General features: G+C 36.8%; 4 protein-coding genes across 4 annotated transcripts in view; 2 read left to right on the plus strand and 2 right to left on the minus strand.

The window, feature by feature from the left end:
• Positions 1 to 1,646: 1,646 nt before the first annotated feature.
• On the minus strand, positions 1,647 to 109,091 carry fat3b (FAT atypical cadherin 3b). Its single transcript, XM_028467252.1, has 52 exons — positions 106,173 to 109,091; positions 105,963 to 106,097; positions 104,853 to 105,054; positions 92,441 to 92,559; positions 83,319 to 83,517; positions 74,951 to 75,012; positions 72,332 to 72,646; positions 71,029 to 71,239; positions 67,048 to 67,119; positions 64,937 to 65,073; positions 63,075 to 63,350; positions 62,735 to 62,945; positions 61,399 to 61,613; positions 61,076 to 61,234; positions 60,043 to 60,164; positions 59,744 to 59,926; positions 59,533 to 59,647; positions 59,112 to 59,393; positions 57,536 to 57,886; positions 56,965 to 57,138; positions 55,305 to 55,835; positions 53,915 to 54,279; positions 52,607 to 52,760; positions 51,894 to 52,001; positions 51,587 to 51,770; positions 50,283 to 50,503; positions 48,524 to 48,976; positions 46,859 to 46,993; positions 46,381 to 46,774; positions 44,682 to 44,878; positions 41,268 to 41,421; positions 40,354 to 40,587; positions 39,998 to 40,176; positions 38,647 to 38,860; positions 38,285 to 38,499; positions 38,068 to 38,205; positions 37,714 to 37,857; positions 37,426 to 37,623; positions 36,002 to 36,279; positions 35,334 to 35,896; positions 35,063 to 35,194; positions 34,783 to 34,940; positions 33,530 to 34,064; positions 33,229 to 33,382; positions 30,369 to 30,525; positions 24,947 to 25,357; positions 14,999 to 15,251; positions 10,988 to 11,086; positions 8,681 to 8,740; positions 8,368 to 8,406; positions 3,518 to 3,583; positions 1,647 to 2,386 (listed from the first exon to the last, which is right to left on the minus strand). The coding sequence occupies exons 1-52, from the start codon at positions 109,089 to 109,091 to the stop codon at positions 1,647 to 1,649; spliced, it is 14,322 nt and encodes a 4,773-aa protein (XP_028323053.1).
• A 4,087-nt stretch (positions 109,092 to 113,178) lies between these two features.
• On the plus strand, positions 113,179 to 121,643 carry chordc1b (cysteine and histidine-rich domain (CHORD) containing 1b). Its single transcript, XM_028466071.1, has 11 exons — positions 113,179 to 113,349; positions 116,149 to 116,198; positions 116,288 to 116,344; positions 116,457 to 116,617; positions 117,359 to 117,459; positions 117,693 to 117,751; positions 118,316 to 118,386; positions 119,157 to 119,262; positions 120,043 to 120,162; positions 120,248 to 120,310; positions 120,887 to 121,643. Exons 1-11 carry the CDS (start codon positions 113,286 to 113,288, stop codon positions 121,055 to 121,057), a joined length of 1,023 nt encoding a protein of 340 aa, XP_028321872.1. The 5' UTR covers positions 113,179 to 113,285; the 3' UTR covers positions 121,058 to 121,643.
• A 629-nt stretch (positions 121,644 to 122,272) lies between these two features.
• Positions 122,273 to 129,195, minus strand: LOC114475358 (tyrosinase-like). Its single transcript, XM_028466070.1, has 5 exons — positions 128,355 to 129,195; positions 125,484 to 125,700; positions 124,068 to 124,215; positions 122,740 to 122,921; positions 122,273 to 122,644 (listed from the first exon to the last, which is right to left on the minus strand). The coding sequence occupies exons 1-5, from the start codon at positions 129,177 to 129,179 to the stop codon at positions 122,379 to 122,381; spliced, it is 1,638 nt and encodes a 545-aa protein (XP_028321871.1). The 5' UTR covers positions 129,180 to 129,195; the 3' UTR covers positions 122,273 to 122,378.
• A 3,193-nt stretch (positions 129,196 to 132,388) lies between these two features.
• Positions 132,389 to 144,179, plus strand: part of grm5a (glutamate receptor, metabotropic 5a) — a 23,222-nt gene continuing 11,431 nt past the window's right edge. Inside the window, exons 1-6 of the mRNA XM_028466069.1 lie at positions 132,389 to 132,524; positions 133,346 to 133,635; positions 133,734 to 133,867; positions 136,461 to 136,722; positions 136,808 to 136,922; positions 138,458 to 138,707. Coding sequence (XP_028321870.1) covers positions 133,426 to 133,635; positions 133,734 to 133,867; positions 136,461 to 136,722; positions 136,808 to 136,922; positions 138,458 to 138,707 — 971 coding nt within the window. The 5' untranslated portion in view covers positions 132,389 to 132,524; positions 133,346 to 133,425. The remainder of the gene's footprint in view (positions 132,525 to 133,345; positions 133,636 to 133,733; positions 133,868 to 136,460; positions 136,723 to 136,807; positions 136,923 to 138,457; positions 138,708 to 144,179) is intronic.

Below are 144,179 nucleotides of genomic sequence, written 5' to 3' on the forward strand. Positions count from 1 at the left end.
CGAGCGTAGCTCAACGGCAGCCATCTTACCTCAGACAGCTGACATTCTGACGCGCTCTACGGTAGCTGTTGGAAGGTGAGTGATCAGCTTAAACAAAAATAGATTTCAGTTTATTATACTGCAGTATACATACTGGGCACTTTTATAGATATATGTGGTTACTTTTGTTAAGAATTTAAGGAATTTAACAGAATCAGAATCTGTTGTAGAGTTAAGTTATACTGAAAAATGTAAACTGACGGTTTGGTAAACATACCGCTTGCTTTTGATATTGGTACGTGAATTAAAGTTAGTTACCATTTACTTATTTGGAAAAACAAAAACAAATTGTATTTCATGCCATTTTGTACTTGTAAAGGGGAATTTTGTAATTGTTGATATTGTATTGTTTAGTATCGGGACATATCGTATCGTGACATGTAAATCGAGTAATCGTATCATCAGATTCATGGCAATGCATTAAGTGTGTTTTAAAATAATAATGAAATACTTCTGTAATGCTTAGAAAAGTAGTTATAGCATAATTAACTGATTAGGTAAATAATCCCTGGTTTAGTTGTAACATGCCTGTGGGCGAATAGCAAACAACCTGAACGTCAGTCAATTAAAAACATTTTTGCATATCATGGCTGAACTAACAAAAGCATTGTCTGTGCATTTACACGCCACTCTTTATGAACTGAAAAACAACACATCTACAAATGTCTAAAGCCGAGTGCAACCTTTCTCCAACGCTGCGCTTCAGTGACTCTAAATAATAAATGTAAAAAGAATTGATTCTCAGCCAATTGGAGCAAACTCTCCTGCAGCAAAAGGTGAAAAACTCATATATATTGTCCTTAATGCCTTCATTTTATCAATGCGCCAAGGGAATCGATGGGTGGATTAGTGTTTGTTTACAGCGGGATCACAATATGGTCTCATGAAAGTATATATGATGGCTTTGATATTAATTGGAGGTGGAGTATCTAAATGTCAAGTTCAATCAATCAATGATGATCACTCCCCTGAAACTCATAAAATAACTATTCACTGTGTGTGTGCATGTAGATCAGGGTTGGGGGTCAATTATAATTGTAATTGCATAATTGATAATTACAATTATGGCGTAATTATAATCGTAATTTTAAAAATCTGTTGCTGTCGTAATTGTAATGAAATTGTAATTGAGTTCAGATAATTGACTTTGTATTTGTAATTGCCAGGGAAAATCTATAAACTTTGTCAGTTATAATTTAACGCACAACTGGGGAACAATGTTACAGTTCTATATGTACAGTTCTACACATATGTAGTTTACAATTAATATAATGTGTTTCATATCAAGCTTTCCCTCAATAAATTAGATGATAGATATTTGTTTTTATTGTATTTTACAGCTGATTTTGGACCCGCTATCATAAGAGATGCTAACAGAAAGCTAACATGAGAGGAAGGTTAACTTTTATTAGGTTATTCATTTCATTATAATTGAACTTTAGTAAATGAGACCGTAATTGTCTTTCTGAGGATAAAAAATTATTATAATTTCATTGTAATTGGAAAAAATGCTGGTTACTGTAATTGTAATTGAATTGTAACTGAACATAGTAATTGAAAGCGTAATTGTAACTGTAATTGACCCCAACCCTGGTGTAGATATAGGTTCATTTGAAAGCTTCCCAGCCTGATGCTGGTTCAGATCCAGTGGACGCTCTGTTGACTCGTGTCGCTCTCCTTGCCCGGAGCGACACCAGGTTCAGTAGTCTTTCCAACTCGTCTCCAGAACCTCCCAGATTGCTCAAACCGAGTCCTCCGTGGTCCTCTTGCGATTCTCGCCATTCCCCCGTTTGTAGGTCCCAAGCCCGGAGAGGAGGCATTAGCTGAGCGGGGTGCAGGTTCAAACCCGGTGGGCTAGAGGGGTACCCTTCATAGGCAGGGCGGGTTGGAGGTAGGACGTCGTAGAGACTCTCGTCGTCGTCCATTTGCTCGCGATCGACTCCAGATTCTTGGTATTCCTCATAAACGGGCGACTGATTGTCTTCACAGCTCTCGTGGCTTCGCAGTCGTTGGCGGTTTTCTTTGTCACTCCTCCTGACGCCCGTGGCCTTTTCCTCCTCATCACAGCCTCCTGAATCCTCTCCGTCGAGGGCACACTTTCTCTCCCACTCCCCAGATTGATTTCTCTCCCACTGGAAGGACCTCCTGCTTGTTTCCTTTCCTTGTTCCTGACCTCTGTCCCCGCCACAGCCCATCACTCTGTAATCTAGCTGGAGAGAGCGTGTGCTCCCTCCATGTCTGATGTTTTGCTCTGTATCAAGGTCATATTGAGATCGTATTTCTGGGAAGCGCAGACGGGATGGTGATAACCAGCTTGAGGTCTGACAGGAAGACTTCCATTTGTATGCTGAAAAGAACGAAGATGGGGGGGAAAAAGGAACAATAGATTAAAAAAACTCTCAAGAAGTTTACTTGGCCAACAAAAGAATGTGATGGAGAATTTGGGAAATGTGTGTTAGGACTCTGGGGGGATTATTCCCCCGGATTTGCTGCTGCACAACCTCCAGCTCTGGCTAAAATCTATATAGATTGTTACCCTTGGTGGTGAATATCTTCAAAGATAATCTATTTTTTAGGATCAGTCGGCAAAAACTTTGATACGCCGATGCATCATTAATGTCTTTCCTTTTTTTTCAACGTTGGCCATTGTATCTATAGGTAACGGGCTTCTGTGAATCTGATGCTCAAGTTTTATATACAAAAAAAACATGTTTATTTTTAGATTGTACCACTTTGATCAACATAACATTTAGAAAGAAATAATAGAATCTAATCTTTCTGTCTTTCTTTGTCAGTTTTTGTATCATCTAGTTTCTTGCCTTTTTTTTTTCCTTACCGAGAAGCCTTGCTTGTGAGCTGTGCGCTGAGGAAAAAGTGTGCACGTATGAGAACACAGTGCACGCTTGAGTCGGTACCTGGTGTAGAGGGAGGCTTGTGAAATGCCTTTGATTCTCACTGTGCCTCAGTGGAGCATTGCTACTGCTTACTGTTGGGATTTCTGCTGCACATTTACACTGTGTAACCACCCCTCTTCTCATTTAGTATTTAATATTGTGCAAATAAACAGCATGGTTTTCCCTTTCATTTTGTGCTGCTAAATGGACCGACTCACAACTCTGACTAATCCGCAACTTCTAACAATCTGCTGCATGCCGAGTTGCATAATTCATGCTTTAGGTTAATGAGCTGCGAGTGAGAAAGGGTCGTGTTGATGAAGCGATGGGTCACCCTCTCTGTGCTCAATGGAGAGTTGATTCCATTTTTGCACTGGAGCTTTGCAGCTATGAGTTTATAATGCATGACACATGTGGACGTACTGTATTTAACTGAGGGAATGCCAAACTAACAAAGCCCTCGCTTGTAGGAAGATCTCACAACAGTGGAATAATGGAAATGTTGTTTTTTGTGTGATATCAAGAAAAAGGAAAATAAAAGGTGGTAAGAAAAAAAAATGTTTTAATTCACAACTAAAACTTACAATCCACAAAGTATTCTTTGATGAACTCAGCGCAAATGTCCTCTTTGTTCTGCTGGTGGCGACTCGCTGTCAGTGAGATGGAAAATGGAAAGAAAAAATGGAATAAAATGATAAAACCAGAGTGACCACAAAAGCTTAATGATGGCTCCTTATGAAGAAGCTAAATCAGAAGGAATTGAAAACAAAATGTATGATAATAAACACCACAAAAAGAAGAGTTAAGCATGACAGAATTAAAAAGTCTGTTATACACCTTATTCCTGGAGGTGCTTCTGTTTTAACATGGGCAAGAAGTGTTTGAGACGTGAATAGTTATAGTTGACAAATCCATATTAATTTAGTGTTTATGCTTGTTTTGTTTGAAAAACTGATAGTTGTGAAGCAAAAACCCAAATATTTCTTCTTCTTCTTCTTCTTCTTCTTCTTCTTCTTCTTCTTCTTCTTCTTCTTCTTCTTCTTCTTCTTCTTCTTGTGGGTGTTAGCTACTACAATATGGGATGATATTAACCAAACATCATAATCTTGATATGTTTTTCTCAATAATGTTTTACCTGATGGTATGATTCTGTTTTAAAGTTTTTGGTGCAAAATTCCTCTATTGCTATCCATGTATCGCCCAACCCTACTATTGTTGCAAAACTCTTATTGTGAAAGAAACCTGATTTTCTGTGAGAACAGCAGTAAAAGTAAACCTTATTTGTAGCTAATAGAATTCTCACCATGGAATTTATTTTGCACCCATAATCAAACAGTAGCAGCTCAAGGAATAAGGCAGGTAACTAAAGTCTCCCAAGTGCATTCTCCTGTTTAAATTAGGAACACGAAATGAAAAACAATAATAAGATCAAAACATTTAAAGCTGCTTCCCCGATCTTTTTTTTTTTTTTTTAAAATGAGATAAAATCATAACGTATGCCTCATAGATCAATAAATCAATAATTATTTACTCCAAATAGAAAGGAAAAAGGTCAAAATTGCTGCATGAAAGTTTGTTTCTCCATGACTCCACATCCCACAATGCAATGCGAGTGTTTACGATGGAGATCAAAACAAACTTTCAAACGACAATGAATCTTCAACCTTTTTTCTTTCGTTTTTCATTTTTTCATTCATCGATGTATGAAGCCTACACTCTAATAAATCTTATGATTCATATAGTAGCTATAGAGTTCAAGTCCTGCTGAACACTTCAACGTAAAAATTGCCTTTTTCTCTATTTTTCACGATATATCATATAAGAAACTGTACCTCTAATCAGATATTCATACAATACTGTTATATATAAAATATATAAATAACATTGAATATGTCCTCTTTCTTAAAGCAAAATTAAGTGAAGCCATTTCAATCAATATGTATTTCCCTGTAAATGAGCTGCTTTTAGTTTTTTTTAAAAGGTTAGCAGTAACGAAGAAATAAACACAGATGTGCTCTGGGTAATGAAATGCTTTGTGGATCCAGTAAATTGAATGCAACTGAGAACAAACAGACTTGGAAACTAAGAGCCAATTAATATTGATTGTGGAACTGTAGAACGAGGAGGGACTGTCGGGGGGTGGGGGGTGGGGGTCTTTAAGGAAAGGTGCTTTTGGTTCACAACTCTTCTGATTTCTGCTGAAACCATGAATTCAATGAGACAGGGAGGTCGAGTGAAAGCGGGGAAAGGGCAATGTTTTTTGGATCTGAGGCTGAGCTCAAAGCAGCCTTTAAACTCATTTAAACCTTTAAAATACACTGTACCTCAAAACAATCAGTCATTTATATAAGTTTTAAATGAAAAACCTAAGCTTAGGAACCCTGCGACCCTGAATAAGGAGCAAACGGGTTTAGTAATTATCTTACCATTACTTTCTTATCATGTAAAACAGTGTTTCTCAACTGGAGGTACGTGTAACTCTAGGGGTATGCGATGGCACTATAGGGGGTACTTGAGAGAGAGAGACTGGAAAATTAACAAATTAAGTGTCAGTCTTGGTCCCACACCAGACGTGGAAATTCTAAAAACTATAGAAATAAATCTATTGAGGAGCCACTAAATTAAATGTTTTTCAACCTTGGGATCGGGACCCCATGTGGGGCCGCCTGGGGTTTAAATGGGGTAGCCAGAAGTTCTTGATATCTAAATGGGGTCACGATCTAAAAAAAGGTTTGGAACCGGTGCACTAAATACAATTTCTTTCGCACATTAGTGTTTTGCAACCTTGGGGTCGGGACCCCATGTGGGGTCCCCTGGTGTTTAAATGGGGCCACCTGAAATTTCTGAAATACTAAAATAGTTTTTAGATTTTTTTTTAATTAATATATAATTATATATATATAGGGATGTAACGATTAATCGTAAGGCAGTTAAAAATCGATTCATAGATACCACGGTTCACATCGATGCTCTGAAAATTGAATCGCAGTACTTTTTTTAAACAGCAGAGGGCGCTATATATTAATCCTTCCAGAAGCGGACGTGACGGGTGGAATCTGCTACTATTTTCTTTCTTGCCGCCATTTACTGTTAAACATGCTCATAAATGATTCTTTACTCCTTTAGCACCAAAATAATATTTGTAATATTACGTGAATATCTGTAAAAGTCACGTTTTTCTATTAGCTCTGTCTGCTAGCATAGCTTCTCTTCTTCACTGGTGGAATAACTTTATGCCAACTGACCACTGGGTTATCAGCGCCCTCTGCTGGTCTAAAAAAATATCTGACGTAAATGCAGTAAAATGACTGTTTTTTTTTTTTTGTTTTTTTTAAAGTCCAATTGTTAAGGCACAAAATACATTTTCAGTTGCACTTTTAAAAAGAAAAAGAACTATTATACAGTTTTGAATGGTTTACTATAGAACCAGAATTTAAATTAATAGGTTCCTTCTTCATTTGTATTATTCCTTTATGTATTTCATTCAAGATTTATTTTTAGTTAACTTGCATCATTTTGCATAGTTTATCAAGGGATTCTTTTGACAATGAAAAATAAAAGGAAAATAGTATAGTATTTTCCCCAAAAAAATAAAGGAATATTTTTCAGTCATCTGTCAACATTCCCATTTTGTAAAATAAATCGTGAGAAAATCGTATCGTGAACCCAGTATCGTGAATCGAATCGTATCGAGAGTTGAGTGAATCGTTACATCCCTATATATATATATATATATATATATATATATCAGTGGCGGATGCTTTAAGACTACAAGGGAACCTCAGCTTCCCCTAAAATCAGTGGTCAAATATGTAGTGTTGTGTGTACATTTCATTGACTAAATATATGACAGAACACATGTATGTTTAGTTCAGAATCAGATTCTTATAACAGGAAACTGACAGTGACAGCGTGACGTTCTTCATTCATTACCGCAGCGTCACAGTGTTAATAAACAGTGGTGAAGTTCAGCTTCAATTGACTTCAATGGGAGAGGATTTAGTGGTTGATCCACTGCAGTCAAACTAGACGCTCATTGGATAAATGCTCGGTTATGACGCACTTAGTCCCGCCCATCGGACGCCGGGCTTCACAGGAGGTCTATGGAGCAGTGGGCTGGATCTGTCTGTTCCGGACACTGGAATAATGGATGATGATTGGATGATCTGTCTCAGGCTAATTCAATTTTGATTGACAGCGAAATGAGCCAATCAGAGAGTATGACGTTGTAAGCACACAGGCGGGTTTTTCAAATATTTCAGTCCGTTGCTCTGTGTTGACACGGAGACTTTGCTGATCCTCTCATAGCGAATTTGTCTTTGTTTTCATCAACTTCTGACAAACCTAGTGTCTGTTTTTGGTGTTTGTGGAGACTGTTACTGCTTGTGTTGTGAGACTTTTGACCAAACACTCACACTCCCAGCGCGCAGCAGCTGCGCGCGTGCGTGCGTGTGCGATGATCTACAAATAGTTGTTGACAACAAAATGTGAATTCTACTAGAATTCACATTTAAACAGATACATTTTCTGAAGTAGGCAGAAAATGAGCTTCCCCTGCATGAAAGACCAGCAGCCGCCACTGATATATATATAGTATATTTTTGAATTAAAACAACTGTATTTCTATTCTTTCACTTTGTGAAATATAAATCTAGCTCAACTAAAATGCTGTGAAAAAAAAAAAATCTGAGATCTTGGGTGCCAGAAATTCTTGATATCAAAATAGGGTCACGATCCAAAAAAAGGTTGGGAACACTGCACTAAATACTGTTTCTTTCACATATTAGGGTTTTTCAACCTTGGGGTCGGGACCCCATGTGACGTCGCCTGAAATTTCGGAATTTTTTGAATGACATTAATTCCAATTTAATTAAAACACACAATCTTAAACAACTGTATTTTGATTTTTTTACTTTGTGAAATATAAATGTAGTTCAACTAAAATGCAATAATAATAATAAAAAAAATCAGAGCTCAAACATGATCCAAAACTAATTTTAGAAAAAGAAAAAATGTCTTTGGGGTCGCCATAAATTCTTGATATCAAAATGGGGTCACGATCCAAAATAAGGTTGGGAACCACTGAATTAAATATGTTTTCTTTCCACGTATTTACAACATGAGATTAATTAAAATGTGTGTTATTCCATACATGTGTTTATATCATTTTCTCAGCAAAATGTTGTCGTCGGACAAAAGGGGGGGACTTGGATTCAGAAATAAGAGAAAGGGGATACTTGAGCCAAAAAAGGTTGAGAACCACTGATGTAAAGCACATTTAATTCCCTTGTGTGTGATATAAGCTACAGTATGTAAAAAGGAGTTTTATGACAATGCTTGGGAAAGCAAAGCGTAAAAGAGAAAAGAAAAGAAAAAGGAAGGCGAGTTGAGTTAATGAGATGTTTTTCAGCTCGTGTGTGTATCTCTCTCTCACCAGGGCTGTTCCACCGCTGTTCTTTGTCCATGTTTGACACTACAAAGGAGGAGAGGAGGAGAAAGTCAGAGGAAGAGCGAGACAAACAACATAGAAACTAAAGAGGCAAATTGAAACACACAGAGATCCAGTGTCAGAAACTGACACAGTATTAGAAATCTAAGCAGGGTGTTTTATTCCCTATAAGAAAAGGAAGTGAAGAGCAGAGGCGCGGTCATTGTGTTTTTGTGTCCCGATAGTGAACAGACACTTTGGGAGCATGAGGACACACACAAAAGACACAGAGGAGTTAACAGAAGGTGTTCTTTCATACCTTCACTTTCTATATCATCGACAGCATCATTGACTAGACGTATGACTGTCACTATGGAGGCTGTGGGAAAAACACACAGAAAAAACACAATGTCACTCGGCACATTGACACGTTGCACACGTGTTGGAAAAAGGACACAGGTGGGAGAGCAGGGGTTCTCAACCTTGGGGTCGCGAGACACTGAGAGGGGTCGCAAGATGATTTTGAGAAACTGAGAATATTCTTTAAACAATTTGAGGCCATTTTTGCTTATTATTTTGCAACTACACCAAACTTGCCATATTTTAACCTATTTTCATCACTTTTTCTTGTCACATTTTTGCTCCTTTTAATTCATTTTTGTGACATTACTCCCATTTCTGCCACTTGTCCATCACATTTCAATGACTTTTTTTACACATCTTTTCCACTTTCGAGACATTGTCACTACTTATAAACCCTATCCATCACCTTTTCTACCTAATTTCACACATGTTGACCCATTACTCAAACTTTTAACCTCTTTTCACTATATTTCATGCTTATTTTTGCCATTCACGGTTTGCCATGCCCCATATTTTCCAGTTTGAACTAAATGTTCCTACTTTTTTTTCTTCCACGTTTAAGCCAATATTGACACTTTGAACCCTTTTTACCACTTTTTCTGTCTGTTTTTGGCCACTCTAATTTGCTACTTTTAACCAATTTCTGTGGTTTTTTGCCATTTTAACCCCATTTATGATTGGTCCCGGAAACTATTTGCCTGTTTAAACTAATTGTTCCAATATTGACACCTTTTTTTTTCTACCACTTTTACTGTCTTTTCAACCAAATTCTGTAGTTTTTAAAATCTAATTTCACCAGATTTTCCTCCATTTTTTGGTCACTTTTCACCCATTTTATTTCTGAATAAAACAAGGATTTACATCTTTAAGACGGCTATAATAATAGTAAACTTCCTGGATAACAGTGGATATTATTCAGATAAATAAATAAAGTTGGTTATCACAGATTCATAGAACAATGGACCATCATTTTGCTGACTTTATGGATGGACCCCATAAAGCTCTCCCCTTTAATCCCCCTTATAGATGACCCTGTCTCCACATTCAATGTTCATGTCTGTGTTCAACCACCTTCAGGTACAGTGGGGGTCCTCAGGCTCTGGCACCTTTACTTTGAGGGTCGTGGGTTGAAAAGGTTGTGTGCGTGTCTGTTCATGTGTGTGTGTGTGTGTGTGAGTGTGTGTGTGATAGAGACAAAGGCTACCGTCTTTTCAGCTATTTGAATTAGACAGGAAGTAGAGCACTGACAGGGATCCTGTAACTTTGAAGAACTCTCTCTCACACACACACACACACACACACACACACACTGAGTTGTTAGGGTCGTTGGACTCTCACATACTCACACTCTCATACACTAAGCCAAGGAAGGATCAATGGTATTGAGTCATCTGGGAAGCTTTTTTGCTCACAGGAGGCCAGCACATTACTTTTTGATGAAATATGGATTCTATTGAACAAAGAAAGCCTTTGCAGAACTTTTCCACTGATTTATTGTCTGCTTAAGTCTTAATACAATTAATCAAGTGCAGTTGAAGCCCGAGCATCCAGAGACCAATATTTAATCCTGATTGTTCCCAGGGTTGTTTTTTTTTTTTTTTAGATGTATTGCTTGAGAACAATAGGAAAGCATAGCAACGCTTTTGGGATTTCAATGGTGTGAAATTCTTGTGGAGCTGCAGGAAGGCCAGGAAATCTTGAAACTCAGATCCTGCTGGGATGAGCACTTGTGCAGTTTGTTATTCCGGAGGGATTCTGGTGTGCATGCTTCCAGGAGAATTGAAGTATTTACAGAATAGGAGCACACGGAGCGTGCAAACATCCGCTAAAGCACCAATTCTCTTTCTAATATATTAGCAGTTATCTGGATCAGTGATCCTGATCATGGAACCATGATCATTCTATTCCCATTAATAACCACACAGGGGATCCAAATGGAAATTTCGCTAATAATCAGAGATACAGATGTTTTTTCTGATCAATTCAACATTTAATGGAATCTTCCAGGGCTTAAAGTCTTTCTTTTGTTATGGTTGTCTCAAAATATGGTCAACAGTATAAGTACTGTTGACCTAATCCTGCATGGTCAGATAGCCAACAGACATCATGACAATTAAAGTATGTTTCCTAGCAATCAGATTCTGTCTATAGAATAGTTAGGTACCGTGAACCTTATGGACCCTGCCTAATTTAACATAACGGGCAAATCGAAACCACACAATATCATCTAAATGTGATGTTTTAGCCTAATTTAGAGTCTTACCGTTGTCATCAAAGGACTCTGACGTATAGGAACTGAGAGACTGCTCATCAGAAGTGGAGTCACTAAGACACGGCAGGTTGTCCACGAGCTCGGACACATCTAGTGGAAAAAAACACATTTATCTTTAAACTATTCAGCTAATAAAGAAAAACCAAATGAGCCTGTTTTTAAACCTAATGGCTCATTAAACCTGATGACTCAGTGAGTTAACCTTGTTATCAACTGCAAACAAGCATTGGTAGTAATTGACTTTAGCTTTAGATTTGATTGATTCTTAATTGTTCAAGAGACACTTTTTACAGTTTTTGTCTTGTGCTGGGGTTAGATGATACTCTCCCTGTTACAGTCTTGTCTAACTCTAATCTTAGACTATTTGGGGCATTAGATGCATTATTAAGTAATGGAGTAATTTAGTTTTTGTCTCTTCAATTAAGTCATAGTTACATAAGTTTAGTGTATTTCTAGTTTAAAAGTGGGACGGGGACAGAGATTGATTATAACTGTTTTAACACAAAGAAGGTTTTCGATGCTTGATTGGTTTGATTAGATCCTGATGAGACCATTCAATTACTGATGAGGTTTACCGTTATGTGTATGGACATGGATAAGCTTCATATTTGATGTTATATTCATATTTTTATCATATTTGTTTTTGAATCATAAAAACATTGACTATAGCTATAGTTTGGCCCAACATTATTTTAGATGTAGTTCTCTGTTATGTCCTGGAGGAGTTTTTTTTTTTTGTGTTGCAGCAATCGAATCAAAGATATCCCATTGTTTAAAGTTTTCTCTTAAAGTGAAAAATGGCTTCCGCTATTTCCGTTTCATACCAGCGGTGTTTCTTTTTAGCTCAAAGATTTGCAACAGAATGTGTTGATTTCTATAAACCAATTGTGTCACTTATCATTTCTTTGATTTTTTTGATTATCCAGATCTGCCAGGAATCAAACCTTGTGTTGGTTAATTTGATATAAAATACGCCTGATGATCTGAAAGAATGTTGTTTGGAATACTGAATGTACGCCTCACGTGTCAAAGCAAAAGTTCACTAAAATCTGTCGACAAACTCACACTTTAGCTTCACCGTCCAGTTTCTTTCCAGTTTGTTGTTCTAGAACCTTTACTCTGAAAGGAACCCTTTTGTCTCATCTCACCTGGATTAAAATCCTCCCGGAGCCGAAAAAATACCATCTCAATGAAGACAATACAGTTAAAATTTATATGGAATAATGTTTGATTTAATTTGACTTGATTTTTACTGATCATGTTAATGGCACCTTAAAAACTGTTTAAAATAAAATAAAATAAATTGACATCAAGAAATAAAACAGTATCTTGCATCTTCAAATTCTTACGCATCTCAGTTTACATGAACACAATGTTATATAAAGAAGATTTTTTTTTAGTTAATGTATTTGAAAGGCTACAAAAAGTAACTTGGATTGAACGCATGATCATGTGGTCAACACATATTAATTGCTAATTTCTTGCCACACATAAAACATACATATTTAACCTGCACATTGGTGGTTAAATGAATCTGTTCCTACATAATTAAAATCTCTATTTTCTTTCAGAATAGTGTTTTTGTTGGTTTCATTATCTTACCAGGGATTAAAAACTTAAGGTTAACCACAGGTGCACGATGTGATTTATTTGTAGGTTAAGAAATTGTTATATCTTGATTTTATTTGTCATTAATCTTTAATAGCTTCTGTAAAAAAATAGCTATTTTTTTCAACAGTTTTTTTTCCAAGCTATAGGGAGCCGTTGCAAAAGAGTCAAAGAGCCACATGAGGCTCCAGAGCCGCAGGTTGCAGACCCCTGTTCTAGAAGAAAGCAAAAACCCCTCTTTCATGTATCCACTTCAGGCAAGCAACAAACCACTCGCACCAAAAGGAAAATTATACTACAGTGTCCATTTAAGGTATTTTTCCCTTTCAAAGGTGGACACAAAAAACAGCACCTACATTGGACCTTTGGACGAACAAATCCCGTGGCAAAGTTCATGAAATACAGGCCGGTTACAACGTTCGTGAAGGGGGTTGATGGGAAATAATCTGGTGTGTCTCACTGCTGTATCCAAACCCTGTATTTTAAACTCAAAACCTGATAATCATAAAGAAGAGGTGCAATATTTTTCTTTTGATGGCTTTAAAATCTCTTAGTCCCCCCTAACCTGTGTGTCTGGTAGTGGATACTTTTAAATCATCCAGTTTCCTACAAGTAATCGTTAAATCCTGGTATTTGAGTGTCACAGTAGAATGCATGTTTGGATGGATAGTCTACACATCACGGTGTATATAATGTCCTGTGATTGAACTGCAATAAAATGCCTGGTTTTATGATCTCAATAAACTGGAGAAAAAAAGACAGTAAGGAGAAACTGAAAGGAGATAATGGATCATGGGAAAGTGGATAAAGAGCGTGAAATAAAAGGTTGAAGCGTTGGTAAAGTGAGTGAATAAACAAACCTTAGGACAACGTAGCCTGACAGGAGAATACATTGGAAATGAGAAATGGATGAACAGAGATTTTTAATGCATTTATGAATAAATTCAGAATAAGATATTCAATATAGAAAACCATACATCAAAGCTACAATATACTCTCCCGTCACGTTTTCTTGCTTTAGGATCTCATTTGAATAAAATCTGCTTGAATTAACTAAAAAATAAAAAAATAAATACAAGATAAAACCAGGGATTTTTTTGACTAGTGTAAATTTTACAATATATTCCTGATACATTTTAAGTTTTTCTAGTCATATCTAAGAAACAAGCACACATGTTGTAACCGAGAACTGGAATCAGGCATAGAGGCAGTTTTGCTTATACAAGTGCTGCTAAGGAGCCAAAAACTACAGTAATTATTAGAATGAAAAGGAAAAATAATCATGATTTGATATTGCAAAAGCCATTTAATAAAGAACACTTGTTTGTATTTATTTAAGTAACTGTAAATCTAACTGTTAACACACAAGTTTACCAATGCAAACAATTCACTTTGATAAAGTTTGTATTTTTGTTTGCTTGTCATAGAAAGATTTTTTTTTTTAAATTGAACAGAAACAAGTTTTTGATAAAGTTGTTTGTATATTTCTAACAAGAGCATCAATTATTTTCACTCAGCGGATAAATACGTACTCGTTTGATGGTGGGATGCAGATTTTAAATGGGGCAATTTCAACATTATTGTGCCCTAGTTTTCACTTCAACATGTACGGTAAATTATATTTTACAGTCTGTAAGACACTAATAAAATCCAAGCAGGATCTTCACTTCTAAATTCCTTGATTTAGTGACTATTGTTTGTGTAATGTTTTGTTTGATTTTGTGGAATTGTTTGTGAGACGTTGGAAATGAAAAATGACTGCAGCCATGTGATGAAAGGACAAGAACGTTGCGATCCCTTGAGTTTCATTGAATTTGGAAACAGTCCACTTTGTGCTCATGTCAACTTGTGTTAATTCAAAAATATGAGCTAAACATTATTATTATTATTATTATTATTATTATTATTATTATTATTATTATTATCATTATTATTATTATTATTATCAAGGTTGTAATAGTTCCACTCTACATTGTGCATTTAGTGGGAGCCCTTGAGGTATTTTATTTACACACTCAGCCCAATTGAAATGAGGTCATGTTTGACTGGTGAACCCACATAAATGACAACTCAGAAATGCAAAGTGATGTATTTAATTTAGGTTGAAGTGATTGATGTTCAAACACAAGGCTGCCAGTTGACACGCCTACTTGAAGAATGATTAAAAGATTTATGTAAAGCCCAAAAGAATCATCAATTTCTTTTTATTAAAATGAAACGTCAGCTCTGACTGATTTGAGGGGTGATAAAAGGGAGATATAAGGGAATTAAGACGACATAGGAGGACATTATTTCAAATTATAGGTAGAAGAAGAAGCAATAACCACTTGATGGTTCCAAAGAAGTAAATGCTCAACACTTCTTTGGAAATACAGGATGTCCTTGGCTTATGACGAGGACTGTTACCTCTCTGGGTCCTCTCCAGATGAAAAGCTCTCTGTCCCCACTCCTCCTCCCTCTCATCTCTCAGCCTCTCGTGCGCTTTCTCCCTCACTTCTTCACCCTCCCAGGACACTTTGTGTGCGGGGCTGGGCTCTGTGCGAGAGGCTGAAGCTGAAGGAAGATTTGGGGCCACGCTGCACACGGCGATGCCCCTCCGATTGGTCACACTCCGAATGTTCGACAGGTCAGAAAGGAAGGTGCTCATCTGCACAGACAACAATAAAGAAGTCTTAACCTAGAGTAGTGGAGTTTACCTGTTCTCACTAAACATAGATGGATTTCTCCCACTGTATTTACAAATCTGGTCTAAAACCTTTGAAATGTTCTTATTAGATATCTATGCCAAACAAATTGCATTATTGTGCACCATTTTAAAAATGGGACTACTTGACAGTTTAAGAGCCTGTATTCCGCCATCTTGAAATCACATGATTGATGATGTCACAAGGCCCCGCTGCCTGTAAATAGCCCATTGTTTGCTAATAGAGTGAAGCATTCAGCCTGTTTTTTGTAGATAATTTAGCAGCATTTTCAGTCAAAATGGCAACTCCTGCTGCTTTTGGTTCTCTAAATATTCAGAAAAAGTTAAAGAAGCCGATGTGGCCAGTGCTTTAAATGGCTCAAAAAAGGTGCCAGGACTTTCTTTGCATGATTCAATCTTAAAAAAAAGGTCAATTACTCGTTCAAATCACTGCCGCAAACTCATTTTTTCCCATTAGGTTGCAATAACAATGTTTGTTGAACTTGACCTCTCCAGCAGTTAGCAGACCACGTATACAACAGAAGGTCTTTAATATTTTGTATATGAGTTACAGGACAGCTGGATGGAGTCAGACAGCCTGCGCTGTGAAGGTTAATGAGCACAACCTCCACCCGATAGACTTAACATCTCCCCGTGCAGCATGATCCCCAAGACCCAAAAGGAAAGAACGAACTTGGCTCAAATCCTTACTTATGATCAAATTGAGCAGGTTTTTTTATGTATAGAGAATTTAAATAATCCAAATTAGAACACAAGTACATTTCCTTTGCTTTTTATTAACAAACAGGTGAAAACTGTCAATATATATATATATATATATATTTTATATAATATATTTTTTTCCTGCTCTTGAAATAGTAAAAACAAAGTGCTGAACATATCCAATAATAAAAATAATAATAATAATAATAATAAAAACAAATGTGCAGTGACCCTCACTGCACTCTAACCCTATGTCACTTCCTTAACTCGCAGTCTTTAGAACAGAGCTGCTGGGACGTGATATTTGAATAAAAACCGACCGTGCAACGTTTATTAAATATTTTAATAGTACACATTTAAATATGACTGTTTTTTTGTGTTTTTAATTGTTAATTTAAAAAAATTTGAATAAAAAACGGATTAAAACAGAATACACAACATCGACAATCAAAAACCAAACACAAAATAAGAAAAACGCCAAAATAAATCGGAATTCACTCAAAGCATGAACTTCTAATTATTTTCAAAAAGCAGGGTGTCAACCATTTAAATAGTACACGAACTGCCGTGAAATAGGCCGACCGGATAAAGACGTGCGTTGCGCATGCGCGCCGGACCCTGGACTAATTTGGATGCCCGGACACATTTGGTACCTACATAACCACTGATGTGCTCTGATAAGTGGCGGAGCAGCTATTTGAAGGATTAAAATAGACGAGCCGAAACTAGTCATACTTAACCAGATCCTAGGACCAGCTTCAAGCTAAAAGTAGAACATCCCCTTTTCAAAACAAAATCATCTCTTTTTGTCTTCCATTAGTTTTTAACACTTTTGTAAATAGGGCTCTTAACCAGAAGTTTTGTCTGTAGCACAATGGAGGGTCTCCGTAAATCTCTGAAATGTCAGCATGAAGTTTTGTGGATCAAATGACCACATGTTGATATCCTACTTGGTCACTTTCTCGCTTAAAATGCTTTCAGAACTTTCAAAGGTGGAGAATCAACAGAGATATTAAAGCTGATATCTGAAGTTTCTGAACAACGTCTCGATGTCCCGCCCTAAACAGCCTCACTTCCTCCCACTGCCTCTGCCAACCTACCAGAAGCCACGCCTCCACTTTTCTGCATATGCATCGCGGAACATAATAAGGTTGCATCGGGTTGCATTGATATAGGTCTATGGGTCAGGTAAGAGCCAAAATCACATTCACCTGTTTGCTGTTGTGAGGCGCGGCCTTGTTTCCGTGCACAGTTCCATATTCACTTTGATTGACAGTCTCAAAAACAGAAAGTCAAAGCCATCACGGTGCTCGTTTCCATTTGTATAGGGGTCTATAGGACGAAGGTGGGACTTGTATACATTAATGTATATAAATGACCACCGGCAGTAGACCATAGTAAAAAACTAGTTAGGTATTTTTTCACATTTCAAAAGAATCATACATAAACATAGATTTCTCAGAAACTCCAGATATCAGCTTTAAGCCTCAGTGTGCTTCGTTTTTTTGTTGTTGTAGGTTAAAAATGCATCTTGGGAAGTATAATTTAGTGATAATGGTTATCATTCTAATTAATTGTATATAGACAGTACTCAAACACCATGGAGTTTGTAGTGTATAGTACTGAGTGTGCCATTTCAAACACAGCCCTTAACTCTGCCTTAAATGGTGCGCAGCTGTTTAAAGGCAGTGGGTTCATGTGACATCATCAATCATGTAATTTCAAGATGGCGGAACACAGGCTTTTGAACTTTAAATTAGTTCCATTTATAAAAGGCAATATTATTAATATGGTGCATAATTATGTGTTTTCTTAGGCACATATTTAAAGATTTTAGGCCAAATTTGTAAAAACAGAGGAGGATCCCTTTAACAGCGACTCTATCAAGTCATTGAAGACCAGAATACTAGATACCCCTGTGTTTGACTGGCAAACGTTCCACTGTGCTCCAGCCGTCACACAACTACAAACGGGATAGGCCGGCAAAGAGGACCAATGAATGTTCAAAGCATAAAAAAACATTGTTTATGTGGCTATTAACAATCCAGAGGCATCTGTAACCAAAACCCACCATTTACATACGAGAGTAATAGCAGCAGCACCATATATACAGTATTCAAAAAGTGAATCTAAATCTTCATTATGATCAACAATCTGCTACAGATTAAACTACCAATGAGCTACACTAATGTTAATCCATTGTAATGACATTTGAGTAGGTGTGGTAAACATCATTCTTATGCACCGGGTTTCCGCTAGCATATCAAATCTATTTTTGAAAGTAAGCCTTTCAGTAAATGCCTCCATACTTCAGGTTCAAGCAATGCTCAGTGAAACCCTTAGTGAGCAGGTGTTAAAGAGAATCACTTAGTCTGCTTTGAACACAAGATACAAAGCCCCAGCCCTAGTACCAGTGTTTGATACAGGTGCACTAAAAGCTCTGAATAGTTCTCTTTCTGTTAAAAAAGCTTTTATCATGCCAGGATGGATGACCATTAGAGGAAGCCTCCTTTTGTTTATCATTCTACCTTAATGTTGTTGAACGGTACATCAGCCTGTCTGAACACGTTAAACCCACGGACTGCACATTACTCTTGATGAAACTTCTGTCATAGTGACAGAAAACAAAGCTCGAGCTGGAAAGACTAAATCATTCAAAAAGGAAGCGAAACTCATTTGTAAAGACAAACAGCGAGGAAGCACTTCATTAATCCAGTTACACGGGATAAAAACCATAAACACACCCTTTTAAGCATGTATAAAAGTACATCTACACCAAATTTGATTACAGGTAGAGCTTAAAGTGTAAATACACCCCCAGGTTTTTGCTGACCTGCTACTAGGGTGAAATAAAAAATAAAAAAAAATGCCTTGATTATGGGCGTGGCTACTAGAGTAGTTAAGACATGTCCAGTCACAGCAGCCCCGCCCCCACAGCACTGCACAGTTACGCATGGAGCTGTCAATCAATGCTCACTGAGGGCTGTGAGAGGAGGAAACCTATTCCGTCCTCCCATCTTTCATAGGAGGGGCGGGGCCAACAGTGATGGTTAGTGATGTCACTGATCTAATCTCAGCCAATAGCAAAATTCAATTGCAATAGCTAACGTTCAACCCATAGAGGGCATTCACTCTGACTAAAAACGCTAAATTGAAATACTTAGACTAATATTTGAAGAGTAGGTCTAGAATCAATAAACTCATCACTTCATACCTAATCATATATGTATTCAGCAGAAAAAAGTGTTTTTTTGGGTGGACTTACACTTTAACTTTTTAAGCCCCAGCCACTTTTATCTGAAAATCACATAGCCATAACAAATGGCCATGTAGGGTAGGCTGCATGTACTGTAGATCATGTAGAATCTTAGGAACATGTTATTTTTTTTGTTCAGATTGAAGTAGGACCCCGAGTCGTTAGAGATTATGTGGAATTTCGGAAATATATGATAATGAGTGACAATAAATCATTTTTTAAATACAGAAATCTGTAGTCCTCCAAACACAACATATACAGTAGAGCATAAAGACAATTCTCAATAGGAAAGGTGAAAAAAGCAGAAATACTTAAACTGATGTATGGACATCAACTGCAGCAAGTTTGGTGATAATAATAAACATTAGGTCAAAGATACTGTATGTAAGTGTGTAACTGTAATATGTCAGTCAAATTGATTCCAATCCTTATTAGTCTTATGTTTGTGGCGTTGTTTTGGTATGTACCATACCGGACCTGTATATCAGTGGTATGTAGTTTCATGTAGGCTCTTATTATAGAGCTCTGTGTTTCTTTTGAATTTCACAGCAGTGGGAAAAGGCTGAGTTGTTGACTTTTCCCTCTTTGAACATAATGGCTTAGTCTGTGTGTGAGAGATGTAGAATGTGTGATTTAATTCATTCTTTACAACATTTAGAACTGTGAGAATCACGGAAGCTGGAGCTGCCCCCATGGACGGGTCCGGTGGGGCTAAAGAGGTTAACTACGGTTGATGGTTTTTTTTTTGTTGTTATTTTTTTAGCTATCTATTTTTAGCTATATTTTTCTAAAAGCCCTGCCTTAGAGCAAGTAATGAGGTAAACAACACCACCTGCCCCGACCCCAATCAACCCCATTCTGTGCCCATGAGCAAGGCTCGAACTTGCCTAATGCAACCATTGTGCCACACAGAAGTCAAATACTGAGACTTTGAAAATATATATTTATTTCTAAAGCCAGATCCATGAACCTTTTTCATGCCCGTATAGAAAAACTGTCACATTTCTTTATAGCATCAGAATATAAATATATATACAGGTTTTCCTGTCCACTGGGCAACGCACACAGAGTTTCTGAAATTTTTTTTTAACAATGTTTAATGTCTGTAGAGTAATCGACACTGAAAAATGACTCTTGCCCAAGGTCTAATAAAAAGTTCTGTATCAGAGCCAGGCCTAAAAAATGAAGGACTGTGTTTACTTTCTTGAGTAATTCAGTTTGCCCTCTCTCCATGCATGAATATTAGGAACATTTTAATAAATATTCCAATTCTCGCTGTCTCGCAATCTTTTAAACAACTTGGGAGTTTTCTGGTGATTGGACAAGGACATTTTTATAGAACTATAACTTTTATCGTGTTGCCCAATTAAAATGAATTTAGATGTCATTATCAAATAAATAGTCAATAAATCAAATATCAATAACTATATAGTAATAATAATAAAAAATTATAAGTTCAACCACACAAGTTCAATAATAAAATGAGAGTAAAATCAAAATTAATTTGCACAAGACATAAATTCTAAAGCAAATTTAGGGTCAAAATTAAAAATACCGTACAGTCAGAGTCACTAAATATGAATAATACAAATTTAGCTTGCATTTTAAGAGATCATTTGAGGGTGTATTACATATAATGTATTACACTATTGTGTGTTTTTCTTGCAGACCAAAAATGTAATTGGAACTAAAATTAATTTGAGAACAAAAATCTAAACAATCCTCAGTTGGATTCCTTAGATAAAGATAAAGTGACTTAAAATAAATTAAGAATAATTAATTCTTAATCTTACAGATAAAACACAATCCAGCAGTAATCATTCATCATTGGTTGAATATTTCTCATTGTGATGTCTACAAGACATACGTTTATTTTGTAATAACAGCTACTGTTTTGCAATGCTTTTATTTTGAAGGTATTTTGTGTTAGTTTAAGGTCACATCATATCCTGTTTGTCAGATGAGGAAATGCAAGGAATCCACATGTCGGATCAGCAAGTGATTCCAGTTCCATCCTCAGGAAAGGACTGATAAATCAATGTCGTAAGTTGTTTAATCTGATTGTGTACATGTTTAAATTAATATTTTAAGGATTATTTGTTTAAAACGTAGCTAATAGGTTAAGGTTAAAAAAACATTTTTACAAGTCTACTATTTACAGGATAGTTAATGCTAGGTCACGTCTTTGTATACAGTGCAGTGATACATTTGTAAAAGATTGAAACAAGATTTGTTTTGCATTTATTGCAGTTTTCACTCCATGTCACTGTGAAGGAGTCACCAGTAAATCAGTCTTAGATTACGACTTTTGAGTGGAGCTTAGCTTGGTGTTTAGTCTACAGCTTCTATGCGTTGATAAGAACACTAAACTCATCTATATCAAAATCCGTGTATCATTCGTTCTTCAATATGTAACAAAAACATGAAAAGTGAAAATAATACTTGATTATAATTTGATTTTGGTTTTGGAAACAAATATCAAATGAGTGTTTTTGTTACATAATGAAAAACGAATGAACAAATTATACACAGATTTATCAACACTCTCTTCAGAGTCCTGGTGCTTTTAAAGTGTAATTTGTTACTTTTTGGCTGGTCTTTTAGAGCCAAAGCACTGCCAACAGATGTGAATACTTGTGGTGGATTGATTCATCAAACTAACACCTATTATCAGCCAAAGGGTGAGACTTCTATTATTTTTGCCAAACTTAACTCTTTCTTGAATTCCAAAGACAGCGTTCTCCCATTTGTGTGCAGCTCAGCTCTGTACCTCGTGTATTTTTTTTTTCTCAGGCACAGCATGCTTGTTTGTCTCGCTGGCTCTTTGAAAAAAGAGTAATTACAGGGATTCGTCTTTTTTTTTTTTTTTTCTTTAAGTGTCCTTTAAAAAAATTGCAATTATACAAGGACAGTCTGATCAAAAAGGACTCTGACAAAATAATTATGCAATGCTTACCATAACATTGGCTTTATGAAACGAACATTGACATTGCCCTTACTTTCATTCTTTGTCTCATTCAGTACATTATGTTGCTCTTATAATAAATGCAAAATAACATTTTCATTTGAATGGTGACAATACAATTATTTTAATTAACATTTCAATAGTATAATAAAAATAGAAGCCACACAATAGAAAATGAAGCCACACAATTACATTGCATAACATCCATGTTGTTCTGCATACAACGACTGTTTCATAAAGGTTGGATCATATAATACATATTTCTATTGAGTTTAAAAGGTCATAGCCAGAATAAATATGTAAGTATACAAAGAGTACTAGGATTTGGTCAAAACATAACATGAATCAAGCAACAGGAGAGGTTTAATACCCTGTATAAAACAGCTGTTTGAGAGCGCTCCGTTTTGTGGGGGGATGTCCCTGGAGTACACTTTCTCAACTTACCTGGGCAAAATTAAAGCAGTTAACTTCTTGAATAAGCCTACATTCTGGGTGAACTTGTCCTTTAGTAACTCTGTAAGTTGATCATTGAAACCGTAAAAGCGGTGCTGTCTATGATGAGAGCTGTAAACGTACGGCCAAAGAAGTATTGATCAGCTTGTGATAGGGATGTAACGATTCACTCAACTCCCGATATGATTCACGATACTGGGTTCACGATACGATTCTCTGACGATTTATTTTTACAAAATGGGACTGTAGACAAATGATGACTGAAAAATACTGTACTATTTTCCTTTTATTTTTCATTGTCAAAATAATCCCTTGATAAACTATTCAAAACAATGCAATTTAACTCAAAATAAATCTTGAATGAAATAAATAAAGGAATAATACAAATGAAGAATGCCTATTAATTAAAATTCTGGTTCTATAGTAAACAATGCAAAACTGCATAATAGTTGTTTTTATTTTTAAAAGTGCAACTGAAAATGTATTTTGTGCCTTAACAATTGGACTTTAAATAAAAAAAACAGTCTTTGCAATGTATTTACGTCAGATATTTGTTTGGACCAGCAGAGGGTGCTGGTAACTCAGTGGTCGGTTGGCATGCAGTTATTCTAGCAGTGAAGAAGAGATGCTCTGCGCTAGCAGACAGAGCTAATAGAAAAACGTGACTAACAGATAGTCACTTAATATTACAGATATTCTTTCGGTGCTAAAGGGGTAAGGAATAATTTATGAACATGTTTAAGCATAGAAGGCGGCCAGAAAGAAAGTAGTTGCAGATTACGCCTGCCGCCTACAATGCTGGACAAAAGAAGGGATAAATATATTTTTTTTTAAACAGCCCTCTGCTGTTTAAAAAAAGTACTGCGATTCAATTTTCAGAGCATCGATGTGAACTGTGATACCTATGAATTGATTTTTAACTGCCTTACGATTAATCGTTACATCTCTAGCTTGTGATGTCACAAACTCCGAAAATTTGAAACGGAGCACTTTTCTCTGTGTTGTAAGACTTACACAGACCACAAACAAAGGACTGGAAGGATTTATTTCACATTTTGTGTGCCAATGGACACTCAGTTACCTCATGTGTGTTAAAAAAACCGCAAAATTGGATTTTTCATAATATGTCCCATTTAAAGTCAAAGAAAAGCATGGTTATTTTTCCAGCTGAAATGTTTTTCCTTTTTCCATAAAAAAACCGTATGGTTATTGTGAGCTCATTATTGCTTATCTCAGTGGCTCCTGAACTTTTTCTGTTTTTCTGGATTAAAAATATTTGGTCCCCCCCCCCATTGAAAAAAAAAATGGGTAAAAAATGTAACTTTCATTATTATTTTCAAAATTTCATAAAATGAACGTTAAGTATGCAATCACATGTTTTAGAATGGTCGTATCTATTTTTCATGCTAAATGTCAGCAAGGCCGTTCTCATATATCATATTGTCAACTTTGTCATTCCATCCCTAGTAAATACATTCCGGGGCGGCGTCTGGATGCCCTCGCTTGTAGTCAACTGAAAGATAAGAGGGCGCATAAGCGGAAATGACAATTTTTCTGAGTAAAATGACCAAACATTCATAAAAATTAAATTGCATTGTTATTGTAAGCCCATTATCATCTATCATATCGTACTGTGTACTCTGTATGGTACCTTCCCTAATTAGGGTGTAAGACAAAATATATTGTGATATTTCACCACTCAATTATCGTATCCATCCAAAAAAAATTCCAGATCCATTTTTTTAACCATGTTTTAAACAAAAATTACGCTAACATGTGCAAAGCACGTAAACGCCCAGTAACTAGGTGTCAGTGAACCACATCAGACATTGTTAAACTACCTCACTCCAATAAAACATATTAGGCACATTTATGGATATATGAAGTAATTTTTTAAATAATTTAAGAACTTATCAGAATCTGTTGTAGAAGCAAACATTAAACTTTTTTGAAAAATGTAATTTGACAGTTTGATAAAAATACCACTTGTTTTTGATATTGGTACTTCAACTACTTGTTCTCGCAAGTTTAAAAAAAATGAAATGAACTGTATTTCATACAATTTTGTACTTAGAACGGTGAAATTTGTAATGATTGCTATCGCGATATATCATTAATATATATTGTTTATTAACGTGACATGCAAATTGTGTAACGTATCGTCAGATTCATGGCAATGCACTCCACCTGTTATCTAATAATAAACTAAAGAAAGATGAGATTTCATCAGTTGTATATGAAAGGTCTTGTATATTCACTCACCTGACTGCCTTCACTGGAGGTGGTCCTGTCATCATCTCTGCTCCTCATGCATGGGTTGCTGATTCCACCTGGAAGTGGAGAGTGGGTAGTTGGACGCACCATGACCTGAGGAGGCCCCCCGGTGCTGCCCCCCACCTCTCCATAGGTGCTCGTGGTTGAACCCGACCGATGCACAGATTTAAACTCGATGCCCTCTGCCACCATGCCCGTCTTACGCAACATGTAGGTTTTATCGGTGGAGATCGCTGAAATGCTCATCATGTCCTGAGGGCTGAGGCTCGAGTCCGACTCCTTACGGAATTTGATTTTCTTCCGAAAGACGATGAAGAGGATGAGGAGGAAAATTATGACAAAGACGAGGACCCCGATGCCAATGATCTCGCCTGGTCCGACGTATGAGAGAGGCTCAGCCTGGACAAACACAAGCAAAACCATTCCTGTTTAAAGCGTAACAAATACAAAATTACTGTAACAAGAAAGCTCTCAAATATTCTGTATTTTCTCATTTGTGAATGCACAATCTTTAAAAAAAAAAAAAGTAATATCTTCTTTTTTTTAATGCGTAAATCCTAATAGAACTAAGTTTGGTAACACTTTACAATAAGGGTCTCTTAATTAATGTTGGTTAATACATTATAAAGTTAATTGACAGTTTAATAATAAGGTATTAATCATTATATTACCTAATATTAATGAACATATCAGTAAATGCAAGCGGTTAATTGTTTACTGCACAGAGTTAATAAAATTATTACTTGGGACATTATTACGTTTTAATAATATATCAATTAATGCGTATTAAGTATACACACATGGATAAGTAATTATGTTATGTAACTTTTATTAATGTTTATGTAGGAACCAAACCACATCAAGCCTAAAGACCCTCTTTCTAACAGGAATTAACCAAGGAGCCTGTTTCTTTATCACAGACTGTTTACAACATAACTGCCCCAGCAACTTTGAGGTGCATAGCTAACCCCCACTACGCAGCCGAAAAGACTGGCCCAACATTTTGAAGTGTCCAGTGCGAACCCTCTTTACGAAGAACATCCGTCTTCTCCCTCCTTTACAAACAGATATCTTTGGGATGCTGTAAGATCACAGAACTGTTCCACTGACCCCTGAGGTGAGCTGTCACACAAGGACACTGCCCAGGCCTTCTCTGAGATGTGTTCCAATGAAGACGTGAGAACAAAGAAACTATATTATGTTTGAAAAGTTACAAATGAAAACATTATTGGAATGGTTTCTGCAGAAATTGACATTGCAAATATTGTCTGTCCTATTCCACTCTTTTCAGATAATTTTATACCCACAGAATGCTATTTTAAATGTTTCATCATTTAAAAAGTGCTTAAAATACCAGAAAACATCACAAAAGTTAGTTTAAGGTATCTACTGCAACCATATAGTAAAGAAGAGGCATAATATGATATTTGACATTTATGTTTACGAGTAATTACAAGTAAAATTCATTAACCGGTTTGTAAAGTAATGATATTATATGATATTTCAAGATATGTCGAAAAGATTATTTGAATATGCTGAACTCATTATTATGGTTTATGTGTAAATCTAGGAATCATCCCTGCTGTTTGTCTTTGTCTCACATACACACACCTAAAGCCAGTCAGCTGAGATGCTGACAACTTTAAACCAATCAACGAAACTTCCCTCTTGGGAGGCGAGCCTCAAAGATAACCTTTTAAAAGGAAGAAAACCACCCAAAATTTCAGTTTTGGGACGCTGGCGTTTTATGCTCAATGCGTTTCCCTTCCCCACCTTTTCATTTATTTTATTTTATTTTCAGTTGAAACAGTTAGATTTTTGGAATCAACAGCTGCTTGGTTTGGACGGCATCTAGTGACGTGCGTAACAGCCGAAAAAGAAGCCCGGCCCGCGACCCACTGGGGTAAGCCACGAGCCACTCTCTAACCCAGCTGCAAAGGCCAGAACCACCTGGATCGGCTGAAGGGGCTATACTCTGTTGAAACGCAACAGAACTCAACGGTGGCACGTCCCGCTGCATTTCTTCAAACAGCACCTCCAGGTCCAACCCTGACATCATCTTCAAGGTACCTGAATGAACTTTCATCAGCAAACTTCACCCACAATAGATCACATCCATACTTCCATAACTACACACTTACACACACTCACATGTTTCACACACAGTTCATCTCATTCATGCCTGTATGTCTCCCCTGTCTGTCTTCCCCTTTGTTTTATGAGCTCTCTTTATGATTTTATTCTTTGATTTTATGATCTTATTATTCAAATATGTATCCTGCATTTTTTTTCAATATTTAGTAGACTAGCATTCTCCTAGAATAGTGATTTCACTTTAAAATCCTCACTTTTATTAGCCTAGAAATGCATTTTATCATGATTTAATTATCCCATTTCAATTGATATTTTGACAGTGTTAATTGTTCAATTTTTAATAAAAGGTTAAACGTAATCTTTGATTCCTCTGATTCATTAAAGCTGTGATTATGGTGTAGATGTTGCTGTTAGAATTCACTTTTCCCTGGTTTCACATTGATGAGTTTAGTCTAAAAACTTAGACATATTTCGCCTGTTAAAAGGAGTGGCACCCCGCAAAATTTGGAGTAATATTAATAATCATTATTAATATTCTTAGTTATATAACCCATTATTAATAACTCATCCTCCTACACTTAATACATGTTTTTAAATAACTGTGCAGTAAACATTAAATATCTGCTTATTAATGCATTAACTTAATGTTAGGTAATACATTTTAATAATGAATAACAATTAATAAACTGGTAATTAATGCTTAATAATGCATGAACATATTAATTAAGGGACCCTTATTGTAAAGTTTCCTGTCGGGGATTCATGGCAAATCTTCTGATTTTATCTCCTGACCTTTACCGTACTTAATACTGCAAACACCGGCCACAATCCAATCGTCCTTTACTACATCAATAAAGCTGTATAAAGTTCTGATTTCTTATCCTGTCCATCTATTCCATCTATAACTCGGTCTTTCTTTTTCACCAGATAGTTATCCACTACTACACCTGCAATCTTGACCTTAGAGCTGCACTCGCTCTCATTTTGAGTCTTCGGCTGACTTCCCCTCTCCTACTTTCTAACACATCTCTCCACTTCTGAAGGTTCACCGCAACCTTCGCCCTACTTGCACTCCAGATGACGACGTGAATTGCTCTTTGGTAAAATCTATCAACCGAACCATCAGTGTTGCAGACGGCATTGAATGTGAACGGCTAAGACCATTTGAAGCAGAATGGGTCATTTATGGCAAAGGTTTTACATTAAAAGTCCTTCAAGTAAACCTTCAAGATTTTGGTAATTCCAGACTAAAGGTGGGACGATAAATTGCGAACTGAATATTGCGTTAATAAAATGTCAAAAGATTTGTTTCCTCAAGGTACAAGTGATATTTATGGCAAAGGTCCTTCCAATAAACCTTCAAAATTTAAGGCTGGCCAAAAGAAATATCATCTTATTATGGTTGGCAGGATAGTATAATCAACGTAAATAGCATTTATGTGTATTTGTATAACTTGGTGTCAAACTTTTTCGTAGTTTCTAACTGTAGACAATTTAAAATGCTTTGGTAGTTTCAAACTAAAGGTGGAACAATAAACTGCGCGACTGCGTGATATAGTGAAAAGGTCAAAAGATGTTGAGGGTACAAGTGGTGTCACGAGATAGAAAATAAAGTTCACACTATTTATTACACACCAAATTGTTATGGTTTGTTTATTAGTCATGCACGACAATGGATTTTTGGCCACTATTCAGTGACGTGCCGTCAGGGTAGGCAAGGTAGGCAGTGCCTACCCAAGGTGAATTGATATTTTGATTATTTGTTTTAATTATAATATAATTATAAATTATTTATTTTTCCATTTCTAATAGCCTACAGTACCTATAAGTTTGAAAGTGTCCGCATTTTGTGCGTTTCATAGCCTAAATGACTGTGCAGCGTTATTTCCTAGAACAGCTGCACAGTCTCACTCCGTTGTAATATCTTGTTGGGAGAGTATGGAGGCTATATTAAATAATTGTTTATGTTTCTTTAATGGTGTTTTATGATGTAGATTTTGTTAGATGGCTAAATGGTTGTTCATGTGGATTTTGTTGGGTTTTTTCTTTCTTATGAATTTTATATTTTGATAAGCGCATTGAGATGACTTTGTTGGAAATTGCTTTATACAAATTAAATTGATTTGAATTGAATTAACACTTGCCAGCAGAAACATATGAAATTGTCATTGGTGGTCTCCATTTGCAACGTGCCTACCCAACCCTAGTGGTCATGGCACGTCACTGCCAATATTCGATATGCTGATATTTTACAACTCATTTGGCCAATAACCGATACCAATATTTTTTTCCCTCGCACCTATTTGCTGAAATCATCAAGTTTCTGTAGTGGAATAAGATACAATATATACAGTATATGATGTCTATGGTTGATCAAGGAGGCAAAGCCTAGTTTTTTTATTGATTAATTATATTGGCAGAATGGCTGATAAAAATGTTTTGGTAGTTTCATATTAATGGTGGGTCGATAAATTGCACAACTGGATATTGCGTTATTAAAAACGTCAAGATGTTTTGTCGAGGGTACAAGTGATATCACAAGTTAATTTTTTTTAAGTTCACACTATGTACTACACACTAAATTGTTATGGTTTGTATTTATTGCTCATCCACGATATTGGATTTTTGGCCATTACAATATGCTGAAATTTTACAACTCATTTGGCTGGTAACCGATATCGATATTTTTCCCTCGCATCTAATATATGACATATATATGATGTCTATGGGTTGATCAAGGAAACAAAGCCTAGAATACTATCAATTAAATATGGCTGATATCCAATACTTGATTTTAAAGCCAATATCAGTTGATACTGGTAACTTGCTAATAATATTGCGCATCACTGGTATTTATTTTTTTACATTCCTATCAAGTTGACAAGTTCATACCCAGAGTATGCATGTCCAGAACCAAATATAAGCATGGTTATTACACTGCAATTTTTTAAAAATGTTTTTGCCTTTCTCTGTCTCCTCTGTCACTTTCACTGTGAAAGAGCTGTTCCAAAACCTCATTGACAATTAACCTTTTCCGAGAGGACATGTTTGAGAGAGAGATTAACACCAATGCGTACAATATGTATTCAGCACAATGATAATAATATCTCAACAATAATTTCATGCTTAATCAATTATACCCATCAAATTAGGAAACGGAATGAAATATAAAGCAAAAAAAAAACAAACAAACTGTGAAGTATTATTTTTGAATAACAAACATTGAATGGGGTCAAGGATAATAGCAAGGTTAAAGGAACTTGAGTGAATGCATTTTGTAATCCAAAGCTGTTTTCATGTAATGTGCTCACTATACCTGTGTCTCATCGCCTGCTTTACCCGCAGTCTGTTCCTGACAGAACTGGCCCTCATATTCATATGAACAGTTACAGTAGAACGAGCCAAATGTGTTGACACACTCTCCCCCTCGTCTACACGGCTCCTGGTCGCACTCATTTACATCCTCATCACATCTGCAGAGGGAGAAGGCAAATAAAACCAGTAAATGAGCGCAGTAAAAAATGGTTTATTTCAATGTCAGTGGAGTGAAAAACTAAAATGTCAGTATGTTAAAAAGGTTGGAGAAAAATAACAGTTTTTTTCAGGATATTTTTTGAAACACATTTTTTTCTTTAACCTTTCTAATAAAAGGATTTTCCACGCCTTCATAGATAAAGTTTAGACTTCAAACATCCTGTCCTGCTGTGAGGTGAATGGAAAATACATGCTTTGTACATGTTTCTCTTTTCAATTATTTTTTTTCTTTGATAAAACCATCAAACCCTTTTCAGTGAATTTAAGTGACTGTAATTGAAAAAAAAAAAAAAAAAACCCCTTGTGGGATGACTCATTGTAGGGGGAAAAATATGTCATGTTAGATTAGAAATATTAGAGGCAAAGAACTGGATCTTTTAACTAGTGATGGTCGAGTTGATCCGAAATATCGATTAAAAACATTATGTAGAAAACTTTCAATATCATTATTTCACTTTGTGGATTTCCCATGAACAGTAGAAATCAAGAACTCAAGTTTGTTTTAATTTGTTCTTAAAAATACTCTATAAATTCTTCCACTTTGTTTATTTGAGAAATAATGTACACATACAAAGGTTAGGTAAGATGTTTTGTTACTGTTCTATTGGTACTGAACAAAAAGAAGGTTTATCGTGATGATAAAGTAAAGTCACCTACTGTCCTTGGTTTTAACAAAGTAATCAAAACCACCAGTTATGGAAAAAAGTATTGGTGATATTGGTCCTAGTGTATTTACAGTGCATCCGGAAAGTATTCACAACGCTGCACTTTTTCCACATTTTTTTTGTTACAGTTTTATTCCAAATCGTATTAAATTAATCTTTCCTCAAAATTCTACACAAAATAGCCCATAATGACAATGTGAATAAGTTCATTTTAGATTTTTGCGAATTTATGAAAAACTGAAAAATAACAAATCACATTTACTTAAGAATTCAATGCCTTTGCCATGAAGCTCAAAATTGAGCTCAGTGCATCCAGTTTACACTGATCATCCATGGGAGGTTTCTACAGCTTAAGTAAGGTTGACTTGTGGTAAATTCAGCTGATTGGATATGATTTGGAAAGGCAAACACCTGTGTATATAAGGTCCCATAGTTGACAGTACATGTGTCAATTACGTGCAAACACCAAGCATGAAGATACCAGATGTGACAGTATCTGCCACCTTCAACAACTATCAATGGTAATGTATGTCTTATTTTAACACCTTACAGCAGGGGCGTCAAACTCATTTTATTTCAGGGGCCAAATACTGACCAATTTGATCTGAAGTGGGCCACAGGTTTGAGCTGGAAATTGAGAAATGTTATCATTCATGTGCCCTAGTTTGCATTTTCACACATAAATAAAGCATAAACAATATATTGTATGAGCAATAGGTGACAGATAATGATTAGATTTTTTTTTGTGACCAATTTTTGATATATTTGGGAACATTTTGTTCATTGAGTTTTTTCAACATTTTGAAATTGAAAATACTGTAACTGCCATCATGTGATGTAAGCATGGGGAAACAGTGAGCCCTGCAAATATTGTGCAGTTTCATTGTATTTGTATTTGCAGAAGCTGAGATATCTACAACTGAATTAGTTGGTCATTTACACAATGATTCATGTTTCCTCTGTTATTTTTCTCCTGCGGGCCAATTTAAATGTCCTAAAAGGTCGGATTTGCCCCCCGGGCCATGAGTTTGACACTTTTGCCTTACAGGCTGCGTGTTTAAATTGGAAGATTTTCATGCATTAATCTGAAGTTAACATAGATTTAGAATATTACACATCAAATCTGTAAAGGGGTGGTTTGACATGTTTTTGAATATCAATCTTGTGAAACATAATGATAGGGTTTCTAATATCAAATGTCAAAAGCAGATTCCCCTTTTTGAGCTAAAAGTGCCCTCTAGTGGTGGCTCGGTCAAAGACCAAACACAAAGGTTATTTCAAAGGCAATTGAATGGCTCTAGTTTGTAATTTGATATGACAAATAAATGTAAGTTTTACAGCAAAATATTGAGTTGAACTATTTCATGTGCAGAGCATATGTGTCAAAGTCAAGGACAGGGGACCAAATCTGGCCCTTTGGAGCATCCAATTCGGCCCACGGAGAAAACCTGAATTCATCATTGTGTAAATGCAACTCAGCAAATGCACGTTTTCACAGTGTTCCTGGTGCATGTTAGCAGTCATTTTTAATGTTAAACTGTTGAAAAATACTCAACATTCTTACAAAATCCTTTAATTTTCCTCACGTCATTACATATTGTTTAATTAAATAGAAATTGTTCACAAAATCTAGGAATCTCAAAGTGAAGATCCTGTTGGGACTGATGTTACTAATTGCTTGGATATGTTGGTTTTTTACACATTTTGTATTTTATGTATATGTAGAAGTGCACACTGGGGCACAATAATGTTGAAATTACTCATTTTCCCACATAACACCTGTGGCCCACTAAAGATCAAACTTACATATATTTTGCCCCTGAACTAAAATGAGTTTGACACACTTGCCATGGAATAAAGCACTAATATTAAATATATACTATGTTTTATGATCTTAGTTTTGATTGAGAACAATATAAAGTCCAACTTCCAACATGAATGTAAATTAAAGTAATTATTTCAGGTGTGTGCTCTTACATTGACCCCCCCAATCCACTTGGACAGCCGCAGAGAAATGCACCAGCAGCAGTTGCGCACTCCCCTCCATTCTGGCATGGGTTTGGCATACAGGGGGTCATTTCAACCTCACAGCGCCCCCCAGTGTAGCCCACGGTGCAACTGCACATCAAACCTATTGAAAAAGAGACACAAGAAACATAAGAAACCAAAAATCGTCAGAATAACGATACATATTTCAGTTTCTAGTCATTTTTGAACATCTTGTTTTTTGTAAACAGCTTTTCTTAATAATCTAAATCATAATTAAAAGTTCACCCACTTCCAGAAGGCAGGCTGCTGCAGATAGCTCCATTAAGGCAGGGCTGACTGATGCATGGATCCGGGTACAGGATGCAGCCCAGCTTGACCTCGTTCAGCCCGGCTATCTCTGCATAACGACTCCTTTTATTCTGAAGTGGAAGCTCGTTCCCGTTCAACGTCAGTGAGCTCAAACATCCCTGAAAGCCATCCTGAGCCCTGGGGGATCCTTTCGTGCCACGATCCCCTATTCCCAGCCCCCGCTGCATGCCCCTCTCTGGACTAGGGGTTGGCTTCTCCCCTTGTCCGGACCTCGGACGCACTTGGGCCCCAAAGAAGAACGATGAGTCCGGGGCCAGAGGCCAGAGACGAACAGGGGCCCAGGCAGCTCGCCGGCGTTCCACATAGCTGTCATCCAGTGATAGGAGTGTGTAGTTCATGGTCAGTTCTAATGTAACTGTATGCCACCGGCCGTCATTTATAGGCCTGCCTGAGATACCCATGATGCCAAGGGTGTTGTCACAGTCTAACTGGAACCAGAGTCGCCCCTCTTCAATCTGTCGATGGAAAAATAACTTTTAGAAAAAGTAATTGACTAGAGAGGCTTCTTGCTATGTTGGAATAATGCAAATTGATACAGTCTTGAATGAATCTGTATTTTTTTTTACTTTAGCTAAGCAAACCCCCTCATATTTTATGACAATAGTTGTACTTGTAATATTTGATTTTAAATTGTTTGCAATTTTTATGGATGTCTGTCTACAAACGTCAAACGATAAGTTAGGTTTTTTGTAATGCTTTGGAATTGTTGGTGGTGTAATAATTACTTTTCTGAGACATGTTGCATCTTAATCATCTACTCTTGTGATCTAGCCTGTTTTCCATCTAAGATTTGAAATATCAGGCATGGGACATTACGCTGACTTTACAATACGATACAATAAACGATAATGGGCTTGGGATAATGATACGATTTTAATATTTTTTCGTTACTACGAATTTTTCTTATTAATATTTTATTATGGGAAAAAAACTAAAAGAAATGTGCTTTTATTTGATTTTGAACTTTGGACATACTTGCATGCTTTCTCTGAGTATTACCCTTTCAACTCAATAGGAATATAAAAAAAAAATTACAAGTGATGCACAATATTATAAGCAAGTCATCGTTTTTAAATCTAATCTTTTTTTGGCCACATCTTAAAGGCCAGTCCACGAAAATATTGTCTGACATTAAACCGGTCTGTGGGGCAAAAAAGGTTGGAGACCGCTGACCTTGAGCATAGTGCAAGGGTTCACTCGTGTGAACATGATGACTCCTCTTCTCTGTAGGGTTCGTATCCTCAGGCTAAGTTTCATCTCTCCACTCTGGCCACTGGCTGTAACTCTGTATTTAATATAACTGTTTCCAGAGAAACTCAGAGAGGTTTGACCTTCAGGATTCAAGAAAACACACACAAAGAAAATATCGTCAAAATATAAAACATTTTTTCGAAGATATCCACTATGAATGATGAATATTTGCACCAGGTTCACATGCTTGATAAAATCCTACCTGCACACTGGTCCAGTTTTCCAGGCTGACACTGGCAGACAGAGGGCGCTGTAGGACCAGAGCGGACACACTGCATGTCTGCAGGACATGACTGACCTTCACACAGCTCCACAGGGGCGGGGCATGTCCCGCCTGTGTTTAAAGGCAGTAATGTCAGAATAGTTTCACACATTGGTTTTTATCTGTTTTTTAGCACCTTTGCTCATTAAGGTGGAATTTCTGAAATCACAATGACTAGTATTGGTGTGAATGTGTTAAAATCTCTGCTCACCAGGACAGACACAAATCTCCGTACGGCCGAATCGTGGTGACACCAAACTGATTCTCTCTGTGCTGTAGGTTGAAACTGAGCCTTCCTCCATTGACAGTGTGTTTTCACACACCTGATCTCCACAATCCAGGGCTCCAGAACAGGTGCTTTCAACCACCAATGCACTGGCTAAAATCCCTCGAATCTGACCCCGAGCTGCCGTCTCCTCCAACATTGCTGATAGCTCTTGTCGCGTGTAGAAACCATCTATCCGTCCATCAATTAAAGTCTCTGGTCTTTCCATGGCCAGGAGCAAGTCGATGTTTGACGTCCTGATCACTGGTTGTACGCTGAGTATGTGGAGAGGATCTGGTTGTCCGGGTGACCACTTCCAACCGGCAAGGCCTCGTAACGTTAGTTTGATCTGGCTCAGATATCGGCTGAGTAAGTCCTCTGGGGAGAGGGAGCTGAAACGTAAGGTGAGGGTGTTACGCAGCATCACATCCGTCACCTGCTCCACCTGGACCAACACGTCCGCTATCACAGCAAAACGTCCGTCGCTCACTGTAGCGTTCATCTGATACCTGAAAGATTAAGAAATACAGTTCTCACAGTGACAGTATCTCTCTAATATCTTTTAAAATGTGGATTTTATTGGATGTTTGCGTATATGTATAGTGCAGTGTTACCGGCCAGGTTCGAGGCCTGGAAGAGCTACGATACTGCCATCCATTCTGTTGACCTTAAACATGCTCTTAGGCTGAGGTTTCTGAGTGAACGACAGGGCGTCGTTGGGGTCTCGATCGGTGGCATAGATCCGACCGACTGGGCCTCCAGGGAAGGTGTCCGTTACCATGACAATGAATATTTCCAGAGGAGAGACAGTGGGTTTATATTGACTGTCCCCAATGATCCTCAGAAAAACCCAGGAAGACGACCTGAGACTGGGAGTCCCAGAGTCACTCGCCTAAAGGATCATAAACCATGGAGAAATCAACATTTATCTAAATTAGAGAATGTAGTTTTTAAGTAAAGGCACATTATGTATCCACTCTTTTGATTAGTTTGATTTGTAAAAGATTTTAAAATTCCCAACTCTTTACTAGGGATGGGAATCAAAAACCGTTTGTAGTTAAGAACCGATTCATGTGTCATTCCACAATTTTGCAAAAAGATTCTCCTCACTGTACGTAGCTTACTCAAGATGTGTAAGATTCACCAGCAGGAAACAAGGCGCTCAAATGCTAGAAAGTTTGGTTACATTTCACAAGAAAGCATGACAACAGGTCAACTTGCAATAGTAACAATGTGGATGTTTTACAAAAGGGAGGAAATATACTGTACCAATATGCAAAAACATTTTTACACAAAATCGCGTTTTTGATCTCTTCCGTCGTGAATCTCAATTCAGCAGCAAAGTTAGCACATCCTCTGCTGTTGATATTGCAGATGGTAACTAACTAACACTACCTTTTATGTTTGTGCTATTTTCCTTTTGTAAAACCAGCTATTACTAACTGTTAATGTTAAATGAATGCTTTCTCATGCATTTTATTTAGATGACAGAGCCTGATTGGCTCAGAGGCTGCAGTACTTGCTCCAGTTCACATCTGCCTCTAGCGTCTCCTTTCACTGAGATGGGGAAGAGTAAAATGACACAGGCCAGGAGAGATATCACCAAGCAGTGATTCACTGTCTAAGTTTGTGTGCGAATCGACCTGATTGTTCTCCTTTTTTCCAAATGAGAATTGATAAAGAACCAAATCGTTGAGCAGAACCGAAAATGGAATCGTAAAAATTATATTAATTCCCATCCCTACTTTTTACTGAAGTCTGTCTCCAAATGTAAATATTATCAAAGGGATTTGTTTTCTTATTCCTCTTTTTAAAACAATATTGTGTTTTGCTCAAATTACAAAGATTTGACTCATAGGTTCTTGATGTTCCTAATCAGTAGTTGTAAATGGGGTTTTCTTGTGTTTAGGTTCTAAAAAAGTATGAGAACCTCGTCTTAATGGAGTATAGCTTCAACAGTAAACTATTGTGTATTGTACTAAAGGCATAATAAAGCTGTAACTTTGTTTATATTGTTAATCAAATGCTTGAGTCCAACCTGAATTTCCAAAGTGAATTCCCTGGGCACTTCAGGACCAAAAACACGATTAGTTTTAAGAGTTCCAGTTTGCTCCAAGGTGAAGAATCGGCCCTCATTTCCCGACTTGATGCGAAACTCAAAAGGAGGACCGTTTCTGGGGGAGTCTTTATCGCTGACTGACAGCTTTAGCAGCGTGCTACCAGCAGGCTGGTTTAGCTGGATGTTTCCAAAGTGAAGAGTTGAGATTACACACATACAAAAGAAAGCTCTTAAATGTTGGCGGAAAACCGGCATGAAAAGACCAACCTGTATTACAGCCGTGGAGTTGGGTGGGGAGAAAACAGGAGGGTTGTCGTTAATATCAGAGATGTCGATGTTTACTGTGACCGTGGATGACTTTGCGGGGGAACCGCTGTCAAATGCCTGTACTGACAGAGAGTACCTGGATACCTAGACGGGGAAAAAACAAAACAGACAATAAAATAAACTTTATGCATTAGGACAAGCTGAAAAGCCTTGTAAAGTGTGAGAAAATGAGACCTTTTCAGGTTTTAATACGCCAATAAAATAAGTGTTTTATCTCTGTGCCTAAAAAACAGATACATCAAATCGCCCAATGGATACTGAACACTTAAGATGGTAGACAAAAAGCATTCTTACTAGTTCTCTGTCAAGTCTCTTATTGATTTTGAGCAGCCCTGTGACAGGGTCAATCCAGAAGTGGTTGATTCGATCCCCTTTAAGGATTGAGTAGGTGATTCGTCCATTAACCTGGCTGTCTAAATCTTCAGCCAGTACCTACGTGACACAACAAACAAAGTGAAACATAATGAATTGACGACGAGAAACAGCTGACCAACTTAAGATCGCACGTTACCCTTGTAATTGTCTGTCCGACGGATGCATCCTCGCTGACTTGCACGTTGTATATATCCTGAGTGAAGGCTGGAGCATTATCGTTTATGTCCATTAGCTCAATGGTTACCATGGTAGCACTGCTAAGAGGAGGGTCCCCGCTGTCCCAGGCCTCAACTGTGAGGTAGTAATCTTTACAAACCTCAAAGTCCAAATCATTGGCCACTGAAATTAAGCCTTGATACAAAAACGGTAGAGCAGTGTCAATGTTTTCTGAAATTTTGTCAGTTTTTATTACCTTTGTAGGCACTATCAATAGATTTGTGCTGAAGCAATTGAACCACAGTTTTTCAAAAATGTGTATTTTTAGTGACGTGTTCTCACCAGTTTTTCTGTCCAGTACAAACTTCCCGAACTCGTTGCCAGAACGAATTTTGTAGGCAATCTCAGCGTTGGGGCCGATGTCGGCGCTCGTCGCCAACACGCGCATCACCTCGGTTCCCACGGCTACGTCCTCGGGCACAGTCACGGCATAGTCCCTCCTCTGGAAGACTGGAGCATTGTCGTTCACATCAAGTACCATAATAGTCAAATTAACCTGAGGAAGAGACAAGAGCAGTCTTTGATCACTTTATGATGAGGAGAATTTTAATTTGGTCGATCAATATTTTAAATATCAAAGCCTTTGAAATTCAAAACACTGGTTTTCTATAATGTTCTTCACAGTTTGTGATGTTGTCATGATCCCAAGTTCAATTACTGCAAGTAGGATAACACTTCAACCTCTATCTTTAGTATCTGCTTTCTATAATCTCACAGTGTCAACTACTGAAATTGCTAAACCACCTCTGCGCTGACTTCCATTTCAGCTGTAGCCACTAATATTGGAGTTAAAAGTGATGTTCATACTTTAAGCTATAAATAACAAAATCCAGTTTGAGCTTCTGAGGTCAGTAAAACCTCTTAGAGGAAGCTTCACGTGTATTTTTTCTTCCTTACTCTTCAACTGAAGATAAAACATAGGCTGCATTTCCTTCCAGATACTTTGACCCTTTCCTTACCTGGAGGGAGTGTAACAGATAAAGGTTACATATATATTATAAACTAATTCAACTCATGAGGGAAAAAAACAACATCGTAGAATAACTTTTTTTTAAAGGGTTGCAACACTATCTTCTTTTTCCACCATAGAACTATTGATGAACTTGAAATAATCCAAATCAAGATGAAAATGTAGTACGGACTATTATTATTAATACTGATATTACTTTCACTACCACTATTGCTTTTGGTCAAAATACTGATAAAAGAAAACAATATCCAATTATTATTATAATTCATGTTGATATTGTTTTTAGTAGGAGTAGAAGTTAAAGTTCAAAAGAAACTAGGCTAATTTCCTCACTATTTTTTAATTAATTGTTAAATCTTTCCAAGTACCAACTACAATGTGCTCCTGTACAGGGGTACACGTACCCCTGTTTGGAAACCACTGCTGTAGACAGATGAGCATAAGTGGTTTTTCCTTAATTCTTACCGCAATTTATTGTGTTTCTTCACCAGACAAGGAGAAAAATGATGTGCTTGACACAATTTTTGTTCTGGTCTGTTCACAGGACTCCATATTCCACAATGCAATGCGCAAAACTTTTCCGACAATGTCAATAAAGCGACTGTATACTGTACTGTAAAGGAAAAACTAAGCTGATGCTACCTGGATGTTTTTTCAGCGCACCTGTGAGAATAGCGCCCCCTGTTGTCCATCCCGGTCCGTGGCCTGCACACGCAGACGATATGAATCTCTACTCTCTCTGTCCAGAAATTTCTCCAATATAACCATTCCATTTGATGGGTCGATGGAGAAAACCCCATCGTAAGAATCCAGCAGAGAGTAGAACACGGTCCGGTTGAGTCCTGGTTGCAAAGCATGGTAACATATTCACTGAGGCTCGATACAGAGCAGTGTAATACATCGTTGCCCTTTGCCCATTGTGATGCTGATTAGTCAGCACATTAATTGCTGAGTGGCATACGGGCTTTCATCAGCATTCAGCGTGTGCTGGTAAGTTTGTGCTTTTAATGGCAGCTCACCTTCATCAGGGTCGCTCGCTTGCAGGCGGGTAAGCAATGTCTTGGGGGCAGCGTTTTCATATGCACTGGCCAGATAATAAGTGGATGAGAACACAGGGGCGTTGTCATTCACGTCCAGCACTTTGAGGGAAATGTCAGATCGGCAGAAGAGCCCCCCCCCATCTGTTGCCTGGGCAATGAGTTTGTAGCTGCCTGTCGTTTCTCGGTCCATCAACGTTGCCGTTCGCAAATCACCTTAAACAGAGAGGTGTGACGACGAGTTAATTTTGACATCAAGTTTTAATTTGAGTGATATTTTTTTGTGATAATCACATTTTCAACTTCTAGACAAAGTAGCAACACAACAATTATCAGTGTTAATTTTGACAGCAAATTATGATTTAGTTGAATTTTGGTCCGCATTTGGTCATCAGGACTATTTCAGTTATAGTCGAGTTTAAAAAATGAAATAGATGTTAATATAATGTACTAAACGGCATTTTTATAGATTAAATTACAATTAAGATATTTACTTAATATTATTTTTAATCTTTTATTGATTAAAACAAAGCAATTTAATATAAACACAAACTTTGTTGAATAAAAGGGATCGAGCAGAAAGAATAATCATATGTAATCTGCCCCTTTACGCTCTTTGCAAAATCCATTTACAAAAACAACAATAATCCAATAAGCAACAAAAATAACTACAATTAAAATTGCTGTCAGCTGCGGGATGTTACACCACAAGTTATAATTGGACACAATTATAGATTTGTTTTTATTATTTAACAAAAATATCAATATATTGCATCTTTTCATAATATATTTATGTGTCACTTAAAAAAATTTAGTCCACAAAAACTATGACGTACATTTTTTGCCTTGCACATTATTATTTTCTGATCCATTCGGCATTATATTAGTGTGTGTACCAGTAGTTGCATCCATGTAGAAATCTTCCACACCAATGCCAAACAGTGAATACTGAATTTCTGCACTGGAACCTGTGTCGGCATCTGTTGCACCGACTGTCAGTATGGCCTTGTTAGTGGGAATGTCCTCAGGAAACGAAGCGCTATACACCGCCTGATACAACACATGGACAGACATAATTAAAGCAAAGACTGAAACACAAACACGGATAGATGCACACGCACACAAACAAACCCACACAACTCAACACATTAGGAAGTGCATTCAACTGTCATGCAGCTCTGCATCCATTATCTCTGCTTGTGGAATGAGATGCACAGAGCGGATTGGAGTGGAGTGCCTTTCTCTGACCCAGCAAAGCACTGCTGTCATTGACTGGCTCTCACATGGACTCAGTGGCCTCGCGTTTTGATCAAACACCGACTGGCTAAAACGGGAATGGTCCTGTACTGCCAAATTGCAGCAGCGCTTTGTCTTTTTGTTTGTGCTACACCAGAGATTTCTGAATAACAAAATGAGATGTCATAAAAGAAGAAATAAAATTGGAAACACTTTTAATCAATCAACAAGGAGAAAAACATTAAAAAAACAAAACAAAAAAATGTGTAGTGCAGGGGTGTCAAACATATTTTAGTTCAGGGGCCAGTTTGATCTCAAGTGGGCCGCCAAATTTAAGTGGGAAAAAGAGCTATGTCAACATTTTTCTGTCCTATAAATATATGTAAAGTAATGGAAGTTACAAACAATATCCAATCTTTAAATTTCCTTGAGTTTGACTAATTTTTATTCAATTTGGGGGAAAAATCGTGGAATAATTTGAATCACACTCACACCCAGTCCAGAGAACACATCACGCCCATCCTCCAACAGCTCCACTATTATTATTATTAATATTATTATTATTATTACTATTAAAATTGCAGGATTTTGGAAAAGATAAAGATTAGAAATGACTGCCATCATGTGATAAAAGAATGTGAAAAACTGTGAATATCATGAACTTTCATTGAATATACCGTATTGTTTGGACTATAAGGCGCACCGATTTGTTGTTATTATTATTATTAAGACGCGTTAAGCGAAACAAAATAGTCACACAAGTCAAACTTTATTCAACTCATTAACAATAACTCTCAACATTGTTCAGGTTTAACACATAAAATACAGAACAATACACTCACTTTTTCAGTTCAGTATGTTGAAGCACAGTACAGGTACATATCACTCCACGAGGCGCCTGACTACAGTAGCCCTAAAGCGCCAAAAATCCATCAAGCAGTGCAGCTTCATTGTTTACCAAAGTTGTACCAAAACATTTTGACATATTAATTTCATACATAAGGTGCACCTGATTATAAGGCGCACTTTTTGAGAAAATTAAAGGATTTTAAGTGCGCCTTATAGTCCGAAAAATATGGTAAGTATTCGGAAAAGCTGAAATATCTACAACTTGGTATTTTTACACAATAATCCATGTTTTCTGTAATTTTGAATTTATCCTGCGGGCGGAACTTGATGCTCTAAAGGGCCGGATTTGGCCCCTGGCCTTGAGTTTGACCCATATGGTGTAGTGCTTTCAGTTTGTATCCGACTTGCATTCCATTCTGTTGAAAACAATCAAACGTTTTTGGTTGGGTAATCAAATTTCCTCTAGCGGTCGTTAAATATTTCATTTTTGGTTCATTAGAGATTGTCTATAGCTGTGTGTCAGTCCGTGTAGCAACTTGTCCCCCTGCTTTTTATCTGTAACATCCATGATTAGGCTAAGTGCTTATGGAAGATGGATGGGTGGAGTAGGAATCAGGTTCTCTTTCAATCCTAAATTCCAGTGTGTTTGGCTGAAGCCATTACCTTGAAAAGGAAAACTTTAGTATAACTTTGTAGGAGAAGTTTGATTTGCCTGAGAACAAAACAAAACTAAAAAAAAAAATGATTCATATTTTATGGTTTGAAAGTAAAACTTTCTTTTGACTAATTATTTAATAAAAAAGGAGATGTAAAATTCTATTGAACGTGCTCCCAGAGGAATTCACAGTCCATATACCGGTACAGTATCTCCCCACACAGCGAGCTGCTGGTGGAGCAGCACTAACTCAACTTTTAGGGCGAATCATTAAATGAGAAAGGATAAAAAAGTGCAGCAGAAGCTAACCTTGCACCTTAGCTTCTATAGTAAACTATGCCATATTTATATTTTTAGAAGCTTAAAATGCATCAGCTTTCAACTCCTGCTGTCTCTAATTCTACTACATTAATCTTAAGTATTTAAGTGCACATAAATTAGGAATTTTCACACAAACGAGAGCGCACTCACAAACAACAAAGACAATATGTCATCAAATTTGAATTTTAGTGCTTTTTAAAACAAGAAATTATGTTTTACCTGCTTTGTTTCTGAATGTAGCTCCAAATTTCACTTTTGTCCAATCATAAGTTGAATTCGTTAAATAATAAAGTGGCATTGAATGGAATAAGTATGTAATGACTCACATTATTCAACCTAACTATCTGAGCAGAGTTCATTAAACCTAAAGAAAGTTCATCATTGATGCCCCTGTAAATCTTGACATTTGGTTAATCGTGCATTTTCCTGCTAATTTGGTTGGAAAATAATTGATATATTATTCATGGATAAATCACTACATCTATGAGTATAACATTACACAATCTGATCTGTATTTTTCCACAGCTCGAATACAAACTGACTCTTATTTTTTTTCTATTTTGGCTTTATTAATATCTTGTGTATTGTTTTTTTTTTATAATGCATGTGTGACTAAATACTTAATAAACATCATTAGGCTTTAAAACACAATGGTCAAAAGGGTCACTCCTATTAATTTGTTTTGTATTTAATCTTATTTTGGAGAACTTTCCTTAATGAAGTCACCTTCACAATAATAGATAATAATATCATGCAGCATGATGGATTAATTTAACTGAATATGATTAGTCTAATTTAATCAAAAATGCATTTGCTCAAAATAAGGCACACATATAGTCAGTGCAGTGGAAATAAATATCCAAATCCTGGTATATAATAGTATCTTTTTTTTGTGAGTTAAATATCCTGACTACATCAGTTTCATGACTCAGCATACTCTAAAGTTTTGATGAGTATGGAAATTAACAAAATTAAAAAGGAAAATAATAAATATAATAGTAATTCCATGCTGGAATTGTTCCGCAGAAGTCAAGGAAACATCAAAGGAAACATCAAAAGAAACAACAAAGCGATCAGGAGATGCCTCTGACAAAGACTGGCAGTTGACAGTAGAAACATGTCAGATGGATTTCCTGAAGAACAGTTGTCTGAATAAATAAAATCTTAACATATAAATAGTAATATAGGAATGACCTAAAGTTATATAATGTTTGAAATGAGCTAAATCTAATTTGTTTTGACCTCTGACCTGGTTGCACACGGGGCTGTTGTCGTTGGCATCGGTAACGGTAACCTCCACTGCTGTGTGAGCCACATACAGACCGTCACTGGCTGTGATGTTGAGCAGGTACCAGTCCTGCTGCTCTCGATCCAACAGGCCGCTCACATAAACTTTCCACTCCCCTTGAACGCTAGCCAGTCCGAACACTCCCCGTGGATTTCCCCCTGTGCAGCACACAGAACAAACATTAGGTTCCGACACTGAAATGTAAAGAAAGACATTGGGAAATGCACTGATCGTTATTTAACATCAGATGAATCTGCCAAACTGTTCTTCCTTACCCACAAACACAAATTAATGCCCAAAGCAATGAAGAAGCAGTTTCTAAAAGTTCAATAGTTTGACCTTTAATGCCTCTATTAGGTCAATCTGTGCTATTAAATGTCAGACACAAGTCGAAAGCATATCATTCTGCATCATTATCAGACGGCGGTTTTGCACATAGAAAATTAATGCACTGAAACTTGAACCCTCCTATTAACTTTGGGGTCACTTTGACCCCATTCAATGCTTATCATTCAATAAATAATAGTTGACTTTTTTGCTTCATATTTCATGACTTTTCCGAATTTGATAGTTACAATTTATTAACCATAAAATTGTCATGATGATAATTTTTCAATGTACTGAACACATACACTGTGGTATTCCTCTAGGGTCAATTTGACCCCCAAGCTGTTTTAGCTGTGTTAGACTGTTTGTGACCTTAACGGTTTACTATCAATGAGGTTTTGGAAGAGCTCTTTCACAGGGAAAGTGATGTTAAGGAGAATGTGTAAGATAGAGGATTGTGTTGAGGAGGACCCTGATTTTGATTTTCTTATCTGATGACAATAGCTGGGTTTCTATTACAGATTTTTGCAAAATAAAAGTGATAAACAAAGTATAATTGCGCTTCGAATGTGTTTCAGTTGAACGTTGTTTTGGGCAGGGGCCCCGTGACGCCCGTGAAATTTCCTCTCGCGAGACTTTGCTGCAGGAAGACAGACACTCTGCATTCTTTTGTTGTTTCACGTCTAATGTGGCAGTAATATATTTTAAGTTCAATGCTAAGAAATTTCCTGGTCTCCTATTCTGTTTACACGTACCGCGCCATGTATTTGCGAAATAAGTGTTTCAGTAGTGCTTTTGCAACACATTTCAATACTGAAGCCTCTGAAATTCCTCTTCACTAAAGAGTAAAAACTTTTATGCAATATTTGAGTGTTTTTTTTTTTTTTAAATTCTAGTTTTTTTTGCTCAATTTAGCTTTTGCACATTTCCAAGGGTAATGGAAACACTGCTAATGAGAGTGTTGACCCTCCAGCAGACACAGTCCCTTCCAAAAATGGAAAGACCAACATCAATCAATCATCAATAATGGTTCATTGTGTGAGAATCGTGAACGTGCACCCCAAATTAGAAGATTTGGGTGAAAGATTTTCAAGATACACTTAACTCTGAAACTAAAGGTTTGACCTGATGGTGGCGCTGCAGGAAATGTCATATCATCACCACAACCAACAGGGTTCATATTGTTAAAAAATTCCTGACAGGTCAACAATTTTCTGAAAATCATTTTCTGGAGGCAAATATCCCTGGGGTCAGATTGACCCCAAGGGTAAAATGTGTTAGTAATATTTGGGGATAAGAGGAGGGTTAATATAATGATGATCACTTAGCTCACCCGTAATGTAAAAGCTGACGAGGCGGTTTTGGTCGGTGCCATCTTGATCTTCGGTCTTTAACACAGACACCACCTCACCCAGAGGGTCACTCTCCTTCACTGCACCGCGGTACAGCTCCCTCTCAAACCGTGGCGGGTTGTCGTTAACGTCCGACACAGTGATGGTCACCACGGCAGTGGAGGACAGAGGCTGTACCTCAGCCAGATCAAAGGACATGACTTCAAAGCTGTAGCTGGTGCAGGCTTCATGGTCCATCTGACTCACTGTGGTTATCCAGCCTGTTTTACTGTCAATGGAAAACACTGACTTGGTCGTGATTGGCTCGGTGAAAGAGCGCGTGTCCTTTGTCAAGCCCTGATTGTAGCCGAGCAGAGGCCCGAGGCTGTAAGTAACCTGTGGATGAAAAATAGAAAAAACATGTTGTAGTTCTCCAATGTCAATTCTTACAAAAATGAAAGGAAGTCATCAGTCACACACCTGTCCGTTTAATCCCCAGTCTGGATCAAGCGCACGTACTTGAACAACTCTCGTTCCCACTGGCATCCGTTCCATCACCGTGGCCACGTAGGTGTTTGTTTCAAACACCGGCTTGTTGTCATTCACATCAAGGATCTACAAAATAAGAGCTTTAGCTTATGATCCAGCTAAGGGAAGAGTGAATTACACATTTTTGCACAAAATGACAGGGATGGGGCCTGATTGTTCCCTGATGCACAGTAATTTGACAGTTGGTGATACTGCATTGATTCTGACAGCTAACATTAAATTATAGTCATTTATCATTGAAGGAATATAAGACAGAAAAATGCCTCTTATGGGTTTCACTTTAGTGGAAATAAGACAAAACTTGAGGGCTTAGGAAAATGACATAAAATACACAACCTCAACAAAATGATCTTCAAAATGAGAAACTGCTCAGCCAAGGATGTCGTCAACATGCTATATCATATGTAGGTAATATACATAATAGTACAATATGTATCAAACGTATTTATGGCTACGTTGTGAAAAACAGGATTTCAACCCAGGCAGACAACTAAAGGCCAACTGAATTTGTTTATTGTTTGCTTTAGATTGTTTACAATAATGTAAAAATTCTGAGCTCACTGAAATTTTAAAAAGTCTTAAAATCAAGGAGGTCATGTTTTTAAGACAGGTGGTCTGATAAAGTTGCTTTAAAAAAAGTTAACATTCCAAAAAAATGGTGCCATTTTGTAAAAAATTTTGAAGTGTTAATATTTCTAATTGATCAACACTGTAAACAGGAGAATTTAAACAAATTATTCATTATTGCCGGATGGGTCTAAATATACTGATATCGTTTTTGAAATTGAAAGCAAGAACAGATACTGCTTGGAATCTATTAAGGGTGTAAGAAGAAATCAATTCGGCGATATATCGCGATATTTCACCACACGATTATTGTATCGATCAAAAAAAAAATCGATTTTTTTTAAATCATGTTTTTAACGGAAAAAAAAACCAAACATTTAATTACATTAACATAATGCATAGCACGTAAACGCCCAGTCACTAGGTGTCAGTGAACCACATCAGATCTTGTTATACTACCTCACTCCTCAATGCATTTTAGCTGGAAGTTGATTACACTTTATTTTCATAAAACTTACTGGTCATGTTTATATGTAGATGTTGTTACTTTTTAAATAATTTAAGAACTTAACAGAATCAAAATCTATCAAAGCAAAAGTTAAACTTTTTTGAAAAATGTTTTGACAGTTTGTTAATCATACTTGTTTTTGATGAAAGTACTTGAATTACAGTTGGTTACCATTTAGTTGTCCTTGCAAGTTTAAAAAAATGAAATAAATTGGATTTCATACCATTTTGTACTTGATATCACGATTGATATCGTATTTTTTAGTATCGGGATATATCGTAGTGACATAAAACTATTGTATCGTCAGATCAATGCCAATGCACACCCCTAGAATCTTTTCTCTCATCCAAATGTCACTATTATGATTGTGTAACCATCTCTACTTCATGAGTGCACTGACTTTGCAGTTTTCTTCAGTTGTTTTCTATATTTCCACCTGACATCCACAACTGTCCACAAAGTTCAAACTAAGTTCATAAAACTTCAAAGAGCGTCATGCTCAGCAGGGTGTCGTCACTAACCTTAACCTCCAGGTCCACAGTGGTGACTGATTCAATCAGGTCTTTTCGTGTTGTCGCAGCAACCTTAAAGCGGAAGATGCTGACTACTTCATAGTCGAGGGGCTTAACCAGGCGGATGAGGCCTGACTCCCTCTCCACCACGAAGGTCCCCTCCTTGTTGCTGTCGAGCGTCTCTCCTCCGACTACGGTAAAAACACCAGTCTGCCCGGGGCCCATGTACACAGAGCCCAGTGCCGTACCCACTGCAGTATCCTCTGGAATGGTGAAGGAGTACTGAGGCTGGCTAAATGAAGGCACAAATGCATCTGGTGGAACAACGTGGATGAATGCTGACACCAGGGAGTGTTTGGGTGGGGAGCCGCCGTCTGTGGCCTTAACAAAGAAGGACAACACGGTTCCCTGGAGGTGGTTTACTGGGCTTTTTGTCATCATCCAACCACTGTCAGGTTCCACCTGAGACCAGAGCAGTACAGAAACTCATTTATAAACAAGTCAACCTTATCCTCACGTTTGCACTCTTTTGACAAAATAGGACACGTGTCAAACTCAAGGCTTGGGGGCCAAATCTGGCCCTTTAGACCATCCAATTCGGCCAGCAGGAGAAAGTTAAAAAGACAGAAAAAAACATAAATTATTGTCTAAATTACCAAATGTTTTAGTTGTAGATATATCAGCCTAACCTGGCAAGACAGATTGATGTGTAGCCCCTCCCTCTAACTCGAGTTCTCCACATCGATCTGGGTCTGTGTCTGGTGAATAATTTCGGAACCAGAGAGAGACATGAACAGAATGCTTGAAGCTGATTGGGCGAAGCGCCTGTCCACCATCATTTGTTTTAGCCAATCACACGGCGTCATCGGCATACAACGCAGAGACGCTGCTGCAACAACAACAAGGCTCCGCTTTGCCGTCTTTACCGTCCAAAATTGCACAAAGTTGCTCTTTCAAAAAGGAAATGCTGTATTCTTCTAAAAGTGAGTTTATAGCAGCTTCCACACGTCCATCCTCCTGCATTGACATCTTTCTATTTTGATTCTGAGCCATGCTAATAGCGGTAGCCCAGCTAGTTCCTCTCCCCGCAACTGCGCATGCACCAGTTTTGCGTCTGCGCTTCTGCCTTCGTCACACCCTGATATCACGCCCTAAACCACAACGCTGCCTCGTGATTGGTTCGAACCGTTTCGGTTCGGTTTCGAAAAGCAAAGGCGGGAACAGCACAAGATGGATTCTGGTGTTTGTGAACACCAGGAGAATCCATCTTGCATGCAAGGTTAATCTCAGCCCTTCTAGATTCACAAATTCAATTAAACTCTATAATATTTGGAGGATCGCAATTTTCCCAAGCTTTTATTACATGACTGTAGTCACTTATTGCCTGGATATTGACGGCTCCTTACATACTGTGTATCGTTTATACAGTATATAAAGTGCAAACTTGGGGACATTAATGTTGAAATTGCTCGTTTTCCCACATAAAATCTGTGGCCCACTGCAGATCAAACTACTTTGTATTTGGCCCCTGAACTAAAATGAGTTTGACACCTCGGATATAGGAGTTAAATACACATAGTTGGAAAATTGAAAATTCTTTCCAAAAACAACCAGAAAACTTGATTATGAGAAGAAATCTATTATCTACCATGAAAAGTTGGTTGATTCTTAAAAGTGTAAGTTCTGGTTTTTGAGTACTTTTACCTTATTTTACGAAATGAAGTTGTTTTAAAGCAACTTTACATGCGAACAAGCCAATGGTACTGACCTCCAGAACATCCACCAGCGACAGACGTGCTTCACTGTAGAGTGAGTAAGTGATTCTCCCATTAGATCCAGCATCAGGATCGTTGGCCTGGATTTGTGTGACGAGGGATCCAGTTCCAACGTTTGCTTTAATGCTCATACGATACTCCACAGCCCTGAATCGAGGGGCGTTGTCATTTTCATCAGCTAGAACCACTCGCACGGTGCAGAATGATGCCCGACCTGTAACATATTTGCAAATATTACCATATGGTGTTCTTCACACTGAGTGAAAAACATTGTTTACTGCAAGATCAACAGTTAAATTAAATATGCAGGGCATGCTCAAAGACTCCCTCACTCTTTGAAAAACAGAAAATGAATGAACTAGGGCACATTTGTCAAAATCACGGCCCAGGGGTCAAATCTGGCCCTTCAGAGCATCCGATTTGGACCACAGGAGAATGTGAAAATAAATCATTGTGTAAACTACCAGATAATTCAGTTTGTTGAAAGAACTCTAAATTATTCCACAAAATCTTATCAAATTAAATAAAAAATTGCCAAAAAAGAATAAATAATAAAATATTTTTAAATATCTGTCAGTTATTGCGTAGATATTGTTGATGCCTTCCATACTTTGTTTAATTTATAACTAAAAGTGCAACCTTGGGCACATTAATGTTGTGTCAGCCCACTTTTGATCGAACTGGTCCAGATTTGGCCCCTGGGCCGTGATTGACACATGCGCCCTAGTTCATTCATTTTCAGTTTTTCAAAGGGTGAGGGTGACTTTGAGCATGCCCTGTTGGCCCCTGAACTAAAATGAGTTTGACACCCATGAACTAGGGCAGTGTTTCTCAATAGGGGGTAAGCGATGGCACTACAGGGGCCAGCTGGAAGAGAGAGAAAGTAGAAAAATATCAAAGAAAAACATAAAAAATATGGATGTTTATAATGTTTTTAGTTAAAAATGATAATCATAATAATGATGAAAATGATTTTGATTAGAACAAGAACTGAAAATACAAGAGTCAGTCTTGGTCTCACACCAGGCGCGAGATGAGCAGAAAAGATAAAACAAAAATATAGTAATAAATTAATTCAGGAGGCACTAAATACTGTTTCATTCCACTTATTTACAATGGGATTCTTTCAAATGTGTGTTATTACTTTCATTCCATCATTTTGCTTTATAGCTGCAGAATTCTGAGAAAATTGTTGTAGTCAGACAAAGGGGGTACTTGGATTCAGAATAAAGGGAAAGGGGGTACTTGGGCTAAAAAAAGCTTGAGAACCAAGAACTAGGGTATAGAATATTACTACCTCCACCATCCAGGGCCATGACGGTTAGCACCATGTCCTTGTAGAGAGGATTTTCTCTGTCCAATTTCTGAAGAGTGGATATGACACCATCTGCATCAATTGTGAACTTAGTTTTCCCCAAGTCATTGATAAAGGAGTAGGTGATTTGGCCATTCAACCCAGAGTCCTCGTCTGTTGCGCGAACCTGAAGCAATTAAAAAAAGAAATAAAAAAATCAACATCTTACAGGTTGCTACGGCATCACTCATTTTGTCTCCTATTCAAAATCAAGACGCGTCGCTTGAGAGATGCCCGAGATAAACATCACCTGAATGACTTTGGATCCCGGAGAGGCGTTTTCCTGGACCTCAGCCAGGTAGAACCTCTGGCTGAAGACTGGACTATAGAGGTTAGCACCCAGGACACGTACGATGACCTGTAAATCACAATCGCTCCTATATCAGTGGTTGTCATGTTAATCCAAATCAACATCCCAGTCCAATTCATCAAAGCACCATAAAATGCAAATGTGTCGTAGGCGAATGATATAGTCTGTAAACAATTGGTAACTGGGTGTATATAATGGCCAGTAACAGATAATTAAACCACTCAGAAAAAAATACAGCAAACTATTGCTGTCTTATATCACATCAGAACTAGAAGGAGGTAAATGGAGGTTATTGCCCCTGAAAAGTGGGACAACGGAGCCAAAAAACGTCTTAAAGTGGTTTTCTCATAATTACCACTAAGAGACAGATGTGAACATTTTCCCCCACTTGGCTGCAGCTTGTACGCTTAGTAAATCTGATATGACATGACATTAACCTCCAACCGAGGAGCCGCTCAGTAGCAGGTAGTAAGAAACAGCAGTTAAAGTGGACAGCTGTGAAAGATTGTATTAAATAGATGTGTGGCGTAGCTCCAGAAGGTCGCCTGGCTGTTTCTGTCTTTCTCTGTGTGTGTGTGTATGTACAGAGAAGGCTTAAGAGACAGCAAATCAGCTGACAAAACGAAACTAGAAGTGCCAGAAAGTTGCCTCACCTGAGCGGTGTTAGTGAAGACTCCATCTGACACGGACACGTTGAGTTGATACGCAACTTTCATGCCTTGTCTCCTCTTGTTAGACAGACGGAGAACCCCCGTATCTGGCTCCATCATAAAAATCATTTTTTCATTGCCTGAGAGGATGCTGTACCTGGGGCCAAACAGAGGGACGCAGAATATTAGGAATGGAAGAAAGAAGCTTCAATTTTACAATTAAAAAAAACCCTACAAAATGTTTATTTTAGCTGCTTTCAACATTGATCCATGTACTTTTTTCCCAATAAAAAAATGACTTGTAAAAGTATTGAAATTGTTCCCTTTACTTGAGTAAAAGTGAATAAGTAAAACAAATGTCCCTTCAATATTAAGCAGGGGATATTATAAATTCCCTATCTTTTATTTTTCCAAGAACTTGTAGAATACTGGGTCATGAAAAGAAGTTAAATCTGTTACATTTGAACACCTGAGAATTTAGCATTCATAATAAATACAATTTGTAAATAAAATGTGTCAAGAAAAAAAAAAAGGTGCAAATGCTCAATAAATCCCAGACATTTTTAAGAACTTGTAGAAAACTGGTACATGGAAATGAATTAAATCTGTTACCCTTTATGAACTCCTGTAGAATTTAGCACGTATTATAGATAAAAACTTTATATAGATAAAAATGTTTTAAGAAAAAAATGCAAATGCTCAGTAAATCCCAGAGCAGCTTTGAGGTTAGCATTTTTTAAAAGTTGAAAATGTTAACCATAAAACTAAGGGACCTACCTAAAAAAAACTACTAACATTTTTCATCTTTTTACGTCGTGGCGTCATCTTCAAAGGTCCTAAAAGTAACGAGCTCATTTTTAAAATGTAAGGATTATAAGGTACAGATATTTGTTTAGAAAAGTAAGGAGTAAAAGCAAAAAGTCACCAAAAAATAAATACTCGAGTAAAGTACAGATATCAGAAAAAAAATACAGTAACGAAGTATTTGTACGTTGTTACATGTCACCTCTGCCCACACCTGTAGGGTGCATACTTTTGTGGTCATTAATGTTGTCAGTAAGATTTGGATAAAAACTATTGACGATAAATTAATTATGATTCAAATGAAGGTAGTGCTAGAGAATAGGTCATGGTTTCATTATCAATGGGTTATTTATGTATTCAACAAATAAACAAAGTGCGTGGCACAAAAACTTGGTCAACAATTTTCTGACAATCATTTTCTGGAGGCAAATATGCCTGGGGTCAGATTGACCCCCACGGGTAATTGGAGGGTTACAGCAGATAGTGTTTTTTTTCTTTCTAACTTACTTCAGCCTACGTGCATCACAGATGTCGGCGTCTGAAGCCTGAACACACGTCACAAAGTGTCCTCGTGCTGCCAGTTCGCTGACAAACGCCTCGTAAACCGCTTGGCTGAAACTGGGCGGGTTGTCGTTTGTGTCGGTTACAGTCACAGTGACGCTAACGTCGCTGCTGAGGGCAGGGTCTCCACTGTCTGTGGCCCTGATGATGAAGTTGTAGCGCTGGATGAGCTCATAGTCGAGCAGACGTGCCATGAATAGCAGTCCGCTGCTGCTGTCGATGCTGAAGTAGTCGGTGCTGTTGTAGATGTCTGATAGGATCTGGTAACTCACCATGGCGTTTTTTTCTGAGTCTTGGTCCTGGGCAAACACCTACAGGAAGAGTAATAGCAAAAAAACAAGTCCAATTATTTAGAGCTTGGTATGTTCTATAGTTACTTCACCAACAGCAAAAAAAAGTAGAAGAAACATATAAATGTCTACTTCATTTAGATACAACATGACAAGGGTTTAAAAATGAATTAATAGATTTAAATAGATGTTCTTGAATGGGCCGAGATTGATTAATAAAATCCTAAAATCAATTGTTTGATACGTCTTTTCTACCGTGTGTGATTCAGTGCCATGAGCTAAATTTTGTATGTAAACACAAATATATTTATTATTGTACCAAGTTGTTTCTGTTATTTACATATCTGAGATTCTCTTCAATATCCCAGTAAAATATGTAAAGTGAAATATCTTTAACAAATCAAAAATTGAACTAAATCACAATTTAGGAAATCTTGAATTAATACCAAGATCAAAACATGACACAGTAAAAAAACTCTGAAATCATTGCATTGTGTATTTGTGGAGACTGAGTTAGACTCTAACAACTGGCCTTTTTTGTCTTTGTAAGAGAAAAAACTGTTAAAAAGAATACTATATACTGTATGTTCTAAAAAAAAAAATATATTTTCTTTCTATGCAGAGTTTGCATGTTCTTCCTCAAGTAGGGTAGTCAAATTTAATAAAGATTGGTCAGTTTTTTTAATTTTTGTTATACATTTTTTCTTTAAATAATAATTGTTTTTTTTTTAAAAACTAAAACTGATCCAAAATAGGTATATTGACCAGATCCCCTCCAAATTTTAATAGAATCTTTCATGGCGTAAGGTCGACCCTTTGTAAAAAAAATAATTGTCAAAAAACTATGAAACATGTTACATGAAACATGCAGTATAACGATTGCTTTTGTGTGAGTTATTATTCAAATGTTAAGTGCAAACGTGAGGACAGTTTTTAACATCTACAACCATAATGTAGTCCATAGTCAGAGGGAGCCTTAAGTCTAAACACCTATTTAGTCAAAATACATTTAGTTAACAAAAGCACATGCAGCCATAAGCACACACCTGTAACACACTTGCCCCAATCATGGAATTCTCAGGTAGCACGGCAGAGTATGAGGTATTCTGGAAAAATGGCGGATTATCATTTACATCAAGCATGACGATATCCACATCAACCTCAGACTTGGCCCCAGTCAGTGTGTCTGTAGCCTTCACCGTTAGCCGGTAGTACTGCGTGGCCTCGTAGTCTAAGGGGTAAATTACTCTAATTACTCCTGTGTCAAAGCCAATGTCAAACTGCTGGAGATGGTCTCCGTCAGTGATGGTAAAGATGACACTCTGGCCCTTTGGAGTGCTGGCATTGATGCAAAGGATGGAAGCAGAAACGCCCAAATCCTCTTTGACGGTGACACCGTAAAAGGGCTTGTCAAACACGGGCATAGCTTTGTTTATTACAGTAATGGGTACCTCCACCTCACTGGACAGAGGGGGAAAACCTCCATCTGTTGCCACGACAACCACTGTGTAGTCTGCATTAGATATGTCCGCCTCAAAGGCTCTTTTTAACGTCAGCTCCCCAGTCATTGGGTTCACCTGCAGGAAATGCAACAAAGGTACAACTAAACACATGTAAAAAAAACATTATAAATATTGTTTTGGATCAGATATGGGCAACTAACATTTTGTGTGGCTCTCAAACTGAATCTCCCAAAAATTGGAATTCAAGAAGTTGACAGTAAAACAGAAAATAAAATGAAAAATCACACAAAATGACTAAAAACACAAACTACAAAAAACATTTAAAAAGACTTCATAAACATTGTGTTTTCTTGAAAAAATACACAAAGCCTAAAATAAATAATATGCAAAATAACAACAATGAGGACAAAATGAGAAAAAAATCACTATAAATAATTTCAAAAATACACAAAATTGAAATGACAGAAAGACAGAAAAGAAAATGAAAAGTCACACAAATGACTTTAAAAACACAAGGTAACTGCAAAAACATTTAATATGACTTCAAAAACAAAGTACATTTCTGCAAAAATACACACAAAATGACAACAAAAAGGACAATTAGTTAAAAAAACACTATAAATAATTTTAAAAATACACAAAATTGGAACTCAAAAAGAAGTTCTTTTGACACATGACAGAAACACAGAAAATAAAATTAAAAATCACACGAAATGACTTGAAAAACACAAAGTAACAACAAAAACATTTAAAAAGACTTCAAAAAACCATATAATGACTTACACTATAAATAGTTTAAAAAATACACAAAATTGGAACTCAAAAGAAGTTCATTTGACACATGACAAAAAATATAATGAAAAGTCACACAAAATGACTTTAAAAACACAAAGTAACAACAAAAACATTTAAAAGGACTTCCTAAACACTGTATATTACTGCAAAAATACACAAAACCTATACAAAGGACAGGACAAAATCAGTTAAAAAAAACCCCCAAAAAACTATAAATACTTTCAAAAATAAATAAAAAGACTCCAAAAAACACATTAAATGCCTAAAAAAGAGCACAGAACCCTTTAATATTTTTTGTATTAGTGCTCAGATTGGTCATTATTCTAAATGCTGACATTAACATTGATTGGTGTGGCCCTCAGATCAGATTTTTGTGGCCCCCGCTGTTACTAAAGTTGCTGTTGCTCTGTTTTAGACCGTTTTAAATCAAGACAGAAGCAGCGCTTACTTGAAAGTGCCTGTGTTGCTTCTTCAGGCTGTATGACACGTCTCCATTTAATCCAGAATCTTGGTCTATGGCTGAGACTTGTAAGATATCTGATCCTGGATCTGCCTCTACCTGCACTACAGCGTAGTAGGGAAGGTTCACAAAGCTGGGAGCATTGTCATTCATATCTTCAACCTAGACGAAGGACACCAGTTAAGAGGAAAACATTAGAAGAGTCGATTTGAAAAACAATTTAGGAAGTTAATGCTCAATGTTGAGTGAATGGACCATTAAACATATTCTTTTAACAATAATGTCCCCATGTGTGCTATTACAGGTGGTTATTAGATTAAATTGGCAAAGTCACCTTTACCAACCCAAGGCAAAGCACAGTTTCAATGCAAAGTTGTCATTTGGGGCAACTTCGAGTTTAAAATACTGGACACTTTGAACTGAATGCAGACAAATGCTATGAAACTATCAATAAACAACATTACAACTAAAAGCTGAAAATGTACACTGTACTATACTATAAATATATACTGATTTACCACTTATTGTCCAAGAAGAAACAACAGTTTTTCACACCCACCTGTACTTGCACAATCACCCTGGACACACGCAGTATCTCATCTTCTCTGCTGACCTCCACAACCAACTTGTATTCCTCCTTCTCTTCTCGGTCAAAAGGCACACCAGTGGTGAGCACCACTCCACAAGTGGGCAGAATGGTGAAGCGCCCGCTCGGGTTCAGAAGAGAGTACTTAAGGGGCTCATTAAGGCGATGGCCAACAGTGTTCACAACAGTCACTACAGTGACATTGGGTACGTTCTCTGGGATGGAGGCGGAGTAGAAGGGGTAGGTGAAAAATAGGCCGCTGTTTATGGCTTCTCTGACAAGTACTGTAACGGATGCCATGCTGGCAAAACGTCCATCCCATACCTGGAAGGAAGAATTTCTTGTTTTATTATTGTCATAACTACAACAAGAGCACTTAGAGAGCGCAAAGCTCCACCAAGAGACAAATTTCTGTGAGACATTACTTGGAGTTTTATACATAAGGCTGACATTACGTTGTCATTAGCATGATGTTGTTCGTTACTCTAACCCTAACCGGTGCATGGAACCTGCCTTCCCTATTCCAAACTGAATGGTCCAGAATCGTTCAGGGGGTTTCATCGAGAAAAAAATAATCAATGCACTAAATCCCAAACCCTAACCCTACCTAATCACACTGGATCCCTCCATCTAACCCAAAGAATGCCAACATAGCTCCAAAGGTGTCATAATTTAGCGAAAGGTGTCATAATTTGGCGAACAACTCTTAATGACAGCCTTCATGACACCTTATTCATGCTAATGACAGATTTTTCGATATTTTTCTTAAACTAATCCATAGTCAGTACATTGATCTTGATCCACTCTGAAATGTAATGGAATCTTCCATGGCATAAGGTCTATCTTTGGATAAAGTTTGGTCAAAATCCCTTAAGTACTTTTGACGAAATCCTGAACAAATAGATTAACGTCAGTGAAAATATGACCTAACAAATGGTAATAAGGTATGAAGCTTAAAATTATTAGGCACTAATGCTGTTCGGAAGTAGGGGTGAGCTAGTGTAAAATATTACCTCCTTACCTCAGACTAGGGGTGGACTGGCTATCTGGCATACTGAGCACCATCCCGGTGGGCCGGCGACCCGGTCAGTCCGCTACGTAACCAGGTGGTATTTTATAGCAAAGGGTAGCTTAAGTAGGCAAAATATGGCAAACAATAGTGAAAAAAACAACTTGCAAAAATGGACAAAAAAAATAGGAAAAAAGGGTATTTATCGGCAAACGGTTTTCTGGGAGAATAATAACGGAGGCTTATACGTGGTGTCCTCTGATAATGTAGTGTGCTGGTATGGACAGAAAATGCCAGGGCTGAATTTTGCTCCCAGTCCACCCCTGCCTCAGACTTGAAACTGCATTAAGTATCATTAACATTGATAAAGAAAAATAGGATCCTAAACTATTATTGCTAAACTCACATAGTTGTCTGCAAATGACCGAGTACTCTGAACGTCTTCTGTTTATCACTGTCACAGAAGCCATCTGAAGTCAACAACCTGCTGTTCATGCAAAATTGTGCCAGGACACTATTGGAGGTCTATTGATGGCTTACCTTCACATTAAAGCGGTAGCGGTCTTTACTGAGGCCCTGATTGATGACAGTCACAACTCCAGTGTAGCGATCAATGGCAAAGAACTCTGCGTTACTGTCCACCAGTGAGTAAAGAAGCCGAAAGGTCGCAGATCTGTCGGGGTTCAGGGTGGAGTCGGGGGACATGTCAGGGTCAAAAGCCTCCACCCGAATGACTTCAACACCCACGTAGGTAGGCAGGAGTACGACGGCCTCATATGAGTCTTGGAGAAACTTTGGAGGTGAATCATTGATGTTGATCACCTGGGACAGGAAGTGAGGAGAAAAAGAAATACACTGGGTAATTTTACTGCACATAAATGCTGCAAAGAGAAGAAATCAAAAGAGTCAGACATAGTTGAAGAGGCAGAGGAAGCTGATTCATATGCAACTTCTTTCTTACTTTGATAACCACTTCAGCTGGACTGTCAGCGCTCCTTTGGGGCTGACCAAAGTCTCGAACATGGACTCGGAATAGGAACTCTGGGATGGTTTCGTAGTCAATATTGGCAATTGTTCTAAAAATCCAGGGTCACACACACAAACAAACAAACATATTACATTCTGTATGAGTTCATAAGCAGGTGAAACCAATCAATAGTGAAGCCGTTTACCGAATTGATCCAGTGCCAGAGTCCACAATGAAAAACATTCGAGCTGTCTCATCTATGATCTGGAACTCTAACAGTGCATTGTGATTCTTGTCTTTATCCGACGCCCGGATGACTAAAGGGTTTCCATCCTCTCCAAGGACCACGCTGTTTACTAGAGCAGCCTCACTGACTGCACCTATATACCTGTAAAGTTCATAAATAAAACAACACTGTTAAAAACTTTGAATTTAGTCACCTCAGACAAAGACTTGCTGTCAGAAAAGCAGTGGTTAAAATAGCACTAGTAGTATTGTCTTTACCTGATTTGCTGGAATACTGGTTGATGATCATTGACGTCCCCTACTTGGACAATGACTGTGGTGCTGGCCTCCACTCCTGCCATGCTTATTGCATGAACCACGAGAAAATAGGATGATGTTTGCTACCAGAGGATAAAAAATGTAATTCTTATAAATTCTGTATTAAAGAAACACAATAAAGTCATGCAATATAATAAATAAAATCATTTCTCTGACCATCTTTAATAAATCTAAATCACACTCCAAAGCACAAACCTCCACCGAGCACTAGATATCCTCTTTGGCAGATATTGGCAGTTATCTGGGTCAGTGATCCTGATCATTCACACTTTGTAAGACATTTCTAACCCCATTAATAAACAATATAGTTAGTCCAAATGTATTGGCACCCACATTTTTTCAAGAATCATGATGAAATGCACAATCTGGATCTGATCTGGATGAAACTTGGTGAGGCAACATAACTGAATCAAATGTCGTAAAAATTGGTCAATTAGGATACGAGTTGTGAATTTTGGAAAACCGCCAACGATGAGAGTGTTTTTTCGATTTTTCAAACTGATCCAGAATCAGCATATTGATCTGGATCCCCTCCAAAATGTAATGGAATATTCAACGGCGTAAGGTCTATCATAGGTTGAAATGTTGTCAGAATCCATTGAGTACTTTTGACGTAATTGCTTACAGACAAACAAACAAACAAACAAATAAATAAACACAGTTAAAATATTACCTCATTGGTGGATTTAAAGTTTAAAATTATGAGGTAAGATTATATTTTTACAAATTCAGGCTGTCAAAGTTAGGTTTGCATAAACGCAGATTTTATTTATTCAGACATTAGGCAATTTTTGCATATTCTGTCGCTAAATTAATTACTTTATTTATGGTAAGAAACCACTTATTGTGAAAGTTTTTAATGGAAAAAGTAAACCCCTTAAGTCTCTTTGGTAGATAAATTGTAAATATTATTCATTATGTATGATTAAGGGAATACTAAGCTTTTGTAATGCTATATCAGAGACATACAAACCTCAAAGTCAAGGGGTTTCCGTGTCATGATTACCCCGGTGTAATGGTTAATAAAGAAGCTGTGCTCTTCATTGCCTCGGGTGATGTCATAAATGAGTGCAGAACGGCTGAGGGCATTAACAGAGGCCACATGCGTGCCCACTTTGCTGTCTTCCATTATCTGTCAGAAATTATCACAGACAAATGTGTAAGAAAACATCCAAGAAATATTGTGATGAAAAGGGATCTTGCTACTTTCAGGGCTGTCGTTAAAGCATCTCTCGATAAAAGATGAGTATCATTAAAAGTATGGCTTGTAAATGCGATGAAAGTGAAACTTATTACCTCAGCTTGATACTCTTTCTGGGAGAATTTGGGTTTGGAGAGGTTCGATAGAGTCACCAAAATGCGAACTGTCGCTGTAGCCATTAATGGAGGGAATCCACTGTCCGTCACACGCACAGTGAGGGTGTAAAACCCCACAAAACTGGGGTCGAGGTCTTTGGCAATAAAAATACTGCCAGTGGTGTTGTCAATGCTAAACACGCCACCAGTGTTACCTAGGAGTAGAGTTACAGTGTTAGTCAATACTGTTAAAACTACTCAACCAACTCAATTACTTGATTTTCCTTTGATGAAAACAAAAGACATGGGCTGTGTTTGAAATGGCACACTCCGTACTATACACTACAAACTCAATGAGTGTATACTGTCTACTTTATACTAGTATTGATTGTAATTACAGAAATCTCTCTTGTTCAGATCAGGTCAGACTGCCCTAAGCAGGCCACATACCATCGTACACTGACAGCATTCACCAAGGCCTCTGCCTGAGGAGGCACCGCTATGTTTTGACTACCGCTGTCAGCAACATACATAACACTGAGAGCACTGAACAGCAGGAGGTTCACTGAGGCACACAGGCTGAAAGCTTGTTTACCTCTGAATCTCAGACTGGTCTGTTCCCCAAAAGCATGTGACCAAATAAACCCTGTGTCCGCATCTGACCAGCAACCCTAAAGCTTGACTCCATCTCATGCATCCAAACCGCCACAACAAGTATGATTACAACAAGTATGATTAGGATGATGACTGATGATAACCGTTCCCACTGAAGTATACTTCCAAGTTTCCCAAGATACATTTACAACCTAGAAAACCTGAAGCACACTGAGGCTAAATATCTCCATTTGATTTGCCACCTTTGAAAGTTCTGAAAGCATTTTAAGTGATAAAGTGATCAAGTAGAATATCATCATGTGGTATTTTCATCCACAAAATGTGGATACACATTTAGGTCCAACATTTCAGAGATTTTTGGAGACCCGCCTTTGTGCTTCTTACAAAACTTCTGGTTAACTTCAAAACAAGAGCCCCATTTACTAAAGTGGTAAAAAACTAATGGAAGACAAGAAGAGATGCTTTTGTTTTGAAAAGGGGATGTTTGACTTTTAGCTTGAAGTCGGTCCCAGGACAACTTTATGTTCAGCTCGCAATGCATCATGGGGCGGTTGAGTATGACTAGTGTGCCCACCGTGCATAGTATGTCCCAATATATTATCATCCGGGTATTTCTTGTGTCGTTAATCTTTTCATAATATTTAATGTGAACGCACTGCATACTCATTACTACGTCTGAGAGCGATTTCGAACACAGCCAATGTATTTTATCAGACCTCACCTGCTTCCATTAAATAGGTCAGCTGACCATTGATACCATTGTCTTTGTCAAGTGCTGTCACCTGCACTATAGAAGTGCTGGCAGGTGAGGTTTCATACACCGTGGCATCGTATATAGTGCTGGTGAAGTACGGGATATTATCATTGGTATCCTCCACTGCTACCAGGATTCGAGCCAGGTCACGATTAAATGGAAACTCCTGATCCTTGACCTGGGGCAGCAAGAGGAAAAATGAGAAATGAACATGCATAGACAAATGAACCAATTAAGATAAAGGCACAGAAGTCAGAATGAGCATTATTTAGTAGGAAAAAATAAGACAATTGTGGCACCCTCTCACCATAATAGTGAGGATATGCTGCGTTCTGGCCTCATAGTCCAGTCTGTCTGCGGTGTAGACTACCCCAGTACCAGGGTTGACCCTGAACAGTCTCATACTGGCTGGGTCAACGCTGCTGTAGATGGAGAAGCTTAAACGAGCACGTTCATCAATGTCAGACGCTCTGATCCGCAGCAGCTCCATGTCCACTGGCACGTCCTCAGAGACGCTCACGTCATAGGCTGGCTGTGAGAAGACCGGGGGGTTGTCGTTGCTATCCTGGATTCGGATGAACACCTGAGCACCAAAGTGAAACAAAAACACAACATGCAAGGTCAGCATGCATGATGTCTAAAGTAGTGTTGTGCGCAAGACCACAGTATCTGAGACCAAGACAAGACCAAGACCAGAATGCACTGAGACCAAGACGAGACCAAGACAAGACCAAGACTTTGGGAGTTGAGACCGAGTCAAGACCAAGACTGAGACAACCCAAGACCGAGGCCATAAACATATATTTCAAAAGCCATGACAAGGTTGATTAGTTAAAGAACATTCTTTAGTTTTAGTTTCTTTAAAATAAATTTGCTAGAAAAAAATAGTAACGCATGAATCAAAGATATTTATCGTTTTACTAAGTTCGTCTCCTTATTATCACATTAGTAATGTTGAAGAATAGCAGAAATCAGTGCTGGTCTTGACAAACAAATCCAGAGTTCGGGCACTCCCAGACCGAGACAAGATCGAGTAAAGATGCTTTCAAGTTCGAGAGGAGACCAAGACCTTTAAAATTTGGTCTTGAGAACAAGACGTCAAAGAAGGTTGGACATTTGCTTGGCAGAGATCGACTCTGACAATGACAAAGATAGTTCACCAGAGCATCCATGACTGTATTTTATGCCCATGTTCAAGGTTTTTCAAAACAAATGTGATTCCTATGAAAAATACAAACAAAGAAAAAACAAACGACAATTTAATGCTGGCAGTATAAAATCTGGATAGCTTGACAATAGAGATTATTTCATTAGTGTTTGATAAATATACTACGTGATGCTCAAATGTTACTACAAGTAACAGAAATATATATATTTATATTAACACATTTGTTGGTTATATTTGCTTTTTTGTTGCAAATAAAACAGTTGTATTGATGAAATCAGCTGAGTTATTAAACTCAGGCTTCTCACAATGATATGTGTAATGTTGATCCTATTGAGCAGCTCTTTGTACATTAACGGTGATTTGGTTGGTTTGGTGCGGTTTTATTAAACACAAACATGAAGTAAATGTTATTGTATTCATAAAACATCAGTTTTATTCAGTTGTACTACTATATAAAACACGTTTTCTTATTTGCAATTATGGAGATTTTTAATTACTTTAAATACTTAAATTCAAATACCTCAGCACTATCACTTAACTGATATTCTGACAAAGCTAATTTACTTTTAGTAGTAGTTTTTGACTAAGAGTATTTGTACCTTCACTCAAGTAATAAAAGCGAGTACTTTGTCCACCTCTGCCTTTAGTAGAAGATTAGCTTTAGTGGTGATTATATCTAAGAGGGTAGAACTGTAGAGTTTATTTAATATGTATCCTTGAAAGTGAAGATTTTACTTGGGCTGGGGAATTATAAAAGTATTTATGATGTTTTCAAGAAAAATAGTGAATGTTTCAAAAGAGTGTTTTGCAGTTCGAGTAGTGATGCAAAAATGACCTGACCCTTACATCTGCTGGACAATTCCCTTGATCTACTAGATCAAAAAGGAGTATTTCTTACAACATAGTACCTGAGGGTAACCAGAAGAAAACCGCAAGAAAAAATATATTTCAGCAACACATCACTGCAAAAAAAAACAAACAAACACCCAAAGTGAGCGTACCTGTGCTGTGGCAATATTAGTCCCATCGGTTACTTGTATTGTCATGTTGTACACTGACTGCATCTCTGCATCAAGGGGCTTGGCCACAACTAATGTCCCGACCCCTACTTGAAGGTCAAACTGCATGTCGAAGCTTCCTGAAATTACACACACACACACACACACACACACACACACACACACACACACACACACTCTGTCATTTGCTTTATATTCACCCTGCGCCCTAAACTCAGGTGCTCTAAGTTATTACTGTGTAATTGTCTTGGCCAGGTGCCTTCATCTGGAGCTGGAGGGAGTGTGAAATAAAATGAACTGAAATGTGATGCGATGTTGCACCGAGACCACTTGGCAGACTGAGAACAGTTAAACAGCCACGCAAACATCTGCCTTATCACTTAAAAACACAACCCCATCTCGGTGATCAAAAAAGCTGCAGCCAGGTCTTTTCTAAGAGCACCATGTGTACAGTTCAGTTTAAAGGCTTAATGTTTGATTAAAGCGTGGGGGAGGATTGATATGCGTTAGGTATTCAGTGCCATTCACCGTCTCATTCCAGCTTCTCTCTGGAGATACTTGGGAGCTCGAGCTCCCCTCAGCATATGAATACTGATTGGACATTTTTCACTGAACCACTGATGCGTGTTGAGTGGGAGCAAACCACAGTAGATCACTCTTTTTGTTTTTTAGTTTTTTTTTTTTTTTTTAAGAGACATGCTGGTCAAATATTATACAATGAAAGATTAAAGAAGTGTTTCTTCAAACATTATTCAAGTTTGTGTCCATTAATGTATGTCAGCCTATTGATAGTGTCTCTGTTTTTACAAAGATACAGTGGTGGAACCATGAGATGGCAATTCGTTTTAATCAGGTGATGATTTATTATTTGTCTAATGTAATATCTCCCTATGGAAATAAATAAAGCAACCTTGACCTGAAACTGTTATGCTTGATGATGTGTATAACTTGGTTACCAGTTGTCAAACCCACACCAGTAATTACTTTAATCTTTACTCTATTACAAAGGCCAGTGGAACTAATTAGCTTTAAACCATCATATCATGTGTTTTTTTTGATTAGCTCACCCCACTTCCTAAAAACAACATTAGTGCCTAAGAATTTAGCATTTGTTACCTTTTACCATTTATTAAGTAATATCTTATTTATTCGCTTGTCTGTTAGCAGGATTACGTCAAGAATACTGAATGGATTTTTACAAAAGATAAACTTTACGCCATGGAGGGTTCTATTTAATTTTGGATGGGGATCTAGATCAATATACTAATTCCAGATCAGTTTGAAAATCTCTAATCATTAACAAAATTTCTAAAATGCATATCTTTGTTTATGATACACCAATATTAATGAAATTTGACTCAGTTATGTCAGATTGATTCTTCAATTAACCCACCGAGTTTCAACGGGATCGGATCAGGATTGTGCATTTCTTTGCGATTTTCCCCCAATATCTAGCACGGAGGATATTTGGCGCGTATTGGTGCTTGGCGGGTGTTTGCGTTCTCTGAGTCCTCTTATTTTTATGTATTTTTAATTTTGACAAACGTCATTTTATTCTATGTGTTCTAATGCATTTTTTTTCTCGTTAGTAGTTTTTGCTGCCTTTTATCAGAAAAAATATTACTTCTTTCTAATTATTGATACATCACTTAATTGTTCATCAACAATAAACTTTAATACTCTAGAAAGCTTATGGGCACCTGCAGCTTTAACTAATGAGGTTTTAGTTTTGCTAAAGAAAACAAAACAAATACTCACTTAAGGTTTTTAAACAAGCAAATATTATAAATTACACTGCTCTCTTATGTGGATATATTTTACAGAATTGTTCGCACTGTATTGTGAAGCAAGCTGTTTTACCAATCCAAGTAGAAGCACTGCTTGATTCTATCCTACCTGGGAAGAAGGATAACAAACCAATGATGTTTGTGTGGCACTGTGAGAGAAACCCTTTTTCAACTCGAATCCATCAATACTGCCTTTGGCTAAACAAGGTCATGGCACTGAGTGCTCCATTTTACAAACTTCTTCAAAGTTCTTCAGACCTGGGGCTTTGGAGGAAAATATGTGACAAAAAAAGCTTTTTCTCAGACCTGTGTCGAGGGAGCAGTTTCTTCCACATGCATTTTGAGGAATGTAGAACATTTCTCTTGCAAGACGTCCACCTTAACATGGAGAGAGGGGATGGGGAAAAAAGAGAAGAATGTTTATATTTATAAAGTCTAGATGTTGTCTACATGATCAAACATCTAAATCACACAGAGAGAGCTCAAAAGACTGACCTTCTTCACATTAATGTGGCATATCAGATAAGGAGTTTTTTGTAATACTTTTGGATATTTACTCTCAAATAAATGCTTTGTCTAAGCAAATCAATAATTCCCATTCTGGTTGGTTTATTCGTGCGATAAACTAATAGTGTTACAGGCAACTGGTGCTCTTTATGTTTGTACTCATGTCCTTTTTAGGAAAACAACTGGATGACAAACATCTGTTTTGTCCAACCAAACTGAATTTAGTTTACAATTTTCCTGGTTCTGTGTCACTTAATATGTCCGATGTTAAGCCAGCCATAGCACAATGATGGGGACTTGTCCGGGATCTTTTTTAAACTAGCTTTTTAGAATAAATTAGTGAGGCCATATACAGTATGCTAAACCACATGAGGCTGTTTTTTTGAACTTTCACAGTGAGTGACCTTACTGGAACTAAAGAGACCCCCACTGCCATTTTTTCGAGCCTTGAGGTGGCCCCTGGCATGTCCAGTTGCGTCATGGGAGACACTCGGGTAAAGTAAGGTAGAAAATCTTACCGACAGAGAGGAAACTGGATGAAACTGGATTATTTTTTTAAGAGTAGAATGTGGTTCACTATGGGGCACTCAGTTTAGTGAGTTTTCTGTGAGCTAAGTAGGTGTAATTGGATATTTTGGGGGCTCAAGTATAGAAGACTTGTGTAAAATAACATTCGCCTAAATCAAGTAAAGGTACACGCCAAAGGATTGTGATGTAATAATCAGTGTGGAATTAATCAATATACATTTCCTATGAACATCCAAATCAGTGTTGCGCACATTACTACGGGTAAGACAGGAAGGAAGCAAAATTGTGTTTCTCAAGCACACAACCACTATCAGTCTGTTGTAGTGATTTTACTTTAGAGTGTGACAGTTTTCTTTGAATCTTTGTGTGCTGGCTGTAATTAGGTTTTTGGTGTTGTCCTTAGTCAGGTTAGTGTTTCAGACAAGACCATTTTGTGGTTTGGTGGCATACAAAGGGAGCAGAGTGGCCTTTTTGTGGTTAGCAGGAAGGTGTAGGAGTGTTTGAGCTACTTTGGAGTAGCTCAGTGTGGGCAATCATGTCATTTAAATTGTTTGTTTGTTAAAGATCCTGACAAAACAGCAACTCTCTAAGTGCACACAAAAATGTACTATTTGGTTGGGGGCAGAACACTAACATATTGGAGTTCAAGACAATTCAATAAAAGAGAAATTGTTCAAGGATTATAGAGGGTCTGACAGTGCAGGTCACTTTGTGTTTCAAAGTTTGTAATGTCTAAGCCATAGGTGGGCAACTTTTATCACAGCAGCCTATATCTAATCTTCCTTTTATTTCAAAGATTCTTGAGAAAGTTGTGGCGGCTCAGCTCTGTGACTTCCTTCAAAACAACAACCTGTTCGAGGACTTCCAGTCAGGTTTTAGAGCTCAACACAGCACAGAGACTGCTTTAGTTAAAGTAACTAATGATCTACTCTGGGCTTCAGATGAAGGACGACTCTCAGTGCTGGTTTTATTAGATCTTAGTGCAGCTTTTGACACTATAGATCACTATATTCTACTAGAGAGATTAGAGAAATTACTTGGAATCACAGGGACTGCCCTAAACTGGTGTAAGTCCTACCTATCTGATAGGTACCAGTTTGTACACGTGAATAATAAGTCTTCTGTGTACACTAAAGTAAGCTACGGGGTTCCTCAGGGCTCTGTGCTAGGTCCAATCCTCTTCTGCATCTATATGATCCCCCTTGGTAATGTAAAATACTCTGTTAACTTTCACTGCTATGCTGATGATACCCAACTGTATGTATCAATGAAGCCAGGTGAGACAAATCAGCTATCTAAACTTGAGGCCTGTCTAAAGGACATTAGGGCCTGGATGGACCAAAATTTTCTTCTTCTTAACTCAGACAAGACTGAGGTCATTGTACTGGGCCCACGACACCTTAGAGAAACCTATGCTAGCCTAACTGCCCTAGATGGCATTACTCTGGCATGAAGCACAACTGTTAGAAACCTTGGGGTTCTATTTGATCAGGATTTATCCTTCAACTCTCACATAAAACAAACTTCAAGAACTGCCTTCTTTCATCTCCGTAACATTGCTAAAATCAGATCTATCCTGTCTCAGAGCGACGCCGAAAAGCTAGTCCATGCTTTTGTTACCTCTCGACTGGATTATTGTAATTCTCTTTTAGCAGGCTGCCCGAGTAAGTCGCTTAAGACACTTCAGCTGGTTCAAAATGCTGCAGCACGTGTACTGACTAAAACTAGGAGAAGAGATCACATTACTCCTGTATTAGCCTCTCTGCATAAAATATAGAATAGAATTCAAGATTCTTCTTCTCACTTATAAAGCCCTAAATGGACAGGCACCAGTCTATCTCAAGGAGCTTGTAGTGCCATACAATCCCCCCAGAAAACTACGCTCTCAAAATGCTGGACTACTCGTTGTTCCATTTGTCTCTAAAAGTAGTATAGGAGGAAGAGCTTTCAGTTATCAGGCCCCACTTCTCTGGAACCATCTACCAACCATGGTTTGGGGGGCAGACACCCTCTCTACCTTTAAGGTTAGGCTCAAAACATTCCTCTTTGGTAAAGCTTTTAGTTAGGAACCAGATCATAGCTCATAGTTAAGATGCAATAGGCATAGACTGCCGGTGGGGGGGTCTGGCATGCTCGGTTGGAGAGAGGTTGGAGAGGGCGTTAAGAGAGAGGTCATTTAGGTTAGAGAGGGACCGGAGAGGGTCCCATTCCTCTCTCTAACACTCCCTCTATGTCTGCTTCTTCCCTTGTGTGTTTGCTCCTGTACTCCTTCTGGCTTTTGTCTTGCAGGTCCGTGGGATCCTTAGTGTGGAGTTACAGAGTCTCAACAACTCTGTCTCCACCCTTTCCTCTGCACACACCCAACACAGCATAACATGGATGGCTGTTCATCATAGGAATGGGATCCACACAAGGTTCCTGCTGCTTAACAGAAGGTTTTCCTTGCCGCCATGATGAATTCATGTTGGGTGTGGGATACATATGTATGTGTATATACGTATATATGCATATGTGTGTATCCATAAAATGAAGAGTCCGTCCTTAAGACTGCTCTACTGTAAAGTGTCTTGAGATACCATTGGTTATGATTTGGCGCTATACAAATAAAAGATTGATTGATTGATTATCAACATTCATGTCAGTATTTAGAATAATGACCAATCTGAGCATTATTACAGGAAAGAAAAACACGTTTTTATAGTAATTTTGTGTGTTTTTCTGTCATTTTGTGTATTTTCGTTGTCCTTGTATTTTTCCTGTAAAATGTATGGTTTTAAGTATTTTTTTTTGTATTTCTGATGTTGTTTTGGTAGTTTTTTAGAACTGTGGGTTTGCAGAACAACTTTTTTGTGTTCTTTTATTTTTGTGTACTTTTGTTGTCATTTTCTGTATATTTTTTGAGTAATTTTGTGTTTGTTTTTGTTGTCATTTTGTGTTCGTTGGAGTAAATTTGTGTATGACTGTTTGTTCATTTTTGTCGTAGTTTTGTGTGTTTTTTGAGTATTTTCTGTGTTTTTCTTGTCTTTTATTGTACTGTATTTTTCTGCTATGTTGCAATTCTTTGTATCTTTTAATGTATTCTTGCTTTAGTTTTGTGTATTTTTGCTGTAATTTTGTACGTTTAGTTTGGGGGCCACATAAAATTGGACCAGTTGCCCATGTCTGGTCTACACCGTGTGCCTCAGCTAAAACCTATCCAACAAACACACCAAAGTGAGCACCTCCAAAAAATGGTGAATTGATTTCTCTTACCTATGATACTGAACCAGACTGGGGTGCTTGACTGACTGACGGCCACAACTCCCACGGGCTGAGCAACAGCAGTGGTCTCTGAAATGGAGAAGTTGTAGTACCTCTGGGTGAACACTAGGGGAGGCATTGAAGGGACAGGTTTGCGGATCCACTCTACGTGGAGTTTGACGGTTGACCACAGTGGAGGATCACCACTGTCCTCTCCTTTAATCTGAGCAAAAACAACAACAATCAGACGTTAAGGAACAAACTTTAATCTATGTAAACATAAAAAAGTTTAGTGCAATAACATTGAACCAGTTTAAGACAGTGGTTCTCAACCTTTTCAGCCCGCGACCCACATAATAAAGGTGGCAGGAACATGAACATTGAAGAACAGTCATGTGGAGACAGGGTCATCTATAAGGGGGAATAAAGGGGAGAGCTTTTGTGGGAACATCCATAAAGCCAGCAAAATAATGGTCCATTGTTCTTTGAATCTGTGATAACCACATTTATTTATTCATCTGAATATTATCCACTGTGATCAAAGAAGTTTATTATTATTTGCGCCAAGGTATAGAGTCATCTTAAAGATGGAAATCCTTGTTTTAATCAGAAAAAAAAATTGGTTGAAAGTGACCAAAAATGGTGGTTGAAATGGGATTTTAAAAACCACAGAAATTGGTGAATAGTTTCAAATTAGAGTGGCCAAAAACAGAGAGAAAAAGTGGTAAAAAAAAACCACACACACAACAGTGTCAATATTGGCTTAAAAGTGGCAGAGAAAAGTAGGAACAATTCGTTTAAACTGGCAAATAATGGGCAAAACAAAACATAAATGTGGTAAATTGGCAAAGATAAACATGAAATGTGGTGAAAAGAGGTTAAAAGTGACAATAATGGGTCAACATATGTGACATTAAGTGGGAAAAGTTGTGGAAAGGGTTTTTAAGTGCCAAAAATGTCTTGAATGTGGGAAAAATGTGCAGTAAAGGTATTGTATTTTGATGGAGAAGTGGCAGAAATTGGAATAATGGAGCAAAAATATGACAAGAAGTGATGAAAATAGGTTAAAAAAATGGCAAGTTTGGTGTAGTTGCAGAAAAAGGGTAAAAATGTGCAAAATTGTTAAAAAATTATTCTTAGTTTCTTGACCCCTCCCAGTGTCTCGCAACCCCAAGGTTGAGAACCCCTGTGTAAAGATACATTCCCTGCAAGATGTGACCAGCTTTTTGCCTTAAACTGGCTGTACAAAGTGTGGACTATCTTTAAAATTTAATACTAGTATAGCATATATCACATGATCATATATAAAACTCACTGTGAGAATATCATAGCTGCCTGCTGACACCGATTTTTTGGATGTCACCATGGCGGTCCTGGGATCGATGCTGAACTTTTCATCCTCATTCCCATCAATAATGCTGTAGGTGATGTTGCCATTAGCTCCAAAGTCACGATCGTAGGCAAAGACACGGTAGACGGGTTCGCCCCGTTTGTTACGGTCTCGTTCGGGCAGTCGAATGCGGTAGGTGACCTCTGGGAAAGTGGGGGCATTGTCATTTTCATCCTCGATGTGAACTATGACCCACACGGTGGACTGGCGGGTGGTCATGGGACCATCAATAACGGTAACCTTAGCACACAGGAACGCAGACAAACAGAAATGAGAAAATGCATTGAACCGTTGAAGATTCAAAGTTATTCACTACCGGAACTCTTCAAGTAGAGTAAACAAAGTAGAGCTGGGCGATATGGATCAAAATTCATATCGCAATAGTTGTTCTCAAAATGGCGATATACAATATAAATCTTGATCAATTTAATTCAAATAAAGTCTTACCAGAAAGACGATTCTGGGTTAAATTTGCTGATGCAAAATGTCATAGAGGCTAAAATAATGGTGAGAAAAAAATGACCCCAAAAGTCACACAAAATGACAACAAAAATACACAAAATTACTACAAAAACACAAATTAACAGAAAAATACACAAAAGAACAACACAAATACTTAATAGGACAACAAAATACACAAGAGGATAAAAAAAGCACATTGAGACAACAAATATATGTAAAAGAACAACAAAAATGTACAGACAACCTACAAAAACGTACAAACAAATGGAGAAACATGCAAAAGAACAACAAAAACAGAAAAAATACACAACAAACACTGCTTTTCGTGCTGTTCCGAGAAGTAAAAAAACAGCAGTGACTCCTAAAACAAGTATTTTAACACAAAATACGTTATATATATGTAATAAACATTGTATTTCTAGAGGGTTACATGCATTTCAATGCATTCATATTTGCACTGTATTAGCCTGTGTGGAGAGCAGGGCCACGTGGGGCCGTGCTCACGGGAAATCTCTTTTGTTATATTGATCCCTGGAGGCGGAGGCAGAGGTTTGATCACCGATCAATTGGATCAGATGAGGGTGAACACTACAGCTGCCAGCTTCACTGCTCAGTGGACTATTAATTACACATAGGCAGCATAGACTGGCAAGCAGAGCAGAGCAGAGCAGAGGGTGGCCTGCACAGTCTGGCATTTTAATAGAAAATAAATAGTAGAGATCTGATGGAAAATGCTTCCATATCCTTGGATTAAACTCCTAATTAATGTAAGAACTATGTGACTAAGTTTAATGCAAGTTATGCTTCACTCATTATTAATAACCACATATTTTTACTATACTAAACAAAGTAGCAACACAACAAATATCAGAGTTCATTTTAATAGCAAATTAATTATGATTTAGTTTCATTTTGCAACTTAGTTTTGGACAAAATTGGGTCATCAGGACCATTTCAGGTGTAGACTAATTTTAGTCGACTAAATTTGCACATATCGTCGACTAAACTACAGGGCATAATACTTTATGCACATTTTAAAGATTTGATAGCCATTTATCAACCTGATATTGAATAGTATTAATGTTTGTAATAAATACAAACAGATTTGATGTGATTAATGTGTAACACCACATGTTCACGAGTTCTGATTAGATTTCATCACATGTCACATAATTATAGTTTTGTTTTTATAAGTTCAATATATTATTTTTATTAGTTAAAAATATCAATATATTATTTTAAATTTAACAAAAAGCTACATTATAGTTTTGTTTTTATTAGTTCACAAAAATATAAATTACTTTTTAATTTCATCTCATAGCGTTATAAAAATATAAAATTTGTAATAAGAAGGAAAAAACCCAATAAAGTCCACATGAACAAGCATTAGCAACAGTGGGAATAAAAAACGTCCTTTTAACATTAGCCTAGCATTAACATTAGCATTTACTATCATTAGCATTAGCCTAGCATTATAATTAGCATTTTCTAGCAACAGCCTAGTATTACCATTAGCATTTGCTAGCATTAGCATTAGCTTACCACTACATTAGCGTTAACCTACCATTACCATTTGCTAGCATGAGCATTAACATAGCATTAGCCATATAATCAGCATGAATTTATTATTAGCATTAGCTAATATTAGCATTAGCCTAGCATTAGTACTAGTACCCCTATGTGTACCCCACTTTGAGAAGCTAGGCCTTATAGTGATGAATCTACGATTATCAGTGTAATCTGAATGATTAAAAACAGGCAGAAGCAACACAAACATAATCACTTTGCTATCTGTATGCACAGTGTCCACAGTTCAAATGCTGCGTAGGGCAACAACACTCTCCTCCTCCTCCTCCTCCTCCTTTTTCTGCAGAGTAGATAACCGGTGATGAATTATTACATTTAAAAATTCCCAAACCTGGACCACAAAACTACCACCATTCATCACAGTTTATGGAGCCTTGAAGGCTTGCCAGGGCTGTCCTCCATCCTGTCTTTGTTAATCGTGGGATGGAGCAGGTGGCAGGGTCGGATGAAATATAACATTATGAAACGATGCATACTCTTTAGAATTCACTGTACCTCCAAAAAGTGCTCCGCTTGTTGTTCTCTGTCCAGTTTTCTTGCAGTTGTTGTGATCAGACCTAAAAATAAGAAACAGCTTCTTTAGATAACAAATAGTAGATTAGTAGAGTTACTATAGCGTTAAGTTAGATTCATTTGTTGTGGCTAAAATGTGTGTTTATATCAAACACCCTGTTTACATCAATGAGCATGTGGATGCATGTAAGGTCTAATGCACATGTAAAACTCAAGGCCCGGCTTTTGGATGCATTAGAGCAGTGTTTCTGAAATGGGGGTACGTGTACCCCTAGGGGTACGCAATGGCACTACTACGAAATTTAACAAATGAAAGCATTACAAATATGAGGGTTTTTTTTGGTTAAAAAATGATAATATTACTACATATGTATACAAGCAACTCACAAAACGACAACAAAAACACAAAATAAGATAAAAGTTAACTGAAAAATGAAAAAATAAAACACACAAACAACAACAAAATACAAAAAACACACCATTACCAGCAACACACAAAACAATAACAAAGACACACTAAATGAGAAAAAAATACACAAGACCACAACAAAATACACAAAGTGACATAAGAAACCCTCTGATCATAACAGTCATTTTTTTTTAAATTTTTTATCATTGGTCGATTATTTATCGATGGTAGACAGATGTGATGTTTTAAGCATTTTTTAAAATCAGTACAACAATCTCTGCGCATGGCTAATCCAGCACGGGTACATCTCAGTACGTTCATCACGGAGGTAAACTCAGACCTTGACACCAGCTTCAAGCTAAAAATCAAACATTATCTTTTCAGAACAAAAGCATCTCTTCGTGTGTTCCATTAGTTTTTTTTAACGCTTTTGTAAATAGGGCTCTTACTTTGAAGTTAACTAGAAGCTTTGCCAGGGTCTCCGAAAATCTCAGAAATGTCAGAATTTAATGTTTATACGCAAGTTTTATGGATCAAATAACCACATGATGTCGATATTCTACCTCGTCACTTTCTCACTTAAGATGTTTTCTGAAATTTGAGATGTTTAGCCTCAGCGTGCTTCATGGTTTTTGTAGTTGTAGGTTCTGGAAGTATACTTTAGTGGGAATGCTCACCATCCTAATCATACTTATAGTATATAGTAGACTGTATATAATCATTGAGTTTGTAGTGTATAGTATGTAGTGTGCCATTTGGAACACAGCCATTGAGTTTTGATTCAACAACATATTTGTGGAAGTGGAAATTAAACATTTTGACAGCTTGTTTTTCCTACTTATCTATCTTCTTTTTTTTTTTTTTTTTTTTTTTTTAGCTTGTATTACATTTTTTTCATGGTGGCATTCAGATTAAATTAAAGTACATTAAAAAAAAAAAACAGAATCAGTTTTATTTGCCAAGTAGAGTTTTTAGACAATACATGGAATTTGACCTGGTGGATGGTGTGAAAAAATAAAAACAAACCAGAAACAGTATAATAATAATAATAATAATAATAATAATAATAATAATAATAATAATAATAATAATAATAATAATGATAATGATAATGATAATAATGATAATAAAAATAATAATAATAATGATAATAATAAATAAAATAAAAAATAATAATAATAATAATAATAATAATAATAATAATAATAACTATGAAGGATTAATATAAATATAAACATATATACAAGTTGTGCAGGTAATATTGTTGTCTGTTTAATTAATGTATTAAATCAAATGCATTGTTATTAGAATTTTGAAATGTGTCTAGGTACTTGAACATATTGTACATTTATATTGTAGTTTCTTGTTTGACTGTAGGATTGAGTGTCTTTATTTGCCCTGTGATGATAGGTTTGCGACCTGTGTAAAGTGTTTCCTCCCCTGAATGCTAACTAAGCTGTCATAGGCTTAAAGTGATACTTCTGCCATAAGCAGAATCATCCAGTTAAGATAATGGTAATCACTTTGGTTTTTCGGGACAATGTTGCTGATTGAAAATCTGTATTTCATCAATAGCTGAGCATTCAAATATTGTGCTTATGGGAACAACCACTAAAGTTACTTAAATGGAATGGATTATTTAATTCACACACACACACACACACACAGTATAAGACATCTGTACAGTCACACAGATGAACAAAAGACCACATTTATTCAGAAATCATTTCTCTGTGGATTCTAATGTGGACTGATTACAGTCAATGTGCCAAGTGGGTTTGTTTTGGTGTAATGAAGCTTTGCACTGATGAAGGATTATTTTGGCTGCTTAAACACTGAGATGTCAATGCTAAAATCATGGCGAATGCACTCACTTACACACTTACACACACACACACTCACACACACACTCTCACACGCACATGCACCATCACATGTGAGAACATTGCACAGTGTCACCTTGAGCTTGTTACGCCAGCTAACTTCAATTAAGCAAATTAGGAGTAAATCTAGAGCAGCGGTCACATGGTGGAGGAGAGAGACTAGAGGAAGGCTTCTTCAGCACACGCCACACACACACACACACACACACACACATACAGTAGAGTAAGTACTCTGATAAAAATCAATGATCTACAGCCGTGCACCTCATCTGCATCCTGACAAATCTCCATCCTATAATCGGACTGAGCTCAAATGTAGCTAATGATCCAGTTTTTTTTTTACAAAGGCAGGTTCGTCATATTTGTGACTTTGAAACTCATTTGTTTTTAAACAGACACAATTTAAGAATCAAGGGTGAGGTATTGAACCAGTAAAGTCATTGATTGTGAATAGCTGCACAGCTTTCAACTTGATTAGGACTTCATTTTTGAACAATCAATTCCACTTCTGTAGCAACTTTATTATTCGAAATGACTTCAACCCACTGTGTAGCCCTGCAGCATCAAACAATATGTTATAATTAAAGCCTGACAGATTATAGCGTATCACCGATTAATCAGTGATGGTCGAATTATAACCAATGTTTTAAAGCTAACCTACGAGAATTGTTTTATTAGATAAAATCTCTCTTTGGTTGTTGCTGCGATGGATGTTGCACTTTTCATTTTCTTTTTTGTTGTTGTATTGTTGCCATAACAATAGAAATTAAGTTTTTTTGACACTATGGCAAAGGGGCAGAACTAGATCAGCTTTGCTTCATTCTGTCCCTTTTCAAACTACTGTAGATCCGTGACATATATGTGTAATGCATGTGCATTTGGTTGATTATTAATGAATCACTGATCATATAGTGTCACGGTCTGAGTTTACCTCATACTGAGATCGATTATGAGCATGCCTACTACTGGAAAATTAATTTTTTTCCTAGTTCCGCTGTTCGTTTTGCTACTCCCGCCGTGCTAAGATTGAAAATTAAATTTCAAAGCTAATGTTTAAAGCTAATGTTATTTGACGAGTGCTGAATGATTCCATTCCTTGGCGAAAAATGTACAACTGCTCAATATACGAGACAAGAGAGGTTAATTTAGACAAAAGGATAATTTATTTTCCAAAAAAACATGAATATAATATACATTGCAATAAATAACAGTTAACCTAATGTGACTTTACAATAATAAGCTGTTGTATTCTGATCATGACAATCATATTTTTTTTATCATTGGTCGATTTATTATCGATGGTCGACTGATGTGATGTTTTAAGCATTTTTTTAAATTAGTACAACAGTCTCTGTGCATGACGAAACCAGCACGGGTACATCTGAGTACGTAGCAGTCACGTACTGAGATTGTAAAAGAATCTCAGTACGGAGTTAAACTCAGACCGTGACATCGGTAATATGTTTTAACATGCCTATGCACCCTGCTGGGTTCTATTTTAGTTGTTTATTTATTTGATTTTACTCTATTTTAGTGTTTGAGAAAAATAAAGATCAAATCAAATCATAGATCAAAGAAGTGGACACCATTTACTCCAAAAAGAAAGGAAAAAGTTGTCGTCTCCACCGTAAAAAACACATTTTCGCGCATTGCATTGTGGGATGTGGAGTCCTGGAGATGGATGCATTAAAGCATTTTAACTTCAGTTTTATATTGCGTGGAATATGGGAACAAATTAAAATTGTGTCGAGCCAATCACTGTCCTCCAAGAAATCATGAAAACAATGAAAAAAAACAAAAAACACTTGTATTAATTTGTTTACAGGACTCCACATCCCACAATGCAATGCACGAAAAATGTCAACAAACGGAGTGTTTAGGGTGGAGGTGAAAACAAACTTTCAAACTGCAATTTTGACCTTTTTCCTTTCTTTTGGAATAAATTATGTTTGATTAATTTATGAGGCGTACACTATAATTTTATTTAATAAAAAAATGATCAGGGGCAGCAGCTTTAAACCTTTTTGCTGCACAAATATAATGTCACTTTTCTTATTATTCAGTGTATTTATTTACAGTCCTTCTTAGAATCAGAATCAGAAAGGTTTTATTGCCAAGTACAGTTTTTAAACAAAACAAGATATGTAACTTCCTGGAAGGTGCAAAAAACAATACTACTACTACTACTACTACTACTACTACTAATAATAATAATAATAATCATCATCATCATAAATAGAAAGGATGAATAAACATGTTGACTGTTTACTAATTAAAGTTCCTTATTTTAATTTAGTATTATAAGAAATTATGTTCATGTACAGTATATACCGCGTGTATATCACTATTCTTATTTCATATCTGCATGGATATAAATCATCTAATATAATGGATATCTGTCTTTTTTTTTAGTCTAACTACATTATCTGCAATAAAAAGGTAATAACTTATCAATTCATCTTGATCACATGACTAATTATAGGATACAGACGTACAACTCATTGAAATTATTTGAGCTCTTTCTACAACTGCTGTCAAACTTACGTCAACATTAATCAGTGAATGGGAGCCTGTAAATCTGTCCATCAGTCAAACTCAATCTATGTAACACTTAGAATAAAGACAGGTCGTAAACCAAAGTGCTCCGTAGATACAGCAGTGGTGGGGCTGCTGATAAAGAATCACGGTCAAGGTTTAAACTTTGCAAAGGTACCATAAAACAATGATAGAGGGAGAATGCATGTCCACAACCTGATACAATAAATCCAATCCAACAGAGAGCGAGAAAAATGTCAGAGTGACACGACGGCGCTCTGCAAATATTCATGCTTTTACAAGAAGCGTTCACTGTAGCGCCCTGTGTCAATATCTATTCTGTCCTCCATCCCTGAGGAGGTGGTTTTCCTTCACACGCACACACGCACACACACACACACACCAGTGAGCTGTCACAGCACATTTACACTCAAAAGTTGTGCTTCAACACATTGTGGGCAACTGTTGCAGTATCCCAAACATATCAAATTGACACTTCCAGAGTGAGAAATGTGTTGCTTTGAACTAACTCAAATATAGATCTTTGGAGAAGTGCATTAAAACTGAGAGGCAGGGTTGTGGGCAATTACATTTTTCAGTTACAATTACTGTACGTTTTCAATCACCCATGTTCAATGACCAGCATTTTTTTCCAATTTCAATTAAATTACAATTATCTTTTATCCTCAGAAAGTCCATTACAGTTATGTTCTCAATTACAATAAATCACAAAATAAATAACCTAATAGCAATTACCATTCTTCTTGTGTTAGCTTTCTGTTAGCATCTCTTATGATAACAGGTCCTAAATCAGCTGTAAAACACAATAAAAACAAATATCTATGTATCATCTAAGTTCTTTCCTATCTATTGGTATCTATCAATGATTTTAATATGTTTTTGTGTGGGCATCTGAGCTTTTTCTTATGTCAGTAAACCCCTCGATTTATATTTTTTTAAATGGTGAAAAGCTTGATATGAAACATATTTAATTAAGTATGTGCTATGCATATGCTAGCGCAATTAAATGTTTTTTTTGTGGATAAACATGATTAATAAAATCAATTTGGACTTTTTTGGATCAATACAATAATTGCGCAGTGAAATATTGCGATGTATCGCCAAATTGATTTTTTCTTACACCCTTATTAAACAGTCAAACGTAATCTGTATTTAATTATCCTCCATCCATTCATTTTCTGACCAGCTTGCTCCTTTTTTCAAGGCCACGTATTTGATTATCCTATTATTTATCATTTTTAAAGAAATAATTTCAATCATGTATGTATTGCATGGATATTATTATTGGATGTGTTATCATGGAACTTTCTACTGCTACTGTCAATGAGTTAATTTGTACAAAACCAGAGGCAAAAAAGAGACAATTTACTCTGATTAAATACAAACAAAAAGAGCTCAGATGGCATGAAGCTCTCCCTTGTGGTACAAGATATAACAATTTGTGTCTCTCACACGCACGTGATTATTTGTTTGTTTGACTGCTTCAGTTCCACTAAATGTCCAATTTTCACCATAAGCGTAGTAAACAAAATCCTAGTGTGTTCAGGTGTGCTTTAGAATGGAAAACAACCACATTTACAGCAATGTGCAGGGATGACAATTCATTTTTTATGGGAAAGGTGAAAAAAAGGACTTGAATCAACTCATGCCGTCAATTTACGATTAATCTAAATATTTGTTAGTCAAAAAAAAAAAAAAAATGGGTCAAAAACTTGGGATTCACATTTCCAAAAACCCAAGCTGAACTTAGCACATCTTACTTTTAAATCATCTTGCTTCTTAATAACTGCTGTACTTTAAAAAACAGGCTGTCGGTTTTTGGTCTCTCTTTTTTTTTTTTTTTTTGCCATTTTTCCAAAAATCAGAGCACTTTCTCCTTCAAGAAGCTGAAACATTAATACTAAATGTATTTCCCACTTGATGGAATCACTCATGGCTTAATCTAGGCCAAAGTCTCAATAAAATTAGAACTCTCTTCTTTACTGGATTTTAATAAAACATCTTCAGCTCTAAAATGATTTTTAATCATAACTTCATAAAGCAAACCAGAATGTGCATAAAAACATCTGCAGTTTACATGAAGATTATTATTATTATTATATTATTTACCCTTCTTAATAGTTTTAATTTGTTTTGTCTATACAAAGTATAATTTTGGCTCGATGCATCTGCCTAAAGGGCTAAAGAGTCGGTGCTTAAATCTGTGATTAGTGATGGAACAGCAGCATGACTCAGTAGACAAAACATAAAATATGTTCACTAGATTAACTAAATTAATAGAAGTTTTTATGTGTGTGCAAGAACGACGATGGAGTGGGAACTTATCATGGGTGGAGCCAACAATAGTAAACTGGGACCAGTAACCAAATGCAGAATGTCCCGCCCGGTACTCGTGCTGTACTTGGCGGAGGTAAGCGCTCTCCGAGTGCTCTCGGTTGTCATGTATTATCATATTTTACTATAATTTGATTAGAATGACTTTTTATTGGGTATATTATATCGGGTAAAAATCACCGGCGATAGTGATGGTGTTACTAATTTTAGCGATAATGTTCTAGGGCAGTGGTTCCCAAACTTTTCCACAGTCCCGTATGCCTTTAGACATTTAACCTCAGGTACCCCCGACCACTGCACACTTAAAAAACTAAATAATAATTTAATGCAGTGTTTTTCAACCTTGGGATCGTGACCTCATGTGGGGTTGCCTGGAATTCAAATGTGGTCCCCTGAAATGTCTAGTAATTTATAAGTAAAAGAAAATACTGATGAAAAAAGTATTTTTAAATATTTGAAATTATTATTCTTTTTTTTATAACACCACACACACACACACACACACAAAACAATCTTAAACAACTTTATTATATACTTTAACTTTCTTAAATATAAACCCAGTTCAAATAAAATGCATTATAAAAATAAAAAAATATGAAAAAAAAATATCTGAGCTGGCACAACTTGTCACTTTGTGTACTAATCCTAACAACAAACATTACCAAAAGCTCATTCTAGGAAGACACAAAAAAGTCTCTGGAGATGGCAAAAATGAGTGATATTAAAATGGGGTCAGCTCACGACCCAAAAAAGGTTAGGAACCACTGATGTAATGTCATATACAATGTAGCCCTACAGTGAAATTTGTCTCTGAATTTGACCTATCCTGTTGAGGAATGATGTATGATTTAAAAAAAGCATAATTATCTGTAAGGAATGTAAATTGGTGAAGCAATGTAGCTCACGTCATATTTGCACATTTTTTGATGAGATTGTTTTCTGTCACTATTAGTAGTCTTACATGCTAATCTGTCATTTGTGGCAATGCATAGAGGCTCCTGACTGCTGGTTGTTTTATTTTCTAGTTTAAAATGTTTATTTTTTATCCATGTACCCCCTATGACAAGGTACCCCCGGGGGTACCTGTACCCCACTTTGGGAACCTAGGTTCTACGGTAAATAAGACACTGCATTAGGATATTGTATTTCTAAAACGTGCATGTCTCACCTGTTTTTGGGTGTATGGAGAAGAAATTCTGTGGATTTCCTGCAGAGATCCGGTAGCTGAGACGACTGGGCGTGGCCGTGAGGTCAGGATCCTGGGCTTGAATTTGAATGACTGACACGTCTTTGGGAGCGTTCTCTAGGATCAATGGGTGGTAGATGGGGTCTGAAGTGAGGGGAGCGTTATCGTTGACATCCTCTACCTACGAGAAAAATGTACAGAGAAAGTGGAAGAATTTGTTTTCATGTCTTTTATATATCAGTGATGATATACTGTACGTGTCAAACCTGTACAGTATTAAATAGATGTAAAGTAAGTGAAATAAATGCACAGATTTTATAGCATCGTCGTTAATCAGCTTAGACGCCCTGGCTTGACCTGCAACGTATCAAAAAAAAAAAAAACTGAATTTACGTAGAAGAAAATAACGTAGATGTCACACTTTTCATCTACTGCAAATTATGAATTCTTTCTCACTGCATAAATCTAATGTATTTATGGCGAACAGGGCATTGATTGAGCATGTGCTGGGAGGCACGGAGAGCCAGGATGGCTCTGCCAGTGTATGAGGAGCACCTGTGTCTGATTAATCTCCCTCTTTTTGTCTGTGATGAAGAGGCCAACGGTAAAGCTCCCAATCAGCCCGCGCGCACGTGAGTCCCCTGGAGCCAAAAATGTCGTCTGCTTGTTGTTCATACACTGCTGAACTCTTTCCCAAAGGGAGCAGAGCAGAATGGCTAAAAGGTGCGTCTATTTCACAGTTCAGAGCATAGATTTTCTGCACAAATCACCATAAAGTAAGAATAAGGAGTTATGATTAATAAGTCTAATTAACATTTTAACAGTAATTATTACACTCTTGTTATTGTATTGTTTCTTTGGGTTTATTGGTGAACAATGATGGCACATTAGAAGCATGCAACCTTTAAAATAAATGAGCAGTACAAAGAAAATTGAGAAAGGAATCATTGAATGCATTTATTAGAGAAAAACTTAATATGTTTCTCCATACAGGAACAGATAATATATACTCAACAATTAACTTCGATGACACACTTGGCACATTTTTGTCTCCAAAACGTTCATCTACCTACATCATATAGACATATTGCTGAGGTATACAGTAAAACATCATCCCACTTGGGTGAAACACAACAAATCAAGAAACCTAGAATCCTAGTGGGGGTAATTATCTACCTTTATGTAGTCCCAAAACCTGTTCCAAAGGGTCACCCCCTCCCCCTTGTCATCGCTTAATCTACAAGCATAAATTCAAAGGATGTACTTTCAGTCATTGCACAAACACATTCCTTCACCTGTGGGCTTTCTCATTCCTTCCAGTGTCTTAAAATCACTTGACAGGCTGTCGTTGTACCCACTGAAATTACACACAAGTCACCTTGGGTTATACTGGGCAACTGAGATTTATCCCCCAGTAAGCAGAGCTCTGGATATGAGGAGATTTCTGCTCCAAATCAGTTACTTAAAATATCTAGAATCGGAGTCCAAAAAGGTCTAATTAAAACACATTCCCACATGCAGTCGAGGAAAGTTCCAGTTTTTTGTATTTCCAACACAAATCATCACCCAGTAGTTTCATCCAATCCAGATGGTGTGTAATAGTATCTACAGTATGTAATATGTTATATTGTGTAAATTTATCCCTTGCCTCGCTCACATATTTACCACAATCAGCCACAATTATTCCCCATCTACCACTTTCGATCTCTGCACCAAGGTCCCTTTGCCAGATCATCTTTGACTAGTTAGAGTCATCGCTGAGAGAACAAATTCTAATGAACTACAGCCGGGCCCGCGGAATGTCTCCGCGCCAAATAGCACGCGCCACGTTCCCAAACATTCAGTGAAACGACTCGGTTCCACTGAGTAAAACAAATGAAATTGTGGGACGTAAAATTGTAATCTACGTTGAATTGCCTTTGAAACGATATATCACACACGACTGTTCCCATAAATTTTGAAATTACCAGAAATGGGGTTGGGCTCCTGTCCTAGAGTGCCAGGTTTCTTCCCAATACAGACATCAGGATTACACCACAATGATGAATATCATTGTAGTGTGTTTAAGTTTCAATATTTTGTGTACTCTGCTCCAGTTATCCTTCAAGTGTAGAAGTGTTGGATTTGTAATATTAGATATTTTTTGTGACAATACCTCTATGGGTAGATAAGGCGAGCATAATTCCTTTTCTACCTCCATCCAGGCTGATTTAGCCTCCGTAGCTTGCCAGTACCTTGCTATTTTAGCCATCTCAAATGCTAGATAACACAACCTAAGATCAGGGAGGCCCAGCCACCTTTCTCTTTATGTGCACATAACTTTCTCAGTTTTATTCGTGGTATTTTCCCAGCCCACAGAAACTGTTTTATTACATCGTCCAGTTGTCTAAAGATTATGGATGGTATTGTAATTGGTAGCATCATTGCCACATAACTGAACTGTGAGATAACTATCATTTTAATAACATTAATTTTTTCCCCCACTTGCCAAGGTTTGTTTCAATCTTTTGAAGGAGTTAAAGTTTAGTGCCACTATTTTGTCTATATCCTCAGAAAGTTTGATACCAGGATATTTTATTCCTTCTCGTCTAAACTTAAAATGAACAACATAGGTGAAATACATGACTTGGAGGGAGACATTGCCTCAGATTTGCTCCACTTGATAAAGTAGCCTGAAAATGTTGAAAAGGATTGCTTAGTGTCCATCAAATGTGGCACAAGGTTAAAGGCCCGGATACTACCGCTAAAATATCATCCGCATATAAAAATAATTTATGTTCAATGTCTCCTCCCCTTACTCCTCTTATTCCAGTGTGTGCTCTCACAGAGACTGCTAGAACCTCTAAAAAAAATGATGAACAGTAATGGGCTCAATGAGCATTCCTATCGAGTTCCTTGAGTCAGATTGAAGAAGGGGGAGATTATTCCATTTGTCATCACTGCTGCCTTTGGTTCTGTATACAACATTTTTATTAATTTAATGAAGTTAGAAGTTAGTGAACAGAAAAGGTCTTCTCTGCATCCAGAGAAATGGCAGTTATAGGAACATTTTAGGATTGACTCAGCCACTTTAAGTGTGACAAAATTAACCTGGCAGGAGCCAGATTGATGTGTAGCCCCTCCCTCTAACTCAAGTTTTCCACATAGATCTGGGTCTGGCGAATCCTTTCGGAACCAGGGAGGGACATGAACACAATGCTTGAAGCTGATTGGGCGAAGCGCCTGTCCACCATGATTTGTTTTAGCCAATCGCAAGCTAACAAATGATTATGTCTTCATCGGCATACGCCGCAGAGATGGTGCTACAACAACAACAAGGCTCCACTAGTGAAAACTTTCTTTCGGGATAGTAATGCTGCGGTCATTATGTCGTTGAGTGACTTTTACTGTTTTTGCAACATGAGTATGCGAGTTAATTGCACGTTAACCATCCTTCTGCGTCGACATCTTTCTATTTTGATTTGGAGCTATGCTGATAGCAGTAGCCAAGCTAGTTCCTCTCCCCGCAACTGCGCATGCGCCAGTTTTGCTTTGGCGCTTCTGCCTTCGTCACACCCGGATATCCTGCCCTAAACCACAACACTCTCTCATGATTGGTTCGAATTGGTTCAGTTCGGTTTCGAAAGGCAAAGGCGGGAACAGCACAAGATGGATTCTGGTGTTTATGAACACCAGAATCCATCTGCAGGCAAGGTTATAACATTATCAGTTGATGTTCTATTTTTCATGAAACCAACCTGACTGGGGTGAATGATACTTGGTAAAACCAGTCGTAGACGTGTCGCCAACATTTTTGTAAGAATCTTACAATCAAGATTAAGCAGACTTATAGGTCTAATATTGGAAGGATCTGTTACATCTTTACCTGTTTTGGGAACTAGTGAGAGTACAGCTTCATTGAAAGTTGGTGCTACACAACCCTTATCAAATATCTCCTGATATACCCTCCGTAATACTGGCACAACAATATCCGCACATGTTTTATAATATTCCACTGGGAGTCCATCACAACCTGGTGACTTCCCATTTTTCACTGATTTATTACTTCCTTATTTCAGCCTCTGTTATGGGTTTCCAGTCCAGCTGGGAGCTTGGGTATGTCTATATTAAAGAGAAACTGCTCTATATCTTCTTGTGAGGTATTAGTGGATATGGAGGATGTGTATAACTTCTCATAATATTGTTGAAATATACTATTTATATCTTTAGCAGCAAAAAAGTGTGCATCTTCTTGTTTTATAACAAGTATAATGTTAGTGAATGTTTTTTTTCCTTCAACAGTCTAGCTAGTAATTTTCCCATTTTTCTCCACCTTCATAAAAGCTTGTTTTCAATCTATAAAGTGCATATTCTGTTTTTTTATTATATATCTTATGTAAGGAGTACTTTAGCTTTCAGAGTTCTTGAAATTTCCCATCAGAAAAATGTTTTGACACTTATTTTTTATCTCCTTTTCTAAATCTTTAACCCTTGTAAGATTCTCTCTTTTCTTTTTAGCGACCTGTGCTATCAATCTGCCTCTTATATATGCTTTTGAGGCTTCCCACACTGAAGTTATTTCTTTAGAGTGACCAATATTTATTTTAAAAAAAGGCTTTTAAGTCTTCCTCCTCTGTCTTTCTAAAAGTTGAATCTGACATTAACCCGGTGTTTAGTCTCCATCTGCCTCTCCTTTCAGCTTTTAGATTGACCTTAATAAATAGCTTGACTGGTGCATGATCTGTATTGGCTATTGCTTTTATATCACAGTCAGCCACATTGTCAGCCAGAGAAATACTTATTAGGAAAAAAAACTATTCTGGAGAAAGTTTTATGGCAGTGGGAGAAGAAAGTAAAATATCTATTGGTCCAGCATCTCTATTCAGCACATGTAAGGCCTCTCTCTCATTATGAGTCATGAGAGGGGGTCTGAATGAACTCCTATCCAATATTGGATCCAAAACTTAATTAAAATCCCCAGCTAAAACTATTTCACCCTCAGTGTCTCCTAGTATTTTATTTACCTTGTGGAAAAAGATGGGGTCTCCCTTATTAGGTGCATATATGTTGCCTAATACAAGAAGAACTCCTTCAATCACTGCTTCAACACAAACAGTCCCTCCCTCTGTATCTTTAGTTTGTTTTAGCAAAATAAAACGTACGTTCTTATGAATCAGGATCAGAACACCATTACGTTTGCTTGAGAATGAGCTATGCAGAATGTGTCCCACCCACCCACCCCACTTTAAATTTATCAGCCTCCAAACTTTGCAGGTGGGCTTCGTGTTTAAAAGCAACATCTGCCTGATTGGTTTTCAGAAATGATATCTTCCTCGTTTTAATGGGACCACTGCATCCATTTACAGTATATTCCATGAAATACATTTAACAGGACTTCTAGTCTTGTTTTTTTTAAAATAAAACAATAAGTAGGCGAGGTAGTAATAAAAATAATATAATAGGAAATAAAAGGGAAAGGGAGGGTCTGTCTGCATCCATTTGTCATGGAGAATGTTATTCTTTTTGGGTTCCTTGTTATTAACACTTGCTACAATGTACCTGCCTGTTTCTGTACACCTATAACCTAAACTTGCCCAAAACGAAGAAACCAAAGATGTCCGGCTGCTATCACGCAACCAGTGTCCGAGTGCTGAATGCTCCTCGCTGTTGAAAAAAGAAAAAGAAACAAATAATAATAACACACATATGTTGGTGTAACGCCACTCCCATGGCAGCCGTTCTGTGTCAGGAGAAGCCTCTCGTTGGCCCGCACAGGGGCTCATTCTGTTCAGTGCAAAACACATAGTCTTACATTGGGTATAAACAGCAGCTGACCTTCCTCCATTCATCTCAGTCCACAGTTCCTTCTGGTCATTCCTCGTTAATGATCTTCTCTGCAGCCTCAACAGTGTTGCAGCTCACTATTTTTCCTCTTCATTTGAAGTGTAGCATTGCGGGGAAGGCCAGTGTGTATCTGATGTCAAGCTCATGTAACTTGCGCTTCACCGGTGTGAACGCTTCCCTCCTCTGTGCCAGCTTTCTAGATATATCCGTGCACACAGATAAGCAACATTTTTCCCAGACAAATCCTCGCTTTTCCATGGCTGCAGTGATCACCTTAACCCTCGCAGATTGCCTTTACAAACAGATCACCCTTGGAGGGAGATCTGTGTTCGGCATTGATGCCAGTAACCTGTGCACCCTCTCTATCTCTAACATCCGTTTCAACACCGAGTCCCTCCGCCAGTATCTTTTGAACACAGTCAAGCAGCGTCCCATTACTACCAAAGGTCTCGTTTAGACTCACCAACCTCACATTATTTCACCTGCTTTGGTTTTCAAGGGCTTGTACTCGGTTTCACAGTTCCTCTGTCTGCCTATCCTTGCTCCCCTTGTCGTTCAGCAGCTGCTCCAACGCGTCCTCCAGGTGTGCGATACGTGCCTCAGCGTCCCCAAGTCTCTCCCGCAGAGCCATCACCGTATTATTCAGCTCCACCATTGCTTGTTTGATAGACGAGACGTCAGTTGCAACGCTCTGCAGAGTGTCGTTCATCTTTGGAATTTCCACAAACAGCTTTTCTAGACTATCCGGCGAGTTCGTGGACGTCACCTCAACGGTGACATGGTCCTCCTCATGCGCCGGGCTTTTCCGGGTAGTCAGGCGAGAAGAATTTTTGAAGTATCTTGATGTCGCCATGTCTTTTAAGTCTTCTTGACTACAAGTAATCTATTCGAGCAATTTAAGTATTCGGAGTGAGCATTAGATTACTTAAATATGTGCGTTTTTACATTTAAAACTTCAAAAACTATCATGTGCAGGTCTGGAGTGCCCTTAACTTAACCCACGTGACTCCATTATTTCTAAATATTAAAATGTGACCCCTTTTTAGATCCCTGTATGTAATGTAACAAGATAAACATGACAAATTAAAATGCATATATATATATATATATATATATACACACACACAAATGTATTAATAGACTACTCTCTACATCAAAGCAATCAGCCCTTTAATCTGTAAATCATCTGTAAATCATTGACTCACTCAATGATGTAATCAAATTATTACACTATTAGGGAAAAAATGTTTTGCCTGCCACATAATGTAGTGACGAAGGCAAGTTTTTTTTTTTACGTTTTGGTCTTAGCATCTTGTTACATTATTGACCAGTTGTAACATTTTGGGTTTTATTACATTTTCTTTTATTACCAATTCAGGATTGTTACATTTTGGGTCGTTGTTATCTGGCTCTAACAAGCCCATCAATAACTGTATTGTGCCATGTACGGTAGATTTCGTTAGAGTATAGAATAGTTTAAGTGGAAGTGGAAATTCAACCCTTTTTCTTGTTTCTACAGAAGTCGATACCACGAGGCAATTCTGATTGTCCCCCAGATGGACCATTAACTAACACCCATGCAGCATGTTGGTGGTGACACCATTATTTTTTATTAGTCAATGGAGTAAAGAAAGTGCTTGCACTAATGTGAGATGCTAGAATAGGTGAAATTACCTTGACCGTTAAAAGTAGTTCTTGTTGGGAAGACTGGGGGGAACAAATGTTTTCACACGTGCCCTTTTAAGTGTTGCACATCGTCCCGCTCTGACAGCGATTTTGTGTTGTGCGTCATCTGTTCTAAACTAAATTAATTTACTTTGTGAAGGTTCCTAATTCACCCTTGAACATATATTGCTGATGTTTATGTATCTTATTCTGACACTGACTGTCAACATATTGCTTTAATTAGAAGTTTTTTTATGCCTATCTACCGTTGTCTGAGCTAATGCTAAATTAGAACAGGACCGCTGGATATATGTTGTGTACTTATGTTTATTCTTTGTTATTATCTTGCTAAAAAATTCTCACATTCTTATTGTATTTCTAGACCACACATACACAAATACATATACATCTACATGTATATATATATATATATATATATATATATATATATATATATATATATATATATATATACTCCAACCAGCGTTATTTAATTAATTAATGTGGAAATACTACAGTTCTTGATTACTAAATACTAAAGCAAAATAAACCATTAAAAGCTGCTGGAGACATCTTTTTTTAAATCAGATGAATGGTAAAAAATGGTAAATGGACTTGATTTTATATAGCGCTTTATCACCACACTGAAGCAGTCTCAAAGCGCTTTACATATCAGCTCATTCACCCAATCACTCTCACAGTCACACACCAGTGGGACAGGACTGCCATGCAAGGCGCTAGTCGACCACTGGGAGCAACTTAGGGTTCAGTGTCTTGCCCAAGGACACTTCGACACATAGTCAGGTACTGGGATCGAACCCCCAACCTCTCGATCAGAAGACGACCCTCTACCATCCGAGCCACGGTCACCCTCATGAAGACAATTAATTTCTCACTGATCAATGAATCAAAGATCATTTGAGGTTATAGGTTAACAGTGACAATAATGGGTCAACATATGCGACATTAGGTAACAATTGTGGTGCAAAGTGTCAATATTGGAACAATTCGTTTAAACTGGCAAATAATGACCATGACAAATCATGAATGTGGTTAAATTGGCAAAAAATATGCATGAAATATGGTGAAAAGAGGTTAAATGTGAAAAATAATGGGTCAATATATGCAATATTAGGTGAGAGGAGTGGTGCAAAGAGTTTATAAGTGCCGAAAATTTCTTGAAATTTGAAAAAAGTGGCAGAAATGGGACTAATGTAGCAAAAATATCTTAAAAAGTGCAAGAAAAAGTGACGAAAATATGTAAAAAAAAATTGCAAGTTTAGTGTAGCTGCGGAAAAAGGATTAAAATAAGCAAAAATGGGCTCATTAAATCAAAAAACATAATTGTTTTGAAGGCATCGGACGACCCCCTCCCAGTGTCTCACGACCCCAAATAGGATCCTGACCCCAAGGTTGAGAACCCCAGCCATAGACAGATGCATAAAATTGCTTTTATTTCATTCTTACTGTATCCAACAATCTGACTTTATTCAAGATTCAAGATTTATTTTTGCTATATTTATGTTCACTGTGCTTTATAGTTTTCATACCCATTGCTAAATCTAGACATTCATACGCATAGAACAACTTGACTAATAGTGTGTGCGTGTCATTACCTGAATGAAGACTTCAATAGAAGCTGACAGAGGTGTTGCCCCTCTATCTGTAGCATAGACAGTGAGCCAGTAAGAGTCTTTAGTTTCACAATCGAGGATCCCGGCAGTGTAAATGACCCCTGTTTAAAAGAGAAGACAAAGATTAATGCACTTGTACTCAGGTTTGAAATTACACAGGCCTATCTATCAGGTGAGTGTGGGTGTTATCAGGAGATGTCATCTTTAGATCCGACGGCAAGAGCCTTAGTAAAGACAAGATTCAGAGGAGACAAAAACACAAATTTAGACGAAACAGTCCTCCCATGGCTTCTGTGACATTCACTCGCTTTAGTGGCGCCACTATAGTCACCTTCAATGTCTTCACTTCTCTAAAACTAATCAGAGCTGACCAAAGTGCTCCAAGTGCTATTTTCTTTGGCTGGTCCACATACCGAAGAACACACACAAACACACACACACACACTGACAGATTCTGTGACCTCACAAGAGACAAAAAAAAAAAACCCCACACTTAAATCTTATGACACATGGGTGTCCCGTTATTTTTGTAAATCTGTCATTCAGAATTTTTACGTCAACAATAAATAAAGAAACATTATGAACTATTGAGATCATTTATAATTCACTTGTGTCTAAGTGTCACATTGATCACTATAAAAGTATACGGATCAAAACAAAAGATATATACAGACATGTAAAATAGGTTTGATTGTTTATACAATCTGGACAATAAGTGTCCAATAAGGGTTCAAAGTGTCAATATTGGTGTAAAAGTGGGGGGTTTGGGGTGATGCCATTTAAAAAGTAGGAACCATTACTTTAAACTGGCAAATAAAGGACATGACAAATTGTGAATGTAAGGTTACATGATTTTAGCTCATCACAAAATTCTGATTTTTTTAACTATGAAAACTCGATTTTTGAGTCAAATTTCAATTTTTTTTTTCCGCTAAAAAAAAAAAAAAAAAAAAAAAAAAAAAAGACACTGGATGAATTATTGCAAAGTATTTTCTTTTTCAATTAAAATTTTCATATTCGAGAATAAAGTGCAACTGTAAAGCTTTAACAAAGAATGTTCATGTGGGATTGATAAATTAATGTCAGCATTTTTTAAAAGAGAACCTTAGAAAAAAAGAAAAAAAACACAAAATTCACATTTCAAAAAGAAGAGGTTGTAGCGGGGGTCTATCACTTTAAGCATGTTTGAAACATGTTTGAAACTTGTATCCTTACCGTCACACCTGTAATCATTTTCCACGAAAATCGATTTTCTGATTTTTACTTTTTAAAAATCCCCCTCAATAAATAATCTACTTTCGATTTTATATCGATTAATCGTGCAGCCTTATGTGAATGTGGTTAAATTGGCAAAAAATAAACATGGAATGTGGTGAAAAAAGGTTAAAAGTGACAATAATGGGGTTAATAAGTTCTTAAAATGTCTTGTCAGTGGAAAAATGTGCCGAAAAGGCATTGAGATTTGATGGAGAAATGGGAGTAATGTAAATAATGTAGCACAAATGCATTAAAGGAGCAAAAATATGGCAAGAAAAAGTGATGAAAATAGGTTAAAATATGGCAAGTTTTTTGTAGTTGCAAGACTCTCACTTTCAGAAGTTCCCACGTTCTCGAATACAGAAAGGAATTTAAAGAAGGGAAACATTTTCCCAAACAAGCAAGAACCTTGCTTCCTATTATGTGAGGAAACACAGAAGGACATCATACAGAGGAGCCTCTGCATCGCATTCGTGCACAAAGCATATCTCATTAACCCCAACCAGATGCTCAATAAAGCTCGTACTGAACATGTGGAAGTACAAAAACACCTTTATGAGATCTTAGCCCATAAAGATTCATCATTATTTGCATACGATTAAAACACTACAGGTCAAATATGGTCAAATGTGCTAATTTCATCTGCCTTAAAATGTGATTGAAATACAATTAGAATATTAACCAAGATTTTGGATTCCAATTTGATTGCTAAAATGCACTATTGACCATAAACCTGTAATAATTAGGTTTTCAGACAGTCTGACTCCCAGATTAACCTTTTTACTTTTATTTTCAGATATTATTATGGGAAGCATGTTCAGTAATGCATGCACAAGCACATTGGAGTGAGACATATGGGAAAAAGGTTGCGAAACCTTCCATAGAGAAAGACTTTAAAGTCTGTGTAAAGCAGAAATAAATTTGTGTTATGAGTTTGTCACACCACAGAAACATGTGTCATTGACCACTGAGCCAAATTTGAAAGACTAAAAAAATTGCTAAGTATAGGCAAGGCAAGGCAAATGTATTTGTATAGCGCATTTCATACACAAGACAACTCAATGTGCTTTACATGATAAAACATTCAACAGCTTAAAATCAATAAGAACATTTAAATTTGCCTTGCCTTGCCTTGCCTTGCCTTGCCTTGCCTTGCCTTGCCTTGCCTTGCCTTGCCTTGCCTTGCCTTCATACCCGACTAACATCTCACTGATGTATTCAGGACCAAAACCATTCACACATTTATACACCCGCTGCAGAACTTTAAAGTCTATTCTGAGGCTGACTGGGAGCCAGTGTAAAGACTTTAAAACTGGAGTAATGTGTTCTAACCTCTTTGTTCTGGTTAAAACCCGAGCTGCAGCGTTCTGAACCAGCTGTAGCTGTTTGATGCTCTTTTGGGGGATTCCTGTCAGAAGACCATTACAATAGTCCAGTCTGCTGGAGATAAAAGCATGGACCAGTTTCTCCTGATCTTTCTGAGTCATTAAAGCTTTCACTCTGGAGATGTTCTTTAGGTGGTAGAAGCTGTTTTTGTGATAGATTTGATCTGACAAATTAGGTCTCAAAATCATGGAAAAACAAGCACTTCTCTCTGCTCATAAACGCTGGGGGTGTGTCAGTTAGGGGGGGCTGGAACCACGCCCACACGCAGGAAGGGCGCCGCCTTTGTGTATTAACCCTAACCGTATGGGAGAGAGCAGTGTGAAAGACCAAAAAACTTATGAAAAATCAAAAAATGTCAACGGAAACGTCTTCTCCGCCCGAGTCCGAATATGTGCATCCCTTCCGGGTAGAGTCAGAACTGCGCCCCCTAGAGGCAAAAAACTAAATCGTGGTGCAAAAAATGTGCTAATTTTATTGGAAATGTGGAACCAGCGGACGCATTTTATTCCCCCATGTCCGAATATGTGGTTTGTTTTTGGCTAGGGGGCGAATTGTGCCCGCTGGAGGCCGTGAAAGTTTGATGTGCTTCAGCAGAAGGGTCGGGTTTATGCTAATGAATGGCTCCGTTACGTAACGCGGCTATGATTTATGATTTAATCCTGAACACAGAAATTTGAAACACAGTTTGTGAAACCTAGCTCCACAAATACATTCTAAATGGTTGAATGAGTTTTTACATTTTTTAAGGAATACATTTATGACATATTTAATGTATTTAGAAGAAAATGGCTGAATTAGCTTTACACCAGCCCTTCTCAAATAGATTGTTTTCAACCACGTGACCAAAACTGCTTGCGTAACCACACAATACCATACTGGAGGATATACAAACAAACAAAATGGCATGTGCTAACACCGTGTCTACTATGTGTTCACTTTATCGACATATTTCACCACTCTCGATGCCATAAACACAGCAAACAGTACTAAATAATATGACTTTGAAATATCATGATTTGTTGAATATGCATGTCTCCTTATGCAGAACAGCTCAAATAACTTCACAAATTATTGTGTGTACAGTTTTTTTATTATTCCTTGCTCAATAACATGCAAAACAGAAAAATACAAATTTATAGGAAGCAATTTTTCTAGCCTCATCAAAATGTATCAATAGAATCTGAAAGATTCGTTAATGCACAACACACTTGTGCAATTTTTCTTTTCACTTCTTCTGTGTCGCTGTCTTTATTTATTACTGTTTCCAACACTGTATCACTGGCTGCATAAATTAGAAAGAAACCAAATCTGATGAATTTACATGGTTCTGCCTCCTCACAGATGCCTTCTCACTCCACAATTGCAAAAACATAAATAATAATAATAATAATAATAATAATAATAATAATAATAATAATAATAATAATAATAATAATAATAAAAAGTAAATAAAAACAAGCAAAGCCACAACTTTAATAACTTGTATTTTTAATATAATAATCAAGTAAAATAATAACTATAACAGCCCAGTTGCACCTAACTCTGGGATGTCTAAGGTTGTTATGTTTTTGACTCCTCTGCAGTAAGTTTTCGTCTTTTATTCTCTCTCTCGACATGTTTATAACTTTGATCAAGTGACTCTGAGCTTTCCTTTACTTTGTCATGTTCAAGGTTTTGAGTTGGTGCCCAGTCTGGCGAGAATTCATCATACAGTGTAGCAGGTTTCCCTCGAAAATGATAATCGGAACAAAGGCTTAGTATTTTGCAAATGTCAAGTTTTTTGCGCCGTCAGATGAAAATACTGATGAAAGTGCTTACCACTGATAAAATGGTCCCTGCAAATCCGTGTATATTTAGTTTTTTCTTCGTCCAAGTCTGCTCTGTTTACATTTGACAGCCATAGACGTCGTCGGTTTTTTACAATATAATAATAATTATTAGCATTATTACAGTGTTTCTGGGTTGTTTGTTTTTTGTTCTTCGCACCATCCACCAAGATAAATTCCTTATTGTTTTTAAACTGTACTTGGCAAATAAAACTGATTCTGATACTGAAAATGTTTATAGCTACTGTATAAAATAATAATAATAATAATTTCAGGCAAATTAATGCACTTTAAATCTTTTCTGTCACAGACTTAAAAAAATAAGGTTAATAAAGTTCTTATTTGATGTAAGTTGATCTATATTTCTTTCTTTTTTTGTTTTCTTTAATATTAATCAGGATACAGTGTTATGCAGAAGTGTACTTATATTTTTTTTTCTTCCTTTTTTTTTTAATTTTTAAAGATTCCATTACTATTTATCAACCTGGTATTGGATGATTTTAATAATTGATGTGATCACATGAGTTCTGATTGGACAAAATTGTAGTTTTGGTTTTGACAGTTAACAAAAATATCAATATATTTTTATATAGTTTTCATTCACATGTATTTTTTATTTATTAGTGATAGTCTACCGTGAAAAAAGGAGCAAGCCGGTCACAAAATGGATGGATGGATAGTCATCGTCTAGGTTTTATCATTAAAAAATTGTAGTCAATGAAAAAAAAAAAAAAACCTAAAACACACAACGAGAACATGCAAATTCTTCAGTATTTTCATTAAAGAAGATTTTAAGTCAATCAATCAAACTGTATCTATATAGCACCTTTCTTACAAATTCAATTGTAGACCAAAGTGCATCATAGAAATGTGCTAATGTGATTAGAGGTGTCCCCATCCGATATTGATATCGGATATCGGTCCGATATCAGCCAGAAAACGAATATCGGATTTTATCAGACTGCATCTATAATCACCAATATAAGCTTTCCGATAAAATTTTCCGCTCCAGCACTTCTACTGTATCTATAGGTGACTGTGGTTCACACTCCAACAAAGTAACCTGCTGTTACTGACTATTGTTCTCTATTTGAGTAACATCACTTGATCAAGCCTTTTCTAACATTCCACACTACAAAATAGGTGATAAAAGTATGTATGATTCGTGCTGATATTGCATCGGATCAATATTGTATCGGCCGATACGCAAGGCGGCAATATCGGTATCATATTGGAAGTGAAAAAGTTAAACGTGATTGACAAAAGTCAAAAATGATAATAAAGCTTTAGAGACTAATGCACCCAAGTAATTTCATAAAATAGTTAAAAGAGATGACAAATAAGAAAGAGGCAGAGGTAAAAAAAATTAAAATAAAAACAACTACAACAACAAATCAGAGAAGTTTCTAGTTTTTTAACTAACAAGTGATGGTATTAAACTCCACGTACGTGTACAAATGTTGCTTTAAGGAAGTATTTAAAAAGGCACGCATAATATTTTGAGTTTTGTTGTAAATGTTTCACATTTTGTGATACATTTTGTCATCTTCAAGAAACAATACAAACAACTCCTAAAACTGAAGCTATCACCATTAAGTTAGTGTATGATTCTGACGCAGCAGCAACCCCAGGCCAGAGTAATGCATGGTAAAATAGTTTACTACTGAAACGCTCCCTTGTCCTGTTGTCCTTGTCCACGTCCTTTTCAAACCCCATTTCATCTCTGTCAACTCTCCAAACAGAGAGATGAGGAAAAGAGAGATAGCTTTCCACATCGCTTTGAACTTTAAGACTGACAGACACTATTCAGCAAATTCAATCTAAATCTTATTTGACAGCATCCATTCTCACCATAAATAACAGACGTCAACAAGTAAACACAGAAGAACAAGAAAAAAAGAAGGGTCACGTTATACTTTCACTTTTGGAAGTTCACATAACTCGCTGTTTGCTTGGAGCAACTGAAAAAATAGTCCATTACTTTTTAATAAATCCTTAATTTTGATCCATAACTTAAAAGCTGTTTTTTTTTCTGACTGTGACCAATCCTTTTAAGCTACCGAGGCTCCTGACATTGGAGTAGTGCATTATTACTGCTGTCCCATGAGAAATTGCCGGGCTTGCTTTCTTCGCAAAAACAATGACACGAATACTAATTTTCATCTGAGCAGGAAAGGTAGATATAACGTCAAGAGATGATCCTAATTATTCAGCTATATTGTCCACCCTCATGCATGTGGTTCACCTCAAACAATATGAATGTCAAATGAATGGACAATTACTTAGAAGCAACAAAGGCCAGTCAGAAATCATCTGAATTGGATATTTTCAAATGCAGGTGGGAGTAAAAGAGGCAAAGCTTTAGCCACGCTGAATAAAAATGGAATTATTTTTGCTTTTCTTAATTGTTCTGTCTGGACAAACAGAGGCAGAGCAGAGACACACCTCTTTAAAATGCAACGATCAGGACAGAACTTGACAATTGACAAAAGGAAATAAATTGCATTAAAGTTGCTAAGTTTTTTTAAACGTGAGTTCCCATCTTAAGTAATAAACTTTCAAATTTTGAAAAACTTCACCAAACAGTTCTTTACACAGAGTAAATTATTCTGAGGGATAAGAGGCAGCCTCTTCTTCTGACACTTGTTTTTAATATACTTCAGATTTCCTCACATCCTGCTTTTGTCGCTTCACTTTAACTCACTCTCTTTGCCTTTTTTATTCTGAACAAGGAGTTGAAAATAAAAGTTCATGTTTAAAAAAAAAAAATCTGCATTTTCACATCCGTAACCCATGGCTGGTCTTATTACTATAGTGAAACTAATAATAACGACTGCACAGACCATCTAAGCGCGAAAACAAGCAATTTCAACATTATTGTGCCCTAGTTTGCACTTCTAAATATACATAAAATACAAAATATGTAAGAAACCGACAATATCCAAGCATTAAATGACAGATATCAGTCCCAACAGGAACTTTACTTTAAATTTCCTTGATTTTGTGACCAATTACTACTTAATTAAGAGAAATATAATGTCATAATTTGAGGAAAATTGAAGGTTTTGTAAGAATTTTGAGTTTTTTCAACAGTTTAACATTAAAAAATTACTGCAATCATGTGATTTAAGCCAGTAATTCTCAACTGGTGGGTCGGGACCCAAAAGTGGGTCGCAGACTTGTACTGAGTGGTTCGCGAACAGCAGGTCAAAAATTAATAAATAATTAAAGTCTCTCATGTTGGACTTGTCTTATATTTTGAAAAAAAACTTTTATTTTGACAGGCACACTGTGAAATGCATGTTGCACAGGAAAATAAATAGATTTATGTTTTTAAAAAAGAGAATGTGTGTTTTCAACCGTGGCCGTGGAAAAATGTGGGTCCCAGGGTGAGACCAGTTGAGAACCCCTGATTTCAGCAACATGAGTGTTGAGTTTCATTTACACAATGATTCATGTTTTCTCTGTAATTTTTTTTTTTTCGCCTGCGGGCCAGATTGGATGCGTCAAAAGGTCAGATTTGGTCCCCGGGCCATGAGTTTGACACATGTTCTATTGGATGGCTCAATCCTCCATCTTTAGTTTATCTATGTATCTAGGCTGATGTGCTATTCTAAAGAACTATTAAGAAAGTTGAAGAGTAGCATACATTTTAACATTCATTCTGTCTCTGCGTCTCTATCTATTTTCCTCTACAGTCAATTCTAATTAGTCGAGCTAACAATCAATACTGGCCCCCAGTGCAAGTCATGTACAGTAGGGAACCAGAGCAGCAAAAGGTAACGTGAAAGGTCAAACATGATGCAGTGTAAATTATTCCATTCACAAATGGCACAGAAATGATTCTAAACCCTGTTACCATAAAGCCTGTAGCTATCGCCGCATGGTTGCATGCTTATTAACACTACATTGTTGTCAGATTCCAACGATTTCTTCATTAAATTATTTTCAAAGACGTCATCCCAGCCTAACTTAAGCTCTAACAGGTGAGTTCAGTCAGACTGGGTTGCTGCATTGTGGTAGTCTGTATTTTAGATTTTACATGTTGGTATTAATTAGATACGTGTATATATAGACTGAAACAAACATCTGGCAGCCCAGGAGCAACATAAAGGTCAAGGTAGTATTGTGCAGCCCCCAAAGTACAAATGCGCAAAATGACTCCAAAAACACACAAAATGACAGAAAACTACAAAAAACAATAGCAAAAATATGCAAAATGACTCAAAATAATGCACAAAATCAAAGACAAATGCACAAAATGACAACAAAAACACACAGACGTACTCCAAAAACATACAACGCTAAAAATATGCACAAAATAACTGAAGAATATTCAAAAACACCACAGAATATACACAAAATGACACCACAAATACACAAAACGATTTCAAAAGTTCACATAAATGACTCCAAAATCACTAATTGGCAGCAAAAATACACAAAATGACTCAGAAAACACACACAACAGCAACAAAACCAGACAAAACCCTTTGTTTTTTTTCTGCATCAATGCTCAGATTGGTCATTATTCTAAATGTTGACATGAATAATGATCATGTGGCCCTCGGATCACAATTTTGTAATTTTTGTGGCCCCTACTGTGCTAAAAGATATCCATACTTGGGTTAGAAGGAGATATCAAAAGCACTTTTCCCACATGTTTTTTAAACAAAGGGCTTTAAACATGTAACTGACTGAAAGATAATGAAGAATTAATTGGGCATTTATCTAACTTAGTCACTGCTTTCTATCGCTGACTCATCTACTTCATGTGGTTGACTTTACCCAGAGTAATCAAATCAAAAAAGTGGCAAACAAAGGCAAAATATATATAAATTAGCATTGAAATATTAAATGGACGTGCTGCAATAGTCAATTCTAATCACGAAGAGGTCTATTCTCCCGTCTGGCATTAGAAGTGCGTAAGAGGAAAAGGACTTACGCACACCGGAGAATGCGCGTAAAGCCAGATTTGAATGGGAACACCCACATTTCAGGGCTGCTCCACCCACAGTGCATTACTGGGATGGAGGCGCGTAGTGACTGACTTAAGTACAGGGGGACAATAGCACACAGCCAAAAGCAGTGCCGCTGTGCAGCTTTGTGGATACAGCTTTAAACTTTAGTTTGTGTTCACAGTATAAGTGTAAAAAAAACTCTACTGCATATGATATTACTGAACCATAAAATAAGTAGTCTGCTCGCTAACGGAACACTCTCATAAAGTACCATCTCCTCTAAAACTAACTCATGACTTGACCTTGAGACTTAATTTGCACAATTCTCACAGTATTCACAGCCGTGGTCGGGATGGCAGCAGCCATCATAGGTTCATTAAATCTGTCTCACTAAAGAAAATCACAAAAGGGGGCGAGACAAGGATCAAATGAAGTCCAGCTTCTACATTTTAAGGCTGGGATGGTTCAGCACCATGGAGAGGGACACCTTAAGGGAAACTCGGTTTTCCAGTCTGTCTGTTACTGTTCTATTAACAATAACCCTTTAATAATAAGTATTGACAGCTAATTTGGCCAGAAGGGGTTAAAATACTATAGCAGACCTTCTTAAAAAGGTGCCAGGATTCTACTTAGTAAGGCTGATGCTGCTGTGAAGGATAGCCCTGATCAATGTTATCTGTTCCAACACTGAACCAGTTGTACGAAGCAGCCTGAGGCTTAACAAGTGTAGCTGCTACGTTGCCCTCATTACAGTGATGACGTATCAACAGTTCCCACATTAGGCCTCATGACTGTACTTCACACTAGGGTTGGGGTCAATTATAATTGTAATCACGTAATTGATAATCTCTCTTTAAAAACAAGGAATCTGTGTCTGTCTGTGTGTCTGAGTGTTCCTCAAATATCTCTGTGGATCAGGATCAGACTGACCTGAGAGTTTCAACACGGCTGCTGCTGCTTGGTTCAAGGGTGTACAATGTCGGAATTTACGTATATGGACGCCCCACCCCCACACCCCACCTCCTGAGTCAATGAAATCAGTGATGATGTCATCAGTCCTAGCTCTACAGTGATGATGTCATCAGTCCTACCTCCACAGTGATGATGTCATCCGTCCTATCTCTACAGTGATGACATCCCACTATCAAACACAACCTCATTTGGCCATCTATAAAAAAGCTACTTACCCTCCCACTTTTCTATATCAATACATACTTACCTACGGTAACTACACTAGTTAATTAAAATATGATGTAATTATAATTTTAATTGTAATTTTAAAAAGCTACCGCTGTTATAATCATAATTTAAATTTATTTTAGTTCAGATAATTCACTTTGTAATTGTAATTGTCATGGAAATTACTATAAAAATTGTCAATTATTATTTAACGCAAAACTGGACTAACATGTTACAGTTCCATGTACCATTCTACACATACTGTATGTAGTTAACAATTATTAAAATATGTTTCATATCAAGCTTTCCCACATTTTGTCATTCAAAAAAAAAAAAAAAAAATCTAAACAAAAAAGGCTCAGATGCCAACACCGCAAATATGAAAACCTATATTTTCATTGAATAGGAAGCCTAACAAGGTAACCAATTGATAGGAAATAAAGTAGATGATAGATATTGAATTAAAACACAAACCTGGGGAACCATGATACAGCTTTAAGTCTTAAACATACAGTATGTAGTTAACACTTTTTTTTTAAAGCATTTTTAAAATCAATTTAAATACTGACAACACAGACGCCGAGCTCAAAAATATGAATACCAATATTTTCATTGATTAGGAAGCCTAACAAGGTAATCAACAGATGAGAAAGAAATTAGGTGATAGATGATATTTTTTTGTGTATTTTACAGCTGATTTAAGACATGGGTCAAACTGACCTGTTATCATAAGAGATGCTAACAGAAAGCTAACACAAGAGGAAGGTTACGTTATGTGGGGTTATTTATTAAAGGCTCAGTAAATGAAACTATCATTTATCTCCCTTCGTTAAAGTTTTTATTATTATTATTGTTATGATGATGATGATCATTATTACTACTACTACTACTAATAATAATAATTTTAAATTTAATTTCTGTCTTTTTTTCTTTGCCCCCCCTTCTCTCAATTTTATTAGATCTATTTTGTATGTGTATGTAGTTTGTTCCTTATTAACTTGTTATTGTCTCCTCCCCCACCCTCTAATAGCACAATAACATTATTAGAAATTTTATAATATCGCACACACACACACACACACACACACACTCTCTCTCTCTCTCTTACTGTATTATAGTGTATAAGATTTGTAAATATGTCTATGGCAACTTTTTCTGTAATTATCTCGGTCTTTGTGTTGTTTGGTGCAAATGATAGAATTATATATATATATATATATATATATATATATATATAAAAGGGCTCAGTAATTGTGATCAAATGTAATTGAACTTTAGTGATTGAGAAAATAATAATTTTAATTGACTTTCAGGGGAAAAATTATAATTGTGATTTTAATTGGAATTGGGAAAAAAATGCAAGTCACTTTAATCATAATTGAGTTGCAATTGAACACAGATAATTGCAGACGTAATTGTAATTGAAAAATGTAATTGACCCCAACCCTGCTTCACACCCTTGTTACTTCTAGTCCCTTATTACAGTATACACATTTAAGCATTTATAAAACACAGCACATACCAGTACTTGCTTGCTTGATTTTCTGTCTATCACCTAAAAAGCGTAACCATATAATGACAGAGCCCAAAAGGGAATGAAGAAGCTTAAGTGATAATTAAGCATGTGCATAATAAATGAGCAAAATCACATGAGAGGGAAGGATTTCTAAATACTGTGTGACAATTAGGGGATTTAACTAGCTGTTAACATTCAGAGCACTGCACTGCTCTACACTAAATTTTAAGTTTACATATGTAGGCTTTGAAATTGATCTTATGTCCCACCTGTTTCTTCGTCGATGGTAAAAGTGCCCAGTCCGCTGCCTCCTTGGACAGAGTACCTGATCACGCCGTCTCGGCCCTTGTCATCATCCATAGCGCTGACTGTCAGGACACTTGTTCCCGCACGAGAATTCTCCTTCACCAAGCCTCTCAAAGCAAAGTCGGGGAAGTAGGGTGCATATAAATTCTCATTGACATCCACCACCTGAAAAGCACATAATAGTTTACCTGTAGAGCCACAGTTGTGTATTTGCAATGTGTTATCTCCATTAGCAGCTGCTTATTAACAAAAGCTGATTAAACATCTGATAACGAATGTGACCAAATTGAGCCGGATTAAAGGTCATTGTCTTTTTTTCTCTCTCTTTTGTTTTGTGTCATTTTACTTATTTGGAGAAAATGTTTTTTTTTATTTCTGGCTCATTGCTGGGTTATAGTTCTTATGTCTGATTACTTACAACAGAGACAGTGTAACAATATTTATTATCTCAAAATCCTGCCAACAAAACACCAAATAAATTATCTAATTGTTGAAATTCAACATGATAATTGATCATCTTAAAAGCTGCTACCCCCGGTATGATTTCTATTAGATCAAATCATAGTGTATGCCTCATAGATCAATGAATGTACTCCAAAAAGAAAGGAAAAAAAAAGAGAAAGTTTTCATTCCCATCCTAAACACTCAATTTGTTGACATTTTCGCGCATTGCATTGTGGGATGTGGAGACCAGAAAACGGATGCATACAAGTATTTTTTACTTCATTCTTATCATGATTTTTTGGGGTTTCTTTTCACCTGACAAGGAGGACAGTGATTCTCTGACACCCTTTTTGTTCTTGTTTGTTCCCAGTTTCCCCCCCGTAAAATCAGAATGAAATAAAAACTTTTCTATGCCTCTGTCTCTGAAACTCCACATCCCACAATGCAATATGCAATAATGTCAGCAAATCTAGTGATTAGGTTGCAGATGAAAACAAACTTTCAAGGGCCTTTCTTTTTGGAGTAAAATATGTTTGGTTCATTTATCTACGTACATTGTGATTGTATCTAATTAAAAATTAGCGGGGGTCACAGCTTTAAACCATGCTGATTGCATGAGTGTATCGTACCTCCACTTCTAGAAACGTCTGGCTTTCAAGGCTTGGTACTCCTCTGTCCTCGGCCAGGAGTGTTAGATTGAAAAACTGTTGACTCTCAAAGTCCAGTTCCCTCCTGATTCTCAATATTCCACTTGAAGGATCAATCTAGACACAGCATTACATGAAGAATCCCATGAATTACATCATATAACAAAAGGTAAGAATGTGTATTGATAATACCTCAAAAGTGCCACCAAAGTCATTAACTAAGAAGAATTGAACCTGCCCACCAGGTCCAATGTCTGGATCCTGAGCTTGTACCCAGGTTATCACAGCTCCAGGTGGAAGGTCCTCTGGTACTCTAGCACTGTAGCTGCTGGGAATGAAAGCCGGAGGACAATCATTGACGTCTTCCACTATTATAGTTAATGTTGTCACTGATGACCTCCGGGTGCCTCTTTCTGCCTTGTCTCTCACTTCGACGTTCAGAGTGTAGATTGGGAATGCTTCTCTGTCCAAATGGCTTGCAACAAACACACTTCCAGTTTCTCTGTCAATACCAAACGGGGGGATATTGTTTGGCATGATATAGAAGATCTGTCCATTTAGACCCATGTCCCTGTCGAAAGCGGTGATTGCAATGACCTCCGAGCCAACGGCTGCGTTTTCCAAAACAATGGCGGAGTAGCTGTCCTGATAAAACTGTGGATCGTTGTCATTTGCATCTTCAATTATCAGAGTCAGCAATCTCCAGTTTGACATCTGAGGAATGCCTTGGTCATAAATGGTGATATTTAGAAAGTAACGATCCAATCGCTCGCGATCAAGTGGCTGCAGTACAGTTATCAAACCATCTTCCATGTTGATATTAAAGCTGCTTTCTTTATTACCGTCAGCAATGGAAAAGAGAACAAAGCCGTTGAATCCAGAGTCCCCGTCTCTTGCTCGCACCTGAAACACACTGGCACCAATAGCAAGGTCCTCTCTTACAAGAATACTCGTAGGCAAAGCCTCGAACTGTGGAGGCTGTTTGTTAGCAGAGAACAGGTCAACGTAGCTCTCGTCTGGTCTGAAATGAGCCATGGCAGAAGCTTTTGAAAGCATATTTTCTGCTATCAGCTGGGCTACCCTCGTCTCCTTACAGGTAAACCCTGTGGACTGCATCTTTCCCCTCACAACTGACACATTCACATAAGTAGGGTCAGAATAAAACTCCCCATCAGTTGCAACCACTTTCAGATTAAATACTCCGCCTTTTAAACTATCCACTGCTAATGATTTTTTCAATGACAAAGCACCTGAGTCGGGATTTAGCTTGAAAAAATCTAATTCATTCCCAGAAAGAATTTCGTACCGAACTAACTGTAGCTCATCTACGTCTACAGCTGACAGAGTAATAATAGTCTGATTTACAGGTACGTCACGGTTTATCATCCCTCTGCAGGAAACCTTCTCAAAGAGAGGGGGGTTGTCATTGATATTAATCACTCGAATCGTGATATTTACTTCAGCCTCTCTACTGTAGGGTGAGCCCCAGTCAGAAGCGCGGACAGAAAAAGTATAGATATCATTAGAAGACTCAAAGTCCAGATCTTTAATGATTCTTATCTCTCCTGAATCTTGATCTATGGAAAAAGGAAGACTGTCTTCATATCTAATGGTGTGAGTTAAATATCCATTTTCTCCTTTATCTGCATCTGCAGCAGACACAACAAGAACGACAGACCCAATAGGAATGCTCTCATTGACTGAAATATCATATGATGATTTGCTAAATAGGGGAGAGTTGTCATTAGCATCCTCTATGGTAATTTGAATCATTGTTCGCTGCTGGCTGATGATTTCAAGAACCTCCATTGCTATGAAATCCTGTGACATCTTTGTCAGCTGCCTTGTGGTCGTAATAACACCAGTAAATGGATTTATATCAAAGCACATTGGATCTGAGAAACTGTTGAAAGTGTAATTGACACTCGGAGGAGCTGGCAAGAGTTTCACCACCTCCACAATCGTGCCTGGAGGAGCCATTTCACTCAACTTCACGACATAAACATTGTTCTCAAAAATTGCCAAGACTGGTTCTGGCTTTGATACCAACAGCTGAACAACTTGGGTGTTGGAATACTTCGGAGGTACACCTCTGTCTTTAGCCTGGAATGTCAAATTACAACCATATGGGAAAGTATCCCAGTTTACCAACTCTGATGCTTTTGCTATATATTCATGTCCAACAGGAGATCGATCGATCACAAACTGTTCATAGATGTCGCCCTCAATGATGGACACCCAGTCTATTTCTCCAGCATCACCATCATCGTTGTCCTCCACTGTCACCATGACGTAGAATGGGGCATTGTCCTCCCATGACGGAACAACGGCAACTGCTGTGAGAACTGGCGCAAATTCATTTATTTGCTCCACTTTAATAAATAGCCTTGCCGTGCTGCTAATACCATTGTCACCATAAAGTTTCATCCCTCTGTCGACTACCTGTACCTCCAGCTCAAACCGATCTTGTTTTTCCATCTTGGGTCGACCTGTTAGGGTGATGACGCCGCTGGTTGGGTGAATAGCAAAGAGTTGGGTTTTGTTCTTGAAAAAGTAATAGAATTCCCCATTTGATCCCACATCAGCATCAGTAGCTGTCACACGTCCAATACTGGCACCCAGTGGGGCGGTCTCTGAAACTACAAATGAATAAGAAGTTGGGGAAAATAGAGGTCGTAGGTCATTGGTATCCAAAACCTTGATGTAAACCGGGACTAAAGCCTCAAGGCCCCCTTGAGCCGATGCCTTAACAATCAAAGTATAATTGTCTTGCACCTCCCGGTTTAGTGTAGCACCGCTGCCTCCGTTTGTGCATATTCTGAGAAAACAAAAATCTCCCATCACAAATTCCTCAACTTGGAAGATGTCTTCACTGTCTCCAGAGTGAATGGAAAACTTAATGTCCAAAGATCGGGACGGACCAAGAGTGACACCCATTTTGACGGTGCTTTTTACGTACGTTCGCGCAGCGGAGTTCTCAAAGATGGAGGCATTGTAAGCAGGTTGGGTAAAGAGCAATAAGCCTTGTCCTGCTCTTGGTCCTGACAAAAACTGAGCATAGGTTGAGGCAGAACAGAAGAAGAAGTAAAAAAAAATCTGGAAAGGAATCATAGTGACGTGTAGAGGGAGCATTTTCCTCTGCTGATCAGGCTTCATTTTTTCTTCATCCCTCTGTCAGCCTACATTTGAAGAGAATAACAAAAGAAAGAATTCACGTTCAGTAAATAACTCATGGAAATTGAAAAGATTTGAGGCACATTATCCTGACATGCATTTCAATCGTCCTGGTGCTTTAGAAAAAGGATTATGAGCGACGTTAAGTGGAACTAAACCCTGAGGTTTTGGCTGATGTGCGTCTTAGCTGGAAATTCAAAAAATGCCTTGATTATGGGCGGGGCTCCTGGAGCAGTTAAGACACGCCCAGTATATACTTTAAAACCTCCAAAGATAAATCTATGGAATGCAAACTACCGACTCAATACTCACTATACTTCTCTCAATCCAACCAACTCGCCACATGTTGCAAAGTCAACAGGTGATAGTTTTTATAGCTGGGGGCGGAGCCAACAGTGGTGGTTCGGGATGTAAGAAGCCATAAAAACCACTACAAAACCATTATCACAGCCAATAGCAAAATTCCATTGTAATAATTGGGTTTTAACCCATAGAGGTCAGTCACTGTTACACTTTTACAACAAAATATACAAAATTGAATTAAATTGACTAAATGTCAAGAGTTGGACAAGAACCAATCAACAACTTTGTGCGTAAATACATTTGTTTTCAGGATGGGAAAAAGTGTTTTTTCGGGTTTAGGGACTCTTTAATATTTTCTATTCAAACATTGTAAATCAGCAATTCTCAACTGGTGGGTCGGGACCCAAAAGTGTACTGGGTGGGTCACGGACAGCTGGTAAAAAATAAATAAATACGTAGTGAGATTTGCAAGCAACTTCTGCCACCACCAGGTGACATACTACTGAGTAAAACCAACACTTCACAAATATCCGGTCCTGACCACTGAGTGTACAGGTGACAATACGTTCTGCTACATCCCGCAAATGTTTTCGCCGGGCCCATGCGAGCTGATGTGTGATGCGTTCATGATAGTTGTTTGTTAGTTGTGAACCTCAAGGGTAGCCCGTTTATTTGTTTGATGGATGTTTGTTACCAGAGATGGCCTAGTTCAGGGACTGCTCTTCTGTAAATAGGCCACCAACCGGTGGAAAATAGGTACTACAGGTTAGCCGGTGTCATGTACTGAGTGCGCATTGTACTCAGATTGTATATGCGCATGCACACATGCGCACTACCGGAAAATGACTTTTTGCTAAAAAAAAAACCAATTTATTTTGGTTTATTTTTGTTTTCAAAGTGAATGGACTTGTGTTTTATTTGTTTATTGGATTATATTAGGGTAGGGTTAGGGTTAAAATCTCAGTACGAAGGTAAACTCAGACCGTGACACAGAGTTGGCACTATTTATAAATGTATATATGACTATGTAATCTAAAAAATAAAAAAAAAAATCACATATGGCATGACAGGTAAGGACATTTTTCTTAAAAGTCACATTTTTATTTTAGGTATTTAAGACTATTTAAAAGCTGAAAATTCAACTTATTGCATCTTTAATGTCTCTTATGTTAGACTTTTCTTTTGACAGGCATGCTGTGAAATGCATGTTGCACAGGAAAAAGATTACATATGTGTATATTTTGAAAAACTAAATTTGGTTGGTTGAATTAAAAAAAAAAAAAAAAAAAAGAAGTGGGTACCAGGGTGAGACCAGTTGAGAACCACTGTCCTCCAAAAATATGGTCCACTCTGAAAAAATCATTACCTGCCCACCATTAAATGATTCTTTAAATTCGCCCAAAATCTTTAATTGTTGAGCCAATGAAAGAAGTTATTGTGTTTTAACAAAGTCTAACCTGTTGTTTTATTTATTTATTTATTTTTTTTTTTATCAATATATTACAAAAACTCTATTTTTAATAGCTTTTACTTTATGGATAATCTGGCATCTGAATTTTTTATATTATTATTATTTTTTTTAAATTATTTTATTTAGCCTGTAAGACAACCAAAAAAGAAATTAAAAAAGAGAAAAGGACACATCTCTGATATTTAGAACGCAAAATCTGACCCTGATAATCAGTGTGAGCAGTTCACAGCAATGGGACAGTTAGAAATCATTGTCTGAAATCTGCATTCCCCACAGTGAGGCTGTCTGTGGGTGCACCAGTCGCCTCCCATGTCGATAATAACCCCGCGGTCGTGCAAAAAATAAAATATAAATAAATAAAAAGACAGGTTCTATTAAACCTTTAGTTCATAATGCTGACACGGTTAGGTAACATTTCCTGTAAACGTTGACTTTACCAAAGAACCACAAAGTGTCTTACCTTTTGATGAAACTGCTGTCACATATGACAAACAAAAAAACAAACAAATCCACAGCCATGTCTCGCGGAGATAGTAAATTGCAATTAAAAGTGAAGTGAAACAGTCCAGTGTGAGCAGAAAACCTCCAAAATACCCATACACATCCCAACAAACCTCTCCTGCAGAAATGCTCGCAAAACTAAAAAGCTTTTTGTCCCCAATTTCATTCACCTGAATAATAAAACTGTCTGCGGTGGGTTAGTGTCTCTGTTTATTCGCTACACTGACAGATTAACTGTAAACCCAGCATCTGGATGGATTTGAGGAGCGTAAAGTGAACGCGATGCAGAGGAAGGAGAAGTTTAAAAGCGGTCAGCATCAGTTGTCTCTGCTTTGGGAAGCATCGGACAGGCTGCGATCTCTCTCAAGCGCAGCTGACGAGACCAAGGTTGCCAGATTGAACAAAATCCCGCCTTTTTTTGATGGTATATATTAAAATTAAATTCGTGATGGCAAAAAAGAAAACATCAGCACAGGGGAAAAAATCTGGAAGGTCAACAATGATTAAGTATTCTCTATACCTTTGTGTTGCTTTTAATTTGTAGATGTTTTTTTCCTCTTCTTCTTTTCCCTGGAACCTACTTTCTTGCTTTATGTTAATACAAACTGACAACGACATTAGTCTTATACAATATCAGCATGAATTGTACATTCTGTAATTTCTTATTTTGGAGTGTGGAATTTATTTTTATTTTATTTATTTATTCAGTTTATTTCCGACATGGTTACATTTACTTTTTTTTTTTTTTTTTACATTTTTTTTTATTTTTTTATTGTACATGCCGAAAAAGGAGACGAGAGAAGCAGTTTGCTTATCTGGGTCCCGTTCCCTGTTTTACCATCGCAAATTTACATGGGTTTACATGTCTCTCTGGAATGCTAGAAAAAAGCTTCATAATGTGATATTACTCAATCATACAACAATAGTAAACAACAGCAGTTATGAGAAAAAATTATTCATTATTAACCAATGGATTACATAAAAGTTCATCTGAAATATAAGAATATTCTACAATTTAATAAATTGAATAGAAAATAAAGTAGAAAACCCTGAAAAAAAACCTGATAAATCCAATAACAACAATACATTAGCGATATATAGATGCAGGCCAATATAATCTGATTCTTGTTTTTTTTTTTTTGGTTGATATCGAACCAATATCCATTATCAATATTGGATCGATACACCCTTAGAAAAACTCGAATGTAACATTGGATGATATTTTTTTATATAATAAAATATTAAAAAAATATGTAGTGTCACTGCAGCAAAAACACAAGTAGGCAATACAATGGTACAGAGAAAAATATCTGAAAAATAAAAGGAATAATATCAAAATTTTGATTAAAAAAATTTAAATAAAACATTCTGCGGTTATTGTCTACAAATCGATTGTAAAATCAATAGTAAATCTATACATCTATATTTAAAATAATAGAGCACGCAGCTGCTTTATACCAACATAAAGATACTGTTTTATTAATAAACTTCCCCCTTAGTTGCATGAAGTAATACACATTACTGTCATATTGGATTCTCTTTTAAACCACTAATTAAATATATATATATATATATATATATATATATATATATATATTTTTTTTTTTTTTTTTTAAAGTCACAGTGTTAATACATGCAGTGACCGAGGACCCACTATCAAACCTTACTACTTTTTCCAACAATGGCGGAAAGTCATCATGAGTATCTGGCAACCCATGGTTACGTCCGGAAGTCAGCGCCTTGTAGTATTCAACACTTTTAGGGCACTCGGTGCTGCTCTGCGGCTCACACGCTTCACCTTAAGTGACCACTATAAGTCACGTTTTTTAACATTTAAACTCTGCCCAGTCTTCATAATGTCTGTTTTGTGTTATAATAAAGGATGTGGACAGCGCTTCGACCCTGAAAACAACCAGGACGGTAAGTATAGTGTGGACTAGAAATGGACCACAAGCTAACCTCTGGAAATTTCTATGTACCGAGCAGGCCCTTCGCTTCAGCAGCTAACCTCATGTTAGCCGGACAGTGTTCCGCTTCGGTTGGTGACCAATGTAGATAGTGACCGACCTTCTACTATCCAGTTGTAATAACGTGTTAAAACCGAATACTATTCCATATTTATCGTCTTTAAGGGGATTTGTAACATTACTATTTACAGAATGTTGGTTCTAATCTGCAGGAAACTGGCAAGCGGATTTAGGTGACGTTTATCTAGAACATTCAATTTATTGATTGACGTCACTACAGCTTTGTAGTTTGCCTGATAGTTACTTGTCTAATTATCGATCAGTTTTTGTTGTTAGTATGCAACTTCAGACTTTACATATTAAACATATTTAGTGTAGGGGTGTCCTTATATAAGTTTTTCACTTCCGATGCGACACAGATATACTAATACGATTCAAAAGTGCTTTTATTGCTTGTAGTTAGGGATGCACCGAAATGAAATGTTTTGTCAAAATACATAATTTACTTCTTTTTTTTTTTTTTTTTGGCCGATTATTAGTACTATTGTTTTTATGGCTTTAACTGTGTACTTACAATATCCTTCACGAAAAACAAGGCATTGCAATTGTATAAAAATAATATTATTGCTTCAACAAATAATTATAGAAATTCTGAAAATATATATTTAGCACTTGTATTCCACCAATGCACAATAGAATACAAAACAAAATGTTTAACCTGGCCCCACTCATGTATACATTTAAGCAATATCACATGAGAGGGAGTGCTGTTGAGCTGAAGTATCAGCACTGGTGTGTTTTCCAACCACTCTTTCTTTATATTTTTAATATTTTTAAGGCAGTGGCTGTCACTACGTAATACGTAGTATCCATAAACCAGCATTCTGTCCGTATGCAACGCCCCTCATTGGCCAGTTTTAGTTACGTGATAGGTGCACCACGTGACCTAAACTGGCCAATGAGAGACACTTGTACTTGTGTTTGTATTAATATGTCAACTACGTTATGGATTAACTAACCCTAATCGCAGGGAATGGTCACGTGACTTCCGGTAACGTCATCTTTGGTACGGTACGGATAGAATGCAGGTATATGGATACATATTTTGTACTAGGAGACACTTCCTATTTTTAAAACACTTGTTTTAGGAGTTGGTGCTTTCACTACTTCTCAGAAAAGCATGAAAAAGCACAGTTTCACTCACACATGCTGTCGTTGATGGGAGAAAAAGCCAAAAATGGCACATTTTGTTTAACTGTTTGTTAATAAATGTGTATTTGTCGCATTTTGCGTCATCAATTTTAACCCAGAATAGTCTTTCTGGTCAGATTTAATTTGAATTAAAATAAATTAGATTTATATCGTATATTGCCATTTTGAGAAAAAATATGGACGTATGACTTTTGGTTCATATGGCCCAGTCCTAACTCAAAGCTGTTTAGGAAGATTTTTGTGTCTTTCTTCAATTCCTACAAAGAAATATCATATTCGTGTTCCCAGTGCTGTTGTTGTTATTCTTTATCGGCACTCATGGAATGTCTCTTGTCCAATCACATTACTCATTCAGAACTAACTGTCTAACTGGGCCTATAAGTGACTCTTTGTTTAGAAGACGCATTATTGCAGACATGGGCAACTGGTGACCCGGGGGCCACATGTGGCCCTCAGTCTAAACACACAATTCGGCAGCAAAGTGCATAGAGTACACAAAAAAAATCCTAAAATACACAACAAAATGACAACAAAGACAGACACAACAACCACTTAAACAAACAAAATGACTATAATAACACAAAGACACAAAAACTGTTAAAAAATTACACAAAATAACAGGAAAATACAGAAACCAACATCAAAAATACAGAAAGTGACTCCAAAAAGGCACAAATCGGCAACATCAATTCAGAAAATGGCAGAAAAATACACAAAATTACAACAAGAACACAAAAAATAATGAAAAAACACACAAAATGTCTCCAAAAACACACACAATGTCTAAAAACTGACAAAAAAACCAAACCACAGACAAAGACAAAAAAAAGATAAAACCGTTTTTTCCCCCTTTATTAATGCTGACATGAATGTTGATCATGTGGTCCTCGAATCAGATACAAACACAGTTTTGTGGCCCACACTGTGATAGAGTTGCCCATCCCTGCTTTACAGTTTGCCCACTTCATCACAACATCTTGTTTCAGCCGAGTTGTTTGGCTAAAATCTGAAAATGCACTTTTGGATAATTTTCGATCAAAGATTTTCAATGGCTAAACTTTCAATGCACCGCTAATGTTTTTGCAATATTAAATAAATTCTCTATTACGTAATACGGTATTGTTGCACTGAAATCTCCCAACAGAATATCAGTGTTTTCTCATTTATTCTTTCAATTCTCAAAGGAAAATTCGCTTCTAATTTCACCCTAATATTTTCTGTTCTTTCTTATCAGTGGGGAGTGTTATTAGTTTTACATTCATACAAGTCACGTCAAAACAACAAAGCCAAGATTGCGACGTCAACACCTGCCTCCCTTCGTTATGGTAATTACCTTAGAGACCAAGAAGAAAATAAACTGGTTAATTTTGTTTTTTGGCTTTAAAAATATGATTTCAGTTTGACAAACCACTGTTTACCACTTTTATTCCGCACTGTGCAAAAAGAGGGCCATGATTGACTTAATTAATATTTTTCATCATAAACGCTCTATTCCACAGCCCATTTTTTCTAGGTTTATAAATGTGTTGTGTTTCCACAGACAGCTGCACCTATCATCCAGGAGTCCCAGTTTTTCATGATGCCTTGAAGGTAATTTGTTTGAGACGCATGATGTTGATGCACGGCTACCTTTAGTCCTGTTATCTAGTCAGTCTCTAAGTCTGGGTAATGTCTTTTAGGGATGGTCCTGCTGCAAGAGGAGAACAACAGACTTTTCAGACTTCCTCAGCATTGCTGTGAGTTATTGTCTTTGTAGTTTTATTGTTTTCACCATTTATTGTTTGAGTATTGACTGCATGGTCTTTTGTTTTGTGTGTGTGGATAACCATGGTGACTCTCCCCTTACAGGGCTGTACAAAAGGTCCTCACAATAAAGAAAAGCCCCCTGAGCCAGTGAAGCCAGATGTGAAGTCGTCGGGACAAAACAAAGACTTGGATGAGCAAAAACCAAAATTTAACGAGTTCATCATTTCTGCACCCAAACCTCAAAACGCAATATTCAGACCCAGGTGAGTTTTTGTAATAAAACAATCAGTAGCTGGGTTTCCACTACAGATTTTTCCAAAATAAAAGCAATATTTCTAAATGTCAACAGAGTATAATTGTGCTTTGAATGTTGTTTTGGGCAAGAGCCTCGAAAACTTTGTGAAATTTCATCCCGCGATGAAAGAGAAGCATTAAACTACAACAGTCTACACCAGATTAAAATTATGGGAAGTTTATTATTCAGTAAAGTTCATCTAAATGGGGAAAGACGATGAAAAGAAAATGGAGAAATTTTAAATCAGAAAAAGCCTCATGTAACCATTGTTTTTACTGGTAGTTTAGTTGAGATATGGTAATTAAAGGAAACAAATAAAATAAAATACATTGATAAGTTAAAATATCTTGCTCTTACCTGCATCAAATAATTCTGATAGTGTTTTTTGTTTCTTTTTTGTTATATGTTAAATGGCCGCCTTTGTGTATGCACTGCTCAGAATTTTTGGGGCTTTGTATAAAACACCAGACGTAAAATCTGAGCTATGTTTATCTTTAAATCATCAAAAATGCACTAAACGCACTCAAGCTCTGAGTTGTTTCATATTTTAACCTGGTTTCAAAAGAAACGATACACGTGATGATTATTGAATAGCTTTTATACCATTTATATAAGATACGTTGCGTAGCTTTAGCTTCATGTCAATATTTTCATGCTTTTCTAAATACTTTTGACAACAAACAAGAACAGTTTTCCTTTTCCTTGGCAGTGCTGATGAGCCAATGGTGCGGATGCAGCACAAAGTCTCTGCCTCTCTGAAGCAGGCTCTGGAGAAATTGAAATTATCTGAAAACACTGTGGAGAGCAAAGGTAAGAACTCAACTTTATTTTGTCATCTTAAATATTGGAAAACCATCCGTTTGCAGAGTTTTATAGTCAACGGCAAGGTCGTGTTGAAAGTGGGCCTTAATTTATGGCCTCTGGGAATTTGCCATCACAGACTCAAGGTGTTTGAGTTAACTCTGACAGGAAGAGGATGACATGTTGCACTTTAAAATTCTTCTAATGTTTACAGACTATCTCCCTTTTTTCACTGTTTCCAGAGGAAGAAGGTGATGAAATCAAGATTGGGACTTCTTGTAAAAATGGTGGATGCACCAAAGTAAGTCAATGTGTGATTTGTTTCCTGGAGAAATGTTCACATTTTGTGCTTTTTGTCATTTCAGTGCATTACAGCTGACCTCTTTATTTGTTGGTTATTAAGGGTGACGAGTTAGATTCTTCTTCTTCTCAGGTCTCATTCCAATAAAAACATCTGTTAAATCAAAAGTTCTTCAAGCTACTCTGACCTGTCACAACAGAAACGGGATTAGATTATACATTTTGAGGAAAATTTGCACTGATGTGTGTGGTTCAGTGCACTAAATAATTTGCATAATTACGCTTAAACTGATGTGATTGAAAGAAAGCTATTAGACGTTTTCTCTCAGGATGCTGTCATTTGATATGTTAATGAGTAGTTGCCTAATCTGCTGAAGTTTTGGCAAATTTTACATTTGTACATTAAGATTTTGTGTTATGGTATGTGTAAAAACATATCCGAAAAAAAAAATCTTGAAACGTTAACGTTGCTTTTTGTTGTTTTCGACAATTGTTAAAAACAACAAAATATTTAGCTACTGTTGAAGCTTAAGTGTTTTTGTTTATTTTTCCCCGTTTTGTTTAGAGTTTTGATGGCCCTGCTAGCGATTCGGACGTCTGCTCCTTCCATTCGGGATTTCCCATCTTCCATGAAGGGTTAGTACTTCATTTTGGCATTGTTTGGAAAGGTAAAATGACTTTAAAGGGATCCTCCACTGTTTTTACAAATATGGCCTAAAACCTTTGAAATGTACTTATTCAAAGATTTATACCTAACAAAACACACTATTTAGCACCATCTTTGTTTTATTACCTAAAAATGGGTCAACTTTACCATTTTAGAGCCTGTGTTCTGCCATCTTGATTGATCACGTTCAACGCCTTATTTGCCTCATCCCATTGTTTTGTATTAGAGTGAAGTATTCAGCCTGCTTCTTCGGTTATTTATGAGCCTTTTCTTTCAAAATGACATATTGTGCTGCTTTTTGTTGCTCTAAAAACCAGGAGAAGTTAAAGATGCTGATGTAACCCTCTTTTGTTTACCAAAAAAGGATAAAAATTCTGTGACCTCAGGGAGCGGCAGTTCCAACTCTGCGATTTTGTTGGAGACTATAAAGCAGAGAATAAAAGCTCTCCTAAGGGACCTTTACACAGTGCTGATGGCTGATGTTAAGCAAGTAATCACTGACTGTTGACGACACACAAACTTTGGGAATAGAAGACCTTTTGGGTGGGAGTCCGTGATCCCTGGAAGGATCCCTTTAAAGCCATTTAGTTAATATTTATCAACCATAAATTGGAGATTAGAAAAATAAAAGAAATACAATGCAATTGTTTTACTCTACTTTACCTGCTTCTGGTTTTTACGAAGCATCGTGTTCCCAAAAATCTTAGCGACATTAAGGTGTTTAATGTGCAATGTTCAGGATGAAATACTGGACCTGCTGTAAGAGGAAAACCTCCGATTTCAACACTTTCCTCTCTCAAGAAGGCTGCACCACAGGCCCTCATCTCTGGAGGAAAATAGACACGGTACGTCCTCTTTATCTTTGCTCAGCCGTGAAGTATTCATTGGTAATGATATCTAGTGTTCTAGACCGAGGGTGTCAAACTCAGTTTAGTTCAGGGGCCAAATATGGACCAGTTTCATCTCAAGTGGGCCGCAGATTTTAGGTGGGGGAAAAGGTTTTTTTACATGAATTGTGCCATAGTTTTTTATATCGGCCCCTGCCAGAACTTCACTTTAGAAATTCAAGATTTTGTAACCAATTTTTCTGGAATTGTTTGTAGGAAAGATTTGTGGAAAAATGTGAAGTTCTTTCCACAATTTTCAATTAAAAAAAGACTGCATTCATGTGATATAAACAAAGAAAAACTACAGAGTTTAATTAAATTGGTGAATTTGAGATATCTACAACTGGATTATTCGGTAATTTACACAATAATTAATGTTATCGCTGTCATTTTTACTGTCTCCTGTGGGCTGAATTGGATGCTCTAGATCAGGGGTGGCGAACTCCAGTCCTTGAGGGCCGGATTCCTGACAGTTTTAGATGTTTTTCTGCTCCAACACATCTGGTTGAAACCAATGTGTTGTCATCAACAAGCCATTCATTAGATTCAGATGTGTTGGAGCAGGGATATATCTAATAGTCTCAGGAATCAGGCCCTCGAGGACTGGAGTTTGCCCCCCCGCTCTAAAGGGCCAGATTTGTCCCCTGGGCCTTGAGTTTGACACGTGGTCTGACATTCTTTTTTGTGTGAAACAGGAAAATCTCAATCTGAAACACAACTTTCCCGATATTTTCCCAGGGTAAGAAAGTGGTCCCATGTCGGTTTGACTGGCACCAGACCGGGACGCAGGTCATCATTTCAATCTATGCTAAGAACTCTGTGCCTGAGTTAAGCTTTGTGGACGCCAACAGCACCACAGTGAGAGAGAATTTAGTTTACACTTTTTATTTTACTGAAGAAAATGTTTCAGTTCTCAACCTTAAGTTGGACTTTTCTTCTGCAGCTTAACATTCACATTATGTTCGAGCATGAGAAGGAATTTGTGCAGAAAATCGATTTGTGGGGAGTAAGTAAAGTTTTGATTCATGCTTTTATTTCATTGTTGAAACTGTTCATATTAATTATATTATTCATATTTATCTATGCCCCAAGAAAATTACTTTAAGTTCCTTGTGGCTTATTTGTAGTCTTTGAAATTTAGTTTTCAAGCAGTGTTTTTCAACCTTGGGGTCGGGACCCCATGTGGGGTACCCTTGAGTTTAAATGGGGTCACCTGAAATGTCTAGTAATTAATGAAAAAATACTAATACAAATGTATTTTTAAAATCTTTAAATTATTATTAGTTTATGAATGACAACAAAACACAATCTTAAACAGTATTCTTTACTTTCACATTTTCAAATATAAATCCAGTTATTAATAATGATAATAATAATAAATGCAGTATATAAATATATGAGCTGTAATTGTAATACAGTATAACAAACATATTCTAAAAAGAAAATTTGGATAGGAAAATGGAGTCACGATTCAAAAAAGGTTGGGAACCATTTTTTTTAAAAGTTTAATACAACTATTGTGTGTTTGCTTTAAGCTGGATTAGAACCCGTTTATATTGACGTTTCCTGACTTCCTTTGCAGGTGATCGATGTGAGTCAAAGTGTTGTAAACATGATGGCAGCAAAGATCGAGGTGGCCATGAGGAAGTCGGAGGCCATGTCCTGGGCTCGCCTGGACCTTCCACCCCCCGCCCCTCCCAAGGAGAGCAAAGTAGTAGAAGAAGAAAGTGGCAGTGATGAGGAAGATGAATGAGGATTTAAAAAAAGAAAAAGACAATATATTTTTAGTGATTCAAAAGTATTCCTCCTCTCTTTCAACAAATGCCTCTTTTTGTCATGGAGCGTTGACCTTTAAACCTCAACATTACTGAGCAATGCCTGTCACTCATACTCATCAGACCATTTATATGAACTTTTTTCCCCTCCTTTTTTCATTTGCATATTTGTTCACTTGTAGCTTTGAATGCTAAATAATCCACAAGCACTCATGTGAGCACATCAGGAAGACCACATGTCGCCTCTGCTAGAAAAATGCACTGAACATTCAAAGAATAAAAACAACATTTCCAGAGCAGGACTGAGCAGTGTACATATGACCAAGTCACCATCAGTGATCACACATAGAAATCAACCTTTGTTTTTATTTATGCACGTTTATTTGATGCGTACACATGTTTTATTTCCATTCCATCTTTTGTGGGAAAATGCGAATGTACTGTAATCAGCTCAATTCAAAGTACTGTTAAATAAAGGGAATATGTTGGAATGCATGTCAAGTCTTGTACTGTTAAATAAAAAAAAGAAAAGATATTTAGCTTTGTATTGATACTGCAGGAAAATAAACACATTTTGTCCTAAAAGGTATGTTTTAAGTGATGGTTTATTTCCTGCAGTGAACGTGGCAACACTCAACATGTTAGTGCTTTAATGACATTAAATGGTTTCTTTTGACTGAGATGAGATACTTGTGAGTTAAAGTATTGGTTGATTTTGATAGATTAACACTTGCCAGCAGAAACATTTGGTGTTGGCATTGGTGGTCTGGATTTGCAATGCCATGCCTACCCAACCCTAGTGCTCACGGCACCTCACTGGTGGATTCCCATAGACGGATGCATAGAAGTGTTTTTGATTCATTCCGATGTCGCGGGGAATACTGGGAAGAAGTACTAAAATTGAGATCCCACTGAGGTCTTGTATCTCGACTTCCAAGCAGATTTAACATCTCAAATAGAAATCATTTAAAACATGAAAGTGTGCTACCGTCAACTCCCACATAAGGATAATAAAAGACAGGTCCTTGAGGCATTTGTGTTTTTCAAGCTACTCTTACCCTGATAAGCAGCCAATACCTTTTTTTTTTACAAATGCAACATATGTATTGTAGTTAAATCTAGTTTCTGTGATTATTACTTTCTCCAATGTAAAGGTAGATAAAATAACAGTCAGTTTTAACTTTGCTCCTGAATTTGTATATAACATGGATTGTGTCCTTGGCTCATTGAGTAAATACTGTGTATATCTTACAGTTATTTAAATTCACAATCTGGTGCCTTGCCGGACAGTCGGCTGGTTCACATAGTTGTTTGATAGTTGCGGTGACTGTTTTCTGCTATTTCATTGCTACAGATGAGAGGCTGTCTTTCAGGGAGTGAAAATGGTTTTTTCCAGCACCTTGCTAGCGGCCAAGATAACCCTCTGTATCTTCGTTTAGCAGTGAGGACAGCCGCAACTATAGCTACTGTCAAAATCCCTCCACAGAAAGATGTCATCAGAAGCCAGGGCCACACATTCTGCAGCTCCTCCACGTAAGGATGCATGGACTCTGAAAGCCTCTGACCTGAAAAGGAAAAAAGTTGTCCTGATAATGGAATACATTCTCAAGTCAGTAATTAAATTAAAGGAATTGAAAAATGAAGGGAGGAGAAAACTCACTGACACTCAGAAGGTTGGTGTATTCGTAGCCCAGGTCTTTGCTGGAAATGAAGTATTCCCTGTTTCGGTGCAAGGGAATGAAAGGCACCATGTGATACTCACTGTTGTGCCCTACGGGAGCATTAGATGCAGGGTACTGGGATGGTAGTGGTGTGTGTCTCCGGAGCCACTGCTCATAAAGGCTGTAAGAGAAATTAATGCATAAACTGTAAAAAAATAAAAATATTTAATGAGACTAAGAATGAAAGTCAAGGGCAATGTCAATGTTTTATCATCAAGACAATGTTATGGTAAGCATTGTATAGTCCTTTTTGATCAGGCTGACCTTGTATTATTGCGCTGACTTCCTTTATTTTTTATTTAAAAGACAAAGAGTCCCTGTAATTACTCTTTTTTTTCAAAGAGCCACTGAGACAAACAAGCATGCTGTGCCTGAGAAAAAGGTACACGAGGTACAGAGCTGAGCAGCAAACTCTCTTTGGAATTCAAGAAAGATTTAGGTTTGGCAAAAAATAATAGAAGCCTCACCCTTTGGCTGATAATAGGTGTTACTTTGATGAATCAGTCCATCACAAGTATTCATATTTGTTGGCAGGGCGGTGGCTCTAAAAGACCAGCCAAAAAGTAACAAATTACACTTTAAAAGCACCAGGACTCTGAAGAGTGTGTTGATATATGAGAAATATCCAATCTATGAAGAATCATTACTGCTGGATTGTGTTTTATCTGCTAGATTGTTGATTAAGTATTCTTAATTTATTTTAAGTCATTATATCTTCATATAAAGAATCCAACAGAGGATTGCTTCGATTTTTGTTCTCAAATAAATTTTAGTTCCAATTACGTTTTTAGTCTGCAAGAAAAACACACAATAGTGTAATACATTATATGTAATACACCCTCAAATGATATCTTAAAATACAAATTAAATGTTTATTATTCATATTTCGCGACTATTACTCTACAGTATTGGCAAATTTATTTTAATTTTACTCTCATTTTAGTCATCAAGGCTTTTTTTTTAGTTTCACCCAGCTAAATTCAAAATAAAAATAATAAATAATCTAACCAGAATTTTATCAAGAAAAAGAACCTCTGATTATATTATTGAACTTATAATCTTTTATTATTATTATATAGTCATTGCTATATATATATATATATATATATTTTTTTTTTTTTGATACTGACATTTAGATTAATTTAAAGGTCCCATATCATGTATTTTTAACCCATCTCCATTTGTTCTAAGAACCCCAAAATCATAGTATTTGAGATGTAGGACACAAACTTCCCTTTTTAACAAATGAGTGTCTCCTATGTTTCACCTGTCAACATAAGCATGGTGGAGAAGAAATATGGGATCGTTTGCAGAGCCCTGCACGGAAGACATGGAACCGTTCATGAAGACGTGCAGCGCTGCATGCATGTTCATACGAGCGCTGTTGCCCAAACCTGTCCGAGGGTCCCCAAATCCTGCAGGATGGGAAATGACATAAGACGACGTACAAAATGATGAAAACAAAACACGAAACACTGCAAAAATACACTAAATGACTCCATAACACTTACACAATGATAGAAAAATACAAAAAAGATTTAAAAAAACAAAATACACAAAATTACTCTTAAAAACATACAAAACTAGAATATTTGCATTTACTGAAAAAAATGCAAGTGAGGATGCGGCCCGTGTCGCAATGTATTAGCTTAGCAATAACCAAGCATTAGCATTAGCCTAGCAATAGCATTATTTTAGCAATCACATTAGCCTAACAATTGCATTAGCCTAGCAATGGCATTAGCGTAGCAATAGCATTAACCTAGCGTTAGCATTATCCTCGCAATTGCATTAGCCTAGCATTAACATTAACCTAGTGTTTGCATTAGCCTAGCATTAGCATTCGTCTAGCATGAGCATTCACCAAGAAATAGCAGTAACCTAGCAGTAGCTAAATATTAGCAATTAGGTGGAAAAAAGTTGAAATAGGTTAAAAAAGTTGAAATAAGGGGGACCCCAGGTACCCCATTTTTCAAATGACTACTCCTTCGTTAGTTAGATCAGAATGCAGTTTGGTATGAATGAATATGAGATGCTCGGAGCCCTTTTGTTTTTTTAAATGGGGGCCCACCCCCCATTTCCGGTGATTTCCAAATTTATGGGAACATAGTCGTGTGATATATTGTTTCAAAGGTAATTCAACGTAGATAACGATTATGCCTCACACAATTTCACTCAGGGCCCACCCCCTTTTTCAGACAATTTCCATTAAAGTAATTTTCTCATTAATTTGTGAGTCAAATATTGCAATAGTTAGTGGTACCGAATCATTGACACACACCAATATATGAATGGGGCCCATTACTCGTGTGCCACGGGGGCAAATTTTTCAAATGACTAGTCCTCCATTAATGCTGGTTGAATCGGGATGTCATTTGACATGGATATTCTATGAGCGGATGTCAAGAACCTCTCGAAGACCTTTTTGAAAGGGTGGGGGGGAACGGAGGCCCACCCCCGGTAATTTCTAAATTTATCGAAACATAGTCATATGATATATTGTTTAAAAGGCAATTCAAAGAAGATTAGCATTTTACGTCGCACAATTTTTGTTTGTTTTACTTTGCGGAGCCCGGCCGTAGTTCATCAGAACTTGTTACTGAATCCTTCCATTCATTTACAGAGAAACCTTTAAACGGCACATAGTGGAATCAGTGTGTTTGTGTGCTGAGCCTTATCAGACCTTCCAGAGTATTTCTGAAGCTCATGTTGGCACTACGGTCCATTGCTCCGGTGTCATAGTCGGCGAGGCTGAGCGTGAACTCCACCTCTGCTGAAGTCGGCAGTCGTTCAACCAGATTACGATTGTGGTTTCCAGGGTTTCGACGCAACTGGCCCTCATCCCTGGCATCACATAACACCCCTCTGCTGTTGTAGTCTGCAGCCTGGGAACACAAGATCTGAAGGAGAGAGTAAAAACATTCCCAGTTTAATAGAAATCACAGAGAAATCAATGTGCAAAGTGCAAAAATTGTATCAACAGGATGGAATTTGTAATATCCAAATCAGCTAATTTATATTGTCAATAATGAAGATGTGAACAATAGGGAAGTTGTGAACGTGGATGTGCTGACCACGACACCACGTTGCACCATCTTTATTATTCTGTCGAAAAAAACAGTCGCTTCTACCCAAAAATCATTTCAGAATCAGAATCAACTTTATTGACCAAGTAATGTATTGAATACACACGAGGAATTTGAAACTTCACTTCAATCCCAAAAAAACTTTATCAATCAAAGAAAAAAGTGTGTAAATATTTAACACCCAAAACATTTATTTGAACAGTTTTTACATTAATTAAAACATGTTTTTTAACTGAAGTGATTTGATTGAAAATATGCTTTTATATTTGGGCCATATTATGGGTAGGACATGTGTCTCTTTTATTTAATCACACAGAAAATGTTGCCTCATCAAAAATTATTTTCAATTAAAAAAAATTAACTTCAATGAAAAAAACATTTTCAATCAAAGAAAAGTGTTCAAAGGAATTTTTGGCAGTTTTATTTTGAACAGTGTTTTGCATAAAAAAAACACTTTTTTTAATGAAGTGAAGTTTTTTTTTTTTTAAATTAAAAATATGTTTTTGGGTTAAATAAACCTTTTCAATTGAATAATAAAGACCATAATCTATCTCAATGGAAGAAAAAAATAAGGAAACTTTGCAAACTTTACACACCTTATGGTTATACAACCCCAAATGATTGGCAGCTTACTGTGCTGTTGTTGTAAATATGATTAGAAGATTAACCATCTGTCAAAATGGCTGCTAAAGCGACACAAAAAGTCTGATTGCACATTAATGGTGATTTTTAGACTCCCTGTGCGAGTATTTAAGGAGGCCATGGATGAATGGATATGGTTTTAGTTTTGTACACAACCCAGAAACACAGTCCAGAGTGTTAGAAACACACGATGGGTTACATGAGCCCAAATAGAGACAAAGACTGGTCATTAGTCTCAGAACTAATTTCAACATGACCTGCTAACCAAAAAGGCTGACTAAGTGAAATAGGCCCCTATAAGTGAGGTTTGAACTCGTGACCTAATGTCTATTGGCTGTTGCACTTCCAAGAAACATGATGCTAACGTGAAGAAATATCAACAACTTTAATTAAAATCCAACAAAATGGGAAAAACAATCAAAACAAGACTCAACTCTGATGAAGAGATGGTCAAACTATTACAATAAAACCCAAGATATACCACAAAGCCATAATTGCTTCATTCGAAAGGTAAGAAACAATATCTATCCATTAACTTTACAATTATTTCCCTTTCTACATTTATTTAACATAATATAAATGTATTATTGATTGCATTTTTAGTCTTGTAAAGCACTCTAAGCTGCCTTGTGTATTAAATGAGCTATAGAAAATAAACTTGCCTTGCCTATATGTATATGGGTCACCGCATGATGTTTCATAAATTTGTAAATAGGGCAAAAAATAAATTTGAATAGATTTTAAGATTTTTTTCAAAAGAGCAGTCATGGCCTGACAGTCACGCCACATGATATTTTGCCACTCATGAGAATAAATCAAACAAGTAATTCAGTAAGTAACATTTAAAAACATAAATAAAAACAATCAAAGTGAGCGCATATCTATATCATACTACTAGGCCTGGGCAACATATCAATATTCAAGATATGAGTTTTCTATTTTGGCGAAAAATACAATACCGCCTATATCAATATGTTTTTATTTTATAGCTTGTTTTTTATTAAAACACTCGTTTTCTGAGTCGCTGCTTTTGCTACTTCTTAGATCAGCATGAAAAGCACAGTTAGATGGATTTCTGAGTGCGTTCTATCACAGACCTTCCCCTAAACAAGCTGCGCTACAGAACTCACTCACACGTGCTGTCCCTTACAGGAGAAAAATGTGCCTAGGTGGCATTTTTGCGTCAGCAAATTTAGCCCAGAATTGTCTTTCTGGCCAGACTTTAAGTTACAAATATTGTATATTGCCATTTTGAGAAAGAATATTGAGATATGGGTTTTGGTTCATATTGCCCAGCCCTAGTTACTATATATTTGGTATATTTTTATGCATATAATTTTTTTTTTTTTAACTAAAAGAAATGCTGTTGGACAGAATATTTAGGTGTCGCGTCATTGACCCTGATTATTTGCTGTTTTCTGTGAATGGATGTGACTTTGCTCAAACTATAAATGTTTCCAAAGCTAAAGTTGATAGACTGCAGGTCAGGGGCCAAATACAAAGTAGTTTGATCTTAAATGGGCTGCAGATTTTAGGCAGGAAAACAAGCAACGTTACCATTAATGTCCTCAAGTTTGCACTTCCACGTACTGTATAAATGATGCATAAAGTATGATAGGCGCTGACAACATCACAGCAAAGGGATATCACTGTCTGCAGGATTTTCTCTTTTAAATGGTATTGATTTGATGACCAGTTTGTATTTAATTTGGGGGTAAATATGTTAAATGATTTGAGGAAAATTGTGCACTTTGAACAATTTGAGATTTAAAATGACTGCAGTCATGCATGGTCAAATTGCCATCCACCAAATATTACCACTTTACCCTCCAAGAAGAAAAAACGGATCCAGGGCTGAGCAGATTGGGGTCCTGGGGACTTTGGTCCCCCATCAGGTCGTCGGTGCACACATCACAGCCCTGGGCATCCCTCCAGTCCCAGTAGGGGATGGTGAAGCTCGTGTCTCCAGTCAGCTTCCTGATCTCGTGCTCCCAGTGCAGCAAGTAGACCCGGTGCCAGGGCAGGAACGCAGGGGCCCAGTGCGCAAAGTCCACATCGGTCCACACGTTCCCGGGGCCCCCCAGCAGAGCGCTCCTGGACACATAGTAATGGATCCACACGAACAGATCATACACGGATACATTGGTGAACATTGGGTTAGAGCCGTTCCCCATCTCCATGTAGGTCCCTGTGGCCACCACGTAGTCCCTGCTCATGGTCTGCTTAGCCAGGTTCAGATAGGAAACCAACCTGCTTCTCTCAGACCTGGACATGTGGAAGATGTTCCTCCTCAGGGATTCCCTCCTCTCATTACAGTTGATCCCAAAGTATCCAAACTTACATTCCCCACAGTTGAAACCCATGAAGTTCCCTGCGCACTGGCACGTGCGGTTGTAAAAGACAAGGGGCCACTTTTCTCTGTCGTCCAATCCGGAGAAAGGATACTGGAGTCCATCGGGTTGATCTGTGACCTCCACAAACTCACAGAAACCCCGTCCCGAGCTGGCCCCGCACGCCGAGCCATCCCCGTCCCAGGGCGGGCAGCACTGCTTGGAGAGCAGGGCGTCCCTGGAGGCACAGGACCGGGGGAACTGTTGATAGGTCCTCGATACACAGAACAGCAGGAGACAGGTCAACCTCAGGGGCCACATTTCACCTGCGATCAGGCACCAAGGAAGGATCCGAACATGGAGCTTATCTGGTATCAAAGTGGAGGTATGTGAATGAATTCTTGACTCACTCACATTCACCCCCACCAGGGTCTGGTGAGCCAGTCACATGCCTCTTAACCCCCCACATACTGGGAGTGCTGGAATTAGCCCTAGAGGCCCCAACCCTAGAAAGCAGAGCCAGTCTTCAACAACAATAATTATACAACAATCTGTGGATTTCATTTGGTAAAACAGATGTTTAATTTTAGATAAGAAAGCTACATGAAATAGTACGTACACTGTAAAACTTTTTACTGTAAAAATGACAGTATTATACAGGCAGCAGTGATCCAGTAAAATACTGTAATATTCTACAGTATCTTACTGTATTTATAATTACAGTATTATACTGGCAGTGGTGATCCAGTAAAATACTGTTATATTCGACAGTAATTTGATGTATTTATGATTACAATTGTAAATACATATCAAGTTGGTTACTGTATATATTTATGATTACAGTTTTTTTTTTACAGTGAATCAAATTACAGCTTATGTACAGTAAATTATATAAATTACTGTATATTTATAGTACTTTGACTGTATTTTACCCATCAATATTTATTTCTATCACCTTTTTTCACCGCCACCATTAATGATAAAGACAACAGATAAAGGAATTACTTTTCAGACTTTTTTATGGAACATCTAACAGTGAGTGAACATTGTTTTACAAAAATGTGTTATCACACAAACAGGAAAAAGTGTGTGTGTGTGTGTGTGTGTGTGTGTGTGTGTGTGTGTGTGTGTGTGTGTGTGTGTGTGTGTGTGTGTGTGTGTGTGTGTGTGTGTGTGTGTGTGTGTGTGTGTGTGTGTGTGTGTGTGTGTGTGAAAGAGAGAGAGTATGTGAGTGAGAAAAAAAATCAAACAAAGTCCCACTTGAAATATCCATGGTCCTTAATCAGTGAGCAGACATGTGGACCATTCTGCTGCTCCTCTTGCTCGGTGTCTTCTCATTTTTTTTTTGTTCCCCTTCCCGGATTGATGTTGATGCAGCATCTAGAAAAACAAAGTATTGTATATATATTAACTTCTAATATGGCTCGAGTCAATAACTTTTCTTTAAGATTATGTATTAAATGTGATTAATCTTGCCGATCTTCAATTATGGTTATACTGACAATGGGAGGAGCAGATTTACCTGCATCTTTAAGTAAAATAAAGCTAAATTGTTAAGGACGAGGGATTCATCTGCAAGCTCCAAAAAAACTGAGTTTTCTTCCTCATCATCAACATAATCCAGATTATTATCTGACAATGGCATGTGTGTCATTTGTATCCTGACCCAAGCATTCTGCCTGTGTATCTGAGTCACTAACAGGTGTCAAAGTGTTTGAAATGTCTCTAAAAGAGACATGGGATGAAAAAGTAGACACCACCATGAATATTTGTCAGTTTTTAAATGAACAGGTTACTGTCTTACCACGTCTAATGTGCATCTTTAAATGAGCGATCAAATTTGAAATGCTGTCAAACCTGAAAGTACAGAAATCCACTCAACAAAATAATACACAATTTGGACTTTGATTTGAAAATACATCTCCATACCCTTTGGTTTCAGCTTTCAGCTGAACGAGTCTTAAAAGACCATCACGATGCGGCGAATTATATGCAGAATAATAGGAAATAACGCCACAAAAGTCTACATTTAATTTACACACGACATTGTAAGCCAGAGAAAATGTTACTTACGTTGGTTCAGACATCCAGGGAGCAGGTACAGGTAGCAAACGTCAAGTGGCTGGGTCACCACCAGCAGCTGCAAGCAAGTTTAGCTTTGATGGCGCCGCCCTCCTTATTTTTTCCCGCACTTTTTGGTCCAGCTGCAAGTTCCCATGATGCAATGCTGTTTACAGTAAACTGCTGTAAATTCAAGTTAAGTGTGAAGGTGCTGTAATTTATTGTTTTTGTTTTCAAGGTACTATGTCTTTACAGTGATATTTTGTATTACAAGAATACAGTATATTACTGTTCAAATTTTAATCCAATTTTACAGCAAAGGCTTACAGTTGCAGCTCTTTGGCTTTGGTACAGAAAACGAAAAATGGAAAACGAACACCTTTATTCGTTTTCTCCATTACCGATTAGTCAATGTTTTTCATTTTCTGTAACGAAGAAAAAGAGCTTGAATTTAAAAAACAAGGTGCTTTCCGTTTTTTCCATTTTGGTTTTGGAAACAAATATCAAATAATGAGTGCGTTTTTTTTTTCCGTTTTTTATGTTTTTGTTACATAATGAAAAATGAATGAACGAATGATACGCTGATTATTCACAAACGTCACTCAGATAGAAGTTTCCATTTCAAAATAAAACTACTGTTTGTACTTATATAAACTATATATTCTAAATTCAAGACAAAAGCAAAAAAACAGTTTGTGCTTGAGGCAAATCAATTCAGAAATCCTCCATTGTTTTCTTTGACCTTTGAGGGACTTTTTGGGGGAAAAACTGTAGACACGTGATATCCATGGGGCCTGAAACCCATTTAATGCATGGTAGTAAGTGTATGTGCGTTAGGGGGCGCCATTGTGCTGTGACTATTACTATTTCCCAGCACATAGACCTTCCCTTTGCATATTTCCCCTCATCAAACCAAACCACTTGTCCTTAGAAACTCATTAATTTAGGTTTTTTTTTTTTTTTATAATATCAGATCTCATTGACCTGCCTCTTCTTATTCTGCCATGTGAAAGATGCTATTATGTGATATAATTCAAATGTCTGAAGAGATGAATCTTCTTTCAATAAAAAGGAAAAGAGAAAGAGGTAGAAAATGTGATGATGTATTAAAGTAATAACTTTTTGAATTATGTCTGGGTCACAGTGACTTTTACAGGGATATGAAGATGTTCTTTCTCTAAGAATTTAATTATTACATCTATCTATCTATCTATCTATCTATCTATCTATCTATCTATCTATCTATCTATCTATCTATCTATCTATCTATCTATCTATCTATCTATCTATCTATCTATCTATCTATCTATCTATCTATCTATCTATCTATCTATCTATCTATCTATCTATCATCTTTCTTCATACCATGCTGCCTGTTGGAGGATGTGGATGTGGGGGTTGATGATAGTTTGGTGGTGGGTGTGTGTGTGTGTGTGTGTGTGTGTGTGTGTGTGTGAGTGCGTCAGTAAGTCAAACATGTTCTAGTAACGGCTTGAATTATCTGCTGCTATTTGCAGTTTGCTGCTGCTAGGCACCAGGCTGCTGCGCTTCTGGGATGGAAAGAATATTTTACATAAGGAGAGATTTCACCAGTTAGAAATAAAGGTAAGCTAAAGTTATGGATTCAAGTGGTGATGATTAAATGTTGTTTTTATTTGCATTGAGAATAATTTGATTCGTATGTATGGAAGCTTTAACACTTCATCGGAGAAGAAATCGTGTTTATTGTCTTAAATTTTTCTGTGATGTTTAAGTAATGCAGGATTTATAACCAAATGATGTTTACCTTAGATCTCATAATTAGGTACCTTTATTGTCTTTGATTCAACGTTATCTTGATTTATTCAATAGATTCCTATATTTGGTACATGTTTATCTTCTTGCTCTATTACTTTTTTCTATTTTATTTATTTTTTATTATCCATCCTTTCCATTGTGCACTATTATCTTATGTTGGTATTTATTTTTGATTCTCACACTCTGCTCTTTTTTACCATGATGCTGCAACAAGCGCATTTCCCCTCAGGGATCAATAAATGTGTATTTTATTTTATTTTATTTTATTTTATTTTATTTTATTTTATTTTATGATAATCTATTTTCTTATCTTTACTTTTACCTTTATCTTTATCTTTATCTTTATTCTTATCTTTATCCTTATCCTATTCGGTTCCGTTTTATTCTGTTTTTTCCACCCACTTCCTCCTTTTTTCAGGGTGTTTTTTCAGAGATTTAAAAAAAAAAAAAAAAAATTTATTTAATTTGACTTTATTTCAAAGTGGGCTATAAAAACTTGTATTTGCGATCCAACATCTTTCTTATTATTGTAAATAATGATTGTTATTTATTATATAATGACCTACAATCAAGCTTTTCTTTTGAAAAACAATAATAATATAACGTTCTTATTTTCCTCCTTTCTTTAGAGTCTCTATGCTTTGCACCATGTCAGACAAATAAGCTTTTTGTGGAGCTCGTAATTAAGAAAATAGCAGGAAGTGCAAAAATGACCAGAGCGATGGGGAAAAGTCTGTGGTTGTACGTGAGGTTCTTAACCATGACTTTGATACTGGGAGGTGATCTCAGTGGGAGGGGCTTCAGGCACTATTTTGGGGTCAACGCTCAGAACAATGAGAGGAGGGTATTGGCTCACCTACCTGGGGACATCATCATCGGAGCCCTTTTCTCCGTCCATCACCAGCCTCCTGCAGACAAGGTACCTACGTGTGTTAACTATAAATAAAATTGTGTCGAAGCGTCATACTTTTGATAAATGATGATTAGATCCACCCACTTGTTGGATGTCTTCTTCAGGTTCACGAGCGAAAGTGTGGCGCGGTGCGTGAGCAGTATGGGATCCAGAGAGTGGAGGCCATGATGCACACTCTGGATAGAATCAACGCAGACCCTGAAATCCTTCCAAACATTACTCTGGGATGTGAGATTAGGTAGGATTGGATCAAAGCAGCATATGCAGATGTTTCATCACTAACCAAATCAATTTGATATGTCGCGGGTTACCAAGCACTGTTCATTTTGTTTGGCTAAAATTTTTTGTAATAGTTTTAGCTGACTTCATTGTTTTAGTGACAATAACTAGAAATGTACTTTGAAATCTACTTTGATCTCCTGACATGTTTTGGCTGCTTTGGTATAGGATACATCAAAGCAATCAGTAGATGCCTCTGCGGGAGACTGACAGGTGGCAGTTGAAACATGTCAGTCATTTTCTGAAAAAAGTTGTCTAAATAGACAATAACTAGACCATGACTAAAAAACTCAAAATATAGTTACTGTCTGTGTATTTACAAACATTAATAACATCCAATATCAGGCTGATCAGTGGTAATTGAATCTTTAAAAAATACATACACTCTAATGCTTTATATTTTAGTCGACTAAAAAGTTGCATTTAGTCACTTAGTCACTTTTGTCACTTAAAATGTTTTTAAAACTTTCAAAGGTGGTGGATCAACAGAGAAACTTAGCCTCGGTGTGCTTCATGATTTTGTCGTTGTAGGTTTGAAATGCATCATGGGAAACTTGGAAGTATACTTCAGTGGGAACGCTCATCATACTAATCATACTTATTGTATACTGTGGACAGTATACCTATAGGGGCGGATTCACTAAAGGTTTAGGGGTATTGAAATGTGTGCAAAAGCTACTCCACATGCTAGTAAGGCGTACAAACCCCAGAGAATCAGGACAGCGCGTCACAATGCGCCCTCAATCTATTTAGCGTGTTTCCCTCTGATTATATTATGTAAAGTAGGCGAATCTCATAAGGGGCGGAAAAAAATGGGAGGGGGAAATGCAAATAAATTACTGCAGTGGGCGCAATGCAATTAATCAAGTTTGGAACTGTATGCGGTGATTGTTTTAGCACAGAAAAATAGTACGACTGACAAGGAGGTGCAAACACACACGCAGAGATCAGCTGCAGTAAATGTTTACACAGAACACATTTGAGATGGAAAAAAAGGCTCCAGTTAACCTCTAGTATAAGAAAATAAATTTAATAAAACAATAGTCAATATTTAACAGACACTGAATGAGAAAGTAAAGTGTGATTGTGTGTGTGTGTGTGTGTGAGGGAGAGAAAAAGCTGCACATCCACGGCGGTGCGGGTGTAGAGTCTGGTGTGGCTGCGGTGGAGAGAGGATGCTGTGTGCGCTATGGACTCCAGTGATGTTTTGACTGTCAAACTCTCGATGGAAGGAGCATCAGGCCAGAATCAGCTGATCAGATGCGTAATTTACGCAGTGATGGCACAATGTTCACATATGAGTGTGGTGTCACAGCGCTACTCAGGAGCTCAGACCTGCTGGATCATGGTCAGTAGATCATCTTCAAATGGTGCAAAGTCAGGTCAATGGCAGATTAAGGACGGTTTCTGTTCAAATCTGCCTGTTTTTCATGGACTGATCAGAGCAAAGTTACAGGACCTGAAGGAGCACCCACATTAAATTAGGGGAAAAAACATCATTAGGTTTTAAAGTTGTGGTTTAAAAAAAAACAAAAAAAAAAACATTATTTGTTTATTTAGTATTCTACATTCGTAAATGTTTGTGCAGCAGACAGAGAAGTCAATTTGCCTCCTCAAATGTCATCGTGTGCTTCTGTGCACTCCCCTCTGCACATTGAACAAGCAAAACGCTCATTTAAATAGGGGCGGTCTCCACCACTTCTGCACGTGCACTAATCATTGCTGCAATCTTAGTGAATTCCTCGCAGCAGGTGAGGAAACTGCGTCACCAAAGGTTCTAGGAACACAACTGGTTTACCGCCCTTTATTTCAGATCTTAGTGAATCCGCCCCATAGTGTCTAATATGAAGTGTGCCTTTTCAAATACAGCCCATAGCTAATAATGAAAAAAAAAAAAAACATGTTGACTAAAACAAGATCAAAATATACTTGTGCTTTTGTTGACTAACAAAAGCGAAACTATAATTTTGGGACGAATCCAATCAGAACTCATGTGATCATGTGGTCTTACTCATTGACCACATGAAATCTATCTATTTGTAGTTACAGACATTAATAACATCCAGTATCAGGTTGATCAATGGTAATAGAATCTTTAAAAAATACATAAACTCATGTTGTATATTTTAGTTGACTATAACTGTAACAGATTTAGTCATTTAGGTTACTAACACTCGACTATAACTGAAATAGTCCTGATGACTACATTTTGACTAAAACTAAGTTACATTTTAACCAAAATACTTTGACTTTTATTTGCTGTGAAAATTAACACTGTTACCAAGTTTGTATTTACCAGTATTTTGTTTTTGGTTTTCTTACACCATTGAACATACTGTACAACTGTTTAGTTCATTTAGTTCAATGAAATGCCATTAATCCTAATCATTTACATTTTACAAGCACCACAGTAGAGTAATAAGTGTTGTGAAAGATTAATCGTAGATTCAAAACAACTAGAAAATGTCCCACAAATGACCGTTTCACCTATTGTTCTACATATAATCTACATGAATGATTTATGGATATGAACTCAGTCTTTTTCATATCAGAGACTCATGCTGGCACTCTGCGGTGGCATTGGAACAAAGCATTGAGTTTATCCGGGACACGCTGGTGTCCAGCGATGAAGAGGAGAGCCAGATGAAGTGCACAGCAGAAGCAGGATCCCAGCTTCTGCAGGGAAAGAAGCCCATTGTGGGGTTGATTGGACCAGGATCCAGCTCTGTGGCCATCCAGGTTCAGAACCTGCTGCAGCTCTTCAACATCCCCCAGATAGCATACTCAGCCACCAGCATGGACCTCAGTGACAAGGTCCAAAAGACCAACACCCAAAGTTTAAAAGCGGCTTTAACATGCGAGCATGCAAAGTAAACGTGTGCAAACTCTCTCTCGACAGAGTCTTTTCAAATATTTCATGAGAGTGGTGCCATCGGACATGCAGCAGGCTAGAGCCATGGTGGACATCGTCAAGAGATACAACTGGAGCTACGTGTCAGCAATACACACAGAGGGTAAGACAGTAATGTGTTATCAATTTCAAAAGATACTTTGTAAACTGTCATTTTGTTTTTATTTTTTTATTTGCACTCGTATGAAGATGCATGATGTCAAGATAAAAAACAAAGGATTGTGAAGGAGAGGAATGAAGCCTAATGGCTTATAACATATCCTCCCCTCAAAAACACAATTTACATAATCTGCTTACAAAGAAACAGCGAACAAATCATAAAACATTACAGTACCTCAATAAGTACCAGTAAAATTCATAGGCCATGAATTACAGAATTACAGTATTACCCCAACTTTACTGTAGGCTTAATTTGTGAGTTAATACTACTAATAATATTTATTTCTATAGCACTTTTCAAAAACAGTGTTACAAAGTGCTTTACAGATATAACAAAAAGACAATAAATGAGGAAACAAAGTGAGAAATTAATAACGGGAAATGTGAGGTAAACAGAACATATGATAGTAAAGATAAAATAAAGCAAAATTAAAAAACAAAGTCAAAATAAAACCATCAACCACTATAAAGAAAAATAAATTTATACTATAAGAACTATTATAGTGTGTCTTTAAAAGAGATTTAAAGGTAATGTATTGCTACCAATATCATTCTGATATGATTGTTCTGTTCTCAATGCAATTTCCTGAACTTCAATCACATGAGAATTAACTTTAACCCATTGATGTGAAACTCATTTTGACTCAGGGTTAAAATACAAAGATTGAGTGATTCACAGTTTTGAGGTGGATGAAAAAACTCATTTCAAGATTATTGTGTCCATGTTTGCACTTCCACATATAAGTAGTACAGTATGTAAGGCACTGACGTTGCTTTTTTTTTTTCAAATGTTAATATAGCTAATTTAGGACAAATGTTTTGGTATTGTTTGTGAAAAATTTTGGGATTTTAAAAAGATTTGAGAGTTATTTGTGACTGCAGTCCTGATATAGGCATGGGAGAATAGCAATATCCCGCAAATATTGTGGAGTTTCATTGAATTTATGTATTTGGAGGGGTTGAGATATCTACAACTGCATTATTTGGTATTTTACACAATAATTCATGTTTTCTCTGTCATTTTTATTTTTTCCCGCGGGTCCATTTGGATGCTCTAAAAGGCTGGATTTAACCCCCGAGCCTTGAGTTTGACACATTGCTTTAACTTCTTCATGACTGCTGGCCAAATCTTTAGTATCAGAGGATTTAAATGGAAGTTTTGCGCTTTACAAATGTTTCTTCCAGGACAAAGTCTTATGCAAAAAGAAGCTTCTATGTGGAGGGGGGAAAAAAAAGAGTGAAAGTGATTTTTCTGCACTGTTTTTGGAGCTTTTTTTTAATGCCAGAAGAGTAGAATGCAGCAACAAAAAAAATATCGCACTTTCTTCTGCAGCTTTGTCTTCAAATTCTGCTGCCAATAAATTTGTGGATATTGAAAAACCCAATTGTTGTTTTTTCTTTTTAATTTTGTATTAGCCGGTATCAATGATTTGTTTGTGTGTGCAAATCAGAATTCTCTTTCTTTCTTTCGTTTCTCAGGTAATTATGGTGAGAGCGGCATGGAGGCTTTTAAAGACATGGCAACAAAAGAAGGCATCTGCATCGCTCACTCTGATAAGATATACAGCAATGCGGGGGAGCAGAACTTTGACAAGTTGTTACAGAAGCTTCGTGCTCATCTGCCCAAAGCTCGGGTGGTGGCCTGCTTTTGTGAAGGAATGACAGTCAGAGGAATACTGATGGCTATGAGAAGACAGCGCCTGGTGGGAGAGTTTCTACTGGTTGGAAGGTGAGTACTGAATTATTAGATGTAATGCAGTTTTTAATTTATCTGTGGTCTGTGGTTGGTTTGCATTTAATTTTTTTTTTTATCGTTTTTGTTGTTGAGATTTTAAAAATTTGAGTTTTGTTTCTGCATCACTTTCCAGTCCAGATTGTCTACCGCAGTCCAACATCTTCAGACATGATGTCCATGTTGTCTCTGGGATCATCTCTGTTCTTTCATCATCATCAATGTTGTCATCATCTTCATTGCAGTCACAAAGGTGGCCGAGGACACTTCAGGTATCCTTGAGTAATGTTATATATGATTGTTTTGTCTTTAAAGCTGCTGTAGACAATATTCTTTTATCAGATAAAGACATAGTATATAATATATATATATATATATATATATATATATATATATATATATATATATATATATATATATAATTTGATTTGCTTGTAAACACTCTTATTGACATTGTCAAAAAACATTTCATGCATTGCATTGTGGGATGTGGAGTACCATAAACGGATGCGTTGAAGTGTTACTTCGTTCGTTCTTATCGTGATTTTTGTCGAATTTTTTGCTGAACATCTATTGATTGCTTTCATGTGTCCTCATGAGATGCCTCTGAAGAAGACTGACAGTTGGTAGTCGAAACATGTCAGGAGATCAAAGTAAATTTCAAAGTAAATTTCCCGAAAAAATTTGTCTGAATAAATGAAATCTTAATATATTATTTGAAAAACGAACTTCCTCAAATTTCATTTCCTGATCTATGAGGTCTACACTATGACTGTATTTGATTGAAAAAAATATTGTCCCTCGCAGCTTTCACTTTGTATGAAATTGAAGGTTTAAAATGAAGCCTCAATTTGCAACTTAGAAGATAAATAAATATTATTGTACTCTGTTCATTTTGCAGGGAGTATATCTAAAAACATAAAAAAAATTAATATATATATATTTAATATTAATAAAAGGCATTAACAGTGCTAAAAAGATTGTTGTGCTTGAAGACGCTGAACTATAACAATAGCGGTGATTTTTGTAACTGAAAAAAAAAAATAATAATATATATATATATATATATTTATATATATATATATATATATATATATATATATATATATATAAAGGTAAAGGGTATATCTAGGTGAACAATGTAGGAGGTGTTCTTAGTATAAGAATGACAGAAATATATATAAAAACATAAAAAATAAAACTGTTACATATAAGAGCTTGACAATAGATTGTGATCTACTAAAGTACTTACCATTGTTGGTAATATCATTTTGTATATTCATATGTGTATATATAATTATGTGTGCATATGCATATGTATGTTTCTTGCATGTAAACTGTTTATCTGTTATGTTAACTATTTTGTGAAAGGAAGCAAACACTGATATGAATTATGACAATTACAGGGGTGGGAACTTATGTGTTTACTTCCTCCCACTTCTTTTTCCAGTTTATGTAGATATGAAAGTACGTTAATTCGAAAAGAATCATGTTTATATGTATTGCACATTGAACTCAAAATAAACTATGAATTAATCAATCAATCAGTCAATAAATCAATATGTAATATGTTTTTAAAAAACAAAAAAAAAAAAAAAACTATGACAAATGTGAAATATGAACAAACAGAAAAATTGGAAAAAAAATCCAGATTATGCATTTAGACCTGCAGTGTGAACGTAGCCTTAGATATACCGACTTTAAATAGAAAAACATACATTTGGAAAAAACAAACAAAAAATCCTTAATGACCCCCTTCTCCCTCGCCCCTCTCTACATTTCTCTCTCACTCCCCAACTATATAACATGTTTTATTTTAAGGTTCGGCTCTCTGGCTCTCACTGGTCCCCAATGGCCCATGAATGGGTTTCCTCATTAGGAGCACATGTAGGCTGTCGCTCAAATCTGACAGCAGGAAACATAAAATAACCTTGAACTACATACGTATGCAATACGAAGCCCCTCCTGCTGTGTTAGCCATACAATTACACCACGCATTCCAGATGTGGTGTGATCATCACTCCTCTGCTGTTCCATGTTGGTTACCATACGCCAGTGGTTCTCAAACAAGTGCCACCTTTGTCTGACGACCACATTTTGCTGAGAATACTATAAATAAAAAAAACAACTATAGAGCATAAGAATGAAATGGATGAGTGTTAACACACATTTTTAAGAATGAAACAATATTTAGTGCCTCCTGAATAGATTTATTTCTATAGTTTTTATCATTTACTGTCATCTCTATCCTGTAGTGGGACCAAGACTGACTCTTGTAAATTCAGTTCATATTCTAATCAAAATAATAATTGGTGAAATTTTATGTATTTTGTTGTTTGTTTATTCTTTTTTATTATTTAGTATATTTTTCTCTTATTTTCTGTGTTTTTCAGTGAAAATGTGTGATTTTTTTTGTGCTGTATTATTTAAATAATTCTGTGTGTGTGTGTGTGTTTTTGGTGTTGTTTCTCATGTCATTTTGTATGCTTCTCTGTTATTTTTGTGTATTTTGGAGTAATCTTGTGTATTTTTCCCTCATTCATTGTGTCTTTGTGGTCGTTTTGTGTGTTGCTGGTAGTAGTAAGTGTTTTTCTCTATTAGTGTTTTTGGTGTCATTTTGTGTATTTTGTTGTTTGTTCTTTTTATTATTTAGTATATTTTTCTCTTTATTTGTGTGTTTTTATTGTTGTTTTATGAGTTGCTGGTAATGTTTAGTATGATCATCATTTTTAACTAAAAATAAACATGGCAAAACCTTGTATATTGAATTATTTCATTTGTAAGTTTTCTCTCAAGTACCCCTATTTGAGAATCACCACCACATGCAATGTTCTAATACGTTGTTTTGTTTCCCTCTATGTAATGGATATACTTTTTGGTCAAGAGTTCATTGGTTTAAGGATCTCTATGGAGAAGTCAAAGTAAAAAAAACATGGCTATGATTATGTTGTGAGGTGGAATGAGAACACAGTGTGAGCACGTATGTGTTTATTTGTGTCCGCACACTTTTAGCACACTCTTGTGTGTGTCTTCAGGCTTGTAGGTGGTGCAGCAACAAGCAGTGAACATCATATTGCCCTCCTGGGTCGTTGTGTGGGCTTCAGAGTACATGTTGAAAAGTGAACCAAGCCAAGCACAGTCAATAAGCCCTCCATGCTTTTCATTTCCATTCCTGCCTCGGTTTTTTTCCTTTTTTCTACCGGTGCTCAATTTCTGTGCTGGCTTTTCTAAGTATATGTTATGAAATGATCTCCTTCCTCACCCAGAGAATCGAGCATTAAACAAACACCCACACAGTGTTGTGTAACAGCAGCTTTTGTCGGCAAACTTTAGCTTTTCGTGAGTTCAGCGTAATTTTTTTGGTGCTGATCCAGGTATTTTTTTTTTTTACATGTAGACGCTATTAAATTAAAAAATAAATAAATAAATAAAAGAAAAGAAAACTTTCTGTCTGTTTACTGATTATAAATATCCAAGGGCAGAAAAACAAAAAACAAAAAAGCAACAAAAACTACATTTCTTTTATGTCCTTGGGTGCTGCACTTTGATGGGATTTGTGTTGAAAAAGTTATTTTGAGCACTTAATGAATACATTGAACTTTACAAAGATGTTGAATAACCACAATCACCAGGTTGCTTCAATATTGAAACATGTCCATTTAAAACATGTTCCAAATATTTACCTAAACAGTTAATTCCATATGTCATTCAGAGTCTGTATCATTTGGACTGTTGTTCAGTCGTTTGGTCAAACATTTCATAAAAAAAATGTGAAAAAGTTACAATTAGTGCAAAACAAAGCTGCACGAGTGGCTCTAAAATGAGTTTTCAGAACAAGTGCAGAAAATATGCATGTCCAACTTGCCTGGTTTTGGGTGAGAAGGAGATGGTTGTGTACAATAACTAACTTCCTAAGAAGTATTATTGCTACACAAACACCTTTTATGTTTTACCAAAAGTTGTCTCTTAGTACAAACACACATTGTTACTCAACATGACACTCAGAAGGGCAGTGTTTCACTCTGCCAATATACTGTACAAGTCTAGTCGAAGCCAACGTACGGTTACTGTATGTTTCGAGCCATGCAGGAAAGGAATCACTGGCCACACTGTATTAAAAAACACAAAATGAGTTATAGCTTTAAAAAGCAACTCAAATTCAATTATGATAGTGGAACATGAGCATTTAGAAGAGTTCAAAACATTTTTCTCCGCCAAAGCGGTAAGCCGCTGACGCTAATGGGGTTTTTAATAAACATAAACATAATTCAATCCCTTTATACATTTTTCTGCTTGTATATAAAAAGACAGTATGAGGTTACTTGTTCATTTTAGTGGAATTAGATGATGCTGAATCTATTACAAGTTATCCTTGCCCTTTAACACAATGAACAAAAGTAATTATAAAATCTATTGGCAAAAACCTGCTGATTCTGTTCTCACTTTTTTTTTGTATTGAGAGATGTAAAATGCATCATTTTGTGCCTAAAATGCACCACTTTTACAAACGTGTGAGTCATTGTCTCGTCTCTATTTAAGCGAGGCTTAAAGCACCACCTGTCTCCTCGCTCTGTGCGATAGAATCCCAAAATACCTGCGGATAAAACTTTAACTATACGACTTTTAGTTTTTATATTGAGCCACAATAATGATTCACTAACAAAGAAGATCACAGTGTAATTTTATTTATTATTTTATTCATGTTTCACAACCCACATACCCTCATCTCTCATATTTTGGTTCTGCTTTTGGAGTATTTTAATATTCCTACATTGTTTTTAGTACAGAATAGATCTTTATTTATTTTATATTTATGATTTAATTTATTTTTTATGTCATTAAACAATGACAGTAAAGATATTTTTTAAATTTGTACTGTAGATCTCTTTTTAAGTATTTAGATTAGTAAATACGTATACTATTTAATTTAAATGTTCACCTTCACTGTAAATACTGAAATTAATCAATCGTCCCTTTTGCACTACTCATCACTGCACTATTATTATTATTATTATTATTATTATTATTATTATTATTATTATTATTATTATTGTTGTTATTGTTATTGTCCTATTTAGTTTTGCACATATTAATCTTTAACTACTGTTTATATTTTCTCGTTGATTGTTATTATATACATAATGTTTACGTTGTTAGACATCACAGTTCACTAAGTCAAATTCCTCATGTGTATTACAGACATGGCCATTAAAGTTGATTCTGATTCTGAATATTCTCTTTTAAAATTACTTTTGTGAGAGTTTGTTCATGAATTAGGCCTTTTTCCTCTTTTAAATACATTTTTATTTTTTTGCAAAACATAAAATGTTCTTCCTCATTTCATAACTGCATTACAATATCCTGGATTAATTCCAATAAGTATCTATATATTTTGTGGGTGGGTTGTGGACAGCTGGTCAAAAATGAATAAATACTTAATGTCTCTCATGTGGGACTTGTCTTTTACTT

Source organism: Gouania willdenowi, chromosome 14 (genome assembly GCF_900634775.1).
Source record: "Gouania willdenowi chromosome 14, fGouWil2.1, whole genome shotgun sequence".
NCBI classification, from domain to species: Eukaryota; Metazoa; Chordata; class Actinopteri; order Blenniiformes; family Gobiesocidae; genus Gouania; species Gouania willdenowi.

Bases quoted from the DNA above. Each gene is read 5' to 3' on its own strand.
- LOC114475358 (XM_028466070.1), bottom strand. From the start codon at position 129,179: ATGTGGCCCCTGAGGTTGACCTGTCTCCTGCTGTTCTGTGTATCGAGG. The intron at 125,701-128,354 runs GTAAAGTGGTAA...TCTCTCCTTCAG, and splicing joins CCGTTTTTTCTTCTTGGAGG to ATCTTGTGTTCCCAGGCTGC. The intron at 122,922-124,067 runs GTGAAACATAGG...TTTCTCTTACAG, and splicing joins CACCATGCTTATGTTGACAG to CCTTTATGAGCAGTGGCTCC.
- fat3b (XM_028467252.1), bottom strand. From the start codon at position 109,091: ATGATTCCTTTCCAGATTTTTTTTTACTTCTTCTTCTGTTCTGCCTCA. The intron at 106,098-106,172 runs GTATTATCAATA...TGCTGTGTCTAG, and splicing joins ACTTTGGTGGCACTTTTGAG to ATTGATCCTTCAAGTGGAAT. The intron at 37,858-38,067 runs GTAAGAATGCTT...TTCCCCGTCTAG, and splicing joins AGAGACTTGACAGAGAACTA to GTATCCAGGTACTCTCTGTC.
- chordc1b (XM_028466071.1), top strand. From the start codon at position 113,286: ATGTCTGTTTTGTGTTATAATAAAGGATGTGGACAGCGCTTCGACCCT. The intron at 113,350-116,148 runs GTAAGTATAGTG...GTGTTTCCACAG, and splicing joins CCCTGAAAACAACCAGGACG to ACAGCTGCACCTATCATCCA. The intron at 120,311-120,886 runs GTAAGTAAAGTT...CTTCCTTTGCAG, and splicing joins AGAAAATCGATTTGTGGGGA to GTGATCGATGTGAGTCAAAG.